Source organism: Diabrotica virgifera, chromosome 3, assembly GCF_917563875.1.
Source record: "Diabrotica virgifera virgifera chromosome 3, PGI_DIABVI_V3a".
NCBI classification, from domain to species: domain Eukaryota; kingdom Metazoa; phylum Arthropoda; class Insecta; order Coleoptera; family Chrysomelidae; genus Diabrotica; species Diabrotica virgifera.
Window position 1 is genome coordinate 96,902,062 of NC_065445.1, and position 144,179 is coordinate 97,046,240.

Below are 144,179 nucleotides of genomic sequence, written 5' to 3' on the forward strand. Positions count from 1 at the left end.
TGATGGACTGAAGCAGGGAGGAGTACTGAGCCCCACACTATTCATCGTACTCATGGATGACATCATAAAAGTAATGGAAGCAAAGACACGCAAATTACACATTGGTTACCACAGACTAGAACCTATAGGAATTTCAGTATGTGCATTTGCAGACGACCTGATGTTACTAGCACACAGCGAAGATGACCTCAAAAGGAACCTAATAATGTGGAAAGAGGAGCTGGAAGAGAGAAATATGAAAATAAACATGGAGAAAACAAAGATAATGGTCATGGAGAATGAAGATAAACAAGTAAATATAGAGATAAATAACAAGAAACTAGAACAAGTAACAACATATAAATACTTGGGTGTGAAAATAGACAATGGAGGAAGATCAGAAGAAGAAGTCAACGAAAGGATAACCATGGCGTCCAGAATGTACCACAGCTTAAACAGAACATTCATTGGAAAGAGAGAAGTAAGCAGCAGGACAAAGATGATGGTATATAAAACAATCTTCAGGCCAATCCTTACCTATGGTAGTGAGAGCTGGGTGCTAACACAATCATCGAAAAGCAGAATAAACTCCATGGACATGAAGTACCTAAGAAAAGTAAAAGGAATTACAAGACGTGATAGAATAAGAAACAGCAGTGTGCGAAAAGAACTACAAGTCGAACCAATAACACAAATATTAGATAGGAACAAGCTTAAATGGTTTGGACATTTGTGTAGAATGAACGATGATAGACAGGTAAAACGCATATGGGAGGCAAAAGTACAAAACAAGAGAGGAAGAGGGAGACCAAAGAAAACCTGGAACGATGAAGTGGTAGAAATTCTGAGGACGAAAAATACAACGTGGACTGAAGCGAAACGAAGGGCCAAGAATAAGCAAGATTGGAGACGATTTATATATGATGTAGATGTATGAAATGTATTTGTAAACACCTTACACCGTTAGGTAGAAAGGTTTAGATTATATATATATATATATATATATATATATATATATATATATAATAATACAGCTTATACATTGCATACCTCGGTAGACCGCAAGCTGTATGGTAGAAACATTATCATATTTATAATATCTTATATTACTATGTATTTTATAAGTTAAGTTGACCGATAGAATATTATGTTTACTTGTATTACAGCTTCAGTGATGTACTTTAATTGTACTAATACATATTATGATGATTAGAACTCTTTCAACCCTTTGAATCGTTGTATCTCAAAAGCGGTGGCTCTTAGGAAAAAAGTATTAAAATATTTTTTATAGATAATTATCTAATCTACATTTTTATTAGAACTAATTTTATGAATCTTACCGTTTCGCTGAAAATTGCTAAAAACCATATTTGATGACCTTTGACCCCGCGTAAATTTTTTAGCTCGGGTCGGATTTATGAGGACTTTTTAGATTTCATTTATGATCGTATTTTGAACAATCCTGCCAATTTTCAGCTTGATGGTAATTATTGTAACCTCACTCCTATTTTTGAGTCTAACTAGACCGGTCTAATATTAGAATCCTTCGTGTAACTTTGCGTCGATTGATATACGATTTCACTAATTTTGAGTCATTTTTGCCAAACTTCCGGTCACAACTTTTTAACCGGAAATGGCATCAAAACGGGAACTAAATATTCGAGCTCGACTTTTCATTTCGCGTCGATTGATATGTCACATATACTATTTCTGCGACTATAATGTAGCACTTTCGGTGCCAACTTTTTAAGTGATATAAAAGCCAAAAGTATAATATATTTTTTATCGTATCGCTAAGGCGCGTGGAATAATGTATCGCTTGTCAAATTTCGCGGTCAAATTTATATCCTTTAATACCATCCTTGGATTATAAGCTTTCATGCGACACCTCACTTGTCATTCTATCTGGTCTAATGACGAAGGACTTGTGTTTACAAAGTCTCTGGGAAAGACAGACTTTTCTTTTCTCTTCTTGTTTCTTCCATTATGGTTTTCTCCAGGTCCTTGTTCCTTGAAAACAATTTTATTCACCATATATCTCTAGTTTTCTGGACTTTCGACATCCTTTCGAACTCCTTTGTGCGCTGATTTACCTTAATTTCGAGTGTGTGCTTTCTTTCTTAATTATTCCCGTATTTTTTCTGTGATACGTTCCGATCACAGTTTTTAATTTGTTCTTCTTTTGAATTATCTTCGCTTTCTAATGCTTTCTTCATTGTTCCTTCCAATCCAATCTACTTCAATATTCCTGCATTAAGATAGGTAGGTTAAGGCAAATTCATAAATTCTTATACAATTAATATTTTTTCTTCTTCTTTAAGTGCCGTCTCCCAATCGGAGGTTGGATATCATCATCACTATCTTTAATTTATATATTGCTGCTCTGAAGAGTTCTATATAAAACTGCATTTAAACAAGTTCCTTAAATTCTTCCACAATTACACTCTCCTTCTTCCTATACTCCTTCCCGCCTCTCATCTTTCCCTGTATTATCAGTCTTAGAATTTCATATCGCTGTCCCCTCATTACGTGTCCCAGATATTGTAACTATCTTATTTTTATTGTGTTTATTATTTCGTTTTCTTTGCTCATTTCTCGCAATACTTCCGTGTTCGTTTTCTTCTGTGACCATGCTATTCTAAGCATCCTTCTGCAACACCACGTTTCAAATGACTTTAGCTTATGTGTTCTTGCTTCAATGTTCAGCTTTTCAAGTTCATATTGAGGTATCGGACACACGTACCATCTCAAAACTCTACTCTCAGTTCTAATCTAAGTACTTTATTGCAGATAATTGTTTTTATTTTTACAAACGCAGTCCCGGACTAAGAATCTTGAGGCCCCTTGGCAACCCAAGCTAGGAGGCCCCTTAAGAAACTTTTGTCTTTTCCCTCCAAAAGCTTGGATACCCCCTTCCATCTCCGAGCGGTATTCCTTTGATATTATATTAGTGGACATTTTGTAGATTTATACTTAAATTTTTGTTCCATTTTGTAAAACTTCTTACTTGAAGAAAAATAAACAAAGAAATAGTCAAGAAAATGTTAATTTATATAATTTTGCTTAAATTTTGCAAGAAAAAATTATTTTAGTTTTTTTTTGTTGTAGTTATCAATAAACAAACGATTAATTTTAAGGTATAATAATTTTTCTAATAATGAAAAACAAAGAAGGTCGTAGAAAAAGGCCGTAGGGGAGAGTTGGATAAAACGGGATAGTCGGATAAAACGGGATACCTAGCCTAGAGACCCAACTAGTGCTGCTATCAATCGGACAATGACGAAAACTTGTTCTCAGTCGTCATTTTAACATTCTCAGTTCGTTTTACCTCGATGCCATTATTTAATGAAAAGTTGTGTTTAGAATTTTTTAACTCTATTTTTTTGGTACTTTGTACTTTTAAGTGCGTTGTTTTCTACATTATATTGCCTACATATCTAAACATATAATTCCGGTGACTATTACATTTAATTAAGCACTCATTAACGAATATTCTCATGTGTAGTCTATCTAATTTTACTTTCACGTTTAGGCAGGAGCCATTTTTGTTTTGAAAAATGTCTGAGTTGGACAAAACGGGACACTTATAAGTTGGATAAAATGGGATACAGATTTTTATGTCCCGTTTTATCCACCTATTTATTTGTTGGCCTATTAATTTTTTAAATAGCGATAAAGCGTGTTCTCATACTGCAGAAAAAAATAACATATATTTTTATGTGACTTTTGTTCTGATATACGTACCTAGTCCTAAATAAAGGGTCCTATTTCCCATTTTGCAATAAAACATAAAAAAGGCCTATTTTTAAGTTTCTGACTACTGAAGATATTGATTTTTCAAAGGTAAATTTTGCTTTGCAGTCTTATATCTAATTAAATATACTTTTTAGATAATTTTATGCAAAAAATTAAATATTTTGAACCTATCCCGTTTTATCCAACCGTGGTATGCTAAAACGGGATGTGCAGGACTTTAATAAATATTTTTTTTACTATTTTCCCGTCATTAAAAATAGCTAAAAATATGTTTTTTGTGTGCTTCAATAAATGTTATACCTATAAAAATAATACCTAATATGATAAATAACCAAAAAAGTCTATGAAGCAGGAATAAATTATTTTCGCTACAAGTCATGAAGATGGACAATAAAATATTTGAACTACAGTAGTTCATCTTAAATTTCAGGTTCCATATCATCAGTATAGTTTTCATGTAGTTTTGAAGCATACACCTCTATTTGAGTATGACTCAGTTTTGGAAAAACAAACGAAACACTAAATACTGAGTTACTGACTCGTACGCTGTTTACGGACGACTCAGCTCAATAATTAACTTATTCAAAATTGGTAGATTCGTTTCAACCTTTCCTTTAACTTTTCTCCATCCTGTAGAAAAACTTGGATTAGCATCATCAAAATACAGTTTTCTTGCTCGCGTTTGTTTAATCTCGTCAGTATTTTCAGAGTATTGTAGATTGCAGACCTTTTGCTCGTAGTAAGCCAAATTATCTCTTTGGAATTTTAAGAACTCCAAAAGTCATTTTAGAAGCTGAACTTCAGTTTTAAGTTCAACCTCTTCTCTCTGTGTTGATTTACTGACAGCGTTGATGAGTTCTAAAATGGTTGCGCAGAACTCATTCATTATGAATATGTCTGTTTTGACATTTCTTTCAACAAACACCTCAGGAACTGTTTCAGCTTTCTGATTAGGGTCTTCAGCATTGGAAGATTTGAAGTTGCAACCTTTAGACAAAGCTCTTGTTGCATCAGTCGTTGCAGTCTATCTAGTGCTGCTTGTTCTTTTAAGGACAAGGTTTAGATCGTAGCTTCCCAACGGTGGGTAAAAGCTGAAAAAAGTTGTACACGGAATGAACAAATCCAAAATACGATAATGCTCCAACGGGTCCAACGTAACTTTTAGCAGCATTTACTCGAACTAAAGAGAGTGTGCAGCACAAACAATGTAAATTGCAAGTTTGTTAATATTAGATAAATGAGCCTGGAGACCATTGTATTTGCCTAGCATGTAGCGAAAGGGCATGGGCAAGAGGGTAGCGAGGGGGCGCTGACTCATTTGTTGTTCTTGCTCTTACTACTTTTTTAAGAAACAGTGCAGACTGATAGGCAGTACTGTTCCTTCTACCAAACGGCATGAAATAGCGACTTATTCTCACAACATAGACTTTCTATGTGAACAAAAGTATGAATTGTAATGTATTTATACCTCCACCATCACTTTTATGGTATCGCGCGATATTTGAATTTTTCAACATAATATGATTTATAGTTTTTATTTAATTCGAATTATAATTTTTTCGTTTTGGGCCCTGCAAGGCCCCCTCTGGGACCGAGGCCCCTAGGCAACTGCCTACTTTGCCTATTGCTTAATCCGACACTGTTACAAACGCATTTCTTGCTATTTCTATCCTGGCCCTTATTTCTGTTGTTTGATCTGTTCCTGATCCTAGGTATTTGTATTTATCAACCCTTTCTATCGCTAAATTTCCCAAATGTATGCTTGTTTGCATATTTGTTTTCATAGTTATTATAATGTATTTGGTCTTTCTTATATTCATTTTTAGTCCACATTCTTCACAGAAACTGTTCGTTTTGTTTAGTAGTAATTGAAGTTTTTCAGCGAAGTTTGCCAAAATCACAATGTCATCTACATATCTTATGTTGTTAATAGATCTTCCGTTAATTATTATTCCTTCACTTTGAGGTAGTAACGCAACGCTTCCTCAAAAATGGCTTCACTATATAAAGTAAATAGAAATGGAGACATAAAACATTCCTGCATAACACATCTCCTGATTCTCCAATTTCTGGACTGGGTTCGTTATCTATTACAATATGTGCTCTTTGATTTCAGTAAAGATTCGTCCCTTTGGACTATGTTTTTTGTCTTTATAATTTGGACTAATTTTTCATGTCTTACTTTGTCAATTGATTTTTCAAAATCAACGTAATAAACATGCACATCCAAATTCATATCCATGCATCTTTGAGCTATCACATTAAATGCAAATAACGCCTCTCTGGTTCCTAGTCAGTTTCTGAACCCAAACTAACTATCATCTATTCCTTCTTCCAGTTTTTTATTTATACGACCATGTATTATTTTCAAGAATAATTAAACAAGACTTATTAATGACATTGTTCCTATATTCTATGCAATCTTTAGCGTTTGTATTTTTAGAGATAGCACAGAAGGTGGAGAGTAACGATTGTTTTTACTCTGGGCTAATTAGCAAAATACAAGGAAAAGTTATTTACCAGCAATTTTATTGCTGGAATCGAATCTTATTATTGTATGTATTAATAATATAGATATGCAAAGTCCGCAGATAGTGTGCTACTTTTTTCATAAACAAAATGGCGCCCGAAAATCGTGTTTTTTTCAATTTTTGCTCGATAACTCCAAAGATTTTAACTTTAGACCAAAAACACCCAAATAAAAATTCACCGCAATTAAATTCTGCATAGAGACGTGTTTTTTCCCATTTACTTCGACGAAAACTTTCCCCGGCAAAAGCGGGTTTTTCCAACAAAATCTTTAATTTTCAACTAAACTTTAAGATAAGTAATTGTTAATCAATAATTAAATAACTTGGTGACCTAAAAGCCCTTTCCGTATATATTATAATTGCAGAAGTCTATGGAAATTGAATGAACAGTTTAGCAACAATTAAAATGTTAATTAAAAATTTACGGTCGCTATAATAACGACATTAATTATAATGCATAAAAATAACTATAATTTTTTCATAAAAAGATACTATACCTATCTAATGTACTTTACAGAATTGAAATTAGACTATTTAAGCGGCCTCAGAAATATTTTAAAATTATAAACAATTTTTTGGTTTATAAACAAATAGAATATATCGGGAAATAATAAACTAAATTAAATTGTGAAAACGGTATTCGAAAGACAGCGGCAGGACGCTTCTTTTAAAAGAAAAAACGTTTAATTATGACGAGTGGTTCCTGAGATACAACCGGTAAAAGTTGACCGGAATTTACGGCAAAGATATAAACAATAAGATCATAATTTTCAAACCATCACCTTTTTATTTTTGTCTTCAAAGTTCAAAAGTTCAAAATCGGTATACGTTAACAAAATGCATTTTCTCGGCTTCCCATGGAGAAATTTCCTTCATTCTTTTTTTGTTTCCTAATAACTCGAGTAGAGCCATCGAACTAACGCATTATTAAATGTCGAACTTGCTTTTGTTTTGTTATAATAGATTAATTTTTTTATAAGAACAGAAAATTACATATTTTTTCCAGTTGTAGGCTTTTTTTTAGATAAACTTACTACAAGTGTACCTTTTAAAGTTAAAAACCTAAATATTCTCATTTGAAAGCTGTATAATTATTTAAACAATTTTTATTTAAACAAATTAAAATATTGTGTTACATTAAATAAATTAATTTATTATAACAAAACAAAAGCAAGTTTGACATTTAATAATGCGTTAGTTCGATGGCTCTACTCGAGTTACTTGGGAACAAAAAAAGAATGAAGGAAATTGCTCCATGGAAAGCCGAGAAAATGCATTTTTTAACGTATACCGATTTTGAACTTTGAGGGTTACATTTTCTCCAACCTAATTTTTGATTGGAATTTTGCTATTTTTGGCAATTTTCACACGTATTATCGATAGTTTTTATTATAATAATATATGTTATGAAGATTTTGAAGATATGAAAATTGGTGTGGAGAAAAAAGACAAAAATAAAAAGGTGACGGTTTGAAAATTATGATCCTATTGTTTATATCTTTGCCGTAAATTTCGGTCAACTTTGATCGATTGTATCTCAGGAACCACTCATCAAAATTAAACGTTTTTTCTTTTAAAAGAAGCGTCCTACCGCTGTCTTTCGAATACAGTTTTCACAATTTAGTTTAGTTTAATATTTCCCGAGATGTTCTATTTGTTTATAAGCCAAAAAATTGTTTATAATTTTAAAATATACCTGAGGCAGCTTAAACAGTCAAATTTTAATTCTGTAAAGTAAGTTAGATAGGTATAGTGTCGTTTTATGAAAAAATCATAGTTATTGTTATGCATCATAATTATTGTCGTTATTATAGCGACCGTAAATTTTTAATTAACATTTCAATTGTTGCTAAACTGTTCATTCAATTTCTATCTGCTTCGGGAATTATAATATATATGGAAAGGGCTTTTAAATAACCAAGTTATTTAATTATTGGTTAACAACTACTTATCTAAAAGTTTAGTTGAAAATTAAAGATTTTGTTGGAAAAACCCGCTTTTTCCGGGGAAAGTTTTTGTCCTAGTAAATCAGAAAAAACAAGTCTCTATGCAGAATTTAATTGCGGTGAATTTTTATTTGGGTGTTTTTGGTCTAATGTTAAAACCTTTGGAGTTATAGAGCAAAGATTGAAAAAAACACGATTTTCGGGCGCCATTTTGTTTATAAAAAAAGTAGCACACTATCTGCGGACTTTGCATACCTATATGATTTATATATACAATCATAAGAATCGATTCCAGCAATAAAATTGCTGGTAAATAACTTTTCCCAAAAATGGCCTATTCTCCGATAATCAGCCCAGACTATTTGGTATGTGTCCTTTTACGTCTACTTCCATCTGCTCTGTTCTAATGTCTCTGAACAATTAATTTATGTATTTTGGCTTCTTCTTCTTTCTTGTATGTAGGCTTTAAAGCCTGTTTCTTCTTCAATATTAGTCTCCTAAATATTTTAAATTATCGCACCATCTTTTTTTTGGTCTGCCAATACTTCTTCGTCCATTTGGTGACTTATCTCGTGCTATTCGTACTATCCTATCCTCTGCCATACTACTAATGTATTCGTCCCACTCCTGTTTCCGTTTTGCCATCCATCCATTTATGTCTTCCGCATTGCATGCTCTTCTTATGTTTTCGCTTCTCTCCCTATCCAACAGACGTTTCGCTGATATTCGTCGAAGTATGTATTTTCATCTCTGTTGTTTCTAGTATTATAGTAATATATGTATTTTGTCCATCTCTTTAATTTCTCGTTAGTATTCAACACAAAGTTTCCCATTTATATCTTTCAGTATTCCCGGTTTTAATTCTTAAACTTTGGGTTTTGCTACTACATCTTATGTCGTTTCTGGTATTCCTTTATCTCTGCGCACTCTTCTTCTAACCATTGTTCTTTGTTCTTTCGTCTGCTTAATTTTGTATTTTATTTGTTTATCCACATGTTTGTACATCTTATTATCTTTATTTTTATGTTGACATCTTTTTTTCATTAGATCTAAGATTTCCTCGGTCATCCATTGTTTCTTTTTATATCTGGTTGGTGTCTGAAGTTTATTTCTCTTTGACGTTTATATATTTCTGTGTTTATTAATAACCATTTTGTATCCATTTCAGTATTTTGCAAAATTTGTTCTTTAACATTCATTAATCGGTTATTAAATTCATCTGTCAGGCGTATGTTATTTATATTTTTCTAAATTTATTGACTTCTTGTACATGCTTTTTACCTCTTAGTACTCTAGAATGTGTTATATCAGTTTTTTGCCATATTTTAGTACCTTGAAGTTATCAGAATCATTTTTTACTTTCGCTTTTAAAATTATAAATTTCATTAAAATAATCATATAATAACTACTCTTTTTAAATGACGTCCATCAAAGTTCAATTAAGTAAATAAATCTGAAGTGTAGTCACGTCGAGGTAATTAAAAAACATTTTTATATTACCTCGACACAAAAAGTTTCGAAACATTTTTATGTTTCGGTTCTAGAGACCGGACTTTATGACAATTGCATATTTATTGCATATTTTGCATATACTGTATTTTTACTGTTTTTCCTTATTTTCCAATACTTGACATATTATTACTTTAAGCATATTTTCAATAAAATTATTCAGAAAAGTAAATAAATTTCAATAGTTTAGTACCTAAACTCGGAAGTTGATAAATCATCCCAACTGGACAATCCACTAGATACAATAGGTATTAGGTACTTTATTGTAATGTGTCACCACCCATCTGGGTGGTATTACTTTATTGTAAGGAAATAAATAACAAATTACAATGTTTATGACTTAAAAATTCAGAAATTCAGAAGAATAGACGTGCATTATTATCGATATGCCTACCCTCTTATAAAAATTAAATAATAAAGGTTGCATTAGTCTGTCTCAGGTATATTTTAAAATTACTCGTTAATTTCAAGATTCTTTTACTTTTATACCACAGTTCAGTGTCGAAAAATCGGATAAGTCTAACTACGAATTTGTAAACGGTAATATTTCAAGTTTGGAAGAATAAGGATTGCCACTTACTGAATCTGTAGAATTGGTTGAGAGATTTCGAAAAGAAATAAAGGTGTAAAAGGAAATATTAGTGAAATTGTGAAAAAAATGTAACGATGTATTTAAAAAAAAAATATGGTTATGTACTGCTAATAGAAGTAGTAAAAATTTTAAATGGTAATCTGTGTCATTGCTACATTAGATCCTGAGTTAATTAGTACCTGAAGTCCTGAAGTAAACACCAATTACATCCGTATATGTAGAAAGATCATTTTCTAAATAAATATAAATATATATTATCTGACAGAAAACATAATGTTTTGGTAGACAATCTGGAAAAACACCTTTTTGTAAGCTACCAAAGTAGTCTTAATTCGTATGTAGGGGAGAGTTGGACAAAACGGGATACCATTCTTGTTTATTTTATTACGGAAAAAATGTTAAAAAAATTATCATATTATTATTTTTTATAGGTATAACATTTATTAAAGCACACAAAAAACATATTTTTAGCTATTTTTAATGACTGGAAAATAGTAAAAAAAAATATTTATTAAAGTCCTGCACATCCCGTTTTAGCATACCTACCACGGTTGAATAAAACGGGATAGGTTCACAATATTTAATTTTTTGCATAAAATTATCTAAAAAGTATATTTAAGTAGATATAAGACTGCAAAGCAAAATTTACCTTTGAAAAAACAATATCTTCAGTAGTCAGAAACTTAAAAATAGGCCTTTTTTATGTTTTATTGCAAAATGGGAAATAAGATCTTTTATTTAGGACTAGGTAAGTATATCAGAACAAAAGTCACATAAAAATATGTCGTTCTTTTCTGCAGTATGAGAACACGCTTTATCGCTATTTAAAAAATTAATAGGCCAACAAATAAATAGGTGGATAAAACGGGACATAAAAAACTGTATCCCATTTTATCCAACTTATAAGTGTCCCGTTTTGTCCAACTCAGACATTTTTCAAAATAAAAATGGCTCCTGCCTATATAGTCCAGGAAATGAAGCATTTTGGCTCGCAATTTTTTCGTCCAGCATGGATTTATTTTAAATTTTCACAGAAGGTAGGGAATATAGTTTAAGGATCATTTTCTATATGATGCCGCTGTACGCTAAAACCTTGGGGGTGGTTGCCACCCCATCTCGTGGGTGGGAATTTTTTATTACACTTTAACCATATAAATCAATGTAAAAAGTAATTCTAAGAAAAAAATGTTTTTTACATTTTCTTCGTAAAACTCATATTTTTAGAGTTATTCGCGCTTGAAAATAACAGTTTTTCGACGAAAAAAATCGACTTTTTTAGAGGGTTTTTTGAGAATACTTCGAAAAATATGCATTTAATAAAAAAACTGCACATATCAAAATTGTATCTTTTAGTAACATAAATCAAATTCTTTTTCTATAATATCTTTAAGACCAATATAAACCGAGATATGGCATGTTAAAAGTGAGCTTTTTTCGTCAAATGCATAATTTGAAATATGCAAAGCCAAATAACGGGAAAACTTTGCATTTTGCGAGGAAAACTTAAATAATGTTTTTTCAAGTATGTAATTAGGTCTTTCAAAAAATAATAATAAAAAGTTTCTAGCATGAAAATTAAGCGACTTATGATCAAAAAATATTCGGTACCTGCTTTTCTCTACAAAAAAATCAGGGAAAACAACCCCCTAACTACCCTCCTAATTAAAAATTAGTCTTCACCTTTCTGTTTTTCCTTTTATATTGGTATTATCAATGCACCCAAAAAGTTTGACCTATCTAAAACAAACAATTTTAGAAAAATTGGAGTTTAAAGAAAAATTGATTTTGTGCAATTTCGTATTTTTCACATTTACTTCAAAATATCCGAAAATACTGGAGATGCGAAAAAAATGATAGACTACTAAATTGTAGCTTTTTTAATAACTAAAATTTACTTGTACATAGATTTTCATTAGAGTGAAGAGTTAGCGAGATATAACTATATAAAACCTCTATTTACAAGCAAACACCCCCGTATTCGAGGCCTTTAAACCCACCCCAATTAAAAACTAAAGGATCTTACGGAATTTAATTTACACAGTCTTATAGCTTTTCAAAAATCCTACAATATCATTTTTGCAAAAACTTTTTATCGCCAAAAACGAAGGAGTTATGTATAGAAACGATTTTTTTTCGAAAAATTTGAATAGACTGTTTATGGACCAGTTTCAATGTATGTATAATACCATAGAACCGGTTCGTATACTGGAAGATGACTAAAAAACTATTTCTATTTGGATTTGTACGTATTTCTAAATTCGTATTTTTGTGTAAATAAATGTGGTAATTCATTAATTCTACTTTCTTTTCTGTATAGATCTATTAAATTATCTACTTATAAAAATTGTAATGTTATTAAGGGTGGTTTTTTAAGGGATAAAATATCATGATATTATATCCTAAAGCATAAAATAAAACAATCATTATTTTACCAATCAAATCCAAATTTTACCCATATTAAAGTTTACATTGTTTTTATATGATTTTTGAAAATAAGGGGGGTAGTTTACCCCTATACCCCTATAAATTATCAACGCCCTTGATCATGATATAGAATTATAGAATATGAAGTACAGGGTGAAATGATCCTAATCCCAAATTTTTATGTAAATCGATGCAAGCCGAAATTATTCTTTTAGGGTAAGTAAGTATTGTATATACAGTCGAACCCGCTTATTGGAATAGCCTTTGTGCCAGGCAAAAATATTCTTATAACCGGGATATTCTAATAACCGATCATTGGTGGCTAGTCGAAATAAGTGTACCGAATATACGTAATACATAATATTATTTACATACTATGCCAATGTGTAGTTTTACATACTATGCCAATATGTCAGTATACTATGCCAATATGTATATCATATATATGTACCTACATAATCAGTATAATATGTAAATGGTTTTAGGTCTTTTTACGTCAATAATACAGTCGTGTAGCTACTACTTATCTATGTATGTGTTAAATACCAAATTACATTATATGTATGTGAATGAATACAGTAGGTAATTAATATGAAATGTATGCAATATGTAGATATGTAAATATTTTCTTATTAAAATGCATATATAACAAAATTACTTATTTTTTCTTGAGGAGTTATCGATAATTATAGCTTTTTTGTTGTTAATCCGTGTGGTCATCCTTAATCCATTGGTTGAATCGAAGTTTTATTGGCGGCAAGAAATGGATTGTTACATTATTCAACTTCACGTCGGGTTAAAGTAAGATCTTTTCTTTTCGAATTTAACAAAGCCATAATTCACATCTTGCAAACAAGTAGGTACTCTCTGGGTGAATTCTAAATAAACTGCTTCTAACAATTTTATAACAGGCAACAGTGCCTTTGTGTAGACAAATAAAAATTACTTTATGACCCATGCATTTGTCGGCTAAAGATCGAATTGGTACTCGTAACAAAGTAATAAATATTTATTACCCTAATAATATCTAATCCAGCACTACAAGCCCTTGCTGACGACAAACCATAATACCAAACATAATTTAAATTTTTAGTAAATTGTAAAAAAAAATATTCGTTGACCTGCAAAATATGCTAATAAGCGGTATTATCTAATTAGAACATATTCCAATAAACGGATAAATTTATTAAGGAGTAAATGGAAACGTTTCGGGAACTTGAATTTATATTCCATAAACCGGGATATTCCTATAACAGGGATTCTAATAAGAGGGTTCGACTGTATAGTTGAAATATTATGATAGTATATTTTAAAGCATAAAGCAATCATTATGTAACTAATAAGAACCAAATGTTCACAATATTAAAGTTTAAAATGTTATTTTATAATTTTTCAAAAATTAGGGGTAGTTTTCACCCTTAAAAAACCAAAAGCGTACAACGGCTCAATATAGAAAATGAACTAGAGGGTGAAATGAGCCTAATCCCAAATTTTTGTACAAATCGATGCTGGACGAAAAAATTGCGAGGTTTTGCCATTTTTTCAGTTTCATTTCCTCGACTAAAACGTGAAAGTAAAATTAAATAGACTATACGTGAGAATATTCGTTAATGAGTGCTTAATTAAATGTAATAGTCACCGGAATTATATGTTTATATATGTAGGCAATATAATGTAGAAAACAACGCACTTAAAAGTACAAAGTACCAAAAAAATAGAGTCAAACAATTCTAAACACAACAACTTTTCATCAAATAATGGCATCGATGTAAAACGAACTGAGAATGTTAAAATGACGACTGAGAACAAGTTTTCGTCGTTGTCCGATTGATAACAGCACTAGTTGGGTCTCTAGGATCCCGTTTTATCCGACTATCCCGTTTTATCCAACTCTCCCCTACGTTACTCTTATTAATTTTACGAGTATGTTTGCAAATGTTTATGTAAAATGAATTGACATAATAAAAGGGTATTCGAAAAAATTTTTTAATGCAACTACTGTCATCAATTTTTGGTTTATTTGTCATTTATATGATTAATATGTGTATAAAAATATTGCATATCTAAATAAAAATTATGCATATAAATATATTTGAAATAAATGTGTACATGTAAATATGCGCATATTTTGGAAATTGTTAGTGAATGTAATATGTCCGGTCTGTTCTTGTTTCTTTTGATATGGTTTTCTCGAGATTCCTCCGAGGTAACTTGAAGATAATTTTTTTCACTTAAGGTGAAACAGTAGCGATCAACAGGTAGCGAAAACGCGTTCCAAGATTGCGGCTGTAATTTTGAATATTTTTTCGAGATATTTGGCACACGTATTCGTAATATAAGGTACATGCAGCCAATATGGCCATGCTAATACGTTTTATTTTTTTACATAATAATGTTTTCAGTTTTTCAAAACTTTTGATATGCTATAGTATAAACTACATTATTAGATAGATATTCTAAGTAATTAAAAGTCAACCGTAAGAACCGTTACAAAAATATGAGTAATATAAGATATAGTATGAGTTGGCCATATTGCCAACCGGGTGTATGGCAATAAGGCCATACAAAATATTCATTATGTACAGAATTACAAAAAAATGTTATTCGGGAATAATTGAAATAAAAGGTCAAAATAATAACATAAGCTCAAAAATTAATTTATTATGACAGGTCAATATAGGGTAACTGCAAAAACAAATTTTTTATTCATAAAAATGGAATTTTTATCCACAATTTGGACACATGAAAATTTCTATGACATCGTCTTTAGTGAGTCCCATGCACTCCTCATGGATGTAAGCCTTGCATTTAACACATAAGCGCATATCTGCTTGTCTATCTTCTCTGCAGAGTTTACAATACCAGACTCATTTAAAATTTTACATTGTGGTTTTGGTGCTCTAGATATTTTTGATTTTTTTTTTGATATTCGTACTTGATACTGAAATATCCTTAATAATTTTGTTTTCTTTAGTGAACAAGTTTCTTGTGACAACTTGGGCTCTACTGTTCAGAGCAGGTTTTCTGGGTTTCTTAGCTTTGGTTAGTACCATATCTGGAGTTGGTAGCATCTCAGTAAACGAATTGTTCTCGTTCAAGGCAGGATCTTGTACAATTTCTTCGTCAGAATAAGAGTTACTAGATTCATCGTGTACACTGAAATGACTGTCTGAATCACTGCTGCTGTCATCATGGGTACAAGTTCTGGCTCTAGTACCGTTTTTCTTTTGTGATCTTACACCAGATGTGGATGGACCAGCTTCTAAAGAAATTGAGCGATCGACATTATTTTCCTTGTTCTCTAATAAACCAGATGTATTAGATGGAACTGTTTCTTGAGACATTTGTGTTGCTGTTGAGGTTCTTGGTCCTGATTTTGACTTGCAGTGCTGGGAGCAAATGCAATCTCTGGAATTGCTTTACGATTTAGAGGATATATCCCTGTTGCTCTGAAGCCTGCTTTAATATTTGACATTGTCATTGTTTTATCCCAAACAGCTGAAAATATGCCTCCAAAACGCATCTTACTAATTGAACGTTCGTCTGGATGCGTGGAAAAATATTTCACAATGAATTTGTTTAGTTTTTGGGCTCTTGCCGGATTTAGATTTTGTGCTTTTCTAACTCGAATTTTAGGGTTTCTTTCCATAAATCCCTTTAGCCAACATCGCCCAGCCTTTTCTTTTTCTTCTCTAAAAGGATTTGGAATATTATTCAACTTGGTATACCGGTAAACACATCGACGAAGTACACTTGCAGTTAGCGGGTAACCTACTTCGGATAACCGAATGATTCTTCGACTTAATTCAGCTTCTTGTTCTTGAGTTAAGATGGGTTTACGACCCATGGCGGCTTTTCCTGTCTTACCTTGCTCGACATAGCGCCTAAGGGTTCTCCTTGGTAGATTATAAGTTGTACTAACCCTATTTACTGACATACCCGCGTTCACAGCTTGAAGCGCTTGGGTTAAGTCTTCTTCACTCCATTGCCCTCTTATGCCTCTAGAGCGAATACGACCCATCGTTATTCCTTAAACAATAGAGAAAACATTACAAAAAAACTGGTATGATACATACGCTATTAGCAAAATGTATGCATAGCAATATGGCCATGGCCATATTGCTGTCTATCGATATTGGCCATATTGCTCACATGAACCAAATCAACTGTTTGTTCAAATATAAGGCACTATCATAAACTTATCCAAAAAATAACTGCACTCATTTATCATCGTACCTTTGCACAATCTAAACGTAATATCTACTTAAAAAATACTTTACGTGATTGTTACTGTAAAAAGAGATATAATAAGTTTCACGTTTATAATGACGCACTTACGAGGCACTATTTTCTTCTGTAATGCAGCACACACTCACAATGTCGGCTTAAGACTGATTACTCTAGCGGCTGTCCTATTTGGCGAACATACTGTTTATATCTATTGCGCCATCTACTTCAAATTCAAGGTAGTTACCGAGTTATAAGGAAGTGGCCATATTGCCTGCTTGGCCATATTGGCTGCATGTAAAGAATGGCGGTACAGAGCCCAATTTGAAAAATATATTAATATGTGGAAATTACTCTGTAATTAAATACAATAATAAAAAAACAAGCCTGTACCGACATTAAGAAGAACAAAAAAATACACTTTCTTCAAATAAACTTTTTTATCCGATGCCTAGATTTTGTGTCATTTTGGAACTACTAATGAAATAAAAAATTTTAGTAGTTCCAAAATGACACAAAATCTAGGCATCGGATAAAAAAGTTTATTTGAGGAAAGTGTATTTTTTTGTTCTTTTTAATGGCGGTACAGGCTCGTTTTTTTAATATTGTATTTAATTACAGAGTAATTTCCACATATTAATATATTTTTCAAATTGGGCTCTGTAACGCCATTCTTTATTATATTACGAATACGTGTGCCAAATATCTCCAAAAAATATTCAAAATTACAGCCGCAATCTTGGAACGCGTTTTTGCTACCTGTTGATCGCTATTGTTTCCTCTTAAGACATAAGATATCTCTAGTTTCTTGTAAGTTCGACATCCTTTTGAACTTTTTTGTGTGATGATTTGTAATTTAGAGTGTGTGCTTTTTTTTTTATTATTCCTATATATTTTCTGTGACACTTTCAGATCACCATTTTTAATGTATTCTTCTTTTGGATTGAGTATTTTCGCTTTCCAACGATTTTTCCATTGTTCCTTACAATTCAATCTACGCAAAGAACGAAATAGTTGGCATGAAATTGTTGCATGAAATGTTACTTATTGCTTACTAAAATAATAGTATAAACATAAAATTTTATAATTATATCTACACGTAAAATTATAGTATAATTTTACACGCCACTGAAATTACTCGTTTGTCTCCTCAAATTCCGTAATAATCCACGAACTTCGAAATGATTCACTGACAAATAATTTTGACGAATTGTCTTAAAATTTTTGGTCTTAACATAATTTTCGTGCAATCTCATAGTCGTAAGTTCATTTTTGCAAAAGTTGTAGCAAATTTTTGATTTTCGAAATTTTAGCCTTATTTCTCAATTTCCGAAGCAACAAATAATCAGACCAAAATTTAAAAGCAGCCATTTTAAACATTTACCTATCTCCTAAAAGATGAATTCTCAACATTAATATCACAAGAGAGTGAGAATAAATTGAACATAATGCGACAGTTTTTCGAAAACTTGTTGCCTGACAATAAACACGAGAGCCCGCGGGACTAGAGTGACTATTGCCGAATGGCAACAAGTTTGAAAAAAAAAACTGGAGTATTATTTTCTTATTTATTCTTACTATCGTGTGATATTCGCAAGATTAATTTTTTTAATATTCACATACAAAATTCAAGTCTTTGTAAATAAATATTCAGTGCCATTTATCACAATTATTAATGTTTTAACCTTGTCAAAGTGAACAGTATGTCTGGTTTAGCAAATATTCAGATGAGGATATCAATAAAATATTAGTTAAAATTATTTATAAATATAGTTTTATTCATGAAATAATCTTACCGAATTACACTCGAGCGCAAAAAATTGCCGATTTGTATTTCCCTCGTGGCAATTTGACATTAGATGGAGAGCTAAAATTTATTTTGGTTAATTTTCTTAAATGTGACAGTTTTCTTAAATTCCCAGTATAATAATAATCTGATTGGACATAATTAAACACGCGATGAAAAATCTTACTACATGATTGGAAATTAAAATAAATAAAAAAAAACAAATAATATATTTAATTATCCTATTTTTACCTGTTGCGATTTTAACGAAAAACTGCCAGTTTTAACCCTTATTTGTTAATAACTATTAGGGGAGTGCAATTAGAACGAAAACATGCATTGTTTCGGAAAAATTCAAACAAGCTTATATTTTTCTAAAATTTTTTTTTTTTTGTTTATATACATGTTAAAGTAAAAGGTTCTACTCGCAGATTTGGCCGCTAATTGTTTATTAATTGTTTAAACAATAACAATTGTTTTGTATAAATAATTTTAAAAATTACATCATTTTTTTCATTCAATTTTTTCTCAAATTACGGATACTCATAATCATTTTATTACAATTATGATAACTATTTTATTATCACTTTTACGAAAAAAAGTTATTATTCATAAAATGCTCTACCCGGTATAAAACCTAAGATACAACCATCAGATATCAAGCTTTTTTAATTTTATACGAGGTATATAAAAAATATGAATTTTTCTTAAAAGTGCCTTTATTAATCACAATATTTTAATTAGAAGGATGTAATTGAACACTAAAACGAATCTTTTAATTCCAAACAACTTTTCTTCATAACAATTTTCGATATTGTGAAATGTAAAGGTACTTTACTCTTTAGTGAAATTCATATTTTTTGACATACCTCGTATAACATTAATTAAATTTGATATTTGATGATTGAAAGAATGATGAAAGAATAACTTTTTTTCGTAAAACTGATAATAAAAAAGTTATCAATAGGTTCCAATTTACGCAGATATAAGTACTGTATAAGAGCTAAAAAAAAATTTTTTGCTGAAAATTTATTATTGTTGAAGCTTATTATTAAATGCATTTTAGGTAAGTTTTACAGAAAAAAAGTTTTGATGACTGTATAAACATTTTTGTAGCTGGTAATTTTCGGTTTTTGTATTACATTTTTGTTATCTTTCTTAAGTTTCTTAAAAAGAAATAGTTCATTTCATTTCTAAAGTAAAATAATTTGTAGAAGCTTGTATGGCTTGCATATTGTAGAAGCCTCGGAGGTGTAACCAGAGAAGGTTCCCATTGTTTCCATTCTGGTGGGGTGTAGAATAGCATTATGTTGTTTTATATGCTATTAGAGTGAAAACTTAGTCTTGTTGTAGCAGTTGCCGCTAGGGCATCTATGCCATTTCGTTCGTTGCAATCCGGGACTGCACGCTGGGGTTTGTTTTGGTTTGATCGGGGAGTGCAGCATATGTGCCTCCTGATGAGAGACTAATAAGTTTCGAAACCGGTAGAGGTGCTTGCTGCACTCTCTGATTTGACTAGAATGTGGTTCGGCTGTATTTTCGTTTCGCAACGAAATTGAAAATGGTTATTCATTTTCGATTTACATTTACTCTGATTGGAGTACCTACGAAGGGAACCATTCTCGTTGGAACTTTACCGCGCTGAGCAGATAGGACGTGAATTGTAAATTGTAGAATTCCCTCATCTTCCTTAGTCTCAGCATCCGTATGGCTTGCATATTGTAGAAGCCTCGGAGGTGTAACCAGAGAAGTTTCCCATTGTTTTCATTCTGGTGGGGTATAGAATAGCATGTTGTTTTATATGCCATTAGAGTGAAAACTTAGTCTTCTTAAAATAATTTAGTGCATTTTAAAGATTACATCCTAATCTTTAAAAATGCACTTATAAAACTGTCATAGATCTGTTCAAACTTGAGTAATACCGTCTTAAAATGGTGGTAATTCTATAAAACTAAGAAGATTTCAAAAATTACATTTTTTGAGACGTCATATCGTTTGAATTAAATTTTTGAGGTTTTTTTTGAATGAAAATCATTTAGTAAGATGTTTGAAAGGTAAGTTGTGCAAAATTGAGAGTTTTATAAGAAAAATTGTATTAGTTACACATTTTTAAATCATTTTTAAACAAAATTCATGTAAGGCTCATTTTCCGCCCACACCGTACTTATGCCCATACATTATATTTCTTTCTATTATATCCATCAGATAGCTTAATTATTCTTCTTTCATGTTCAATTTATAAAGTTTCATTTGATCCATTAGTTAAAGAATTACATTAAAATAACTCAACCGTGCACTTCGCCGTACGTTAGTTTACAGTGCGCCAATGTTTGTGAGAAGGGTGACTTTAGCGTTATAAATAAAAAATTATAGAAGATACAGATTTAATTTTAGAAAATTCTTTATATAAGGTTTTTTCTGTAAAATTTTCTGAATTTTTCAATGATTAGGTCAGTTTTTTTCTAAAATTTATATTTTCGGAGTTATTTAAAAAAAAAACATCTAATTTCGTAGTTCATTTGTTTAATAAAAAATGAAGCACCCACTTCTCGAGTAGAACTTTTTGATATGTTGTTTATTAAACATTTCTTAATAAAATTACAAAAAGTTCTATCTTGTTTGACTTTTTCCGAAGTGAAAATCTATATGCACTCCCCTATATTGTATGCCTCCGACCTGTGACGGGCATTTTTGTGTGTATGGGGTACACGACAATTAGACCGAAATCATTAGACCGAAAGCAGTAGACCAAACTCATTGGACCGAAAAGCACTTTACTGAAACCTCGCTAGACCGAACAGCATTAGACCGAAACGGTACATAAATTAAAAAAGATTGCAGTAAATTATGCTAAGATTTTGTATACCTGTCTTTTTGCTTATTGTATTTTTTTGTATTAATTTATATATAGACTGTGTAAATTGTTACTCTGTACAGTCTGATATGAAATAATTTCTATCCGTTAAACAAATTAGTGAAGGTAAAAATAAATTAAGGGCAGAGTGACTTATACTTAATTACTTAAGAGGGATCGCACATAAATTTAATTTTTAGTATTTTTCATAATAAATAAAAATAAATGATCCAAAAAAATAAAAACAAAAAAATAAACAAAAAACAAAGCAAAAAAAAACAACCTCTAAACTCGCCAGTACTTTGTGCTGCCAGTCCTAAGCCTGGATAAAGGGTGAAGGGAGATTGATGTTACCCTTGTTCAGATTACAATCCTGTTTGAGAACTCTGTATTATGTACCTATGCTTTTCGTTCTCCTGCTTTTCATGAGTGAGGTTTCGGTAAAGTGCTTTTCGGTCTAATGAGTTCGGTCTACTGCTTTCGGTCTAATGATTTCGGCCTCTTTACAGTAAACCATTAGATAGATACCTACTATACTACCCCAAAAAAATCATTTGCAACCTGGCTGGATCATTGTCCTGCCAAATTCATTTTTTTGCCATTTTATTTGCGTTTCAAATTCTTTTTCCACTTTTCCTTTTTAAAATTATAAATTTCATTAAAATAATCATAAAATAACTCTTTTTAAATGACGTCCATCAAAGTTCAATTAAGTAAATAAATCTGAGTGTAGTCAGTAGTCACGTCAAGGTAATTAAAAAAACATTTTTTATATTACCTCGAACACAAAGTCTACATTTTCATGTTTCGGTTATTACTAACAACGAAATAATTGATCTTTATTCTATTCTGTAATAATTGATAATTATTTTGTGTAATGATACTTTGCCGAAGGTGCACGCTTCTTGTTCAGTCATTCGGCAATCGAGTAAACATTAAGTAACATTGATAACATTCTCTGATTCGTATTATTAGATCTTTTTTTTTTATTTTTGCAAATTGTGTTAGCTGAAGTGCGTTTCTAAATTATCATAAACATATCGATAATATTGTTGTATTATACAACATATATACCTATTATGTAAGTATAAATATGTTTTATCTACTCTATCTCATATTATGTATAAGTTTTTAGTTTGTGAAAACTGTCATTATAGATAGCCGTGCGTGAAGGATTTAAAGTGTGCATGAAGTAACAATGTATTTTAAATGGGATTTACTTTTTCGCACTGTTTTTGGGCACACTTTCATAATATAATCAAATATACTTAACTTTCGCGTTGTCATGGTGATGACATGTGAGTAATAAATTACAACAAAAGTTTTGACAGTTTTGTGATTTGAAAGAAGTTAGAATTTTTAAATGTCAAAGAATAGAGAAGAAAGAATAGAATAGAAACATGCTTTATTGGCACTGAAAATTTTTACAATTTTATGGACAAAGCTTACATACAGTCAAAAGAAAAATAATATCAACAACAAATAACAAATAACAACTACAATTTACTAAAATTAGATAAATCGTCAATATACAGTAAATATGATTTAAAACCAAAGACAAAACCAATTAATTGCAAAATTTATATAAATTGCAAATTGAACATACTTACAACAAATAAAATACAACATTAGGAATTGACAGTTTAAGCTACTGCGTATGAAACCCAATTTTCTTAGTTATTCATTAAGAAATTCTTCTATTGAATAATATGGTCTTTTAGATAGACAGGCTTTGGTCATTTTACGGAACTTTGGGAAAGATGTTGCAGATTTAAGTTGTAAAGGGAGATGGTTGTAAAGTTTTTTTGCGGAATATAATATAGATTTCTTTACTAACTCAGTGGATGGGATCGGTAAATAAATATCAAAGATTGAATGTCTGGTGGAGTAAATATGATTGGGCCTTGCTGGAAAGGCATGAAGGTGTTTACGAATTAAACAAACCGTTTCTAGAATATATAAAGATGGAAGTGTTAAAATTTTGTGATTTCGGAAGTAACTTCTGCAATGTGTAGATCTTCTGAGGCCAAACAGATATTTTATTGCTCTTTTTTGCAATTTAAAAATAACATCAAATTGAGCAGATGTACTAGAACTCCAAAAAGGAAGACCATATCGAAGATGAGACTCGAACAACGAAAAATATGTTATTTTAGAAGATGCTAAATTGAGTTCCCTTGAGACAGATCTTATTGCATAGCAAGCTGAGGCGAGTTTCTTACTTAACGAATCGATATGAAGGGACCATTTGAGGTTGCTGTCTAAAAAAATACCAAGAAATTTTACAGAATCAACGGTACTGATCTGGCTGTTATTAAGAGGCAAAGGTTGAAGAGCTTCTTTATAGGATAATGCTACTGTTTTGTCTATATTAAAAGAGAGTAAATTAGAGTCAGACCAGGTCTTTATCGTCAGTAGATCCGAAGTTATAGTTTCATGAAGAGATGCAATAGTTGAGTTGCTCCAAGTGATACTGGTATCATCAGCATAAAGAAAAATTTTAGCATCGATTTTTAAATTAGTGATGTCATTTATAAAGATAAGGAACAGAAGAGGACCCAATACTGAACCTTGCGGTACTCCACATACAATGTTTTTGAGACTAGAGTCAGTATCATTTGCTCTAACTAGTTGTTTCCTATTATTCAAGTAGGATTGGAAATAGAAATTTAGTTTTTTAATCAAGATGTCGTGATTTACACAATCAAAAGCTTTGGCATAGTCACAGAAAACAGTGGCAGTATAAAGATTATTGTTTAGTGCTTGATAAACCTCATGTAGTACAGAAAACATGGCATCAGTGGTACATTAATTAGTTAAAAAGCCGAACTGATTTTGAGATAAAATGTTATCAACGATAAAGGACATAAGTCGAGTTTTAATGAGTCTCTCAATAATTTTAGAGAGTGCCGGTAGTAAAGCAATAGGTCTATAGTTGCAGGAATTAGATTTTTCACAACCCTTATGAACAGGAATAATAATGGCTGTCTTTAGGCACTCTGGAAATTTACCTTTTTCGAAGGAATAATTAATTAGTGAGACGAGGATTTGCAACACATTTTCTGTGAGATTAGAGAAAATTTTATAGATAGTCCATCAGTACTACAGGATGATTTGCTTTTGATACTATTGATTGTTTGGGTCAGTTCAGAGTTATCGACTGGAATAGGTCTAAAAATTGTAGAATATAAATGAATTCCAGTGACGAAGAGTTACAGTTTTTTTTTATTTGTTTATCGTAGATAAAATATTGTATGAAACTGTGCGTGAAGTACTTTTTGCGAACTTACGCGATGTATAGCACTCGCGCCGCTGTCACTCGTGCTCTAAACATCGCGTGCGTTCGCAAAAAGCATACTTCACGAACTGTTTCATAAATCCCTATTTATTCTATGTTTTTATTTTTGAATTTTAACAATTTTTTTTATAATTTCTTTAAGATTTATTGCTGGTTTCACCAACGTCAAGTAAGACTTATTTATTTATCAAATAAATATTTAATCGAATAAAATTTAAATAAAATAAAATAAAATTTAATCTCGCTTTAAATATCTAAAACAAAGCAAATTCGCCAGTTTAACTTCAAATTATCAAAATTGTAGATATTGAAACATAATAAAAATATAATCGGCTAATAAATTTTATTCGGCCAATAAAACTGTTCATAGATTTATTTGTTGTTGGTGGTTATCTACACGAATTTAAAAGAAAAAAAAGTTATGTGATGATTAGATAAAAAGTAGGATTTTAAAGCTAATTTGTTTATAATAATTTAGAAGTGTCTCGTCTGAAACTCGTCTCATTTTAAAGATAAGAATTTAATTATTTATACAATAGCAAATCAATGAATCAAATCAATAATCAAATATGTTTAAGTGGTTTAAACAAATTGCACTGTTTAATTATTAATAAATAAATAAAATTTGTACGCAAAAAATATATAGGTAAAAATAAAAAAGTCCATAAAAATCCATTAACTACACACGGAGGTACAGACCCATAGTATATTGAAGTTATTTTTAATTTTTTTAACGATTGCATTTTCATTTTACCCTCAAGATCTGATTAATTTTATTTCAGCCTCATTTTTAAGACTTCACACTCTTTAGGTTTAGTTTTATCCCTACTTTTTACCTAGTATTTCTAGAATAACCTGGGTTCGCTCCATTTTTGACTCCATAGTAGAAAATATTATGTCCTCGGCAGATAGTAGAACATAATATTTTCAACGGCTATCTTTGCAGTTTTTGTCGGTGGTCGTCTTAGATGGATTTAATTGGCATCCTCGATGTCTTGATCGATTGCCGGTTTATATTATTCATGATCGTTTTGTATTCATTTGTTAATGAGTACGTATTAGTTGTCGAGGCATTGAAGCACAAAAATAGGCCTTACTGTCGATCTTTGGCGCAGTAAGACGGATTTTAATGCAGTTTGGTGCGTTGGATTTGTGAGAATGTCAGGAAACTTTGTGAACTAATGTAATGAATAAGAAATCTCAAATTGCATTTGTGCATAAGAAAAATGCATTTCAAAAATGTATTTCGGTAAATAGTGGGAAAAATTGACTCAATTTTCTTACTCGGGGTTTTTTGGGGTCGCTGAAAACGAATATGAGGTCGGCGAGAGTGTGCAAACTACCTGGTGCCTGCAGCGGGTGCAATAAACGTCTTTCTCTGGAGTATTGTGGTAATTTATCATATAATTGGCTTAAACTCATTACTCGGGGGTTTTGGGGTCGCTGAAAACGAATATGAGGTCGGCGAGAGTGTGCAAACTACCTGGTGCCTACAGCGGGTGTAATAAACGTCTTCCTCTGGAGTATTGTGGTAATTTATCATATAATTGGCTTAAACTCATTACTCGGTGGTTTTTGGGGTCGCTGAAAATGAATATGAGGTCGGCGAGAGTGTGCAAACTACCTGGTGCCTGCATCTTTGCAGTTTTTGTCGGTGGTCATCTTAGATGGATTGGCATCCTCGATGTCTTGATCGATTGCCGGTTTATATTATTCATGATTGTTTTGTATTCATTTGTTAATGAGTACGTATAGATGAACGTTAGTGTGTGTACGCAGTGAAGATGACACTGCTCCCACAGCCGTATTAATAGACATAGGTAATTAAAAAAACATTTTTTATATTACCTCGAACACAAAGTCTACATTTTCATGTTTCGGTTATTACTAACAACGAAATAATTGATCTTTATTCTATTCTGTAATAATTGATAATTATTTTGTATAATGATACCATGCCCAAAGCACACCAAATGCAAATTTACTGTATAGGCTGAAATAATAATAGGGTAATGCAACATGCAATTAGACGTATTACCTTCTTTGTCTATAGTAAGTGTCAAGAACAATAACTGATCCTCCTGATTATATCTATATACAGGGTGATTGATTAGTGGAGTATAGCTCAATAAATCCGCTATAGTAATAGATAGCAATAAAAGTTAATAACAAAAATTTTAGCCACCCTCGAGCTTTACATTACAAAATTACAATGTTACAGGGTGTTCTATAACAAAGTGGCAGACCAAACCTATGTTTTTTTAATGGAACACCCTATATTTTATTTTATTTTCGAAATCCTGTTAACTTCTCCATCACAAAAATATAAAGTTTTGTTACGTTATACAGGGTATTTACAAAGTCATAACCATTTTTATATGAAAATCGTTGCAAGTTCAACTCCCTGTATAAAGAAAAATAAGCAAAACAGCAATGGTTTATTAATGCCATATTTTTTTACGTATTGTCAAAATTTTCAAGAATGATTGATATTGCTAATTTCCTTTATATCAAATACAGGGTGACTCAAAACACAAGTAAGTTTAAATGGAACACCCTGTATTTTATATCACTATTGAAAAGTACCATTACCGTACTTTAATTTTTAGATAACATTCCCTATGTCTAAATTTATTAGTTTTCGTGATATTTTCATTTTTCCATGGACCAGTAGCGTGGCTACCCAAATCATCAGAATTTAATATACTGGACTGATTTTTTTGGGGTTACGTTAATAATGCAGTTTATAAAATACCTCTAACAACAAGGGATGAGATGAAAACTAGAATAAAGTGTATTTTGATGTGTTAATTTACAAATGCTTCGTAGAGTAAGTAGCTCATTCAATGATCGTTTTTATGCGTGCATAAATAATGTGTTCGGAGGTAATTTTGAACACCTTATGCCTTATGTAATTAAATATTAAAAATATTTTATAAAAAGTAGTTTCTAATTTTTTCAAACATGTTTTTTTTGCAAAATGTATTATTGATAAATTATTTTTCGTTCTTTATTTGTTACATTGTTACATTTACATACAAAAGTAGTGTTTAATTGTTTTCACAAAATTTTGTATCTTGTGTTTGTGTGTTTTTTTATAAAATGTATTACTAATTTTTTTTCTTTATTTGTTACATTTACATAAAAAAGAAGTTTCTAATTTTTTCAAAAATGTTGCATGTTGTACTTGTGTTTTTTTTTGTAAAATGTATTACTAATAAATTAATTTTATTTCTTTATTTGCTACATTGTTACATTGATTACCGGATTGATAATCAGTATTCGTCAATTATTGTCAATTCAGTCATGGCTTACTTAAAATTTAGTAAAATAATTTGCTCTGAAAATGAAAATACCTCGAAAACTAATAAATTTGGACATAGGGAATGTTATATAAAAATTAAAGTACGGTAATGTTACTTTCCAATAATGATATAAAATACAGGGTGTTCCTATTAACATTACTGAGAATATAATGTACATGCGTTTTGACTCGCCCTGTATTTGATATAAAGAAAATTAGCAATGTAAATAATTCTTAACAATTTTGACAATAAATTAAAAAATATGGCATTAATAAACCATTGCTGTTGTGCTTATTTTTATTTATACAGAAAGTTGAACTTGTTATGATTTTCATACAAAATTGGTTATGACTTTGTAAATACCCTGTAAAACATAACAAACCTTTATATTTTTGTGATGGAGAAGTTAACAGGATTTCAAATATAAAATAAAATATAAGGTGTTCCATTTAAAAAAACATAAGTTTGGTCTGCCACTGTGTTATCGAACAACCTGTAACATTCTAACTAATTTTGTAATGTGAAGCTCAAAGTTGGCTAAAATTTTTGTTATTAACTTTTATTGCTATCTATTACTATAGCGGATCTATTGAGCTTCACCCTACTAATCAATTACCCTGTATATACAAAGTATTTGTATATCACTGAGGCATAAAATATGATTTACTAAAATGTATACGTTGAATTGATTCGATAAAAAGAAGCAGACTATCGCTAACAATTCTAGAAATTGGCATTAGCCAATTTCTAGCATTGCTAGCCAGAGCATGGCAATACCAAGAAAACTAGTGGAGCTAACTCAGTAGTGATAAACTCATATGCACAGGCACAGGTACAGATAGGAATCAGATCATCGATGCCATTTAATATAACATCAGGACTTAGACAAGAAGACTCCTTATCAACGTTGCTATATAATTTGGCCTTAGAATATGCAATAAGTAAAATATCATCTGAGCTTACAGGGATATTTGCGAATCCAGGAATCAAAAGTATTGTTGGTATTTGCTAATGGTCCTAATGATCTAGGAAGTCGCTCATTTCACAAGAGACGCCAGAGAGGTATTTTCATAACTCGAGGAGGAAACAGCTAGTCAGGGTCTTCGAATAAATGAAGAGAAGACGAAATACGTGCTAGTAACCAAAAATCCAAGGCCAAGATTTGTGTAGAATATTATATTAATGATCACAACTTCGAAGTATAGTAGTAAAAGAATTTAAATATGTGGGTGCAGTAGTAATCATAGGCGACAGCCATAGGCGGAGAATACAGCCTTATGCTTCATATTATCATTATTAAGATCTCAGCTGTTAAAAAGATAATATAAATTTAGACTGAACATGTCAATTATTCGCTTATATATTAGTTGTTACATAATATGGAAGTAAAATATGGACTCTACACCAGCGGGAAATAAATAAGCTGCTGGTATTTGAAAGGAATGTTCTTATAATCAGAGCCTATTTTACTTCAAATCAGGCCTGAGGTACTACACAATTTTCGGGCCCCTAAAAATAATTTCACAAAAGTAATAATAATACTGCACCAGAAATTAAAATTTTTATGAACAATAAATAATATTTAAACAATTACACATTGCTTAATTATAACTCTTATTGTTATTATGTATCATTTCCTCTTCGTAAAATTAAAGAATTTTGAAAACTTATTTTAATAATGTAATAATTTTTTTTTGGTGATCTTTCCGGGCCCCATTAAAATACGGGCCCGAGGCAGGTGCCTCACGGGCCTAGTGGTAAAATAAGAAGAAGAAAAAGAAAATATGATGAAGAAACTGATTAGGATTTTATTATATCTATGCACTGAACCAAAAAAGTACGTAAATATATAGTAATAATGAAAAAAACATTGATTCAAAAACGGGGAACATTAATTTTCGTCCAAAGATCAGTATCATTGGTCCAATGTAAGTAGATACATTAACTAATGCTTAAAATAAAATTAATAACTTAATGTACTTTTCTAGTTAAGAATCAATGTATCGGTACATTGAATCAATGTATCGGTACATTGAATCAATGGATCGGTACATTGAATCAATGTATCGGTACATTAATTCTTAACTAGAAAGTACATTGAATGAACGTACTAATTCATAGAAGTTAATGTTTTTGAGCATTAGCTAATGTATCTACTTACATTGGACCAACGATACTGATCTTTGGACGAAAATTAATGCTCCCCGTTTTTGAATCAATGTTTTTTTCATTATATTTATGTATTTTTTTGGTTCAGTGAATGTTATCTTCATGTATATTTGTATATAAAATACAAATAGTTAATAAGTAAACAAAATAACGACTTAATATCTACATAAATATTATAAATATAAGTTGAAGCAACGATTTTTTGCCGATTCTCAAACTAATTTAAGTATCTATAAGTTTAAAGAAAAAAAACATATATTTTTAATTAACACAAACAACTTTTTATAATGTAATTTAAAAAAAACTGAATAACTAAATATAACAAAAATTAATTCTATAATAATTAATTAAATCTGGGATTAATTATCACCACCCATATAAAAGACACATGGTTGAATGGCATTTTTCTTGGATTTCAAAAATCTAATATGATCTTCGACCTCTTGCTGGGTCTTCCCGATGTAAGAATGATTACTGGAAATCTCTGATGGTATATTTTATTATATATTTGGTTGTCCATTGAGTTCTTTTTTTAACCATTTTATTAGTTCGTACAAAATATCGATGTAGAACCCAAAGAAGAACTGCATGTTAGCCATCTACAATTTATATTAATAATTATTATAAAAAATAATTTTAAATAGTGAATATAGTTGTATTTTTGGGTATCACTTTTTTTATAGAAATATTTTAATTTATCCTTAAAAAAATTGCTAGATGTTGAGATGTTTACTTTTACTTTGATAGATACTACCGACTGCAAGAGTTAATAATATTTTTCAGGTATCTACGGTTTAATCACCTAAAGATATAATTTACTAAACTTTTACAAGATTATGCCATTTAGAAATATTTTCACATGGTTCCTATTTTCTTTTACCTATGTGTCGAATTAGCTTTTGAAAAAATTTACAAATAACAAAAATTAATTAATAGTAGATATGGGAGTGTTCATGTATTACGTAACGCGATTTTTGAAGATTTTTGACCTCCCCCCCTCCCAACCTGCGTTACATAATACTTGAACGGCCCCTGTGCAGGATTAAATAATGAAATAGGTACTTACATTCCGTAATGTCTTCATGGGTAATCTTTTCAAATAAAAATTTATTTGTTTTATCCTTGATATGACTTTCACACCGAAGAAAGGAGATAATTCTTTCGAAATTGCTGTCCCATCCATCAATAAATCCATTTCCAAATGCCACTCCAAAGTCCATATCAATCTGCAAAAGTGGAAATAGAAGTACAACTTTTTTTATAGAAATCCAACAAAATAATTTACAAATAGTTAAAAGTATAAATATGTAAATACATACCTTAGAAAAATCAACCAAATCACTAGTGCCAAACACCGCTCCTCAGAGTCTGCAGGGTGACTGTCTGCTAGGAGGCTGCAACTGTTATCACGTGATTTTTTTACACCAATAAAAACGTTTATAGAGTTTTAAGAAATGTATCGGTTTATGTACAAGATTATTGCTACAATGTATTGATAATTGATTCAGGTATATTACATTAATAATGTAACAAAACAATGTATCGAGTTATTAATCAAAGTCGAAAACATTGATTTAATGTTACGAAAACATTAATTCAATAAACGAGTTCGTAATTTAAAGAACACTGTACATTAGTGCAACGTTTTATATTCATTAATTTAACCGCATAATCCTGATGTATAGTTTCATATATACAATGAACAAATTATTAGTATTATGAAAAAAGTCATTGGATAGATAAAACGATTCATTGGATTAATGATTCTATTCATTATTTTTTAATGAATAGAATTACATTGTAATAATGAATATGGTCATTATTTAATGACTACGTATTTATTGTATTAACGAAATTTTCATTGAATCGAAGTAAAAAAAGTCAATGATTGGCGTTCATTGGTACTATGTACAATATTTTTTTCAGTGTGGTCTAAATTTTTAAATAGATACGGTTATTTTTTATTTATTAGCGTACTTCCATAGAAACTTTGTTTTATTCTGGCCTTGTATGTACCCCTCTATGTTAAAACTTTCATTACAGTTGAGTCCCTGAATCGTTACCCGTGCGTCATTAGCAGTGTTCGCGCTATACAAATCGAACGTATTCAGAGTAAGTTCGGGATTAGTTTCCAATGCGCAGGCGTCAACGTAAACTTATCCTGGACATGCTTAGGATTTTTCGCTCCACGAACAAGTTTCGGATTCGTAATGTAATGACGGGTTGCATACATTAAGGTTAGAGAAGGAAGCCTTTTGTTGTCCCTTTCTTATTTCTATTTCGAAATCAATGTCAAAAAAAATGCAAATGCAACAAATTTGTATGTCAACAAAGAGAAAGAGAATGAAAGCAACAGGCAAAGGATTAACTTTCTATTCATCAATGCCTTTCTTAGAAGTTAGAAATTTGATTAGCGTCTTTCTTTATTTCCACATTATTTCGATAATTTGATATTTCCACGCCGAAATCCGGCTTACATTTTTGTAGAGAGTAAAAGATTGTTATGTATCACTTGGAAATGGCAGCTTGATATTTAGATATAGAAATTACCTTTAACTTCATGGGGGTTGAACATTATCTGAAGGAAGGAATAATTTAGTAAAGCAATCATTTCCAATTTTGATATTATATGCATTGAATTTGATACGTTGCGTTGTGGCATTGTGCTGTGGTTTATTACACCACAAAAATAATGAAATATAACAAGACACAAGAAACAGTTTCAGAATAAGTTAGATGTGTTGTTTATGTTTCATTATATTCAATAAGAGACTAATTTAACTCATAAATTAAACTGAAAAATAAACCACAAGAATATGTAGGTACTTATAAGCTCATCTAGATAGAAGAAATTAAGTAAAAACAGAGTACAATTTATTGTAATACATACTACCGTAATAGATAATTATCGAATATCGAATGAAAATAATACTAGAAAAGGTACCTACTTATTTATAAACATACTAATGGAAAACATTGACTAACACAACTAAAAAAGCTTTAATATAAAAAATATTAAAATTTGTTTGAAGAATATTTAAATGATACAACACTTTACATAATTTTAAAACTTTAAAAACCTGAATGTACATCAACAAGTTGTTTAACAAAACAATATTTTAGGTTAAGAATTGGAAGGAGTAAGAACAGAATGTCAAGAAATTCTTCGCAAATATTTTGTGCGCCTGTGCAAACTTAAAATCCAAAACAAAATCCTCGAACGTCGAGAGCGTATCCCGGACACGTTCAGGATCTTTTTGAAGTTATACTTCTTTAGGCGCGATCACGCGATTGAGGGTGAAATGTTATTAATCTGCGCGCATGCGCACACAGACAGTATGGAGTTCGTTACTAAATATTTTAATTTATGTATGTATCAGTCCAGAAAAGGTGTGGAAAGAATATATTAGTGTTTTTAAATATATTTTTCTATAAACGTGTTAAAAATGCAATTTATAGCACTCCATAGGAGCGTTAAACATGCTACTTTAAAGCACCAGTGCTTTAAAAATTTTAAGGCATTGCAGTTAAAAGTGAATTGTCGAATTGTGAAACGTCAAAATATTTATATTTCATTTATTAACATTAATATTAATAATACAACTTGCGCAATTTGAAAAAGGTGGTTTAAAAGGTTTTTTTTAAATTTAATTTAAGTATTATTGCATGTTTAACACGTTTGTAGAAAAAAACTATTAAAATTTGTTAGAATATACAAAAATAAAAGTAGATGTTATTCTATAGTTGTTATGATTAGCGTATTGACAGTATAAGTAGGCAGTTTTGATGTAATGTCAAGAAAAATATAAAAATGGAATGTCAGTCAAGTTCAAGTCAAAGTTTTTGTAGGTATTGTCCTGTAATTGAGAATGAATAAATTATAATTGTTGATATATAAGACGTTTGTAGAAAAAATATTGTATGATATAGGTGTTAAAAAGTACATTTTTAAAGCACTCATGTGAATTGCAGAATGAGCGAAGCGAATCTTTCACATACGTGCCTTAAAATTGTGCTTTTAACATTTATATCATAAATAACTATTATTATAATTTTTGTGTATTTGGTATATATTGTTGTCTACCTCGGGAATTAGATAAGTCATATTTAAAGTATTTTATAATTCACTTCGTATGTTTGTCACTATGTGTGAGAAATCTTGTAGCCCGTATAAACAAAAGGGTATAGCTCAGTGGTAAAGCGTTGGGCTGGAGATCAAGAGGTCCCCGGTTCAAATCCTGGTGTTTTCTAATCTTTTTTTAATTTTTGGTATTGTTTTAATAAAAATTTTTGGAAAGTAGTAAGTAAAAATTAATTTAATCTTTAAATAAAATACAATTAAACTGTCCGAAAGTATATTTATTTCATTGAAATCATATTTAGAAGTATAACTTCTTACGTGCGTACAAAGTACACACACATTCTTTTTTTTTCTGTACTGCGCAAATACCGAATTAAAAATCCGGAGGGTGTTCAGAGGGAAAGATTTGAACTCCGCGATCGCTCGATTTTGTAATGCGCAGGCGTTCTCCCTCTGAGTATACCCAGGATGTACAGCGCGATCAAAGCTATTATTTAGAGCATACGAAATAAGTCGATGATAATAGTAGGGGAGCAAAGTATGCTAAATGTGCAGTCACTTGAGCGCTTTGGGGACCTATTGGGTTGTGATTATTAGGTCCTAAAACCAAAAAAAGTTCAAGAAAAGTTTTCGATTTTAGTGGGGACTTTCCATTTTTAATTTAATTTTCCATTTCCAACAATCTTTTTTTAGATTATAGCGCCATCTATCCATAATTCGAAAAAATGTTTCGAATAAAAGTTACTTATTTTTACGTAAGGAATCCAAATCTCCAATAAAAAAATGTTGGCTCCTATTTAAGATTTTAAAGTAACCCCCACCCCACCTCCATGGGGGTCATGTTTGGTGCCATTCGATAGATTTTTCAAAAGTATTGAATAAATGTATTTTACAGTTTTTCGATCTGATGTTCATTTCGCGAAATATTGCGGGATTCGTATTTAAATATTAAATTTACCCCCCACCCCTCTCCATGGGAAGTCGTGTTTGGTATCTTTCGACAGATTTTTAAAAAATATTGAGCACGTATTTTTTAGTTTTTCGATCTGTCATTTATTTCGCGAAATATTCGCTTTTTTCTTTTGAAATTTTGAGACTCACCCATTTCCTTACGCCCGGCTCAAATCGTCAGATTTTTGAAATATACTCTTTTGCATGTACTTAACTTACCTTATCTTAATCTGACAATTTCGAGTATTTTTAAGGATAGATTTCATTTCGGGCCTTTTTTTTTTAGAGGTACATCTGCAGGGTACCAAGTTTCTCCCCATATGCTAATCTGACGCGCTCGAGTAACTGCAAAAATCCCCGCTTGGGCTCCCTTATCATAAGTCGGAAATTGAAATTTACTAAACGCAACTGCAAGTCATACTGTCACTTGCTGTTGCGTTTAGTAAACTTCAAGGTGCTTCAAGTTTCGACTTATCTAAGACTTATTTCGTATGCTTTAAATGATGACGCATGGGTAAAGATTCAGGGACTCAACTGTATGTTTTCTTAATTTTTTTAGGTTGTTAGTACATCTTTAAGGTTCAGACAAGTCCCATAAATTATACGCAATGACATGATTTGTTCCTGATTTTGTAAGTTTATCATTTTCCTCATGTTGCTATATCCTGTTAAAATTTAGTTTTGTTCCCAATCCTTTTTCTGCGCTAGAAAATAAACAATATAAATTATATATTTAAATTTAAATTTTTCTACCTTTCACGGAAATGAAACTGTAATTTGATCTTCTCGATAATTTAAATTTACTACAATGATGTAGGTACTAAGTAGTTATAGAGACCTACCGGATGTCCTTGTGAAAAGTATTGTAAATTCATAATGTTTTCCATTAATTTTAATAGGTTTTAGTACATTTTATTTAAATAATTTAAATTTATGTAATTGTCGCCAAAGGTTATCTACGTTTATTAGCAAAGGTTATTTATAGTTTTTCTGTATCAGTTTTAATTATATTTGCCATGAAAAGGTGTAGACAGAATCCCGTCTAGGTTAAAACTAGATTAAATTATTTATTAAGGTCCTTCGCACATACAGCAACTAAAAATAAACTAAACTAGTTGGAAACTACAATCACCAAGTTGTTGCCAATAATGAATCGCACGCACTAAGCAACTGAAAATTAATAAAAACGAGTCACTTCTCGATTATAGCTTTGTTATTAAATGCGGTGTTTAAACAAACCTTTATTAAATATACAGTGAAGAGCGCCCTAATAACCGGCAAAATAACGCAAAATATGGAAAACCATACATTGTGAAGTAAAAAGAGATAAAATTAGTAGACGTGGAAATTATCGATATAAACGTATAAATTAACATTACATTACATAGTTTCCCACTTTTAGACGTCTGTGACAGGAGTATTTTATAAAATTCTTTTATCACAATGACAATTGTCATACTGCTCCGATACGTCAAGGTAGGAAACTATGTAATGTAATGTTAATTTATACGCTTATATCGATAATTTCCACCTCTACTAGTTTCATCTCTTTTTACTTCATAATCTATTATGTTTTCCATCTTTTGCGTTATTTTGCCGGTTATTAATAACCGGCAAACATAAAACATAATACATTGTGCAATGAAAAGAGATGGAACTAGTAGAGGTGGAAATTATCCATATAAACATATAAATTAACATTACATTACTTAGTTTCCCACTTTTAGATGTTTGTTGAAGTTATACTTCTTTAAGCGCGATATGAGGGTGAATTTTTATATGTTAAAACCTACGATCCCGGCGCATGCGCATTATAACTTTGTTCTGATTGGATGTTCAAATGACATGTCAAAAATTATCCAATATGGCAGCTGTAGCGCAGCTGTGGTTTGGACGGTTGACGGTTTGGTTATGTATGTTGCGTTTTAAAATTTGTGGGAAGAGAAACAACAAAGGTTAGTTAATAGTTATACTGCCTTTTTAAATAGTTTTCATATTATATTTTTGAAGTTATACTTCAAAATGTTTTAAATTAATGTATGTATCAGTCCAGAAAAGGTGTGGAAAGAATATATTAGTGTTTTTAAATATATTTTTCTACAAACGTGTTAAAAATGCAATTTTTAGGACTCCATAGGAGCGTTAAAAATGCTACTTTAAGGCACTAGTGCTTTAAAATTTTTAAGGCACTGCAGTTAAAAGTGAATTGTCAAATTGTGAAACGTCAAAATATTTATATCTGATTTATTAACATTAATATTAATAATACAACTTGCGCAATTTGAAAAAGGTGGTTTAAAAGGTTTTTTATTATAATTTTGTGTCTTCGGATTTGTCTTCCTTGGGCGTAAAATAATAAAACATCTATTTTTATATTTCACTTGTCACGGTGATGTATAATTATGTATATCTGAAAGCTAAGTAGCATGTGGCTTGATGGCCTTGTTGGTAGAGCATTGGACCAGACATCAAAAAATCGCGAGATTGCGGGTTCAAATCCCGGACGATTCATATTTTTTCCTTTTTTTTTAATATCTGGCATTGTTAAGTTTTGGTTCATTTTTGGTAATTATTGTTAATTTTTTGTATTGTAACTGTTAAGTAGGTATATTTATTTCGTTGAAATTATATTATAATGGAAGTATAACTTCTTACGTGCGTACAAAGTACACACATATTCTTTTTTTTTTATTTAACTCCTATTAATTTACAACCTCACAAGAAATAAAATGTAGAATAGAGAAAGCTAGGAGTGCATTCAATAACATGGCCAAACTCTTTAAAAGCCACAACCTTAATCTGGAGATGAAAATAAGGCTCTTACGATGCTATATCTTTTCAATATTGTATTACGGAGTTGAATCCTGGACACTCACTGAAGAAATGGAGAAAAAACTTGAAGCCTTCGAGATGTGGCTATACAGGCCAATCCTAAGGATATCATGGACGGACAAGATAACCAACGAGACCGTATTACGAAGAGTGGGCAAAGAAAGAGAGGTGATGTATACCATCAAAAAGAGAAAGTTAGAATATCTCGGACACATAATGAGAAACGGCACTATATACAGATTACTGAAGGAAATCTTTCAAAGTAAAGTATTCGGATAGCGAGGAATTGGGAGAAGAAGAATATCATGGTTAAAGAACCTGAGGAAATGGTTCTCCACAACAACAACTAATCTATTTAAAGCATCAGGTAATAAAATAATTATAGCCAGAATGATCGCCAATATTCGAAACGAATAGGCACTAAAAGAAGAAGAATTTACAACCTGTTATCACTCATAACAATAATTAAATTTTATGACAATTCTAAAATGACATGTAGGAATTCTCTCCAGTGAGAGGCTTCCTTTAATATATAATTAACAAACAAAGTTAAAATGCTAATTTTATTTAAATCTATTTATTAATAGTGCAGTCACTGAAGGTTTTCACCTCCGATTTCGTTGAACTTTCATCGATTTTCATGAAAATTGTTGAGTAGTTAGAGGATACCACAAGGAACAAAGGTGACATGATGTCAACTTGAGCTTTTACCCTGGAGGCGGATGCCACCCCTTCTCGGGGGTGAAAATTATTTTCTTAAAAGAATACCATAAGTCGATAGAGGGATAAATTCTAAGCAAAATTTGTCATATAAAGTTATTAACATAAATCAACACTTTTTGAGTCATTAAAGATCAAAAATTTTATTTTTTCTTAAAAAATGCATGTTTTAAAGCTGTTTTTCACGTATAACTAAAAAACTATAAGCTTTTACAAAAAAGTTATTATTACCAAAATTGAAGACAATAAAAAATTAAATACACTCCTTACTTAAAGAACTAAACTAATGTTAATTCAAAGTGAGTTATGGGTAATTGAATGTATATTTTTTTCGATGAGTACTCAAATCTAAGTATTAAAGCTTTAATAACGGAAAAACGATGCATTTTATAAAATAGACCTTCTAGCACTTGTCAAAGTACTTGGTACTACGAAATACCTATGAAGTAAATAGCATCAAAATTAAGTAAGTTATGATGAAAATAAAAGAACCCTTTCCAATTTTTTAGGAAAAAGTGAAAAATGAAACATATGCCATTTCCACAAAAATAAAAATTTATAGTTATCCTTACAAGAATTTCTTTATATTAGCATAATTATTTCAACAATTTTGACCGGTTTAGAATGCATATTTAAAAAAAGGTATAATTTAAAAAAATCAGAATTTTTAAAATTACCGTAATTTTCACATTCTTTTGATAATAACTCCAAAAATACTCAATTTACGTAAAAAATGATATATAACCAAATTTTTGGTTTTTTCTGTATCAAATATTTAACCTGTTTTACTATTTATGTAGGGTAAAAAATAACCGAGATAGAAACCTTTACAACTTAAATTTTGCTGCGAGAACAATATAACGGAGGCCATTTAACCTTTTATTTTTATAAAAGTAAGGGGTTTAAAAAATTAAGTTCAACGAGGTTTAATAGCCTTGGAATTACCTTTCAAATGGTTTTTAGGTTAACCTAATATCGTGAAAATTAACGGAGCTATTAAAAAAACAATAACATTTTTTGGAAAATTTTTTAAAAGATAAATTATAATGCTATTGACTCGTTCGGGTACTCATTTGATAGATATTTCTAAGAACTTTGAGAAATGTTAAAAAGTTTATGGTATCAAATGCATCATTTTTCCGTTATTTAAGCTTGAATACTTAGATTTGGGTACTCGCCGAAAAAAATATACATTCAATTACCTGTAACTCACTTTAGGTTAACATTAAGAGGTGTTTCTAGTAAGGAGTTTATTTCATTTTTTATTAGCTTCAATTTTAGTAATCATAATTTTTTTAAAAAAACTTTGGTTTATTTGAGAAAAATCGGTTCAAAACATGCATTTTTCTCACGAAAAATTAAAATCTTTGATCTTTAATAACTCAAAAAGTTTTGATTTATTTTCATAACTTTATATAATAAATTTTGCTTAGAATTTGTCCCTCTATCGAATTATGGGGCTATTCTTAATCAAATAATTTTCACCCCGAGAAGCGGTGGCATCCACCCCCAGGGTAAAAGCGCAAGTTGGCACCTTTGTTCCTTGAGATATCCTCTAACCACTCACCAATTTTCATGCAAATCGATGGACGTTCAACGAAATCGGAGGTAATAGTTCATATCCACCTTCAGTAACTTCACTATTAGACGTTTGTGACAGAAGAATTTTATAAAATTCTTCTATCACAGTGACAGTTTTCATACTCGTCCGATACGTCTAAAAGTGGGAAACTGTGTAATGTAATGTTAATTTTCCGCAAATCGCCAGGAAATTTTGACATTCCTGTCAAAATTTCTTGAAGAAAAAGTCAGGACTTCCTTACTGTAAGGAAATGTCATTTCCTTACTGTAAGGAAATGATATTTCCGTACAGTTGTTAGTGTTCTACATAAATGATAGAAAACACATTGCTATTAAAACCTTGTAAATTACCTTAATCATTAAATTTTCTTTATCTGGAGCTTCCTGGATAAATTTTTCAATTTCTTCCTTCGTTAAAATCTTAGATTTCTTTGCCCTATAACCTTGAGCTTGCCGTTTCAATAAAGAACGAAGTTTTGAGTATGTAGATATATCTACATTGTGTTTAAGTGCAAGGGTTGACTTCAGCATTGAATAATTGGCCCATAATGTTGAAGATTTCAAAGGTCTAGGAAGTATGCCATTACAACATTTTCTGAGAAAGAACTCGTATTTTTACTCATGCGATAATCCATAAAACGTCTGTATGCATTTTCGTACTTTTCTCTTGATTTCTTTGGCAATAATTCTAATGAAGCAGTATTCACTGCCTCAACCAGCTCTGGAGGAGTCCCAGGAATGGAAATTTCATCATCACTTATCATTTTACTTTCGAGAACACCAGCAATTAAATTTATAAGCGTCAAGTTTAACAATTCAACCTCAATACGTTTCCATAGTAACCCAAGTAATTTTATTAGGAATTTCAAAGCACCATTTATTTGTAATTACGTATTTTTTTATGGGAAATAAGCCACAATTTTACTAAAAAATGAATTTATTAACGTTTCGAAGCCCAAATCGGGTTTGGTTGTCAAAATACAAAATACTATTGTATTTTTATTTTTCGTTAATAAATTCATTTTTTAGTAAAATTGTGGCTTATTTCCCATAAAAAAATACGTAATTATAAAAATGCCACAAGGAAATAGCTTCAGAACACCATTTATTTGGGAATAAAATTATCGCGTTTTTTTTAAATCAATCAATATCTGTCGAATTTTAAACGATTTGCGGAAAAATAGTATGTTTACCTCGTAGGAAAAGCCACATTCCTGGACTCTGTGTTGCTAAGTCTCGGCTTGCGCCTCGACTTAGCAATCTTCACAGTCGTCCAGGAATGTTAAGCTTTTCCTACCCGGTAAACAATGTACTATTATATACGTTTATATCAATAATTTCCACTTCTACTAGTTTCATCCCTTTTTACTTCAAATGTTCATTATGTTTTCATCTTTTGCGTTATTTTTCCGGATATTAGCGCATCACTGTACATGCGATGTGACATAGGTATAACTTTAAAACAAATAAAGATAAAGGAATTTAACAAACTTTTTGGGAAAGTCTATGAATTAAGCATTAAAATGAGACTTTGTAAAGCTCATTAGCATGTGTGTTGTGAGTTACGATCGAAAAGACTTCGAAAAATACTTATTTTGCAATTTGCAATTTGCATTATGCACTTATATTATTTTACAATATCTTGAGTTATAATTATTGGATTTAAGTTTAGTAAACGCCATTTTTTTGGTTTTTATTAAGTAACAAATTTTACTTGAAAAATGTTCTCTTATTTCTTTTAGTTTTTAAGCTAGAGCGTTATAAACAATGTATAAACAATTAAATTGTTTATAACAATTTTTTGACCACTCGGATCGAAATCCACCCTCGAAATTCATAATCAGCAGCTGTTACAAAGCTTTCTAACATATGGATAACTATAATTTCTGCTCATACAAGCTAAATATACAATTCATCGCTTCTTTGACTATTTCAAAATGAACACATCTGCCTATTTTGTAGATTCCAACTAACTAAATCCGAGAAAATATCGCATTTCCGTTGTCCTCCTTTTTGAGTCTTTGATACAAGAAATGTTGCACTATAAAAACATTCGATTCTAAGATATATCTTATTTTTTAGAGTTTCAGCTGAAATAAAAACAGTTTTATATCCTAACTTGACCATCTGTGGACCGTTATAGTTGGAATTGGAAAATCAGCTGTTTTGCTGTTGCATTTATGTTTCCCAAAATTAATAAAAGCCTTTTGTGGTACCGGACCGGATTAGAAGTTTTGTTTACTCTAAAACTTAAATTAGATACGCATAGGACGTTGATAATTTGATCTCCTCTCTTGTTGTGAAATCCGAAAGGAAGAAGAATTCTTATGCTCTCATTTAGTTCAGTTTTTCAGTCAGTCACTAGCCACCCTCAGAGCTAATCGGTCGCGTTTTAGCTCTTCTCATAATGTATTCTCTCGAATGAATTCTCAATTCACGGCTCGCATTTCTTATCCCCATTACTTGGTTATTCACGCGAATTATTTATCTCACTCCTTATTACAAGCCCGATCAAAGAACAATCTGACCCCAAAAAAATAAAGGAAGGATAAAAATTTGGGAATAGGTAGTTGAAATTGTCTATTATTATATAAGAAAAAGTTTACAATTCTACATCCCCTCCATTTTACAAAAATTGAGTGGAATACCCCCTCTCGAAGGTGAAAAATATACATTCAAAATAAGACCGGAATTGGATAAAATTACTAATTCTAAACAACTTTTGTTTTATAGAGTTTTTTGCTAAGTCAATACTTTACGAGGTATTTGCGAGTGAATATGTTTATTTTTAACAAAAAAAATCTTCAAAAAGTAAGTATTTTATCGAAAAAAAAAATTCTTAGCAAAAATATAGCTTATAAAAAGTTGAAAAAAATGGTGTATGCATGAGGTCTGTAGACCCAGTAGAAGCAGAGTTGTAGCTAATGAAAAGTAGGTTCTTCTTCGCCAAATCGAATATTTCAATGTGAAATAACCCAAAAACGGAGCACTTTTCGGAGAAAATTCATTTCAACTTTTTTAAAGTGTTTAAATAAAGGTTTATTTTTATTTTTTTTTAAACTTACTTTAAAAAAATAACATTAAAAGTAAGTGAGTTACGCTCAAAATATTGTTGGTTTTTGGTTAAAAAATTGCGAAGATCACCCCCTAATTAGCATCACAAATAAATTTTATCATTACCACTTGAAAAGTTACTTTGCTTATGTATTATTTATATAATCTGTAAGTTTCATCGGTTCAAAGTGCTTATTTTTGAAAAAGCTGTAGTTAAAATGGCTTGAACGAGTAACTAATCACGAGTTTAGGCAAATTTTGAACAGCCTTAGCATAACCAATTTTTGTCTAACAAGAAAACAAAAATCCAAAAATATTCAGAAAAGCAAAACGAACATTTTATTACTCTTTGAGATTTTTGGTATTACTAATAATTTTTAAGTTAATTCCATAAAAAATTCCATTTTTTCCAAAATAAAAAAAATGTTGTATTTTAAACCCAATTTTTTTTCAAAAATGAGCATTTTGAACCAATGAAACTTATAGATAATATAAACAATACATATAGTCCTGTCGCCAGGGGGGGTACAACGGCCTCCTTAATTCAGATGGACTTACCCAAGTTTTTTTTATATATTTTGACCCGTAGAATACGAATTTTTTGGGTAACAGTTGATCCGGATGTCGATAAGATTGTTATAGACAAAGAACTTGAGGAATTACATAACAGCGATTTCTCGCAAAACAAAACATGTTTTTGTATTTTTTGGGTCATTTTAAGCAAAAAATATTCCTACAAGTTTTTTCGTAGAATGCATATTTTACGAGATAACCGCGGTTGAACTTTCAAAAAATCTAAAAATTGCAATTTTTGAATCCGAATAACTTTTGATTAAAAAATAAAGTAGCAATTCTGCTTACCGCATTTGAAAGTTTTAAGTCAAATTATATCGGTTTTGATTATTTGAATTGTTAAAAATTATTTTTTTTTATTGTTAAACAAAGCTATAAACACATAGTGTTTCCCGTGCCTAATACATGCGTTTTAACGCATGCTACGTAGAAATTGCCTCGCTTGCACTTGTAGCTACTGTACCTACTCGTTCTTTTTTAAATGAGAAATCATTGAAAAACATCACTCACGCACTAGGTTTTTATAGCTTTGTTTAACAATAAAATAATACATTTTTAGCAATGCAAATAATCAAAACCGATATAATTTGACTTAAACTTTCAAATGCGGTAAGCAGAATTGCTACTTTATTTTTTAATCAAAAGTTATTCGGGTTCAAAAATTGCAATTTTTCGATTTTTTGAATGTTCAACCGCGGTTATCTCGAAAACTATGCATCCTACGAAAAAACTTGTCAGAGCATTTTTCTGCCTAGAATGACCCAAAAAAATACAAAAAGATGTTTTGTTTTGCGAGAAATCACTGTTATGTAATTCCTCAAGTTCTTTGTCTACAACAATCTTATCGACATCCGGATCAACTGTTACCCAAAAAATTCGTATTTTGCGGGTCAAAATATATAAGAAAAACTTGGGTAAGTCCATCTGAATTAAGGAGGCCGTTGTACCCCCCTGGCGATAGGACTAATAAGTAAAGTCACTTGTGAAGCAGTAACGATTAATTTTATTTGGGAAGCTAATTAGGGGGTGATTTTCGCGATTTTTTAGCAAAAAATAAAAAAGGCCAGCAATATTTTGAGCGTAACTCACTTACTTTTATTGTTGGAAGTTTTTTTTTTTTAAATACAAAAATGAACCTTTTTTTAACACTTTAAAAAAGTTGTAATGAATTTTCCCCGAAAAGAGCTCCGCTTTTGCGATATATCAAATTGAAATATTCGATTTGGAATTTGACGAAGAAGAACCTACTTTTCATTAGCTACAACTCTGCTTCTACTGGATCTACAGACCTCATGCATACACCATTTTTTTTTTCAATTTTTTATGTTATTATAAGAATATTTTTTTCGCTAAAATACTTACTTTTTGGGTTATCTGCGAAAAACCGTTAAAACATGTTATTTTTTTGTTAGAAATGAACATATTCACTCGCAAATAACGAATATTAAGTTAGTGAAAAAACCCTATAGAACAAAAGTTACTTAGAATTAGCCATTTGATACAATTTCGGACTTATTTTGAACGTATATTTTTTCACCCCCGAGAAACTATTTTTCACCCCGTATTTCCCAATTTTTGTAAAATCGAGGGGATGTAGAATTGCAAACTTTTTCTTATATAATAATAGACAATTTCAACTACCTATTTCCAAATTTTCATCCTTCCTTTATTTTTTTGAGGTTTTCATAAAATTTGGTGTTCCCTGATCGGGCTATACTCACCCGCTTGACTCTCATAATCGCGGTTCACTTTACTCTCAATTCTACATAGCAAATGTATGTACAGTCGGAAAAATGAAAGAATACCCATGAACGAACATATAAAACACGCTGTATTTTCCTGTCACCGTGTCACAAAGAAAATTGTCCAACGCAAGTACATGTAATAATAATTCTTACATGTACTTGCGCTGGAAAATTTTTTGTGTGACACGGCGACAGGAAAATACAGCGTGTTTTATATGTTCGTTCATGGGTATTCTTTCATTTTTCCTACTGTATGTATGTTTTTTAGTAAACCCAGTAATAATTATATTTAATGGTGATTGTGTTAAATAATAAAATAATTATCCCACACGTTTATTAATCATTTCAACAGTGATTTACACCTTGCTTCGTCTCGACAAAGATTATATCAGAGTCTACATTATCAACCACTACAGAAGCTGGTTCCCGTCTTGTGTGAAGGAAAAGAGATATTCACCAATTTAACAACTGGTGAAGCGTTCTGCACAGCAGCCAAAAATACATAAAGAATACTTGGGTTTGCCCATCAGAATTGAAAAGGCCACGGTGACCTAACTGGCGCCGTAAATTATCGCCCGTGTGGCCTAAGCCTTAGCGAAAGGCCACACGGGCGATAATTTACGGCGCCTTAAGAGCAGTAAACCCATTGGTTGACTAACTCCTCCACCAATTGTAGATGAAATAGGAGTTAGTCAACCAATGCCTCGTCAGGTTTTACTGCTCTTACGGCGCCGTAAATTATCGCCCGTGTGGCCTTAGCCTTAGCGAAAGGCCACACGGGTGATAATTTACGGCGCCGTAAGAGCAGTAAACCCCTTGGTTGACTAACTTCTCCACCAATTGTAGATGAAATAGGAGTTAGTCAACCAATGCCTCGTCAGGTTTACTGCTCTTACGGCGCCGTAAATTATCGCCAGTGTGGCCTTAGCCTTAGCTAAAGGCCATACGGGCGATAATTTGATAATTTACGGCGCCGTAAGAGCAGTGAACCCATTGGTTAACTAACACCTCCACCAATTGTAGATGAAATAGGAGTTAGTCAACCAATGCCTCGTCAGGTTTACTGCTCTTACGGCGCCGTAAATTATCGCCCGTGTAGCTTTAGCCTTAGCGAAAGGCCACACGGGGCGATAATTTTACGGCGCCGTAAGAGCAGTAAACCCCTTGGTTGACTAACTCCTCCACCAATTGTAGATGAAATAGGAGTTAGTCAACCAATGCCTCGTCAGGTTTACTGCTCTTACGGCGCCGTAAATTATCGCCCGTGTGGCCTTAGCCTTACTAACAATTTACATACCTAGTTCTTTTATTCACTTACTCATGTTACTTCTTCGTTGTAGATAAAGATGTATATGTTTATGTGAGCTCCACACTCTCGCCGAAGTCGATCGAGGTTCAACAAGTACGAGAGTGTAGACGGTCACCTTGTGTAACTTTGCCTCACTTCGTTCTACTTCCATCCTCTGTCGGTCTGGCGCGTCCGAGTCAAAGGGATCTTTGTCGGTATCGCAACCGCTTTTTGTCGATATCGCACTTCCTCGCGAAGTAGAACGAGTGTGTAGAGAGGTACTTCGGACTTCGGTCAACTTTGTCGAAGTAATTTCGCCGAGAGTGTGGAGCCCGCTTTATTCTTACATTTAATATCATTAGTATGATAAAATCTGCGTTTTATTACGCAGTTATTTTAAGAAATATTTATATATGCAGGTTAACGTTACCGTCGTAAAATTCTGTGGTTTTATTGCTCTGTTGGGAATATTTTAGTTGGTCCGGTCTTTATTTATTCAATCATGTAATATTAATTTTTTAACGTTTGTAAAAAAGATATATCCTTAACTAAGTCTGTTACATTCCTTCGTATATTTGTCATTTTTGTTTAGATTGTATACAACAAAATATGCCTTATAAAGAAATAACAATTGAGGAAGTGTACGCAAGGGATAGTAAATTGAAGAAGGAAGACGTCACTGCATTATTGGAATGGAAGGATAAACAATATCACTTACCAGAAATTACAGGTATGTGTGATTTTTTAAAATAAAGCTAATAATTATATATCTTACCGGAGGGACCGCAGACGTTCGGATACGATTAGTGTCTCTTTGTAAAGACAATGAAGTCGACTTTTTAAAGTAACAAGGGATTTACTCAATATACACTACACTAGGTATCTGATCGTAAAATCCGGTAATATCGAAATGCCTCCCACTGTATCAGGTAAATATTTTCATACATGAAATGCCTCCCAGGTACAGTCTAAATGCCTCCGTTTCGTTATTCATTTAGGCTGATATTTTGTCTATTTAATCTCTGTATAATGAGACAATGTTGCCAAATCATAATTTAAATAGGTACTATCTATCTATTTTGATTTATAAAAAATGGACATTATATTCCTCTTGTATTTTGTTTACTTCAAGATAAAAAGTCATCTTCATAATATATTATCTCGCTTATATATATATATCATATACGAATGTTTTAAAATTAATTGTCCTGTATCCCCTAAAGTAATATCTTCAGACTTTAAAATTTCCATTCATAATAGTATCCATATGGCATTTCCTGAAGCAGATTGAGATCTGGGCTTACCTCCAGAATACCAGAAAAAAGGTGTTGACTTAACTGAAATTGCGATTTTTTTTATTGATATTTTTTGTATTTCATTCTTACATCCTGAAGATGTGAGCGATTTTTTTGCTATAGATTTGGCAGAAATTAAACCAGTCGATGAAAGAGTCACCCAGTTTTGTGATTATCTTGTTGATAATTAGGTACATATCTGAAAATTCGACATTTCCTCCACATCTTTGGGCTGAGCACTCTTCATCCTTACAAAGAACCACAAACCCATGCGAAAGTTTTTATTCCAAGTATAATTCTTCTTTCTGCTGCCCTCATCCTAACATTAATAATTTTATTGATATAATTTTACAATTTCAAATAAAAACCTACATTAAAATGAATTCTGTTTCTACACCAAACAAAATTGTTGCGGAAAGTAAAGCAAAAATAAATTTTCTAAATGAAAACATTTTAGAATTAAGAGAATGTAAAATAAATAGATTAGAGTTTGTCAAAGTAGTACCTATCATATAAATTTAGGAAAAATGTTTTGTAACTTTATATTTCTATACACATTTTGTAATATTTTCCAAATAAGTTTTTTGTGATGTTATTTTTAATAATTTTATAAAATACTTTTTATGTTTTTGTATTTTTTGTCAAATTATTAATAACAAAAAATAATGGTTATTGTATTATAATGGTTATAAAAATAATTACATATGTATAAGCTAGTTGAAATTTATAAATACTGCCTAGTGTTAATAATGTTTAATACATATAGGTTGAAAATAAAATAAATTAAATAACAGAATACCAATTTTACCAAAAATGTACAAAGGGACGAAGATGTGGCACCGTAATATATATAATAATATTATTTTATTTTTATATTATATTATAAAAAATCGTTAAAAGTATAAAACCTTGAAAAACCATAATCCATTTAAAAAAAAAGTCGTACAACGTTATACAGTAGACCATTTTAAAGATAATTTGATGATTTCTATTCCTATTACGTGTACCATTGCATATACCTAAAGTTACGTAGAAAAAAGTTACAGAGCAATATTTGCGAAATAACAAGGAAAATTGCCCAAAATTGCTGTGAGTGGCGAACTTTGAAAAATCATATTTCGAAAACTGTAAATCCTAATTACCTCTACTAAACAACATTTTAAAGAAGAAATATGTAGGTTTTTTTTCTGTAAAGCAATATCTATACCTATATCCTCGTGGACAAAAGTTATGGGACAAAAAACAAAATTTCTTTCTTTTGGGTTTCTTTGTGCTTCCTTCACATAAAGATTAGAAGCATGTAATTTATTTAGAGCTTGGGAGGCAATTCATATATGACCATTTTAGCGACAGGTAAGAAACCCTTCTTCGGGAGGCATTTCATATGCGCCCGTAAAATCAACTGTACCATGCTAATGGCCATTAATTGTCGAGGCATTAAGTTAAATAACAAAAAATTTAAAATAAAAATGTATACCATTTTTATTCAGTTGCAATGCGAAGCCAAAACTGTCTTAATTCTTACTTAGTTCATAGAGCGCAACCAGCACTCTAATCGACGATTTCACCTCTTATTAGAGGCTCATCAGAGAATGAATAGGTTGCTATCTCTGAACTAAGCTTATATTATACAGTCTATTAGTCCCCGCATTGCAACTAATACGGGGCATTCACGCTCTGATTTGTAGTACCACTAGTGGTACGACAAGAGAGAGAGAGAGTGATACTACTTTGTGGTCCCTCTAGTCGTACTACAACACCATTCACCACCCAACATTTTATCTTTCTAGCCGCTAAAAAAGGTCTTACCTTTCAGCCATCTGTTTTCACGGTGGTGTACACTAAAAAATGTATCCAGTAAAGTCTATGCAAAATATAATTCGGAGGATTTGGGTACATAAGTTGAGGTTTCATAATTATTAAGCATGCCATAAGTTTCGTTTCTCTATCATTTGTCTAGGGCTGATATGAACTAATTAATTTTTACGACTCTTGTAATTTTTATGACTTTTTAAGACGTACGGTAATTATATTCTATTTTAGTAAACTAAACTGGAGCTGAGATTTGCATTTAAAAATGAATAGTAAATTTGCATAAGATGCCAAAAGAAAATAGTTTTAGATTAATAAGAAATTGGTCTTTATGTACAGAAAGGAAAATGATTGGTCCCAACAAAAAGTAGATAATTAATAATCGTGTATTTTAATAAGGGTAATTTTTGTGACAGTTTATTTTCTATTAAATATTTGCAAAATAGGAATGTTTGCGTAAAGAAACTTGTAGACATCCCATACGTAATATACTGCGAGGCATAAGTTAGGGATATAGAAAATTTATGCTCATTTTCATAGTTGATTTTTTCGTGAACGGATTAACGGATCCCGCTAATTTTTTTTTACTATTTTAGATATTTCTTTAGTATTGTTTCGCTATAACTTTTTCCATGCGTCACGATTCATTTTAAAAAAAATTAAGTCAAAACGTAAAGTGAAACGTACGCCGATGTGTGTAGTATAATATACATAGTATACAGTATACAAAATGTATATACATATCGACGTTATGTTTTGACTTAATTTGTTTGAAAAAGAATCGTGACGCATGGGAAAAGTTATAGCGGACGAACAATATTATCACAGTTGTGCAAAGATTTACTCAAACTTCTTTTTTGTACTTATACTGGGTGGAGGAAAAGAAATGTTTTTCTTATGTTAAGTTTGAAACATCCTGTAGAGAGGACGAGGTACAATAATGCATCGGAATCGTATTATAGCCTTATGTTTGGTGAAATTTTTTTTGAATGTGCCTGATATCTTTAGAAACAAATAAAATAGACGGTTTTGTATTTTAACTTGTGTTTTAACCGAAACTAAAGTTTTGAGACACCCTTTAGGGAGGAAGAGGTAAAATGGTGGTTATGCATCGATACTATGTTGTAGTCTCATCTTTTGTGAATCATTTATTTTTTAAATTTTTCTGATATCTTTAATAACAAAGAAACTAGACCGTTTTACTATTTAATATGTGTTTTAACTGACGACTGCGATACGTGAGGAGGTCACGTCTTATCATACCACTAAGACGACATTATTTCCTATATATAGTGCGAAAGAAAAAGAGTGTTCAAAGAAAAAGAATATGTGTAATGTAACTCTCGATATTTAAAGAGCCTCCAGGTAGACACCGAATCCGTATTACTTTCAGGGAAATTCCACCCCAAAACATCATAGAGCCTCTATTAAACAATCTCGTCTCTCTTAAGTTGTGCTGTGCATACCACTTAGCTGATCGACAATCGTTTACGTTATGTGCCTTTCTGTTTTTAAAGTTTTGTTAACTGTTATTTGTTAGTGTTAATTTAGTTTTGTTTCAGTAAAAATACATGGTAAGGAGTAAAACCACCTATTTTCTTTGTTATTTTCTTTATCTTTAGAAAGCTAAAGATATCAGGGAGATTCAAAAAAAACATAAGACTACAATACGATTCCGATCTATACACAGATTTGTACCTCGTTCTCTCTACCGGGTGTTTCAAACTTAACATAAGAAAAACATTACTTTTCTTCCACCCGGTATAAGTACAAAACAGAAGTTTAATTAAATTTTTGCACAACTGTGTAAATACTAAAGAAATATCTAAGATAATAAAAGCAAAAATTAGCGAAATCCGTTAATCTGTTCACGAAAAAATAAACTATAAAAATGATCATACATTTTCTATATCCTTAACTTATGACTCTCAGTGTAGTGGAAATTTTTAATCCAACATCCAACATCGGCATTCACGCTCCAACTTTCTTTGTAATACCGCTAGTCGTACCAGTAGTGGTATTACTAGTAGTACTACAACCCATTCACGGTCTGATTTTAGATCCAACATATCACTTTCTCTCTCTTGTCGTACCACTAGTAATACTACAAATCAGATCATGAATGAGGCCCTTTAGATCCAACATATCACTTTCTCTCTCTTGTCGTACCAGTAGTAATACTACAAATCAGATCATGAATGAGGCCCTTAACGTGATGGTAGTAGGTGCCTAGCGGCATCTGATAATATTCATCATTTTCCTGATAACACCTCCACGGCTTCTATGTACAAATTGCAGGCCAGGTAGATGCTGAAGCAAAGAAAACACGAGGGAACTCTAATAAGAGGCGAAATCCTCGATTAGAGTGCTGGTTGCGCTCTCTGAACTAAGTAAAAATTAAGACAGTTTTGGCTTCGCATTGCAACTGATTATAAATGGTATACATTTTTATTTTCTATTAATATTACTCCTATTGGGTAACATATGTCCATTTTCCGTTGGAATTTATCACGCTGAACAATAGCTATTTGTATAACAAGGGAGGAAAGTGCTACTTTTCCTCCCGAGAATGAAGTTTACTGTAATCATTCAAGGGAGTAAAAGGCACTTTACTCCCATGTTATACATATGGTTTTTCCACCTTCCTCAAATAACAAGTCATTTTTTCATTCTTACTTAATTTATTTATGTAACTAACCAACAAAATTTATTAAAACTAAAACTAACAAGTAGGTACAATATAACTGTCAACTGTCAAATATAAGTCAAATTATTAATGTAAACATTATTAAATCAAAATAACAATTTACTGTTTTTTACCATTCTGAAAAATACAGGGTGTTTTATAAATAAACGTTAAAATGTATAGATACTTACATAATAGAAATAGATATTGTACAGGGCGTCAATAAGTTATATTTCATGAATGAAATACCATGCCGTCACTTTTACTTTTCCTCCCTAGGGAGGAAAAGTACAACTTTGCTCCCTACAATCAGGTCCGGAAAAGTATACTTTCGGTAGAGGTAGGTGGAAAACGGTTGTGAATTGCAAATTTTAGAATTCCCTCGTGTTTTCTTTGCTTCAGCATCCATCTGGCTTGCAATTGTTAGAAGCCGTGGAGGTGTTACCAGGAAAATGGTCCAATAAGTTTTCAATTTGATATTATTTTAAATATTTTTAAATATTTTATTAGGTTGAAAACTTTGACTTTAAAACAAATATTGATATTTTTGTGCTGAATTGTAGTATGTATCACTTTATTGTCTATAAATATTTTCCACGTAGTATGTAAATTTAATATTATGTTACGCTAATAGCAAAACAAATCAAAAGAAATAGGATTAAAAATAAATCTAGCAAAAACTAAATATCTCACCAAAGAATCTCTAGCTATAACTGCAAATTCTCGTATAACTCTGAACAAATAATATACAGGGTGATTGATTAGTAGGGTAAAGCTCAATAGCTCAGCTATAGTAATAGATAGCAATAAAAGTTAATAACAAAAGTTTGAGCCACCTTTGAGCTTCACATTACAAAATTAGTTAGAATATTACAGGGTGTTCGATAACACATTGGCAGACCTAACTTTTGTTTTTTTTTTAAATGGAACACCCTAAATTTTATTTTATATTCGAAATCCTGTTAACTTCTCCATCAAACTCTCTTCTGAGTTACAAATCCTTCCCGTCATCCAAGAGGAAGTGACTGAAAATGATGGTTTCAAACTGGTGTCATATAAAAAAAGAAAACAAAACAGAAGACCAAGTCCCAAGAAAGGCATTAACACTGATAACCTATCAAAGGTTGTAGCACCTACTCCAATTAAATCATGGGTATTTATATCAGGTTTTACTCCTGAAACTGAAGCAACTGATGTTTTCAACTTTCTCAAAAAATATGAGCTTGACCAGGACTGTGTGTGTGAGAAGATGGTTACCAAAAAGAACCACCTATATAGCTCTTTTAAGGTAGGAGTTCCTGAGATAAACAATGATGCCATAATGTCATCTGATTTATGGCCACTGGGAACTAACATAAACCATTTTCTCCATGTTCAACGCCCTCGATCCTCAGTGAATCCGCTGAAGAAAACCGTGGTGCAGTAAATGTTCCTGTACATAATAATAATAATAAAGGTATTTTAGGAAATTTTAAGAAAGCAAAAAAAACTATTTTACACTGTAATATACAATGTTTGCGTACCTCCTTCTTAGATCTGGAGGTCCTCCTCAATGAAGTATCAGCAGATTGCTTATGTATAAATGAACACTGGCTAGTATCTGAGGAACTATTTTCAATTAAAATTAAGAACTACAGAATGATTTCTGGCTTTGCAAGGACTGTGGGCTCTCATGGGGGTGTAAGTATATATATTAAAGAAACCTTTGATTCTGTTTCATTAAATCTTGAAAGTTTGTCTCTTGAAAAACATTGTGAAATAACAGGTGTACATTTGGTAAAATTTGATATTCAACTTGTCACTGTGTATCGTACCCCAGATGGTGATTTAAATCAATTCTTCAATACAATGTCAAAAGTTTTCAAAAAGTTAAATACAAATAAACCTCTTATTATAACAGGGGATTTCAATGTGCACTTCAATGAAAGGGATATTGCAGCCCTGGATCTGTGCAATTTCTTTAGATCCTATAACCTCAAAAAATCAATAAAATTTAACACCCGTTATAATAGATGTCTTGATAACATATTTACAGATATTAATAGTACCATGTTGCAATCCGAAGCTGTTGATCTTTCACACACTTCAGACCACAAAGGCATATTGTTTAAATGTGAAGTGTCCCAAACTACTTCTAAATCTAGAATAAGCTACAGGCCCATTACAGAGATGGGACTGGCCTCTTTAAATAACAATCTTTGCTTACAAAATTTTGAATTTATTGATAATGAATGTATTGATGTGGACTCAAGGTTTAAAATGTTTATCGATATTTTAACGCAGGCAATAAATCTGTCTTTTCCTGAAAAATCTAGGCTTGTTGAGCAAGGTAAACAATGTAAAAAAATTCTTGGTTTAATGATGATTTGAAACTTATGAGGGAGAAACTACAATTTTTGACATCTTTAAATAAAAGTGACCCCGTTTTAGTGACAAAGAAAACACTCTCAGAATATAGGAAAAAATACAGACATGCTATACATAAGGCAAAGATTAAATCTAATGATGATTTTATATTAAACTCTAACAACCGTCAACAGGCTATGTGGTCCCTAATAAACTCAAGATGTAAGAATTTACCAATAAAAAATTCATCACTCAATGCAAATAGTTTTAATGATTTCTTCTGTGGTATTGCTGAAAATGTAATAAATACACTTAATCATACTGACCAATCATTCAATACATACCTTAGTTTTATACCACATGCTCCTTCATTCGCCTCTAATCATTGCTCCTTCAGATTTGAGCCAACAAATTTGGAGGAAGTTGTAAAAGCAATTGAAGAATTAAAAAATAGCCAGAGCAAGAACCCGGATGGAATGAACACAAAAATAATCAAGGCAATTAAACACAACATTAGCTTACCTTTAACTAAACTAATAAACTACTCAATTTCATCCTGCATTTTTCCTTTAGTGTTTAAAACTGCGAAAGTCATACCTCTCTTTAAACGTAAAGGTTCGGCTGATGATCATAATAACTTTCGTCCAATTTCTCTTTTGCCAATTCTTTCCAAAGTGTTTGAGAGAATCCTAAAGAAGCAGATCAATGACTATTTTGAATCTAATCGGCTTTTTGCAGTGCAGCAATTTGTATTTAGAAAAAATAAAACAACAACACTTGCTATCGATCATTTTACAGGCAGTATTTTGGAAGGATTTGAAAACTTTCTTGATACCCTTGCCTCGTTCCTTGATCTTACTAAAGCTTTTGATTGTGTCACTCATAGTATTCTTCTTAAAAAATTACATGCCTATAATTTTCATCCTATGTCTATTCAATTGATTGAGTCTTATCTATCAGATAGATTTCAATATGTGTTTTTTAACCAGCTCAAATCTGATAAAAAACCTTTGATGTATGGAGTGCCTCAAGGCTCAAGGTTCTAGGTCCAATATTATTTCTCATTTATATAAATGACTTGGGATTTTCACAAGAGGGCCCGGTAAGCACAGTCCTATTTGCTGATGATACTACATGCTATCAAAGTTACCACCCTTCCCAAATCAGTGATATTGATCTTGAGACCACAGAGAGCAATTTGTTCCAATGGTTTTTGGCAAATCGTCTCTCTCTCAATAACTCAAAATCACAAACAGTGAACTTTACCCTAAGACATAACACCATTACACATCCCATTTTAACAGATTGTTCACAGGAAGCTAAATTTCTTGGTGTTTATCTTGATCAGGGACTCACTTGGGAACGGCACATACTGAAACTTTCCCAAAAGCTCTCAAGCCAACTCTTTTTATTTAGAAACCTATCTAAGGTTACCTCCCTTCAAACCCTTCTTACATCATATCACAGCAACTTTCACTCACGACTAACTTACGCAATCCTTTCCTGGGGACACTCTTGCCATATAGATAAGGTGTTTGGTCAGCAGAGAAAGTGTATTCGCATAATCACAGGTCAGGGTTATCGGGACGATTGTAGGCAGTCTTTCAGAAACCTGAGGATTCTCACACTACCTTCTGTGTACATTATGCAGTGCCTGTTGTATGTTCATCAAAATGTAGATCTGTATAAAACACAACAGCATACTTATCAGACTAGAAATCATGATGCCCTTGTACCAGACTTCAGTCGACTTGAGAGGACCAGAAATGGAACCAGATACCTAGCATTGAAATTTTATAACTGTATACCAATATCTATTAAAAGTCTTGATTTTAACCAATTTAAGAGACAAATTAAAAATTATCTTCTGATGGGTGCTTTCTACTCATTTGAGGAGTACTTCAGATCTAAATTTTGTTTTGTCCTGTAAATTAATTAGTGTTTAGTTTTTAAATTTTAGTAATAGGTTTTTTTTTACTGAAGTACTGTCAACTTTTAATGTAATTTTAGACAATTTTAATTATTGCTGACCTGTAAAAGTACATTTGTACATTATTACCAATAAATACTCTACTCTACTCTACATCACAAAAATATAAAGGTTTGTAATGTTATACAGGGTATTTACAAAGTTATAACCAATTTTGTATGAAAATCGTAACAAGTTCAACTCCCTGTATAAATAAAAATAAGCACAACAGCAATGGTTTATTAATGCCATATTTTTTATTTATTATCAAAATTTTTAAGAATTATTGATATTGCTAAATTTCTTTATATCAAATACAGGGTGAGTCAAATCGCAAGTACATTATTTTCTCAGTAATGTTAAACAGAACACCCTGTATTTTATATCATTATTGAAAAGTAACATTAACGTACTTTAATTTTTATATAACATTCCCCATGCCCAAATTTATTAGTTTTCGAGATATTTTCATTTTTCAGAGCAAATTATTTTAGGTGTTTAAATTTATCTAAATTTTAAGTAAGCCATGACTGAATTGACAATCGAAGATTACCGATTATCAATCCGGTAATCAATGTAACACTGTAGCAAATAAAGATTTAAAAATAATTTATTAGTAATACATTTGACAAACAAAAACACAACCAATACATGCAACATTTTTAAAACAACTAAAAAGTATCTTTTTATGTAAATGCAACAAATAAACAGAAAATTAGTAATAAATTTTACAAAAAACACACAAACACAAAATACAATATTTTGTGAAGACAATTAAACACTATTTTTGTATGTAAATGTAACAATGTAATAAATAAAAAACGAAACATAATTTATCAGTAATACATTTTGCAAAAAAAACATGTTTGAAAAAATTAGAAGCTACCTTTAATAAAATATTTTTAATATTTAATTACATAAGGTGTTCAAAATTATCTCCTAACACATTTATGTACGCCTAAAAACGATCATTGAATGAGCTACTTACTCTACGGAGCATTTGTAAATTAACACATCGAAATACACTTTATATTCTATTTTTCATCTCATCCCTTGTTGTTGGAGGTATTTTATAAACTTCATTATTAACGTAACCCCAAAAAAATCAGTCCAGTTTATTAAATTCTGGTGATTTGGGTGGCCACGCTACTGGTCCATTGAAAAATGAGAATATCTCGAAAACTAATAAATTTAGACATAGGGAATGTTATCTAAAAATTAAAGTACGGTAATGGTACTTTTCAATAGTGATATAAAATACAGGGTGTTGTATTTAAAATTACTGAGAAAATAATGTACTTGCGTTTTGACTCACCCTGTATTTGATATAAAGAAAATTAGCAATATCGACCATTCTTGAAAATTTTGACAATACGTTAAAAAATATGGCATTAATAAACCATTGTTGTTTTGCTTATTTTTATTTATACAGAACTGAGTTGAACTTGTTACGATTTTCATATAAAATTGGTTATAACTTTGTAAATACCCTGTATAACATAACAAACCTTTATATTTTTGTGATGGAGAAGTTAACAGGATTTCGAATTTAAAATAAAATATAGGGTGTTCCGTTTAAAAAAACAAAACTTTGATCTGTCACTATGTTATCGAACACCCTGTAACATTCTAATTAATTTTGTAATGTGAAGATCAAAGTTGGCTACAATTTGTGTTATTAACTTTTATTGCTATCCATTACTATAACGGATCTACGGAACTTTACCCTACTAATCAATCACCCTGTAGAAAAAGTTGAGTCGTATATTATATACTTGGGACAAAAAACAGAACTGTCTAAGCTTAATTTAAATGCTGATTTAAATAGAAGATATTCCTTAGCATGGGCAGCGTTTGGTCGATTACAAACAGTATTTAAATCAAAGATACCATATACTTTAAAGGCAAAAACGTTCGGTCAGTACGTACTGCCAATTCTGACATACGGAACTGAAACTTGGGCTTTTAACAACAGCGCAGTCCACAAACTTCAAGTGACTCAGAGAGCTATGGAACGGAGAATGCTCAAAATTAAGCTGAGTGATAACAAGTCCAATGTAGAGATAAGAAGACGATCAGAAGTAACAGATGTAATCCAGAAGATTGCCATGTTAAAATGGAACTGTGCAGGACACATAGGAAGAATGGAAGACAACCGTTGGACAAAGCGAATTCTCGAGGGTAAGCAAAAGAAGTAGAGGCAGACCTCAAACAAGATGGACTGATGACTGAAGCGAATGACTGGCCACGAATGGATGCAAAAACAGCAAACAGATATGAATGGATACACCTAAGTGCTGTTTCACATTATAAGAATTTAAACGTGCGAGGGTTAGAACGCACGACGACATTCCAATGGTGGCTCATGTAATCATATGGAGCCGTTCTCACTAGACGGTGGTTGGAACGTTCGGTGAAGTCACCGTGTTTACGTCGTCCCTTGCTACAACAACAGACGGCAGCCATGCCGTCTTTACGCACTCATTAATATAGGGGACTTAATGCATCCTTTCATATGATACTGTCGAAGGTAGTTTCCTTGGTTGTTTGGTACAGCCGGTTCCTAAAAAAACTGATACGACTCTTAGTAAGATTTGATCATGTTGAGCAGTGTATTTGATTGATCTGACATTATATTTATTATGACAGACAAATAATAAAATAAACAAACAACAAACAACAAACAACTGATTACATATTATGTTAATTCATAAATTGTACTAATTATTAAGGTCTAAATGTTTATATTATTTTGAATTCCTATATTTTATAAAGAACATATAAATGATAGTTTTTACATCAAATAGATCACATAATTATTGTAAACATGGATTATACAACAAAACAAATTAATATTCAATTCAGCCCTGTAACTTATTAAAATAAATATTATAGAAGTTTTCAGGGACTTTCAGCCCTCGATAATAATGTAGTCTTTCATTTTGAGTTTAAATTTTTCAAAAATATTTATTAGTTTTCTCCGGATTCGAAAAAAAAATTAATACAATTAAAATACATTGAGAATTTTGACATGCGTCACAATTTTGCATTAACTCAATGTAAAATTCTAAACTGTTGAATTCCAGCTTCCCTAATTATTTGACATCAAATGACATTAGAAACTATTTGTAGAGGATTGAAATCTGTATTGAAAACAATTGTTAAAATTGGTCTACGTAATTAAACATATTCCAAAATTTTGTAAAAATGTAATACATTTCAGTTTTCAGCCCAAACTTAGGCCACACACAATGCAATATGTTCACATTTTTGAACTGTCAATATTTTTATTTTATCATCTATTGTTTAAAAACAATACAGTTGATAAGATACCCTCAGTTGCGAAGAAATTATTAATAATAAAGATTAATAATAAAGTCTAATAACCGTGGAACAGAACAATATATCTGACAAATTTTAAGATTTGGCAGTGACATTGACAGTATGTAAATATTAAGTATCTATCCTTCAAAATACACTGCTCAATTTTCTACAAAATACGCTTCAAGAGTCGTATCAGTTTTTTTTGGAACCAGGTGTACATCATTTTCATTTACACTTTGTGGCTGTTTGAAGTAGGTGCATATATTTTATATTATGATGTCTCAGATTGATAGTGAAATATTAATAACATTAATTGAAGCGAGACCTGTTCTTTGGGACAAAACAATAGAAATATATAAATATAGAAACTTGACGAGAAATGCTTGGAATGGTGTATGCCGTGCACTTAACAGTGAATTTGACGAATTAGTTGATAAAGAAAAAACACATTTGTAAGTACAGCAAAATTAATTATATGTTACTGATAACAACAGTAATTAAAATTGTTAAGTATATTATAATAATCATAGTTGCAATTAACGTTGAGTATAGAGGGTGTTCCATCAATATATGTGAATATAAAAATATATATATCCTATCTTTTTGCGTTTATAGGATGGACCCAATGAATTCGGTTCCTCTTATTTCTCTTTCTTCGACGATAAAGTAACCACAACGCTATAATTTGATTTCGCCCCATATAATATAACTAGACCTTTTATTCTACGAAATTATATTTAGTTTTATAGGGTAAACGACTCGGTAAAGACTGGAGCCGTCACGTCTTGTGTGAAATTATCTAAAAACAACATTTAAAACGAGGGGAACAACATTTAAAAATGAGTGGATGACGGAGGGTCTTTTAAATTCTGTACATGAAAAACATAGATTTTAATGTTGTGCTGAAGCTATTTCTTGTGGCATTTTTGTAATAAACTAGTCTAAATGGAAAATAAGTCACAATTTAACTAAAAAATGATTTTATTAACGTTTCGACGCCCAAATCGGATGTCGGAACGTTAATAAAATTATTTTTTTAGTTAAATTGTGGCTTATTTCCCATTTAGAATAGTTTATTACAAATATCTTAGTACAACAACGATTATAAAAACAGATTAAAACTTTTAATTAAAAACATAAGAAATAATAACTGACAAAATAGAAATTGCAAATGAATAAAATACGCACTACAGTACGTTAGGACAAAAGTATGGACAAAAAATACCCATTTGTAATGGTACATCGTAATGATACATATCAGTATATAAAATAATATGCCAAACAACACAGCAAAATATCTTCGTGCGACTCAATTCTTATTGTGTGAAAAGGACAAGTGCGTCAAAACTACCGCACGAGAAAACCCTCGCACGTTCAAAATTCTTATAATGTGAAACAGCACTGAGGGAGTCTTACATCCGACGATGTAAGCTGTTGTTGATGATGATGATGTAAATTCAAAGCGTCATACGTTGTATTTAATACGCCTTCTTGATTTGATTTCTACAGCCTTCCTGATTATTCTTGTACTGTATTATTTTTATCGCTACTATTTGATAACAGTATTCTAGGTCAATTTTATGTCCCGCCTTGTGTTTATGTTGAAACAGAGCTGAGGTGATTTGCTTGTTTCTTATATTTTTAGATTGTGTTCTTCTAGTTGAGTAGATGTTCATCGGTTGGTCTGTCTTATCCCATATTTACTAGGAAATGCTATACACCCATTGATTTTATAAAATAATATTATCTTTAAGGTTTCTTAAGGTTTATCTAATTATTTTTGTTTTGACTTTGTTATTAGGGTGTTGGCATCCGCTCGTATTTGTGAGGAATGATGTTAGAACCCGTTTTGGTATCTGTCTGTGTGGCTTGCCCACTTATTATATGGATAATCATCAAAGCGGTTTTAAACCTGATCAGTCAAAAATGGAGCAGATATTCGTATATTCTCAAAAAAACAAGTGAATTTGATATCGATACCTTCAATTTCTTAATATGGTAGGGGAGCAAAGTATGCTAAATGTGCAGTCACTCGAGCATTATGGGGACCTATTGGGTTGTGAAGAGTAGGTCCTAAAACCAAAAAAAGTTAAGTAAAGTTTTCCATTTTAGTGGGGACTTTCCATTTTTAATTTAATTTTTCATTTCCAACAATCGTTTTTTAGATTATAGCGCCATCTATCCATAATTCGAAAACATGTCTCGAATAAAAGTTACTTATTTTTACATAAGGAATCCAAATCTGCAATAAAAAATGGGGGCTCCTATTTAAGATTTTAAAGTAATTCCCCATCCCACCTCCCTGGGGGTCGTGTTTGGTGCCATTCGATAGATTTTTAAAAAATATTGAATAAATGTATTTTCCTACGTGGGAAGTCGTGTTTGTTATCATTCGATATATTTTTGAAAAATATTGAGAACGTATTTTTTAGTTTTCCAATCTGTCATTTGTTTCGCGAAATATTCGCTTTTTTCCTGTGAAACTTTGGGTCTCACCCATTTTCTTACGCCCCGCTCAAATCGTCAGATTTTTTAACTATACACTGTTTTGCATGTACCGGGTGTCCCAATAAGAATGGCTTTCGGCCATATCTCAGGAACCGTTTATAGTAGAGCTTTGAAATAAAAAATTTTATAACAAAAGTTGCCTCAGGACAAGCCTGGAAATTATTTTCATAATTGTGGGACCACCGCTAGAGGGCGTAATTGAATATCAAAAATTAAAAAATCTAAATTTAACAAAATTTTCCTAATGAAGGGGCACTGGAAATCCGATCGTCGTATTCTTCATAAAATTCTACGCATATTTGATTTGACAAGTTTAGGTCTACCTTTGGAAATAAGAGGTGGGGGTGAGTGGGAACCTTGTTATGAAAAACTGGCTGTGAGTCCGGTTCTGCTTAATCAAATTTTGCAAACTTGGTCTTGTTGAAGACAGATCTTTTTCGTCAATGTAAAAGTTATGATTTCGAACCACCTTACTGAGTAATATGCCAGCTAGAAGGCGGTATTTAATTTTTTTCAGAAATCTAGTGGTCCTTGGAAAATATTAAATACAAACATGCATTTTTAATACCATATTACAAAATTAGACAAAATTAGCAACAGAATAGCGAAAACCGCATGTTAATACCTTTTTTTTATCTCGAGATATCTTACAAAACGTGTAAATTTAAAAACATAACTGTTACTGTCACCGGTAAACGAAATAATTCATTAAAAGTAGTGTGCTATGGAAACAACAAAGAAACATTTTCCAGCTGTCAACGTATATTAGGTCTTTTCAACGCTTCTCATTTGTTTCGAGCCTCGTTCATATCGCGTATATTAATATTATACACGGATTATACGGCATATGACAGAGGCTCGAAACAAATGAGAAGCGTTGAAAAGCCCTATTACAAAGAAATAAAAACAACTATTTAGTGATGACATAAACGTTCAAATTTTTGCCCATCATTTTCGTTGCAAACATTTACTCTTTCAAGAGTAGATTGAACAGCAGTCTCAATTTCTGCTCTCGATATGCTTTGAATGGCGTTTAGTATTCTCTGGATAATGTATTCTAGAGTAGTATATGATGGGCAACAATTTGAATATTTAGGTCGTCACTAAGTAGTTCTTTTTGTTTTGTGTTATATTTAATTTTAATAGTATTGTTTCTCTTTATATTGTTGTTTTAATTAATTATATTTTTATACGTTGACATCAGGAAAATGTTATTTTGTTTTTTTTTCCACAGCACACTACTTTTCATTAACTTAGTTTACCGGTGATAGTAACAGTTATGTATATAATGTACACGTTTCTCGAGATCTCTTGAGATAGACAAAAGGTATCGACATGCGGTTTTCGCTATTCTATTGCTAATTTAATCTAATTTTATAAAGTATGATTAAAAATGCATACTTGTATTTAATACTTTCCAAAGAAAACTAGATTTCTGAAAAAAATTAAATAACGCCTCCCAGCTGGCTTATTACTTATTAGGATGGTTCAAAATTATCACGCTTACATTGAAAAAAAAAGATCTGTCTTCAACAAGACCCAGTTTTCAAAATTTGATTTAGCAGAACCGGACTTACAGCCATTTTTTCATAACAAGGTTCCCACTCACCCCCACCTCTTATTTGCAAAGGTAGAGTTAAACTTGTTAAATCAAATATGCGCAGAATTTGATGAAGAATACAATAATCGGATTTCCAGTGCCCCTTCATCTGGAAAATTTTGTAAAATTTAGATTTTTTTATTTTTGATATTCAATTACGCCCTCTAGCGGTGGACCCACAATTATGAAAATAATTTCCAGGCTTTTCCTGAGGCAACTTTTGTTATAAAATTTTTTATTTTAAAGCTCTACTATAAACCGTTCCTGAGATATGGCCGAGAGCCATTCTTATTGGGACACCCGGTACTTAACATACCTTATCTTAATCTAACGATTAGTTTCAGAGACACAAGTCAATGGTGTGTTCTAGTGAAACACCCTGTTTCCAGATTGAGTTTGCGTTAGTGCTTGCTCTGTCTATACTAAAATCACAATAAAGATGCACAAAAAATAAAAAAAACCCAAGAGATGTTGTAGACCAGGGCATTTAGCACTAAAAACACCCGAATAAATAAATTTTTAAATACAGCACCTAGAGACTTGCAGTTTTTTGCATTATGTTCAGAATGACGTCAGGAAAAAAGTCTACTATTCAAAAATGGGTGGAAATGCATAATTGCACTGTAAAGTGCATAAAATGCATCCAAAATTGCATAAATATAAAAATAAAGTCAAAATCAGTATACTAAGGAACAAAATTTATTATTTGGGTGGTTTTTGGGGTCACTGAATACGACTACGCCATCAGAACTGATTCCCGGATCACGTGGTGCCCAAGGTCACGGCAAGAGACGTCATCTTCTGGAGTTTCGATGGTTTTCGGCATTAAATCGATGCAAACGGATTACTCAGAAGGCTTTTAGGGGTCGCTAAATACGAATATGATATTAGAATTGGCCTCCGGAGTACATGGTGCCCAGGGTCGCACGTCATCTTCTGGAGTTTCGAGGGATTTCGGCACTAAATTGATGTAACTGGACTACTCGGGGGGTTTTTGAGGTCCCCCTAATTTTTGAGATTCTAAGGATAGACCTTAGGATCACCTGGTGCTCCAGAGCCCCTATAAGGGACGTCATCTTCTGGAGTTTCGAGGGCTTTCGGTATCAAATTGATGCAAACGGATTACTTACGGATTTTTGAGGTCGCTAAATACGAATATGTCATCAACACTGACTCCCTGTGCACCTGGAGCCCAGCTCACTGCAAGGGGCGTCTTCTTCTGGAGTTTGAGAGATTTCGGCAGAAAATTGATAAAAATGGATTACTCGGGGGTTTTTGAGTCGTTAAACACGAATATGCCATGAGAACAGACCTCTCGATCACCTGGTGCCCAAGGTCACCGCAAGGCACGTCATCTGGAGTTTCGAGGGCTTTCGGTATTAAATTGATGCAAGCGGATTACTTACGTGTTTTTGGGGTTGCTAAACACGAATATGATATCAGAATTTAACTCCGGAATATCTGGTGACCAGGATCGCTACTAGGGCACGTCATCTTATGGAGTTTCGATGGTTTTCGGCATAAAATGGATGCAAATGGATTACTCGGGAAGTTTTTGAGGTCACTAAACACGAATATGCCATTAGAACAGACCCACCAAGCACCTGGTGCCCAGGGTCACTACAAGGGACGTCATCTTCTGGAGTTTCGAGAAATTTCGGCATTAAATTGTTGCAAATGGATTACTGAGGGGTTCTTGAGGTCGCTAAATACGAATATACCATCAGAACTGAATCCCGGAGAACCTGATGCCCAAGGTTATTGCTAGGAACGTCATCTTCTGGAACTTAGAGAGTCTTCGATACTAAATTGATGCAAACGGATTACTCATAGGTTTTTGGGTTTGCTGAACGCGAATACGATATCAGATCTCAAATGCAGGTCATCTTATGTAGTTCCGAGAATTTTTGACATTCAATTGATGCAAACGGATTACTTACTAATCGGATTTTGTCGTTGTTGAACACGATTGCGTCATCAGAACAGACATTAGAGCACCTGCACGTCATCTTCTGAAGTTTCGAGGGTTTTCGGTACTTAATTGATGCAAATGTATTACTCATGGGTTTTTGGGTTTTCTGAAAATAAATACGCCATCAGAACAGACACCGGAGCACCTGGTGCTTAAGGCACGTTATTTTCTGTAGTTTCGATAGTTTTCGGTACTAAATTAGTGCAAACGGATTACTATTGAGTTTTTGGGGTTGCTGAATATGAATATGCCATCAGACCCAACCCACGCAGCATCTGGTGCTTAAGGCAGGTCATCTTCGGGAGTTTCAAGTGTTTTCTTTACTAAATTGATGAAAACGGATTACTCATGGGTTTCTCAGGTACCTGAACACGAAAACGCCATCATAGACACCGAAGCATCTGGTGCCTAAAACACGTTATCTTTTGGAATTTCGAGAGTTTTTGGTACTAAATTGATGAAAACTGGATTACTTTTTGGTTTTGGGGTTGTTGAACACGAATATGGCTTACATGAGGAATTCTGGAGTACCTATCTAGTGATTACGGTAATCACTAATAATGTCAACACATAATAAAACTCATGTAAAAAAATTAAATAGATTAACATAGTAGAGTTCGTAATCCGTAAACCCAAAAACCCATGAGCAATTCTTTTACATCAATTTAGTACCAAAATTTTTCTAAACTCCATAAGATAATATACCTTAGGCACCAGGTGCTCCGGTGTTTGTTCTGACGGCGTATTTGTCTTCAGCAACCCCAAAAACCTATGAGAAATCCGTTTGAATCTATTTAATGCCGAAAACCCTCGAAACTCCAGAGGATAACGAGCCTTAGGCCCAGATGCTCCGGTGTCTCTTCTGATGGCGTATTTGTGTTTAGCAACCCCAAAAACCCGTGAGTAATCTGTTTGCTTCAATTCAGTACCTAAAACTTTCGAAACTCCAGAAGATGACGTGCCTTAGGCACCAAGTCCTCCGGTGTTTGTTCTGATGGGGTATTCGTGTTCAGCATCCCCAAAAACCTATGAGTAATCTGTTTGCATCAATATAGTACCGGAAACCTCGCCTAGCGGATGACGCCTCTTGCAGTGACCCTGGGCACCAGGTTCTATGATGGTAAGTTTTGATGGCATGTTAGTGTTTACCGACCTCAAAACCACCGAGTAATTTATTTTCATCAATTTAATGCCTAACTTCCTTAATACTTCAGAAGATGACGTCTCTTGTAGTCACCTTGGGCACCAGGTGCACAGGGGTTGTTTGTGATGGCATATTCGTGTTTGGCGACCTCAAAATCCCGTAAGTATTCCGTTTGAATCAATTTAATACCGAAATCCCTCGAAACTCCAGAAGATAACGTCCCTTGCAGTGACCTTGGGCACCAGGTGATCCGGTGGTCTGTTATGATGGCATATTCGTGTCTAACACGACAAAAACCTCCGAGTAAAAATTTTTATCAATTTAATGCCAAAATCCCTCAAAACTCCAGAAGAAGACATCCCTTGCAATGATCTTGGGCTCCAGGTGCACAGGGGGTAGGTTCTGATGGCATATTCGTGTTTAGCGATCTCAAAATCCCTCCAGTAATCCATTTGCATCAATTAAATGCCAAAAACTCTCGAAACCCCAGAAGATGTCATGCCCTAGTAGCGACCCTGGGCACCAGGCACTCCGGAGTTCAGTTCTGATATCAAATTCGTGTTTACCGACCCCAAAAACCCGTGAGTAATCCGTTTACATCAATTTAATGCCGAAAACACCCGAAACTCCAGAAGATGGCGTCCCTTGCTGTGACCTTGGGCACTAGGTAATCCGGTAGTCTATTCATATTCGTGTTTGGCGACCTCAAAAACCCCCGAGTAATCCGTTTGCACCAATTTAATACCAAAAGCCCTCGAAAGTGCAGAAGATGACGTGCCTTGCAGTGACCTTGGGCACCAGGTGATCCAGAGGTCTGTTCGGATGGCATATTCGTGTTTAACTACCTCAAAAACCCCCCGAATAGTCCAGTTGGATCAATTTAGTGCCGAAATCCCTCGAAATTCCTGAAGATGACGTCCGTTACAGTGGCCTTGGGCACCAGGTGATCCTAAGGTCAATTCTGATGGCATATTAGTACTTAGTGACCCCTAAAACACGTGAGTAATCCGTTTGCATCGATTTAATGCCGAAAACCATCGAAACTCCAGAAGATGACGTCTCTTGCACTTACCTTGGCACCAGGTGATCCGGGGATCAGTTCTGATTGCGTAATCGTATTCAGTGACCCCAAAAACCCCCAAATAATAAATTTTGTTCCTTAGTGTACTGATTTTGACTTTATTTTTATACTTATGCAATTTTGGATGCATTTTATGCACTTTACAGTGCAATTATGCATTTCCACCCATTTTTGAATAGTAGACTTTTTCCTGACGTCATCTTGAACATAATGCAAAAACCGCAAGTCTCTATGTGCTGTATTTAAAAATTTATTTATTTTGTGCTAAATGCCCTCGTCTATTGAATATTACGAGGAGCACTCCTATTTGGGAGTGCTCCTCGTAACGTTCAAAGTGTCTTGGTTTGTTTATTTCTAGGGTAATCTTTATTGTGATTTTAGCATAGTTTTATAGAATTAAATACCTTATTTCAATTATTGAAAGGACGTCAAACCAACATACATACCAATGTAAGACTACAATTTCATAGTAAAACACAGACCACTATCAGTAAAGATGTTTTACATCTATGTATTTTATGTTTTATATATAGGGTGAGGCAGATAAAGGGCCTATTAGAAATATCTCGAGAACTAAAGGTAACTGAATTATGAAAATTGGAATAATGGGGTTTTAAAGACTGATCTATTTAATGAAAATATTTTCATCTACATGGTACTTCCGGTTATACCGGAAGTTGCTTAAAACTTCGTTTTTTTAAATGGGACACCCTGTATATTTTGACATTTTTGGATTCTCCTCGATTTCTTCTTTCTTAAAATAAAATGTTTTGTAACATTATGCAGGGTAGGTTAAAAGATAATTACGTTTTCTTATTAATTTCGTAGCAATATTCACACCCTGTAGGATTGTAGTAGTTTGACATAATAAACTCTATTTATGTTCAAATGATTTTTAATATAGTCTACCATTGTTAACAATTATTAGTATACCTAAGTTTTTAATTTTAGTATACAGGGTGGGTCTAAACTCGGAATGAGTATTTTCTGAGTTTTCTTAAATGGAACACCCTATATTTTAGTATTGTAATGAAATGATATTTCATGGTATTATTTCTTAAGCATTCCCTATACCTAACTGCTTGAATTTGTGCTTAATTGTTAATCGCACCAACAATCTTAACTTCGATGGTATTTTGACATTTCAACCATTATTGGCAATTTTAAGTATCAGTCTAGATTAATATGTATTTATTTCCAAAAAATTATTTGTGATTGAATATTTTCACGGCTAACCTAATACAATTTCACATAGTTTGTGTTGCAATTAATGTTTTGCTTGAATCACCAATAACTCACAAATTAAAGCAGTTAGGTATAGGGAGTGCTTAAGTAATTAAAATGTAACATAAAACAACATTTCATTACAATACTAAAATACAGGGTGTTCCATTTAAGAAAACTCAGAAAATACTCATTCCGAGTTTCGACCAGCCCTGTATGCTAAAACGACAAATTTAACTATACCAATAATTCCAAATAGTAGTAGACTATATTAAAAATCATTTGAACATAAATAGAGTTTATTATGTCAAACTACTACAAGCCTACAGGGTGTGAATGTTGCTACGAAATTAATAAGAAAACGTAATTATCTTTTAACCTACCCTGTATAATATAACAAAACCTTATATTTAAAGAAAGAAGTAATCGAGGAGAATACAAAAATGTTAAAATATACAGGGTGTCCCATTTAAAAAAACGAAGTTACAATCAACTTCCGGTATAACCGGAAGTAGCAAAGAGACCAAAATATTTTCATTAAATAGTTCACACCTCAAAACCCCCGTATAACAATTTTCATGATTTTCTTACCTTTAGTTCTCGAGATATTTCTAATAGGCCCTTTATCTGCCTCACCCTGTATATATAAAGGGTTGTCTACAGCTAATGCCGTTTCCCTTCCGTCAGCCAGGACTTACATTTTTTTCGATCTTCCCAGTCTCCGTCTTCCAATCCTTTCTTAGACATGGCTTCGTCGACTTCATTTTTCCAAGATCTTCTAGGTCGTCCTCTTCTTCTCGTTCCTCTTGGGCTCCATTCTGCAACCTTGTTTATCCAAGTGTTTTCTGCTCTGCGTACGTGGCCGTACCATTTCAGTCTTCTCTCGTCTATATATTGCAGGGCATCTTTTTCCACTTGCATTCTTCTTCTTATCTCCTCATTTGTTATTCTGTCTCTTCTGGTGAGACAGCATCTTCTCCAGTATTCCATTTCGGTTGCCAGAATGCTTTTTTGGGTTTTTTTGTTTATGACCCAAATTTCTGCGGCATATGTCATGATGCTTCTTACTATTGTTTGGTATATCATTCTTTTTGTTTTTCCCTTGATGTTTTTATTCCAGATTACATTATGGAGTTGTCTGATGCAAGATCTTGTTTGTCCCAATCTACTTTTTATTTCTGCTTCTGTTGTTCCGCTTTTCGACATTATAAAGCCCAAATATTTAAAATTCTTCGTTCCTTTTATTTCAACTTGTTCTTCTACTTCTAAGTTTTTTACGTCTTCTTCCGATATTACTAAGTATTCCGTTTTCTTCATATTTATTTCCAGGCCCACCTTTTTGTATTCCTCTTTTAGTTTTCTTACCATGTAACTGATATCCTCTTCATCTTGAGCCATCACCACCTGATCGTCTGCGAAACACAATGTGTAGAGATAATCGTCCCTTATCGGTATTCCCATACCCCTACACTTTGTCTTCCAAGTTGTTAGTGCGTGTTCTAAAAATATTTTAAATAGAGTCGGTGACGTTGGGCATCCCTGTAGTAATCCTTTTGTTGTTTTGAAGTTAGCAACTACCTTGTTTCCGATTTTTATATTTACTTCATTTCCACTGTACATGTTTTTGATTGCTTGTGTTAGGTTAGGTGGTATCCCTATTTTAGTCATTGCTTTGTACAGTTCTTTCCTTGGCACGGTGTCGTATGCCTTCCTAAGGTCTATAAACGCCATGTGTACATCTTTGTTCTTAGCTCTTTTTTTCTCTATTGTCTGTTGTATTGTATGGATATGATCTAGACATGATTTCCCTGCTGTAAAACCTGCTTGTTCTTCTCCGATTTTACCTTCTATATTTTTCTCTATTTTGTTCCTGAGGATCCTGCCATACAGTCTTCCCATTGTAGCGATGACCCTGTAATTTTCACAATCTTTTCTTCCATTTTATGTTTTACTTGTAGTAATAATTATAGTTTGGAACGTTTTTGAGTAATTTCTTGATGTTCGTTTAAATTGCCGGCTTGCTCTGTTTTCCTATATTCAAAAAGCTATGGATAAAAGTTCTGGCTGTTTTCGATAATTATTGTACTATATTTGTGTGCTTCTGTGTTAGATTTTTATTAACTGATCTATTAGCTGATGCCTGTTGGTAATAATATCGTTGAATATGTCTTTTTCCACATTTTTTACTAGGTTTTTTAAATTTTTTTCGATTAAGATCTTCGTTGTCTTTAAGGGTGATTTCGGTATAAGAGAGGCGATATTTGGGATCCAGGTTCTCATACAGAGATGTCGAGATTTAAATGTTGATATATAATCCTGCTTTGTCAACTACGAAAAAGCATTTGACACTGTTAAATATTAGAAGCTAATTGTTATTTTGAATGATATTATTTGTCTGTATGGACGGGACATTTGAATAGTATTTACATAGTCAGTTTGTATTGGAATCAAACAGCTGGCATTATATTTAAATGTCAGACGTCGGCATCCGGACCGTGACGAAATTGGCAACTCATATATCTGGTCACTGATCACTGTTATAAAAATTATAAAGGAACGGTAGTACCTGCCGGTTATTTCTAAATCACCGGTAACGAGATCACGTCTTATTACTACAAGTGCCACAAGGCTCTAGTAATTTGGTAATCCATTGTGCCTACATGTTAAATTTTTTGAAATTGTCGTGTATTAGTTTCTGTCAATCGAATTACCGTATTTCTGAAAAATATAAACTTTGAAGTAGTTTAGGTACAATTCACTGTATCAAATGATTTTTATCTTATTTTATTTCAGAATTACAGGCAGCTCTTTTTCTCCATAGTTGTTATTATAGCAATGAAGCAGCTAAAGCTACAATTGATACTTATTTTACTGTCAGAACTTTGTGTCCAGATATTTTTGGATTAAGAACTCTAAATCATAAGCCATTAGAAGAAGCTATAGATACCGCGTAAGTCTGAGTTTAACAATATTAACTAAAAAAATATTAAAATTAATTTTAACTAGAGAGTACCTACCTGTCAAAAATTATTGACGTGTGATTTATTTTTAAAACAACAGCCACATCCAATCATGACAGTAGAATTCTCTTGTCATTAATCCTATTAGTCTGGGCAGATTATCGGAGAATAGGCGATTTTTGGGAAAAGTTATTTACCAGCAATTTTATTGCTGGAATTGAATCTTATGACCATCTATATTAATAAATAATATAGGTATGCAAAGTCCGCAGATAGTGTGCTTCTTTTTTTATAAACAAAAATGGCGCCCGAAAATCGTGTTTTTTTCAATTTTTGCTCTATAACTCCAAAGATTTTAACTTTACACCAAAAACACTCAAATAAAAATTCACCGTAATTACTTCGACGAAAATTTTCGTCGGAAAATTCTTGTTTTTTCAACAAAATCTTTAATTTTCAACTAAAATTTTAGCTAAGTAATTATTTATCAATAATTAAATAGCTTGGTGATGAAAGCTTTTTTGGTATAGATTATATTTGCAGAAGGCGATGGAAATTCAATAAACAGTTTAGCAACAATTAAATTGTTAATTAAAAATTTACGGTCGCTGTAATAACCATAATAATTACGATGCATAAGAATAACTATGATTTTTCTATAAAAGGGCACTATGCCTATCTAATGTACTTTACAGAATTGAAATTTGACTATTTAAGCGGCCTCAGGAATATTTTAAAATTATAAACAATTTTTTGGCTTATAAACAAATAGAATATCTCGGGAAGTATTATATTAAAGTAAACTATTAAAACGGTGTTGGAAAGAACGCGGCATGACGCTTCTTATAAAAGAAAAACGTTTAATGGCGATGAGTGGTTCCTGAGATACAATCGATTAAAGTTGACCAGCATGTACGGCAAAGATATAAACGATAGGTTGGCAATTTTCAAACCATCACCTTTTTATTTCGGTCCTCTTTCTCCACACAAAGTTTCATATCTTTAAAAGATTCCTAACATATATTACTATAATACAGTATGCCCCAAAATAAAGTATACCGAAAATGAAATATATAATTGAACAATTAAATAATTTATAATTTATATCTCTAGAGTGCTAACATTACTTATAAGTAGAGATTATGTGTTAAGTATCACCTCCTTGGATTACAATACATTTTTCATCTCGCTCTTGAAGATTGTTAATCATTGCCTTACAAACATCACTTGAAATTTCATTTATAACTTGACGAATGTTATCTTTCAATGTGTTAAGATCATGCGGAATTGGATCCCTGTAAATCTTTCCTTTAAGAATCCCCCACAAATACGCATCAGGTGGTGTAAGATCGGGTGAATTAGATGGATAAGGGTAATCACTTCCTCTTGATATAAGACGCCCTGGGAAGAAGCGTCGCAGCAAAGCTAAAGTTTCTGCCGCAGTATGCGCTGTGGCCCCGTCTTGTTGAAACCACTGTGAGCGGAATGGTAAATTTCTAGCATGGCAAAACCGGCGAAGATCTTGGTAAAAAGGTGTTACAATGAATTTTCTGTATCGCTGCTGATTAACAGTTACACGTCTGCCATTTTCCTCTAAAAAGTATGGACCAATTATCCCATGACTTGATATGGCGCACCACACTGTCACCTTTTCACTATAATGAGGTCTCTCAATAAACTCTTGTGGCTTTTCAAATCTCAAAAATCGTGTTGTTTGTTTATTAATGTATCCACTTAATGTTATATGGCTTTCATCTGAGAACCAAATATTCATGAGAAAGCTTTCGTTTTCGTAAACCATACTCAATGTTCTCCCGCAGTATTCAACTCTTTCGCGTTTATCAGCCACCCTTAGTTTATTAACCACTTGAATGCGATAAGAAAAAGCTCCCAACTCCTTTGCAGCTCGGTGGACAGTAGACTTACTTAAAGTCTTACTGTCTAAAGACAGTAGACTTACTTTCTCAGGAGAAGCCAAGATTTTATCAAGAATCCTTCTCACATTGTTGTTGTCCCTAGAATTTCTCCTCCTTCCAGATCTTCCTTTTCGTTGGGTAAATATGGAACCAATACGTCTAAATTTCATCACAAGCAACAATATGCTGCGCTTTGTAGGAGATCGTTTGTTGAAACGTTCTTCAAACCTCGTGGAAACAAATTTTAAACTAGGCCCATCATTTCGCCCTACTCCGTATGAGCGAAAATAGGTCTCAACAATAAGTAAATGATTTTTCTTGAGCACTTAAAACCATCATCAATATAATTGTTACACCACTTTTGTGAGCAAACGTCAAATATTGTTTTGACCTATACAAAATACTTCAATCTCTCCATGGCAACTGTGATCAATAGCTTTCAGTTCGGTATACTTTATTTTGGGGCATATTGTAAAAACTATCGATATAAGTGAAAAATGGCAAAAATACCAAAATTCCAATCAAAAATTAGGTTGGAGAAAATGGAATCTCAAAGTTCAAGATCGGTATACGTTAAAAAAATGCATTTTCTCGGCCTTCCTTTCTCGGCTTTTTTCATTCTTTTTTTGCTCCCAAGTAACTCGAGCAGAGCCATCTAACTAATGTATTATTAAATGTCAAAGCGGCTTTTGTTTTGTTATAATAAATTAATTTATTTATAAGAAAATAAAACTACATATTTTTTCCACTTGTAAACTTTTTTTTAGATAAACTTACACAAGTGTACCTTTTAACGTTTAAAATAGAAATTTTCTCATTTGAAAGCTGTATAATTATTTAAACAATCTTTTTTTAAACAGAGTAAAAAATTTTGTTATAATAAATTAATTAATTTATTCATTCTAGTTTTAGTTCTCGTGTGAGTCGGACGTGTCAATAGCCGGTGCTGACGAGTAATCTAAACGCTTTACTAATACGAATAATAAGTATCAATAATTATTAAAATAATATATAGACTAATAACTCGCGTTTTTGTTTCTATTTTTTAATTAAATGAGTGCGGACACGGGCGGTAAACCGCCCCCTGAACCTGATGGATCTCCTAATACCACCCTTAGTAGTCCAGATGTTGAGATGGAATCCCCTAGCAATTTTAAAGGTTTTAGTAAGGCTGAACTCAACCAAACTGTAAGTACTTCCGATCCTATTAAATCTAACGATGACAAACAAAAAGAAATTTTTAAGTATACCATAAATGACCGTGGACCGTTGCATATATATTGTTATATTTCTATTTGATATGAAAATTAAATTTTGATAATTATAAACAAAATTCACTTTAATATAAAATATTTTTAATTTTCTCAACCTCGGGCATATAAATTTAGAACAACCTGTATACAACAAATTGTTATATTTAATTTTAAAAAGTGATTAGAATAAGCGTACGAAACTCGGAACAATGTGCTTAGATAAACAAAGTGAATGACGCGTACCATTATCGTTCTTCTCGGAAGGTCGATCATTAGCCTATGCTAAATAAAACTCAGTGAAATAGATGATAGTTCATTATCGTTTTTCGCGGAAGGTTTCGATCATTAGCCTATGCTAAATAAGACTCATTTGAAAGAGAGAATAGGTCATTAAAATTTGTAAATAGTTAGAAAGTATTTTAGAATGGGAATTAAATATTTTCTTTTGAAATCCATTAAGCATATTTAGAAAGATTAAAAATTGGTTTTGAGGAATATTACGAATGAGAGTTGGTGGTTGAAGATTGATTTGTGAATCTGGAAGGGATATTTAGAAAGTAGGGGAATGGATGAGAAAGTGAGATCGGAATGTTTTGAGCTGTCGAGAAGTGAAGTCGAGTAGTAGACGGTAGTGTACGGAGAGTGAGAAAGCCGATGTAGTTCCGTGAGTGTGGAGTATCTATCGTGGAACGAGAAGTAGGCCAGGTCTAGAGTAAAAGAACCTCCTTGAGCCAAGAGTGTCCCGGTAGCTGATAGCAGTTTCGAGAAAGGTAGAACACAGCATCACGACAGACGCAGGAACGAGAGCTATACGAGCTAGTTTTTCAAAGGAGAACATTACTGGAAGCCAGGACGAGGTTTGATCGCAGCCAAGGATAGCAGGAAACGGGTCTTGTGTGAGGACATTTTCAGTTCACCAGGAAAAGGTCAGTCTCATTTGTTTGGACATGAATGTATGGGTTTTTCGTATTAAATTCCACATAAAAAAATTGAATAACATAATCAATAATATCAGAAAAGCTTCATCAAACTTAAATAGAGTTGTTCCTAATAACTCCTAATAGTTAAATGTTAATAAAAACTTTCAATTGAAAACCAAAAGGAAATAAGATTCCCATTTGTAAATGTTATGTTTAAGAATAATAAGAAATAGCAAATATTAAGCATTGATTGCCTTTTAAATAAAATAAAAAATATTTTGATTATAATTGTAACCCATATGTGTATTTTTTTTACTCTTTTCTTTTCTATCCCGATTAGGAACCATTAAGAAATATTTAGAAGCCACGAAAGTAAGTAATTAATTTATAATTCGCCCTGAGATTGAAAACATATTGATATGTGATCTGGTTAATTAATTAGATTAGTATTAATACATTGATTAAATTAAGTGACATATAAGAATATTATCTCATATCAATAATCAAGATCACATCAACTGTCGTCCAACGTGGAAAGCATTGTAAAGTATTTCTAGTGGCAAATTTGAAGGATAGAAAGAGTAAAGCCGGTATTTGAAAATTTATATGCCAGTGGTAAAAAGTGAGATACTTACATTTGATAACATAAAATTTTAGATCTCTTTAGGTACAAATTTTACATAACTGATTTAATATTTTATTTTTACGATATTTACATTTGATATATTTATTGACAATTTATAATATTTGGGTAAAAAAAAAAGTCGTATTGGTAACATACTAGTAAAATTTCATATTTGGCGGGGATAATACTTCTTGAAAACAAATGTCTGTGACAAGAAGCCAAAGCAAGGATAACAAAAAACAAAAAGAACATTCAGACCAAGAAGATATTTTAGACACGACAATCATGGCATCAGAACAGCAAGAATTATCAGGAATAGATAAATTATTACAAATGATGCAACTCCAGTCACAAAGAATGGAACAGAAAATGGATGAAACACAACAAAAACTGGATGACAATCAAAGAGAAACAAAACAAACAATGGAGAAAAATCAGGAAGAAACATCAAAGAAAATGGATAAAGTGGATCAAAAAATGGAGGAAACACAACGAAAAATGGATGAAACACAACAAAAATTGGATCAAAAAATGGATGAAACAAAAAGAATAATGCAAGAAAATCAGAAGGAAACAAAACAAGCCATAGAAGAGAACAACAAGAAAATGGAGGAACGCATAGAAAAGTATGAAATGAAAATTCAAGATAAAATAAAGGAGTTAACGAATGGCCAGAAAAAGGAACTAGAAAATTTGGAAAATAAGTTGGAAAATGCTATTCAAGTAGACAGAGAAGAAGTGGAAAAAAGAATCACAGAAATAGAAAAACAAGTCACCGAAAACCGGACGCAACAAAATGTCGGAGAAAGAAGAGAAATGGTTATACATAGCACAGATGACGTGAAGATAAGGTTTGGCGGGGATGTAAGAAGATTACACCCAGTGCCGTTCATAAATAGCCTAAAAAAGAAAATACAACACATCGGAAATTTCGATACAGCAAAAGAAACTATCAGAAACCATCTCAAATATGAAGCAAGCCTATGGTTCGATAGTAAAGAAGAAGAATTCGGCAATTGGCAACAATTTGAACAAAAATTTTTGAATTATTTCTGGGGAAAGGTCCAACAATTGGAAATTAACAAGGAATTGCAAAATGGGAAATACAATGATAGGATGGGTGTATCAGAAAGGACATATGCTTTGCAAATTTACAATAATGCAAAACATTTACAATATAATTACTCATCGGAACAATTAGTCGAACTGATTGCAAGACATTTCGAGGAAACGCTGGAAGACCATATCACATTGCAAAATTACAAAGACATAGATAGTTTATGCCAATTCCTACAAATAAGAGAATAGACGGAAAGGAACTATATTTAGTGACACAGACATTGGCCGAAAAGACAATAAAGAAATTACATGAGGACAATGGGCATATCGGTAGCAGAAAAGTTTGGCTCGTTTTTAGGGAAAATTACATCAGCCGACAGGATTACCGCATTGCAAAGGAAATTACCCAGAAGTGCGATGTATGTCAAAAATATAAGAGTCGGAATTTCAAAAACGAAAATGTTGCCAAAAATATTGAAGCCCGAAACAAACTAGACATTGTAGCAATAGATATGTTAAGCGATCTAATTATGACCACTAAAAGGAACAAACATATTCTGGTAATGGTGGATGTGTTTTCAAAATACGTAAAATTATATAGTTGCCGCACCACAAAGGGGCAGGAAATATTAAGAAAAATCGACAATTTTATAGCCATAGTAGGAACACCAAAAAAGATTCTACTGGACAATGCAACGTATTTCCGAAATGATCGTTTCAAGGGACAACTTCGAGAACGAGGAATAGAGACAAATTTTGTCAGCATCAGGCATCCACAGAGTAATCCTTCGGAACGATTCATACAGGAAGTGACGAAATTTCTTCGCATTGCAACAGATGGTCAACATCGCCACTGGGACAGGAAAATGGCGGAAATAGAAAGGTATCTAAATACAATTCCGAGCACAGTAACAAAAGAGACCCCAGAATACATCATGAAGGGTGTACTGCCGATAAGGCCATGGGAAGACCAAGAGCCAAAAGAATATCAACAGGTGATTGAAACCGTACAGAGAAGATTACGGCGAAGCAACGAAAAATATATCCAAAGACAGGAACAAAATAGAAAAAGAAGACCAGTGACTTTCCAAAAGGGTGAAAAAGTACTCGTGAGGGCATTACGAGTATCAAATCTTCCTGGGGGCATTTGCGCAAAGTTGATGCCTGTTTTCGAAGGCCCGTACATCGTGAATAATGAAAATAAGATAAATAGTTATGAGTTGAGGCACAGGAACTCGGAAAAGATCCGAGGAATTTATAATATTCACGATGTATACAAATATCACGAATAAAAGACAGAATTACATGAAGTAGATAGTAAGTTAGGATATAAGACGTAGATTAAAGTAAGGAAATATACAGGGAGTTGGTTTTGCCCCGAGAAAATTTATTTAAAAATGCAGATAAATTTTATCGAATACAAGGCGGGGATTTGTTATATTTCTATTTGATATGAAAATTAAATTTTGATAATTATAAACAAAATTCACTTTAATATAAAATATTTTTAATTTTCTCAACCTCGGGCATATAAATTTAGAACAACCTGTATACAACAAATTGTTATATTTAATTTTAAGAAGTGATTAGAATAAGCGTACGAAACTCGGAACAATGTGCTTAGATAAACAAAGTGAATGACGCGTACCATTATCGTTCTTCTCGGAAGGTCGATCATTAGCCTATGCTAAATAAAACTCAGTGAAATAGATGATAGTTCATTATCGTTTTTCGCGGAAGGTTTCGATCATTAGCCTATGCTAAATAAGACTCATTTGAAAGAGAGAATAGGTCATTAAAATTTGTAAATAGTTAGAAAGTATTTTAGAATGGGAATTAAATATTTTCTTTTGAAATCCATTAAGCATATTTAGAAAGATTAAAAATTGGTTTTGAGGAATATTACGAATGAGAGTTGGTGGTGGAAGATTGATTTGTGAATCTGGAAGGGATATTTAGAAAGTAGGGGAATGGATGAGAAAGTGAGATCGGAATGTTTTGAGCTGTCGAGAAGTGAAGTCGAGTAGTAGACGGTAGTGTACGGAGAGTGAGAAAGCCGATGTAGTTCCGTGAGTGTGGAGTATCTATCGTGGAACGAGAAGTAGGCCAGGTCGAGAGTAAAAGAACCTCCTTGAGCCAAGAGTGTCCCGGTAGCTGATAGCAGTTTCGAGAAAGGTAGAACACAGCATCACGACAGACGCAGGAACGAGAGCTATACGAGCTAGTTTTTCAAAGGAGAACATTACTGGAAGCCAGGACGAGGTTTGATCGCAGCCAAGGATAGCAGGAAACGGGTCTTGTGTGAGGACATTTTCAGTTCACCAGGAAAAGGTCAGTCTCATTTGTTTGGACATGAATGTATGGGTTTTTCGTATTAAATTCCACATAAAAAAATTGAATAACATAATCAATAATATCAGAAAAGCTTCATCAAACTTAAATAGAGTTGTTCCTAATAACTCCTAATAGTTAAATGTTAATAAAAACTTTCAATTGAAAACCAAAAGGAAATAAGATTCCCATTTGTAAATGTTATGTTTAAGAATAATAAGAAATAGCAAATATTAAGCATTGATTGCCTTTTAAATAAAATAAAAAATATTTTGATTATAATTGTAACCCATATGTGTATTTTTTTTACTCTTTTCTTTTCTATCCCGATTAGGAACCATTAAGAAATATTTAGAAGCCACGAAAGTAAGTAATTAATTTATAATTCGCCCTGAGATTGAAAACATATTGATATGTGATCTGGTTAATTAATTAGATTAGTATTAATACATTGATTAAATTAAGTGACATATAAGAATATTATCTCATATCAATAATCAAGATCACATCAATATGTTGAAAATAAAGATAGCGATCTTAAAGGTAAACTTAATGCATTAAAAATTGGTGACATTATTCTTACAAAATTCCCAGAATTAGATAATAAAATAATTAGTATCGATACAATTGGCAGAAATAAATTAAGAATTAAATTTACGGATTCTAAAAACGCTAATTACCTTATCGACAAGAAAGACGATCCGGTTTTTGTTAAAAACAATTTGGATGTTTATATACCTAAATTTATTATTATTAGACAAGGTGTTATACGGGATGTCTCAACAGAATTCTCCGATGAATATCTTAAAAATAAAATTAAAAAATTCGAAATGAATTCTAATTTTGAGGTAGTAAACGTTTCTAGAATAAATAGAAAAACGGTTACCGATGATAAAATAAATTATGTTCCTACTAAATCGTGTGTAGTAAGCTTTAAAACACAAGTACTTCCAAAATACGTTACTATAAATAAGGTGTTGAAAGAAATTGAACCATATCAACAAAAAGTCCTGCTTTGTTTCAACTGTTTGCGATTTGGCCACCAGGGGAAGCATTGTAGGAGTAACCCCCGTTGTAACAATTGCCAGAAAGACCATAATACAAAAGAGTGTCAGGAAACAACATTAACCCCAAAATGTTTTAGTTGTATGGGAGACCACTTCACAACAAATCTTAAGTCATGTCCAGAATTCAAAGGACAGAAATTAATTAAAGAATGCATGACTAATAGTAATATTAATTACCATGATGCCAACAAACAAATTCCCCGCAAATCTTATGCAGACGTAACATCAAATAACATTATTAAAGATTCTCATCAACAAAATTTGCCTTCTTCTAATTACCCTCTTGTTAACCAAAGTTTAAATAGCTCTTCTGTTACTCGTCCATTCACATTTTCAGCCAATAGTAATCATAATAAATATACAGTCGTCAAATCTTCTAAAGGTAGCAAAAGGCAGAGACCAAATAGTCCTGTCTTGACACAGTCAGATCCAGAATACACATTTAATTTTAGACAATCAGGAACTAATATTCCAATTATAAATAGTCCTTCATATATAAATAATTTAAATTCAAATTCTCACACGCTACAAACAGAGTCAAACTCTGATATTTTAGATATAATTTTTACTATTGTTACCGAACTTTTTAAAAATTTTAGGGAAACTAATAATCCCAATGTTACTAAACAAGACTTACAGCAAATATTAATTAGTAAACAATTATTAAAAGTGCACAATATACCAACTACTTCGTCGTCTTCTCAGCTATAAACAAACTCAACATTTCACAGTGGAACTGCAGATCTGCAGTTGGCAATAAAGAAAACTTAGAATATCTCTTAAATACAACAGAAACTACCATAGCAGCTTTGTCAGAGACCTGGTTCAAACAGGAAAGGTTTTTATAACTTCCAAGGTTATAATATTGTTCGGTCAGATCGTATGGATGGTTACGGTGGGGTAGCCATACTAGTAAAATCCAATAGATTATTTTCAGAAGTCGTAGTACAGAAACCAGCAAGAATGATGTGTACATGCATCGAAGTGAAACTTCTACCTAATAACAAAGCAGTGTACATATTGTCAATATACATTAAACCAAAGACTCGGATAGAAGTAAGAGAATGGATACAATTTTTCGAAAACTTACCACGACCTTTTATAATTGCTGGAGATTTCAACGCTCATCATCTTTCTTGGGGTTGTGAGTTTAATGATGTCTATGGTGTTTCTTTGCTCAATGCTATTAATCACTGCAATCTTGTGTATCTCAATGATGATGCACCCACACTTGTTACGTCAGGTAGAAAAAGTGCCATTGATCTGTCTATTTGTACGCAAGACATAGTACATTTAATATCTTGGTCAGTCATACAGGATCCTCATGGATCCAATCACCTTCCTATATATATGAAGTTTAATAACTCTGACTCAGGCTTACAAACCTATGGTCCAGTTCACAACATATGGGTTCTTAAAAGAGCCAACTGGAATCTGTATACGACAACACTAGAGGAAATGAGCACCGCATGTAACTACAACAATTTCATAGACACGATAAACTCAGCTGCAAACATTTGTATCCCGAAAAGAACAATAATAAGAAATAAGTACTGGAAGCACAAACCAAAACAATGGTGGAATGAGACCTGCAACAACATTGCTCATAGGAGAAAAGAAGCTTTCAGATTATGGAAAGAAAACCCAAACATACAAAATTTACTTGAATTCAAACGAGTTGATGCCATCGCAAAAAAAACATTCAAAGAAACAAAAAGAATTCAGTGGAGGAAATATGTTGAGAGCCTAAATCAGACAACTCCCATATCTGAAGTATGGAAAAAGGTAAATAGTTTTAAGAATCGTAAGCAGCAGAATAAGTTACCTAATGATCTGGAAGTGAATTGGATAGAAGAATTCCATGCCACAATCTCACCAGACTGGGCAAAAGAATGCATAGAATACAATCAGATATCTTTAAAAACTGTTCCCAGAAACAACTTGTACTTACTTGAACGCTTTGAGATGTGGGAATTAGAAAGATCGTTGAAACTATCTAATAATACTTCACCAGGCGAGGACAATATAACTTACTCCATGCTGTTTCACCTCCCATTTAAACATAAAAAGTCGCTGTTAGAAATCTATAATAGTATCTGGACTGGCGCAAGTCCTATTCCGGACAGCTGGAAGAACTATATAATATTACCTATTAAAAAGAAAGACAAACCGCTAGACCTCTCAAGTTCGTACAGACCTATATCCCTGGCATCTTGTATTCTTAAAACTCTGGAAAGAATAATAAAGAATCGATTAGAACAATGGCTAGAATTTGAACACATCCTACCAAACTCACAATATGGTTTCCGGAAATGTAGGTCCACTCTCGAAGCTATTACTGTTCTCGTTACATATATACTGACAGGATATACAATAAAGAAACATACAGCTGCAGTTTTTATTGACCTTTCCTCGGCTTTTGATAACGTAAATTTAAACATTTTGTACCATAAGCTGACATCAATAGGAATACCTCATGAAATATGCTCATTTTTAATTTCACTATACTCCGATAGACGACTTTCACTAAAATTAAACCAAAATCTTCAAGGATCCCGAACATCGAATTTAGGACTCCCTCAAGGCAGCATACTCAGCCCGCTACTTTTTATACTATATACAATGGACTTCGAAGTAAATTTGAATAACGTGAATATGATACAGTTTGCTGATGATATAGTTATCTACACCAACGGTACTACTATTTCAAATTGTCAGAACATTTTAAACACAAACCTATGGTCAGTTAAGCACTGGTTAGATTCAAACAACTTAATTCTTTCTGAAAAAAAAAAATCTGAAGTGTGTATTTTTACTAAAAAAAGGGACATAACTCAAGTACAGTTACAACTGGGACCATATCTTCTTCCAATCAAAAATTGTGTTAAATACCTTGGACTCTATTTAGACAGAAAATTACTGTGGAAAGATACCATCCACCATGCAATAAAAAAAACCGAGAACGCTATGAATATTTTGAGAGCATTCTGCCATACCAAATGGGGAGCAGATCCAAATACCGCTTTACTGTTCTATAAAACAATGGTTAGAAGTATATTAGACTATGGCAGTCACCTATATGGAACAGCAGCACATACTCACCGAAACAAAATAGAGACCCAGAAAAACACAAGTTTGAGAATATGTCTTGGTTATCTTAAATCTACCCCAATAAATATTATAGAAGTCGAATCTGTAGAACCTCCACTATCTTTCAGAAGGCAGCTAATTAGTCATAAATTTATGGCTAAAGCCATATCCAAAGAAGCCAGCTATCTTCGTAACATTCACGACCTCACTGTCCTAGTACTCACCCATCCATATTGGCACTCAAAAGCTACTCCACTCCTAGTAAACAGCTATACCACACTGGCACAAATCTCTAACTCCCTGTCTATCAACAAAACTATACCTATCTACACCGAACCTCCCCATGTTTTCTTTTCAAAACATATAAAAACATACTACCTGGACCCAAAAGAAAACTTTCTAGAAACCATTAATGGAAGATGGCCTGAACACCAATACATATATACTGACGGATCCAAGTTGAATGGAAAAGTAGGCTGTGCCTTTTATGACGCAAACTCTTCCCAATATTACAAGTTCAAGCTACCAGATGAGTGTTCCATATATACCGCCGAAACAATTGCCATAGCAAATGCATTTAGATACGTCCAGTCGAGAAACACACAGAATCATGTTATATTCACTGACAGTAAAAGTGCAGTTGACCGAATAACAAACTTGAAATCATCGAAAAACCTTACTAACATAGAGGCAGAAATGTTAAAACTGAACTTTGAAGCAACAAAACAAAGGAAAACAATAACTGTAGTGTGGATTAAAGGGCACTCAGGAATAAAAGGTAATGATGCAGTGGATAAACTAGCCAAATCAGCCACTGACACAGGCTACCATCTAACCACCAATATTGTTCCATATACAGATCTTACATCCAAGTTTACTTCACATTTAAAACAATTGTGGCAGCAAGAATATAATTCATCAGTCACAGGGCTTAACTATGTCGGCCACCAAAATAACATACCATTGAAAAGCTGGTTTCATGAATTAACCAAACGAAACTTCATTGTTACAATAAACAGAATAAGATCTAATCATGCTATGACTCCTTTGTACAAATATAAAATAGGACTGGATGAAAACCCATATTGTCCATGCGGAGAAGTTGGTGATATGCACCATGTAATCCTAGAATGTTCAAGAAATAAGAAGAGCATTGAATCATTTTTCGAAGAAATGGTAAATCTCAAATTCTGTTTGCCAACCAGTCTAAATTGTATAATTTTTAGTAATAATATTAACTTATATCAATGTTTGTATAATCATTTATTTCGTTGCAAAATGAAATTGTAAAAAACTAACACCATTGTAAGCAATTCTGCGATACAAAATATTATTGTAAGTGTGTTCACGAAAAAATTAACATAAAAAAAAATAATTAAAAAAAAAGTTAAAAAAAAAGTAAAATAATGATAAACAAATAAAAAAACAAAAAAAAACAATGAAAAAAAAGGAAATAAAACTAAACAAAAGACTACATAAATAAAGCATTAAAAAAAACAAAAATATAATTAAATAAAAAAAAAATAAAAAAAAATATACATATAAAAAAATGCACTAAACAGAAACACACACATTTTACTAACACAATAACATTTATCCTAGGGTGTGAGAATTTGAAAAATCAATTTATTTTGCCACCACCTCCCAACGCAACACAAAATTCGTTGGAGGTGAGAGCACAGGTGTTGCAGGCTAGCTTTTATACAGTGGAGATGGGGTGGATTCCCAATTTTACTATTTTGTTGTTAAAGGGGGCGCCAGACAAATTCATGCCCCAAACACCAATCCAGTGTACCTAAATTCCCGAATTTGCCAAAAGAATCGGAATAATACTACACCTTTGACATTTTAATTGAACACTTAATATATTGAACACTTTTTTTTTTAAATTACACTAAACTAACTACTAAAACTAACCAAACTGAACCAAACAACGACCCCTGATCACTGGGTAAATTACCTAAATATGGGTAGCAACAAAAAAATATATATATAAACGTATATAAAAAAATGCAATTTATAAATCTCGAGACGCAATCGTAGAGCTCTGCGAATGGTAAGGTCGAGTACGCGTAGCGGAAAATAAACAATTGACTATCCGATCAAGAGCCGTGTACATAAGAAATTATAAAAGGAAATACTAATAAATTAAAAAAAAACAAACCTAATGTAGATACCTGAATTCAACAAATAAAATATACAAATAAATTACCGCAACCTAAATTATCAAATTCTACAGATTAAAAAAAGAAGATCAGCAAATTAAATGGTTACAAATCAAAATCATTAAAGTAACTCATCTGAAATCCAGTTATTGAGATCCAAACCCCAAAATAAAAACCACGTGGAAAAACCCCAAAATCGATGGGGTCTTCCAGCTTTCAGAGGATCACGTGTCTTTCAGTACAACTTCGATACAGAAACCCGTTTTCTGGCCTCAAACCAAACATTCATTCGTATCAAATCGAAGAAATGACACCACAGCCGTATGTTATCCCAAAAATTGGACTAAACTAGTAATATATCTTCAAAATCAATTTTGCTAACTCCAATCTACTAGTTTATGCGAAAGTCTGATTTATAGATCCCAAATTAATGGATGGATCAGATAAATCCTTATTTTCAAAAAAATCAGACGTTTAAAAAAAATTCGGCGGTGACGTTCAAATCAACAATTCCGATTTTACCAGCTGCTAAGTGACCAACTAAGTCACATTCTTCTTTTAAAAATAGAACTTTGATTTGACAGATTTAAAAGTCTGTCAAAACATAAAACGAACAAAAATACGATAACCAGAAGCGGTGCCACAAAATAAAATACCAAACGTCAGACCGCGTATTTTAAATTTAAGAAATATTTTCCAAAAATTTAATATTTCTAAACTAGACATTACGCTTTCGAGGTGTGAACAGTTTCTGTTTTGCAGCAGTTAAAGTTTGCCACTAGTTTAGGGTCTTAACCTAGCTAACAACCGCCGGTGTTGTTGCTTAAGTGTTTGCATATAGGTAAGTTGAGCATTTTTGCTTATATTTTTTTTTAAGCGGCTTTCTTTTATGCTATTTTGCTTGCTCTTTTTATTTATTTTTGCTTTCTAGTTATTAATACTTCATTGACTGGTTTTTTCTTACAATGAGTGAGGAAAAGGGGGGCTCAGTCCCCCCTTATCCTGATACTTCTTCTCCGGCTAAAATTGCAATGACTAATAATTCCGAAAAAAATCAAAATCAGACTTCCGACAATAATTCTCAGGATGAAAAAAAGGTTAATACATACTCCGAAAAAGATCATGGACCTTTTGTAGTATATCTTGAATCTACAAATATACCGAATATAAAAATTGGCACATTCAATACAATTAAAATAGCTCGAGATATATTCAACCTCAAACTTAATGACGTTAAAAAAATAGATAGTAAAGGACTCAATAGAGTTTCAGTTGAATTTGCCAATTTTCACTCGGCTAATATGCTACTTAAGAACACTCAACTTCTAAATCAGGGATACAAGATATATATACCTTTTAACTTCGTAACCTGCAAAGGTATCGTCAGACAAATTGATACAGATATTGATGAAAAAGAACTTCTTCGGTGTTGCGATACAGGAAATGACATTGAAATTTTACATATAAAAAGATTAAATAGAAGAGTAATTAAAGATGGAGTAACTTCTTATGAACCCACAGGTACGACACTATTTACATTTCGAGGCGTTCTTATGCCCAAAACTGTGTTTTTTTATGGCATACCAAGACTAGTGGACACATATATTGCCCCAGTGACACAATGCTATAACTGTCTTAGATTTGGCCACACAAAAACAAACTGTAAAGGGAAAGAAAGATGTTTTAATTGCGGGGAAAACAAACATGAAGACGTATGCATGACAAAATGTTTTTACTGCAAGGACTCTCACAAATCTATTGACAAGAGCTGCCCAGAATATACAAGGCAAAAGAATATTAAAGAACTGATGGCGTATGAAAATTTGACATTTTTTGAGGCAAGTGAAGCCATTCCAAAATCATACATATCAAATAAAAAATTTATTTATAACCCGAGAGATTTTCCAAATTTTAAAAATAACAGCAGGCCATTAGAAAATACTCCAAGTACCAGTACAAATAATTCTAACACCATAGAACCATCGCAACGAAGAACAAACAATTTTAGATCATCTACAGTAAAACGTTCCTTTCAACAGGTGGTTCTGAACTCCGACAACAAACGGAGAGTCGTGCAAAAACGTCAAGATAAGCAACCAAATGAAAAGAGTACATATACACAGCAATTAAGACCAGAAAAGCCAACCTCTTCCCCCACTAGCTCATTTTCTCGTTCAGAACCTTTCAAATCAAGAACCTCGGCTAATTTATCACAAAACTCCAATCAAGCCTGGCAATCCAGTGCATCGCAAAACTTTCAAAATATTGATACCTTTTCTTCAAATGACTTTTTAAACTCATGCCTAAATTTTATTAGTAATACATCATCAGAAAACTTAAATTTACTTAAAAACCATTTATTTTCCCGATTAAACGTAGAGTCCTATATGGACCAAGAGGATAAATCTGATTCTGATTTTAATTAATTAAACATATCAAATCACATAATCATGAATTCAAAAAAGAAATTAAAAATTATTCAGTGGAATATTAGAAGTATTAAATCAAACAGGGAAAACATAACGAACTTAATTTTCAAAGAAGACCCTGACATAATTGCTATTAATGAAACTTGGCTTAAACAAGATTTTAATTTTTCTTTGAAGTATTATAATGTTGTCAGACAGGACAGAGATGACGGATATGGTGGAGTAGCTACTTGTATCAAGAAATCTATTATATTATTTTTTCTACAATTCAGAAGTACAACTCAGACCAAATCCAATACATAACAACAAAAATTGGTAACTTATACATAATAAACATTTACTCCAATACAAATAATGCCATAACTCTTCCTTTCTTGAGCTCAACAATAGAAAACATACCTACAGAAAACTTAATTATACTAGGTGATCTGAACTCTCACCATCCCCTATGGGATAAATGTCCTACCAATAAGGGAGGAAGAAATATTTATGATTTTATTTTTGATAAAGAATTAATTATCCTAAATGATGGGTCAGCAACATTGTTTCAACCTCCTAATAATAATCTTAGCGCTGTAGATCTAGCCATAGCAAGTAATAATATGGCTCTATGTTCTACTTGGGGTGTCATACAAGATTGTGGAAATAGCAACCATTTCCCCACCTTTGTCATAATAAACAACTGTGAGTTTAACAAAAATGATAGCATCTATACACAAACATACAAAATGAGAAATATTAAAAGAGCAGACTGGTATACATTCCACACTGGGATGATAACAGGAATGCTTGATTTACCGGTAAACTCTAATTACAATGAGTTTTTGGAGGTAGTTAATCAAGTAGCAGATAACTCAATTCCCTATAAAAACTGTAGAACACAGGGTAAACCTTCAAATCCGTGGTGGGATGAAGAATGTTCACTTTGGATTAAAAGCCGCAAACAGGCAATTCAAAACTTTAAACAATCTGTTTCCTTAGAGAACTATATAAACGCTAAACGTATAATCGCCCAAACTAAACGAAACCTCAGAATTAAAAAAAGAAATAAATTCATAAACTTCTGTGAATCATTAAATAAGGAATCTAACACTACCTATGTCTGGAACAAAGTTAAAAAATTCTCAAATAACAAAAATTACGGCCAGACATTTCATAACCCCGCAGATAACATTAAAACAGAAATTCTACAGAACATGTCTGCAGTTTTTATTGATCCAAATTTTGAGCTTGACGATATAAACGAGCAAGTTTCCCCTTTTACAATCTGGGAACTTAACAATGCTGTAAATAATAAAAAAAATTCGGCACCAGGTATGGACGACATTCCTTACGTTATGATAAAACATCTACCACTACAAGCTAAACATTTTCTGTTGAATATCTACAATAATTGTCTAAATGGTGACAACCTGCCTGAAGATTGGAAAAACCATAATGTTATAAATATCTTAAAGCCACACAAAAATCCACTCTTGGCCAGTAGTTTCAGACCAATAGTTTTATCCTCATGTGTGCTTAAAACATTAGAAATATTAATCAAGAATCGCCTAGATTGGTCCTTAGAACATAACTGTTCATTCACCAACCATCAGACAGGTTTTAGAAAAGGAAGAGGCACTGCTGACAACTTGACCCTCCTTCATTCCACAATTGTGGAAGCCTTTGAATCCTCCCAATCGGTTTTGGCCATCTTTCTTGATATCAAAGCAGCATATGATAATGTCAATATATACAAACTTTATAGCAAACTAAAACTTCGAAATATTCCATCTGCAATAAATAATATTGTGTTCAAAATTTTACAGAACAGACTTTTATATTCAAGATCTAATGATGGTGACTTTTTGGGACCTTTCATGGCAACTAAGGGGCTACCTCAAGGTTCTCCCTTAAGTACCATTTTGTTTAATATTTATATAGCAGAATTGTTTTGTATTAGCAATAATGAAGTTAAAATATGTGGATATGCAGACGACTTGGTTTTGTATATTAAGGGATATGATATCCAAAGCATGGTAAGTAAAATAAACAAAGAATTGGAAAACACATTACACTGGCTTGCAGAACATGACTTGTCCTTATCCAAAGACAAATGTGAAGCTGTATGGTTCACAAAGGGTAGGCGAAGAGATAATCTAACAGAAATCAAAATCAACAACACAGCCATTCCTCTAAAAAATGAAGTGAAATTTCTAGGCATAATTTTTCATAAGCATCTATCATGGGACTTACATGTTGACAATATTATACTCAAGGCAAAGAAAAATATTAACATCCTACGTGCAATATGTAGAGTCTGGTGGGGAGCTGACCCACGAACACTCCTAATGGTTTTTAATGCCTTGATCAGATCTCACCTCGATTATGGTTCCTTCCTATTCAACCCAATATCACAAAAATGCAACAACAAACTCAATGCAGTATTTTTTGAGGGACTTAAGATATGTTTGGGGTGCATGAAGTCTACACCAAATTTGGCAATCTTGGCAGAGTCTGCCCAAATGGACCTAGAACATAGAAGATTATTGTTAGCCTCTAAATTTTTAAGTAAAATCATCATTATTGAGAATCATCCCATAATATTACTCCTAATTGAAATACGTAAAAGACTTATAAACAAACCTAATTTTTACACAAGGCATAATGTACCATACTTGGTTTCGGCATTAGAATATTTTTTTCCATATTTTAAAAAAATATACAAAAGCCCAAATTTTCCATGCTATGAATTAGACTATGATACACTAATGAATCCACTTCCAATTCTAAATTGTAATATCAAAAAATATGACCCGATGATTAAAGAAAAATTCCTTATGACTACTGAACAATATGGGAAAGACCATACCTTTATATATACTGATGCCTCAAAAAACAAAGAAAGGGTAGGTTTTGGGATATGCATCCCGAGTATTGATTATAATTTCTCCTCAAGACTTCCTGGAGCTCTAAGCATAAGCAAAGCAGAGAGTATAGCAATACATCAAGCGGTGGAAGTCGCAACTACAAAACATCTAAAGAAAGCTATAATATTTTCTGATTCGCTCAATGCAATAACCAATATTAAAACATGTAACATATCTGCTTCAGCAGATATAAGGGCCCTAAAAACAAAGAAACTTATATCTTCAGCCAATGAGAATGGTACCAAAATTCTCCTTTCCTGGATACCTGGACACTCTAATATATTTGGTAACACCCAGGCTGACATACTGGCAAAAATAGGAAGAGACCTGAATGTACCCATGGAAGTACAACTGAATTCCCAGGATGCCCTATCAATCATCAAAGGAAAAATTACAAAAGAGTACCAAGAAAAATGGAAATCTTTAGTCCAGAAGAAGACTTCGCAATACAAAACAATTCAAGACTTCTTTCCTACAAAACCTTGGTATTCAAATTTTCCATATAGAAATAGAAGACACACTACCACCATCATTAGAATGCGCACAGGCCATTGTTTAACAAAACAACATCTGTATAAAATGAATATAAAAGATAATCCTTTTTGTGAATGTGGTCGTCTCGAGGATCTAAACCACATCTTTTTTGAATGCCCGATTAATGTGATTCCTAATTTTGATATATATACAAAATTTATTTCCATTAACTTCAAAACACCGCTCTCTATATACAATATTCTAAGTTCTTTAACGGAAGAATCAGTCAATGTAATTATGCGTTTTCTTGCAATTAACCAAATAAGCTTATAAACTGCAATGCGTTTTCTAGCAATTAACAAAATAAGCTTACAAATTGCAAGGCTCAACTGTTTATATGTATCCGTGTTATATTATGTTGCAATTTGTCATTTAATTTATGTTTTAATTTTTAATCATACTGAACCTGACCCAATTAATCTCATTTAATTATAATCATCACACCTCATCAAAAGCTTCCTTACAAGAACATAGTCAGCGATTTTGGTATGGCTTAGAGCCAGACTACGTCAAGATCGCTTATAAATCGTGCTGGTAATCGCCTTGCAGCGAAACCAAAAACAAAAAAAGAACAAAAAAAAAAGAAGAAAGAAGCGGTGCCATATTGGATCCGAAAAGGAAGAATTGTCTATTTATTCAACTAGACTTAAACAAACGTCAGCTATAGAGTAAATGACCAATTTCAATGACAATAAAAAAACATAAAATACATACCTACAAATCGAATTAATGAATTTACGCTATTTATATTTAATCAAATTGATGAAATTGTTTTTATTACAACGAATGTTCTAGCTTATAAATACTTTAATCATGTACCTGAGATGATTTAAAGTTAATCAGTAATTTTGACTGTAACAAATCCCCCCTCTACTTCAAGAAATTTACGTAGTAAATTTCTAAAAGAGAAAAAAAAAACAAATCAGCGCAGCGTCACAGTGCACATCTGATCACAACTACAATCATTCAGCCACGATACCCAGACATACTTCAAGGTTGACCATTCACTCGATTACAGTCATCCTTCTTTTCCGTCAAAGGAAAAGAAAAAAAAACAATAACAAAAAAAATAATAAACATAACACCACCCGGTGTATTACACGGGATGATGATGGAAGACATAACGAATGCGAATATACTACTCCTCAGTCGGTCCCGGTTTAAGATCTTTCGCATGCCACACACCTTTGCTATTGCCCTTGTCGTCACATAACTCATAAGTCCACGGTGATATCCGTTTCTTCACACAAAAGGGGCCTATAAATTTAGGGGCTAGTTTATGCGAAAAATATTTTGCAGCGTCAGACTGGGCATAATTCCTCCTCTAGACAAGTTGGTTTGGAAGGTACTCGACATGACGACAACGCAAGTTATATCTATCGCAACTCTTATTCCCAGCAACTTCCAGACGATTCCTAACATCCAAAAACATTTTTCTAAATGACTCATTTCTGGATAGATCCCCGGTCTGAGTTCCATCTTCGTCATTTATCCCAGTGAGAGCAGCATAATCTTGTCCAGACAATTTCATATTCCGACCAAAATTGACAAAGTATGGTGTTAGTTTAGTAGTCTCATGAGTGGATGTTCTAAGAGCACAAGCAATTTTATGTAAGTTCTCATCCCAAGTTCGGTGAATATCTGACACATACATAGCCAACATAGTTTTAAATGTTCGATTTACTCTCTCTGTTGGGTTAGCCCTGGGGTGATAAGCAGCACTGTATTTCACATAACACTTATAAGTTTGCATTAATTTTCCAAACTGGGTGGATCTAAATTGAGGACCGTTGTCACATATTACAATCCTAGGCACTCCAAATATCAAGAAAACTTCATTTTCCACCTTTTTCACCACCGTATCACCTGTAGCTTTCCGCAAGGGAAACAATAGGGTAAACTTACTCAAGTAATCAGTAACATTTAAAATATATGTATGGCCTTGCTTTGACCTTGGTAGTGGACCTACCAAGTCCATCGAGATCATCTCCCAAGGGCGGTCAACCTTAGGATGAGATACCATTTTGTCAGTTGGCTTCTGCTGAGAGGGCTTGTAAGCAGCGCAGGTTTTACATCTTCGTACAACATTGGCTATGTCATTCCTCATTTTAGGCCAGTAATACTTTTCAGCCACTCTAGAATAAGTCTTGAACACGCCAGTATGCCCTGATGTAGGAGGTTCATGAGCTGCTAAGATTATGTTAAGCCGATCTTTCTTGGGTACTACCAGCCTCCAATTTTCATCAATGGATGACAACCCAGGATACTCATTGGCCACATGTTTCCACAGTTTACCTCCTTCGACTCTCCAACTGCCAAACTTACTATGACATCCTTGAACCTTCATCAGCATTTTCTGATACCACTTGTCACAATTTGTTTCATCAACCTCTTCGGTCTCTATGCAATCGACGATTGGAACAGCTCTGGACAACATATCTGGTACGATATTTTCTTTGCCCTTCCTATGGATTACCTTGAAGTCGTACTGCTGTAGCCTTACAGCCCATCGTGCTAATCGTCCAGTCAGATCTTTCAAATTTTGCAGCCAAAGCAAACTATAATGATCGGTTATGACCGTGAACGGTACACCTTCTAAGTAAGGGCGCAATTTTTCAATAGCCCACAATACAGCTAGACATTCACGCTCTGTAGTAGTGTAATTGCGCTCTTGGCGAGTTAAGGAACGGCTAAGATAAGACACCACTCTATCACCATCTTCATGCGGTTGCACTAGTACTGCTCCAATCCCATAACCTGACGCATCTGTCTGAACCGTAAATGGCTTGGTATAATCTGGACATGTTAAAACTGGTGCGGCTACCAAACACTCCTTGATCTTCCTGAAAGATCTGCTACACTCTTCGGTCCATAGAAACTTTGCTTTCTTCCTTAACAGCGCTGTTATTGGGGCAATAATGGTTGAAAAATCTGGTACAAATCTTCGGTACCACGAAAATGTTCCAACTATACGACGCACTTCAGTAGCGTTATTTGGAGTTGCTATCTTCAACATTGCCCTGACCTTTTCTGGATCTACATGTAACCCATTCCGATCTATAACGTACCCAAGGTATTTCATCTGCGGTCTACAAAACTGACACTTATCAAGGCTGACCGTGATGTTAGCTTCCCTTAATCGCCGAAACACCTCCTCCAATATGGCCAGATGTTGTTCGAAACTTTGACTTACTATAACCACATCATCAAGATATACAAAGACATGTGGTTCCAGATCATGACCCAACACATTGTCAATAAGTCTCTGCCAGGTAGCAGGGGCATTATGCAAACCAAATAGCATCCTTTTGAATTGAAAAAGCCCACGGTTCGGTACTGTAAATGCCGTAAATTGCTTGGATGTTTCAGCCATTGGCACCTGCCAGTAAGCCGATTTCACATCAAGACTTGACAAATAGTTGGCATTTCGAAGCTTATCCAAAGTATCAGAAACTTGTGGCAATGGGTAACTGTCTCTAACTGTCACTGAGTTTAATTTGCGGTAGTCAACACAAAACCTATAAGAGCCATCTTTCTTCTTGACCAAAAGTATTGGCGAAGACCAAGGGCTGTTAGAAGCTTCAACTATCCCTAACTTCAACATCTCATTAAGCTCCTTATCAATTTTCTCCTGGACAACAGGGTTGACTCTGTAATAGCGTTGTTTAATGGGTTGACTATTCGTGACAATCGTATGCTCTGCCACATTTGTACAACCAAATTCGTTTCCCATAAGTACCATATTCCTATCAATAACTGACTGTAATCTGCTCTTTTCGAAAGAACTAAGTCGCGTCTGTCCACTCATCTGGTCGATAGAGTTGACTAACACCGGTTCACTAGAAAAACACCACTCCTTCCTACGCAAGTCCGGAACTATACCCATAATACGCCAGAAATCAGCTCCCAAAATTAACAGGTGCGGTAAGTCAGGAATCACCATAGCCTCAATCAATCTAAATCTACCCCTCAACTTAACAGGCAATTCCACCATGCCGACACTGCGACAACTAACACCATTTTCCACTGTGCAGCTATTTAGGCGATTGTTATCCATGGGCAGACCTAACTCTCTAATCATAGTTAATCCTTTACTCCCCAACACCGTCCTACTTGCTCCAGAATCCAGCAATCCTAAAACAGATTTTCCAAGTATATCAACAGTCAGGTATGGTCTCTCGTCATCAACAGCATTTTCTAAAACAAAATCTAATAGTACTTGTATTTTGTCGATCGAGGTTTCATCATTTCCACTGCTTTTTCCTCGATCAGTCAAAGGCAGTGGAACTAGTTTTCCGAAGGTCGTAGTTTTGAACAATCAGGACATGTCTTAACGGTGTAGCCCTCCTTTTTGCACTTAAAACAACGCGTGGTCCTTGGTGCCGTGCAACCAATAGCTCGGTGTCCTGGTTTATTACATCTGTAGCAAACGATATCTTTCGGAGGTCTTGCGTTTTTCACTTCACCACGAACTACACTTGATGTAGTCGACTGATCCTGACAACTATCCACACTAACGCTGCTAGACGAGTCGACCGCTACATAAGCTAAATCTGGTTCTAAAACATTGCCAATTCGTCTGCTAGGTGGAACATAGCTTTCAACTGCTTCCTTCCTGGCTTCTAATTTTTTTCCATATTCACGAAGCTTTGCAATAGAATCAACTTCTAATAACGCCAACTGTGTCTGGTAATATGGTGCAATATTTTTCATTAATATCTTCAATTTGGTCGGTTCATCAATAGGGCAAGTCAATCTCCTAAAATATCCAGCCATCACTGCTAGATAAACTCCAATCGATTCATCAGGTCCTTGAGTGCGTCTACGAATTTCATCAAACAATTTTTCGTTGTAATCATGAGACAAATATTCTTCTTTTAAGAGCTCCACAAATTCATCCCAATTAGCGACCTGGTTTCTATAAGCCGAATAGAATTGATATGCCCTGCCATCAAACAAATCTATGCCAGATTCCAGAAGAGTCTCTTTCGTGACATGTCTCGCCATTCTAAGTTCTTCTACTCTTTCGAGAAACGCGCTTATCGATGTGCCCTTCCGGTCACCAGAAAACTTCAAGTTCCATTTTGAGGGAGGTATGCACTGAATTTGAGAAGATGTAATTGGAACCCTTGAAGCTATCGGGCTTGATGTATATGCTGGTACACCCTCTATATGTAGATTTTCAGTTTGGTCAGCCAGCAAACTTAGATGGACTGGTACACTCATAGTTCTCTCCAATTCTTCGGCTCTTGACTGCAGACGACCCAATAAGTCAAATACCCTTGCCAGTAATGCTGGTCTCTCTTCGGTACCTTCCGGTATATGCTCCAGTCTATTCAACACACAATGTAATTTAGATGTGAACTTGTTATAATCATTACTAGCTGTAGTGCCAGTAAAGGCAGAAATCATCGGATCGAGCTCATTGAGTTTTAAGTTCACAGCAGACACATCCTCCTCAGTATTAAAAGGATACGGAGGGTAGCTAATGCTGTCTCCACTCTTCTCCAACCTAAGTGCCGCAGTCAGTGCATGGCGCATCTCTTCCACCGTTCCAGTGGCACATCCTCTAATCTTCAACTCATAGGTGAGTTCATCTTGGCTCAATCGATACACGTTAATTTTACGAGGCATCTTTCACATTCACTTCACTTTCACAATAACACAAACTTCACTTCACCAAATATCCCCAATCGAATATTCTTCCAAGTCTTAAAAAATTGTCCAATATTCCACAAGTGTCAAAGAAGCAGAAGATCTTCAAGATCGCCACCACGTTGGGCGCCAAAAATGCCACCACCTCACAACGCAACACAAAATTCGTTGGAGGTGAGAGCACAGGTGTTGCGGGCTAGCTTTTATACAGTGGAGATGGGGTGGATTCCCAATTTTACTATTTTGTTGTTAAAGGGGGCGCCAGAAAAATTCATGCCCCAAACAACAATCCAGTGTACCTAAATTCCCGAATTTGCCAAAAGAATCGGAATAATACTACACCTTTGACACTTTAATTGAACACTTAATATATTGAACACTTTTTTTTTTAAATTACACTAAACTAACTACTAAAACTAACCAAACTGAACCAAACAACGACCCCTGATCACTGGGTAAATTACCTAAATATGGGTAGCAACAAAAAAATATATATATAAACGTATATAAAAAAAATGCAATTTATAAATCTCGAGACGCAATCGTAGAGCTCTGCGAATGGTAAGGTCGAGTACGCGTAGCGGAAAATAAACAATTGACTATCCGATCAAGAGCCGTGTACATAAGAAATTATAAAAGGAAATACTAATAAATTAAAAAAAACCAACCTAATGTAGATAACTGAATTCAAAAAATAAAATATACAAATAAATTACCGCAACCTAAATTATCAAATTCTACAGATTAAAAAAAGAAGATCAGCAAATTAAATGGTTACAAATCAAAATCATTAAAGTAACTCATCTGAAATCCAGTTATTGAGATCCAAACCCCAAAATAAAAACCACGTGGAAAAACCCCAAAATCGATGGGGTCTTCCAGCTTTCAGAGGATCACGTGTCTTCAGTACAACTTCGATACAGAAACCCGTTTTCTGGCCTCAAACCAAACATTCATTCGTATCAAATCGAAGAAATGACACCACAGCCGTATGTTATCCCAAAAATTGGACTAAACTAGTAATATATCTTCAAAATCAATTTTGCTAACTCCAATAATTACTAGTTTATGCGAAAGTCTGATTTATAGATCCCAAATTAATGGATGGATCAGATAAATCCTTATTTTCAAAAAAATCAGACGTTTAAAAAAATTCGGCGGTGACGTTCAAATCAACAATTCCGATTTTACCAGCTGCTAAGTGACCAACTAAGTCACATTCTTCTTTTAAAAATAGAACTTTGATTTGACAGATTTAAAAGTCTGTCAAAACATAAAACGAACAAAAATACGATAACCAGAAGCGGTGCCATATTGGATCCGAAAAGGAAGAATTGTCAACGCTATTTATTCAACTAGACTTAAACAAACGTCAGCTATAGAGTAAATGACCAATTTCAATGACAATAAAAAAACATAAAATACATACCTACAAATCGAATTAATGAATTTACGCTATTTATATTTAATCAAATTGATGAAATTGTTTTTATTACAACGAATGTTCTAGCTTATAAATACTTTAATCATGTACCTGAGATGATTTAAAGTTAATCAGTAATTTTGACTGTAACAAATCATATTGGATCAAAAAAAATGCTCCATTTATATTTCATAAATAAAAAATAAGTCTGGCTAATTGGTTCATGCCAAAGCCAATTATAAAAAAAAAAAAATTAATTTATTATAACAAAATAAAAGCAAGTTTGACATTTAACAATGCATTAGTTAGATGGCTCTACTCGAGTTACTTGGGAACAAAAAAAGAATGAAGAAAATTGCTAAATGGGAAGCCGAGAAAATTCATTTTTTTAACGTATACCGATCTTGAATTTTGAGATTCCATTTTCTCCAACCTAATTTTTGATTGGAATTTTGGTATTTTTGGGATTTTTCACTCGTAATATCGATAGTTTTTATTATAATAATATATGTTACGAGTCTCCCAAAGATATGAAATTTTGTGTGGAAAAAGACGACCGAAATAAAAAGGTGATAATTTGAAAATTACCATCCTATTGTTTATATCTTTGCCATACATGCCGGCCAATTTTGACCAGTTGTATCTCAGGAACCACTCATCACAATTAAACGTTTTTCTTTTATAAGAAGCATCATGCCGCGTTATTTCTAATACCGTTTTCAAAGTTTACTTTAATATAGCATTTCCCGAGATATTCTATTTGTTTATAAGCCAAAAAATTGTTTATAACTTTAAAATATTCCCAAGGCCGCTTAAATAGTCCAATTTCAATTCTGTAAAGTACATTAGATAGGTATAGTACCTTTTTGTACAAAAATCGTCGTTATTCGTATGCATCATAATTGTAATGGTTATTATAGCGACCTAAAATTTTTAATTAACAATTTAATTGTTGCTAAACTGTTCAATCAATTTATATCGCGTTCTGGGAACATAATCTATACCAAAGAAGTTTTATATCAGCAAGTTATTTAATTATTGATAAATAACTACTTACCTAGAATTTTAGTTGAAAATTAAAGATGTTGTTGGAAAAATAAGCATTTTCCGAGGAAAATTTTTATCGAAGTAAATCGGGAAAACACGTCTGTATGCAGAATTTAATTACGGTGAATTTTTATTTGGGTGTTTTTGGTGTAAACTTAAAATCTTTGGTGTTATAGAGCAAAAATTGAAAAAAACACGATTTTCGGGCGCCATTTTGTTTATAAAAAAAAAGAATGTGTGTGTACTTTGTACGCACGTAAGAAGTTATACTTCTATTATATGATTTAAACGAAATTAATATACTTTTTATTTATATTTTGTTTAAATATTAAACTAATTTATACTTACTACTTCTCAAACATTTTTATTAGAACAGTGCCAAAAATTAAAATAATAAAAGAATAAAACACACACAAACACATTAAACAAGCCACAAATGATGTCTGAACATTAATTGTCGAAATTTTTTTAACTAAATACGTATTTTCTGAAAATACAATTATATAATAAATATACTTACAATCATAAAATGTATTAAAAAAAACAAAAAAGAAAGTTTCTATTGGGACTCGAACCAGCGCTGATAAGCGCGGTTGATATTGGAATTCATTTGCCTTCAACGCTTATCCACGGACACTATGTGTCATTATTTACGAAGATCGTCTAACTAAACGGATTAAACTTGTGATATTTTGATATTTTGAAAATTGATCAAATTATTTTAATTTTGAATTGAAATGATTTAGAATTGAAAAAATACAACAAAACATACAGTAAGAAAACAATATATTAGGTGAATATTGATAGAAATTTTGATGGTAATCAAATTATATAAATAAAAGTATTACATACTATGTATTTTGGCAGATCAAATAGGTAGGTTTATACCCATGATACATTAACAATTATTACGTACCTGTTGCTTTTAAAAACTATTTAAAAGTCACTACAATATTGTAAACTTTTTTGTTTCTGTCCTCACAAGAATAAAACTAATATATTATACATTTGTTTACCTTTACCTTTACCTCCAAACCACAGCTGTCCTACAGCTGCCATATCGGATAATTTTTGACATGTCATTTGAACATCCAATCAGAATAAAGTTATAATGCGCATGCGCCGGGCTGATAGGTTTTAACATATAAAAATTCACCCTCTATCGCCGGTAAAGAAGTATAACTTCAAAAAGTAGCACACTATCTGCGGACTTTGCATACCTATATTATTAATATATAGGATCATAAGATTCGATTCCTGGAATAAAATTGCTGGTAAATAACTTTTCCTTGTATTTTGCTAATTAGCCCAGAGTATATAGTAAATCACGAGAAACACCAGAAAAAACTCATAATACCATCCTGACGTAGCAAATACTGTTGCATTCTACCTCTGACTGTGCCATTAAATTTTTTCTGGACTGAGATGACCAGGTTATCCGGTCGTGATGCTTATCGTTGCTGAGTCTATCTATCAACCTATCCATGACCAGATTCCACAAGAGAAGATAATACTCCACCCTGCGGACAGCCTCCTATTTTGTCCTGGGTTACCACTTCTCTTGCCACATGCCAGTTTTCCCTAAAAGCACAATTCATGGTAATCAGTTTTATTTTAGACAGATAAAAGTGCGTCCTGAAAAGTTCTTTCATGGTCTCTTTATCATTCTTGTATATTCACTTGACTCCTTTTGAAGTAAGGGATTATTTATCTGAGGATCCTTTGCAATAAGTTGATGGAGACTTCGCATTTCTGTAGTATTTTCTTTTTTCTCGCAATGTTTTCCTCACGATTTTCTTTTTACCATTCTTATTTGCTTATTATAGACAGTTAGAACTTTGCTCAAATAGCCCTACTCGCCTAATCTTTTGGCGAAATTAAATTTTCGTCTGACTTCTGTCCTTTGACTTGTAAGGTTGTAATTCCACCAGGGCACTTCTTGTTGCAATTCCTCACTACCTCTGGATAATGAAACCACTTAAAATTGTTCGGCAGTCATGTCTAGGTGCAGTGTATGCCTTATCGCCTTTTACCTCTGCCTAAACAATATTTCAGATCTGTATGATATGCTTGCTAATTTGTTTTAGAGGGTTTCTTAAGTTTCCTGATATTTCAAAACAGATATATCGTGGGCTGAACAAGACACCTCATCACACACTTCCCCCCCCCCCCCCCCATAAATCGTAACCAGTATCTATTGTATCAATTACTTCCTTTCGTTAAAGCCTACGGTGTAGCAACTTACGTACGTACAGACATAGAAAATGCAGCCTTGATTTCTACTTCTACCAAGAACAACATCCACGGGGTAACTGTGAAAATCGGCAATATCTAGGTATTTATCAACTAAATTTTCGTTTATAAAAATTAATTATTATTATTTTTTAATGTATTGTGATCTTTATTTTTATACAAAATCTGTGATAGAGCCATAAGCTAAATAAAATAAATTTCGTTAAAGTTTCGTGAAGTTACGAAAGTTGGTTTTTTACCCATCTGTATAGTATGTCTAAATAATGTTCCATAACAAACTATAGCTGGAATTTTTCCTGCAATCTCTCACTAGCTGTATCAACTCCCTTGGTGATGGTTATTCAACTCCCATTATATGGGAGGTATGGTGATCCGAGAATTATCTCTTTCATACTGCCTCCCTTTAAGATTTTAATCGTTACTCTTGTTAAATCCCTAAAACAAAGTTTCATCCACGGCAGTATCGTTTCGCTATTAGACTCTTCGGAACTTCGGTAGATAGTCTATATAGCTCTATAAGATCTCCGCCAATACCCGATAGACCTCTTATTTTGCCCTTGTAAACGCAGGGCTCTTATATCAAACATTTTCATGGCGGCAGTAAGTTCTGTCTAAGCTACTTTAGTATGCTGGAGGTTAGCCTGCATAACTCTGAGTGAAGCTATCGAGGCCTCTGGTGGTTCTAAAGGATATATTTCCCAACCTGCAAAACGCCTTGAAATGAGCAGCTCTTAATACCTTGTAGAAGACCTCGTCGATCGTATATACTAATATTTTCTGGAGACTCTTTCTCGAGAAATTATTAATGGGATGGACTATTCTGTCCTCTATATTTTAGTTCAAATATAAAACCTTGCCCTTACTAAATAGTATTATAGTAACGATAAAATTCTTACAGCTTTAGTTGGAATTTCAACTCTAACTTAACAATATTATTTTTTAGTGTACTTACAGCTCTTCCAAAGAAAACTCCATCTGGAGATACTGTGATCCTAGGAAGGCTAATGGATCCAAACTCAGCTCATTACAATCCTCCAGAACAATGTAAAATGTTCGATGTTATTACTTTAATTAATTTACACGAAAAAGGCCCAATGAATGGCGTTCAAATCGTAATTGACATGAGCCAATCAACATTCGGGCATTTTATTAAAGTTAGTCCTGTACTTATGAAAAAGCTTTTATATTATTTGCAGGTAAGTTGACAAAAATACTTCTTTATTACTCTACAATTAGACTAACGTATACCACTAAAGTTTTAAAAACCATTTCACAGTAATATATAAGCAAAAAAAATTAAAGGCTATAGCGGGATAAGATTGTAAAATCTGCACTCGGCTGGATTATTATTTGGGATTAGACACTAGAAGGTGAATTAAGCCTTTTAGCCAAATTTTTAGCTCTGTAGGTGGCCCCAGGAGTCTATTATCGCAAAAATGTGTTTTTTCAAGAAAAATTTTTGCTGGGCGAACCTTTGCTTTAAAAATCTGAAAAAAACATGAACATATTATATTCTCTTGCCCAAAAACACTCATATCCAAAAAGTTATTTTTTTCAGTTTTTTTTTTGTATTAAAATTGAGTTCAGGAAAAATATTTTAATTCTTCAAAATTTAGGTTATGTAGGTAATTTTTGGCTAACTTCTAAATAATTTATTATTGTTTGTGTATTTTTTCTGTTCTTTTGAATGGCGGGGTAAGATTTGACATTTTCTCTCCGGAAATCCTCAAAATTCTAAAAATCCAATTTTTGGCTGTTTTCTCAATGTTTTTAGCACATAAACTCACAACTCGCAAATAACTTTGTTATTTCTAATTGCCGGATCACCCCCTCTGTGGCTCAGTGGTAAGAGCGCCTAACTTTGGATCGGAAAGTCCGAATGGTCGTGAGTTCGAATCTCACCAGGGTCAGAGATTTTTCGTTTATTATAAATTAATAAATAAAAATAGTTTCTGTCCTTGTGGGATCCGTACTCACCGGAGGGATCGCAGACGCTCGGATACAATTAGCGTCTCTTTGCAAAGACAATGACGTCGACTTTGCAAAGTAACAAGACACTTACTCAACACACATACTACACATTACTCCCCTGAGTTAGTGATAAGTTATAGTCTAAAAAATCATTATGAAATTGACTGGCCAGTTGGTTGTGAAAACTAGTGCTACTTAATAAAACACAAAACACACTAATTGCAGGATCAGATTTGCTATTTTCAGACCAGAATATGTTCAAAACCTCATTTAGATGTGACAAATAACGATTTTTGTTTCACTCCTTCATTCGAGTGGTTCCCCACTGGCTGGGGAACTAATAATATTAAGGTTGGCTAGTTTAAAGCTTAAAATATGATACATACAAAGTTACCCCATCATACTGTTATTCTTTTACTTTTAATATTAATTGTATTATATTTTTAGGAAGGAATGCCTATACGACTAAAAAAGATACACTTAATCAATATAGCCTCATTTGTTGATAAAGTTTTAGCATTAGTCAAACCTTTTATGAAAAAAGAGCTTTTTGACTCTGTAAGTATGATTTTCGAAATATCACAATATGAATATTTCTTTAATTTGGTCTTTATTTACAGTTAGCTATCCATTCTGACATCAAAACACTTTATACAGACATTCCTCAAGATATACTTCCTGCAGAATATGGTGGTAGTTGTGATTCTTTCACGGTCATCCAAGGTATGTATGTAACATTGATCAATCGATCAATGTTAACGTTAACATTGATCGATTGATAATTTTTATCGTTTTCTGTTCTTAGCTGTCAACTTCCAATCTTTCGTTCCCATCTCTCTGACTTATTCCATCACTACATCTCTCCATCTTTTTCTTGGTCTTTCTCTCTTTTTTGCCCTCAGGTACTCTCCAACCAATATTTAATATTCTTGGCGTGTCTATTACCTTGCATTCTTTCTAGATGTCCGAGCCATTCTAGTTTTCCTTTCTTCACTACTTTTGCTATTGTAGTGTTAGCATACAATGCTAATCCATAATAAACGATCTTCGAAATAAAACTCACACAGCTCAAACATTTTCCCATCCAGACCCAGAAAATCTTTATGAATACTTTGTTAATGTGAGTAAAAATATACCATCAACTATTGTGTCACAACAAGATCCCATTTCCTATCTTCCTAATTCAAGAAAGGTTTCGAATTCATTCTTTATAAGACCGGTTGATAAATCTGAACTGATCCGAACAATGAATAGTATTAAAAGCAAATCTTCCTGTAGTACCGATGGACTATCCATTAAAATTTTCTCAAATCTCCCTGACAATGTGTTGGGAGTCCTCATCTCTCTAACTAATGATTCTTTTGAGAAAGGTAAATTTCCAGAGTGCCTAAAGACGGCCATCATTCCTCTTCATAAGGGTGGTGAAAAATCTAATGCCTGCAATTACTCTCCAAAATTATTGAGAGACTCATAAAAGCTCGACTTATGTCCTTGCTCGTTGATCACAACATTTTATCACAAAATCAGTTCGGCTTTTTAAATAATAAATGTACCACATATGCCATGTTTTCTGTACTACATGAGGTTTATCAAGCATTAAACAATAATCTGCACACTGCCACTGCCACTGTTTTTGTGATTATGCCAAAGCTTTTGATTGTGTAGATCACGAGATTTTGATAAAAAAAACTAGATTTCTATGGAATTTGAGGTATTTCTTTGAACTGGTTTCAATCTTGCTTGGATAATAGGAGACAACTGGTCAGAGCAAATGATACAGACTCTAGTCTCAAAAATGTTGTATGTGGGGTACCACAAGGTTCAGCATTGGGTCCTCGACTTTTCCTTATCTTTATTAATGACATCACTAGCTTAAAAATCGATGGAAATTTTTTTTTTGCTGATGATACCAGTATCACTTGGAGCAACTCAAATATCGCAACTCTCCATGCTACTGTAACTTCTGATCTACTCAAAATAAAATCCTGGTCCGATTCTAATTTACTCTCTTTTAACGTAGATAAAACAGTAGCATTATCCTATAAAGAAGCTCTTCAACCCTTACCTCTTCATAACAGCCAGATCAGTATCGTTGAATCTGTAAAGTTTCTTGGTATTTTTTAGATTGCAACCTTAAATGGTCCCTTCATATCGATGTGTTAAGCAAGAAACTATCCTCAGCTTGCTTTGCAATAAGATCTGTTTCGAAGAAAATGAATTTAGCCTCTTCCAAAATAACATTTGTTCGAGTCCCATCTTCGATATGGTCTCCCTTTTTGGGGTTCTGGTACGGATGCCCAATTCGATGTTATTTTTAAATTACAAAAAAGAGCAATAAAATATCTGTTTGGCCTCAGAAGAACAACACATTGCAGAAGCTACTTCAAAGATCACGGAATTTTAACCCTTTCATCTTTATATATTTTAGAAACTGTTTGCTTAATTCTTAAACATCTACATGTCTAGACATGACTATTCCACCAGAAATTCTACCTTTGACATCTATTTACCGATCCCGTCCAGTGAGTCAGTAAAGAAAACTATGTCATATTCTGCAAAAAAACTATACAACCAATTCCCTCTAAAACTTAAATCTGCAACATCTTTCCCCAAGTTCCGTAAAATGAGAAAAGCCTATTTATCTGAAAGACCATATTATAGCAGAGTTTCTTAACCAATAACTAAGCAAGTACAGTGTTCTTATCTATAAGTAGAATTTAATCTATATTTGAGTGTCATATGGAGTAGCTTAACTTAACTTATTAAATGTTTAAAGTAGATTATGCAATTTGCGTTTTTTTTTAAATTTTGCAATAGATTGTTACTGTTTTTTGTTTCACTTCATTATATTTTATTTATATTGACGATTTATATAATTTTAGTAAATTGTATTTGTTATTGTTTTTATTTATGATTCTTGTAAGCTTTGTCTATAAAATTGTTAAATTTTTCATGGCAATAAAGCATATTTCAATTGGTACACTTCTTGATTATTTCATCTTCCTCATTCTCCCTCTACTACTTTTCCACCAAACATTCTGCTAACTGTCTTTCGTTATTATTCTTCCAATCTGTTCTGTATCATTTTGTTTATAGTCAATGTCTCGGCAGCGTATAGCATGGTGGATGTAATTATAATTTCGTTTACTCGTATTTTTGTATTACGAGATATATATTTGGTCTTAATTATTTTGTTCATGGTCCCAACACATCAATTGTTCTAGGACAGGTTGATTTCAGCTTCTTCTTTACGTGTCTGGTCAATAAGAGTATCTAAGTATGTACATATTCATCCACCTTCTCCAATTCTACCACTGATCCATTCTCCACTTCTAATTTAAATGAGCCCCTGGTATTTATTCCTTTTTTCTCTAGATTTCTATGTACTTGGATTTATTAATATTAACTTTCAGTCCCATTTTAGAGCTTTCCAGAATCAGTCTTTTTGGCATACTTGTCAGTTCTTTTCCATTTCTTGCAATGAGAATCACATCATCAGCATATGCTAAGCATTGGTGCTCTTTGTAGAAAACAGTATCGGACCTAATTATCCCACTATCTCTTACAATTTTTCTGGAACTATATTGAATAGCAACGAGTCTCCTTAGCGAACACCTTTTTTCATTTCGAATTCTTCTGAGACTGTACCATTGCATTTCACAACACAAATGGTTTTTATAATTGTCATTTTTACCAATCTTACTATTTTTTCTGATACTTCGAATTCTTTTAGCGTTTCTATTAATCTTTTTCTATCTATTGTATCGTAGGAACACTTGTACTTAAATACTTACTTAATCCAGAACTCGTCTATCTTTCGGTGTGAGTTATTACGGAGTTAGGTTCTCCGTCGTTTTCTTCCACATTTCCTTCCATTTCCTTCTATCCATGGCCAATGCTTTTGTTTCCTCCCATTTTATTCCTCTTTTGTCGGCCGCTTCCCTCACTTCTTTTGTCCACGTCTTTCTTGGTCTTCCTCTCTTCTTTCTTCCCATATCTCTCGCTTCGTATATTTGTCTTACTATTTTCTCGTATCCTCTTCTCAGTACATTTCCGAGCCATCTAAGTTGTCCTTGTTCGATTGTTGTTGTAACTGGGTGTATTTTCAGATTTTCTCTAAAGGTTTGATTTCTAATTTTATCTTTCCTTGTTTTCCCCTCTATTTTTATCAAAAATATCATTTCTGTTAATCTATTTTTTGCCTTCTTGTTAATGCCCAAGATTTACAGGCATAGGTTAGAGTGGGTTTCACAATCTTTTTTACTATTTTCGTTTTTATATTCTTAGGTATTTCTTTCTTTTTTTAAAAAGGTATTCTTAATCATATTGTAAAGTTGACCAGTCTTTGCAATTCTTTCATTTATCTCATCTTCTAATTTTCCATCCCGGCTTATGATTATCCCCCAAAAACTTATATCTGTCTACCTGTTCAAGTTGCTTGCCATCTACTTCTATTTCATGTTTTCCTTTTTGCCTTCCAATTATCATTGTTTTTGATTTTTCTTTGTTTATTTTCATGTTTCTGATTTTTAGCTCTTCATACAATATGTTTATATTTTCTTGTAATTGTTTTTCTGACTCCCCACTGATCACCAGGTCGTCTGTGTAGTATAGTTCTGTTATTTATATCATTCTCAACTTCCAATATCCTACATTATATTTTCTCCATTTGTGTTTGCATTCTTTTATTACGTCATCTAGTACTAGGTTAAAGAGTAGTGGGCTCATGACACAACCCTGTTTTAATCCAATGTTGCTGTCGAATACTTTTGATTTTTCATTTCTTGACCCTACATAGCTTTTCGTTTTTTCTTATAAACTTCTCTAGTATTTTCCAAATATCTTCTCTTTTAATTCTGCCGAAAGCTTTCTCCATATCTATGAAACATACATGTATTTCTTTTTCTGTTTTAAGAGCTTCTTCTATTATTTGTCTTATTATGAAAATCTGATCGTTCGTCTCTCTTTCTTTTCTGAAACTACTCTGGCTTTCCTCAAAGGTGTTTTCTAGGTTTTCTCTTAGGCTGTTTTCTAGTAAACTAGCATAAAGTTTTCCTACTGTGCTTCCAAGTGTTATTCCTCTATAGTTTGAGCATTATTTGCTATCTCCTTTTTTATACAATGGTGTTATAATGCCTATCTGCCAGTCTAGTGGTACTTTCTTTTCATTTTTAGTTTGGTTCATGATGTTTAGTAATTCTTGTTGTCTTTCTTCATTCATGTATTTAATCATTTCTGCAGTTATATCGTCATGTCCCGGTGTTTTTCCCATCTTGATTTTGTTGATTGCATTTGTTAATTCTTTTTGTGATATATTTCCTATCTATTCCTGTTGCCCTTGTGTGGTGTGTTGATTTATGTTTTGTTTTATCTTATCTCCTTCTACTTGTTCCGCTTCCAAGAGTTCTTCAAAGTATTCTCTCCACCTCTCCATAATCTCATTCTCTTTTGTAAGTATTGTTCCAGGTTCCATTCTTATCCTTCACGTTTTTCAATGTATTTGGTTTGGTTTTCTCATACTCTTAAGTGTGTTTTCTGCCTGTTAGGTATTTTTTCCACAGTTGTTTCTTTTCTTGTACTATTTTTTCTAAGTCTTTTGTCCACACACTTTGTTTCTAAGCGCACGCGTAATCAATGAAAAATACTTGTGCTGAAATGTTGTATTCATAGCAATTGATAAGGATTTAAATAAAGACACTACCATCTGTTTATGTACCTTTCGACCTCTTGGTGGCGATCTTTGAAATAAATCAAATCTTAACTATCTTTATTTATCTTCGTTCTTACTTACGAATTGAGTACAATAAGGAATAGGCATCGACATTCGTTTGATATTTTACCTAGATAAATTGACGTGTTGTGGGATGCAAATTTTAGATCCCCCATGTTTATTCATTTATTGCTCTTTTTCCTTGCAAATTGTAGAAGGATAATGTATAGGTGAAAGTGAGAATTAGTTTCCGACCTAAGAAATCTTTTAGATTTTTATTTTTAAATATTATTTATTTGGAAATGGATTCTCCTATCTTTTGATAAGGATTCGTTTTAACATAAAAATGTGATCGGTTATTGATCTTCCCTTACGAAATCCTCTCTGGTATTCTCCTAGATTCTTCTCCATATATACCTACGTATTTTTAGTTGCTTTTTGACAATTACGGCAAGTACTTTGTATATTACCCCCAACAAGGATATTCCTCTAGTTTCCGAACTCAGTTTTATATATTCATTTTGTTGTTTACAAGTTCATTCATTTTGTTGTTCCCATACAAGCCTCACAAGACCTGCAACACCATCTGGACATACTCAGTGAATGGTACACAAAATGGCGAACAAAAGTAAACAAAACAAAATCATCTCAAATAACGTTTACCAACCGCCACAACACATGCCCACCTGTAAGAATGGAAAATGTACGAATACCAACAGTAACAGACGCTAAATACCTTAGCCTCCATCTTGACCAACGTCTTACTTGGAAGAAACATATCCAGACCAAAAGAAGACAGCTAGACTTGAAATTCCGGCAAATGTATTGGCTCCTTGGGCGCAGATCAAAACTCAACATCCAAAATAAAATTCTTCTGTACAAAGCAATACTCAAACCTATTTGGTAGGTACTAGGGACTACACCTCTGGGGCTGTGCAAAGTCAACATCACTGAATATCATCCAAAGATTTCAGTCTAAAGTTCTAAGATTAATAGTGAATGCACTATGGTACGTAAGTAACCAAACACTTCACGAAGACTTAAATATACCTTTCATCAGAGAAAAAATCCATCGAGCCACAGAGTCAAAAAATGAGCGTACCATTCACCATGAAAATGAGTTAGTGAGGGAATTATTCCATAATGACCCTGCCACAAGGAGACTAGATAGAACCTGGCCTCAGGACCTATTTTAAAACTTAAACATAAATAGAATAAAAAGAAAAAACTAAGTTTTCAATCTAATGCCATATAAAACAACATAATGCTACTCTAGATCCCACCAGACTGAAAACAATGGGAACCTTCTCTGGTTACACCTCCGAGCCTTCTACAATTTGCAAGCCATAACGGATGCTGAGACTAAGCAAGATGAGGGAATTTTACAATTTATAATTCACGTCCCATCTGCTCAGCGCGGTAAAGTTCCAACGAGAATGGTTATTAATGGCATTATGTTGTTAATAAACAATGGCATTATGTTGTTTTATATGCCATTAGATTGAAAAATTAGTCTTTTGCTAGCAGTTACCGCTAGGGCATCTATGCCATTTCGTTTGTTGCAATCCGTGACTGCACGCCGGGGTTTGTTTTGGTTGGCTCAGAGAGAGCAGCATATGTGCCTCCTGATGAGAGAATAATAAGTTTCGAAACCGGTAGAGGTGCTTGATGCACTCTCTGATTGGACTAGAATATGATGCGGCTGTATTTTCGTTTTGCAACGAAATTGAAAATGGTTATTCATTTTTGATTTACATGTTTACTCTGATTGGAGTATGAAGGGAACCATTCTCGTTGGAACTTTACCGCGCTGAGCAGATGGGACGTGAATTATAAATTGTAAAATTCCCTCATCTTCCTTAGTCTCAGCATCCGTTATGGCTTGCAAATTGTAGAAGCCTCGGAGGTGTAACCAGAGAAGGTTCCCATTGTTTTCAGTCTGGTGGGATGTAGAGTAGCATTATGTTGTTTTATATGCCATTAGATTGAAAACTTAGTCTTTTGCTAGCAGTTGCCGCTAGGGCATCTATGCCATTTCGTTCGTTGCAATCTGTGACTGCACGCCGGGGTTTGTTTTGGTTGGATCAGAGAGAGCAGCATATGTGCCTCCTGATGAGAGACTAATAAGTTTCGAAACCGGTAGAGGTGCTTGCTGCACTCTCTGATTAAACTAGAATATGATGCGGCTGTATTTTCGTTTTGCAACGAAATTGAAAATGGTTATTCATTTTTATAAATAGAATAAGATGAGACATCATTGAAAGTCTCTTCTTCATACCCAAAAACATGGAACAAATTTATTTAATACTCTTTTAATGATGTAGATTGTAAAGAAACATAATTACATAAAATAGTTATTTTTCTACGGCCGTGCTAAAAGAGCCACTTTCCCGCACGCATTTCGTTTCCGAAAGTCGCACTTTCCCGCAGGGCGTGCGTGAAAGTAAATTTTCCTTTGTAAAGTAAAATACGTTGAAATATGGCATTATAATATATTATAATACATGCAATAAACTAATATTTAGATATTATTTACTAATTTATTTAAATTTATCTTATTGTGTTCATGTTTTAATGAAATTAGCGCGATTATTTCATTCATAGGAGATTCTGACCAATAGAAAGCTACAGAAATGCAAATTAAGGTGATAATTTTTGATAATATCCCGTCATCAAGTATATTACGTCAGATGCCCTTCGTTGCTACGAAAAAATACATTCAGTGACATTAATGACAATTAATGTTTTAAAAGTTATAAAAGTGATGACTTTCAACCGTAAAATATTTTATATCAACTGTGTGTTTAACAGTACTAATTTGTAATTACATAAATAAATTACAATAAAATTTTGGTTTTGAACAGTTTTATTCATGAAATAATCGCAACAAATTGCACTCGATCTCTAAAATTAATATAGAATTTTTGCCCTCGTGGCATTTTGACATAACCCGTTGTCCTAGGTGAACGACAAACGCGACAACGCGACACGACGCGACGCGACGCGAAAATATCAAGTAATGGTTGTATTTGTGTATGGCCTACGTTTTCGGGTTAATCAGTCTACGACAAGACGCGACGAAGTGCGAACTTGATTTGTTCGCGACGAGACACGACACAGTGTGACGCCCCATTGCTTTTTTCAATTCAATTTATGCTACGCAATAGTTTATTAAATAAATAGAAACTAATAATAACTATATAGTACCAGTGTTTTTTCATGAACATACCTTAAAGTCAGTAACAGCCTCTCCTCAATAGAATTTGGTTTTTGAAAATTACTTATTGATAGTTATTGATAGCTCAGTTATTAATACTGAGTTTAACAGCTGCAATGATATAATCGAAAGTGAATAAGCCACAATACTCTTTAAACCAACATGGATTATTTTATTAATTTCGGATATAAATGATTAAACTCTCCAAATTAACTCGTTCTAAATATATGACATTTGTTGTCTTTCTTTTCGTTTATCGAATTTTTTAGCTAAGTATTTAAAATATGAATTTTCTAGTAACACTGCCGTATACTTCCCCACACTTAAGAATAGTAATGAATAATTGACATCGTCACGTTTGTCCTGGTTTGAGTGATGGAAAGCGACGCAATGCGACGCTACATAAGCCACACGTCGCGTGAATTACTTGTCGCATCGCATCGCAACGCATCGCATCGCGTCGCGTCGTTTTCCGTCGCTCACCTAGGACAACGGGTAATTTAACTCGCCTTCGGCTCGTGAAATTAAAACTGTCAAAGTGTCACTCTGGAAAAATTCAATAATTTTAAAGCTCTTGTGCAATTACTACTGATTATTTCATTCATAGGAGATTCTGACCAATAGAAAGCTACAGAAATCTGAATTAAATCGATAATTTTTGATAATTTCCCGTCGTTAAGTAAGTTCGTTGCTACGAAAAAATACATTCAGTGACATTAATGACAATTAATGATTTAAAAATTATAAAAGTGATGACTTTCAATCGTCAAATATTTATAAAAACTGTGTGTTTAATGGTACTTACATAAATAAATTACAATAAAATTTTGGTTTTGAACAGTTTTATTCATGAAATAATCGCAACAAATTGCACTCGACCTCTGAAATTAATATAGAATTTTTGCTCTCGTGACACTTTGACATAATTTCACTCGCCTTCGGCTCGTGAAATTAAAACTGTCAAAGTGTCACTCAAAAATTCAATAATTTCAGAGCTCTTGTGCAATTACTACTGATAATTCGATGAAATAAAATAATTTTGACATAATATTCAAAAGTCATTTCAGTAGACAATTACAATGGTTTTGAATCGTCGTCATGGAAACCAATATCGTCGTCGTGGTAACCCATTATATTGAAACTTTGGTTTTGACAACCTTGTCAAAGAATTAATTTGCGTATTTTCACTACTAAATAAAAATTGATATAACTCTATATTTTTTGTGCCTTTTTTTCAAACGTACTCCGCTATCGCGTCGTTCGGGTCAACGGCAGTCTCGTGCGTGAAAGTATCACTTTCCGCACTAGTTAGCAAAATATTTTAATTATTAAATTATTTTAATAAAATCCGCACGACGCGATAGCGGAGTTCGGGCAAGCAGTCGAGTGCGGGGAAGACACTTTCAGCATGAGTTAGGAACAATATTTTTTCTAGGGCCGTACGTGTAGAACAAAGCCACAAAAAATAGAGTTATATCAATTTGATTTAGAAGTGAAAATACACAAATTAATTCTTTGACAAGGTTGTCAAAACCAAACTTTCAATATAATGGCTTACCACGACGACGATATTGGTTTCCATGACGACGATTCAAAACCATTGTAATTGTCTACTAATCTTACTTCTAAATATTATGTCAAAATAATTTTATTTCATCGAATTATCAGTAGTAATTGCACAAGAGCTCTAAAATTCTATATTAATTTTAGAGTTCGAGTGCAATTTGTTGCGATTATTTCATGAATAAAACTGTTCAAAACCAAAATTTTATTGTAATTTATTTACAGTAGGAAAAATGAAAGAATACCCATGAACGAACATATAAAACACGCTGTATTTTGCTGTCACCGTGTCACACAAAAAATTGGCCAGCGCAAGTACATGTAATAATTATTGTTACATGTACTTGCACTGGACAATTTTCTTGGTGACACGGTGACAGGAAAATACAGCGTGTTTTATATGTTCGTTCATGGGTATTCTTTCATTTTTCCGACTGTATGTAAGTACAAATTAGTACAATTAAACACAGAGTTTTTATAAATATTTGACGATTGAAAGTCATCACTTTTATAATTTTTAAAACATTAATTGTCATTAATGTCACTGAATGTATTTTTTCGTAGCAACGAAGGGCATCTGACGTTATATACTTAACGACGGGCAATTATCAAAAATTGTCGATTTAATTCAGATTTCTGTAGCTTTCTATTGGTCAGAATCTCCTATGAATAAAATAATCAGTAGTAATTGCACAAGAGCTCTAAAATTATTGAATTTTTCCCGAGTGACACTTTGACAGTTTTAATTTCACGACCCGAAGGGGAGTGAAATTATGTCAAAGTGTCACGGGGGCAAAAATTCGATATTAATTTTAGAGATCGAGTGCAATTTGTTGCGATTATTTCATTAATAAAACTGTTCAAAACCAAAATTTTATTGTAATTTATTTATGTAAGTACAAATTAGTACAATTAAACACACAGTTGTTATAAATATTTTACGGTTGAAAATCATCACTTTCATAATTTTTAAAACATTAATTGTCATTAATGTCACTGAATGTATTTTTTCGTAGCAACGAAGGGCATCTGACATAATATGCTTGACGATGGGACATTATCAAAAATTATCAGTTTAATTTTTATTTAACTAGCTTTCTATTGGTCAGAATCTCCTATGAATGAAATAATCGCGCTAATTTCATTAAAACATGAAGGCAATAAGATAAATTTGAAATAAATTAGTAAATAATATCTAAATCACGCACTCCGTGCGGGAAAGTACAACTTTCGGAAACGAAATGCGTGCGTGAAAGTGGCTCTTTTAGCACAGCCGTAGAAAAAAAATTTGTTGCTCAGGTATTAGAATGGACTTTTTTCCACTTCTATTATTATCTCACGAAGTTGGTTTGGTAAAATCTCTCCTCAATATTTTAAGGACTCTGCCACAATGCCGCTCTCCCTGTGGATTTTTTGATTTTTCGTATCTTGTGTTATGTATTTTTCAATTTCATTTCATGTGGTATTTGGCATTTCTGCTACGGCTATTTAGTATTCATTAACTAATTTTCTTCAGTAGTCATTCCGCCATTTAGGAACTCTTCGAACTATTCTTGTCATCTTTCACGTACCTATTTGGTTTTCGTCCACCATCAGGTTTCTTTAGGTAATCATATTTTACACATAGTTCTTCCTTGGTAACCAGTTTTAAAGTATTTTAACTCTTTGAGAAAATTTTTTATTTTCTTGTAATTTTCTTCAATACTTACGCTGTACTTTATCATCGATATACTTGATTTTCCGCTCCCACATGATTTTCTTTATTGTTTTTCGTTATTCGGCATTTTTTTCTAGGTCGTTTTATTTTTGCGATTACAAACTTTTAAATCAAGCTGTGTTCCCACAGTTCCTTTAAATTTTTAATCGATAATAATTTTTAATTTTTTTTAAGTAAGTGTTTATTCTTTTTCTTTTTTTTTAGATCAACTTAAGAACAAATTAAGAGAATATGAAAGCCTTTTGAAATTTCAAGAAAATCAACTTGTGGATGAATCCAAGCGACAAGGAGCAAGAAAAAATGCTGAAGATCTGTTTGGGGTCGAGGGAAGCTTCAAAAAATTAGAAGTAGACTGATTCGGGTATATTTTTTACTATGATCTCTTTAAATAAAAGCATAAAGTAATAACAAAAGGTCATTGTAGACTAAAGTATGTGCCTGATTTTTGTAGATCATATATAATAAACGTTATTAAAAACGTATAAATATTAAAGTATTATTTATTTTTTGGAAAAAGTCGGGTTACCGGTCGTACTGCAGACAATAATTAGCTTATTGTAGAGAAAACAGGAATAATTATAGGCCAGGGTAATAAGACAAAAATATACCCTGTTCGTGACACTCGAGCAGCCAGGGTACTGAAGCGTTTTTTCGACAAGTAATACCTATAGGAACAAATTGTAACTATTTTCTGCGTAGGATCTGGCGGCCGTTTTTATTTATAAACAATTAACTGTCAAAAAATGGCATTTTCCCCTTTTTTTTCAAATCAATGGAAAACAGTGAAACGTGAAACTTATGATTTTTTTAGTACAAATATCTTTGAGATTATGGAAAAAGCTTTAAAATGATATATTACAAAGTTTGATATACTCATTTATTGTTAATATAATTGCGAAAAAAGGTCGGAATTGCAAAAAAAATTATTTTCGCAATAACTGCTGTAAAAATTAGTGTACAGGTTTGAAATTTTTGTCAAATGAGGGTTCTTTGGTGCTTAATATGTGGTAAAAATTTCAAAGCGATTCATTCAATTGTTTAAATTTTATTCGAATTGTTTATCTCAGTGAGCATTTTTTTTGCACTAACATAAGTCAGAAAAAAATGGCGTAAGAACCATTCCACAGGTGTCAAATGGAAGAGCATGAACTATATTTTCAACTTGGTTTAAAAAAAGCGAATAAAAAATGCATTTATTAGTAATAAATAATTGTGCAAAAGTATCGTAAATCTTTCCTTATAAACTTTTTAATAACTTTTTCCAAAAAAATTAACTTTTTTACCCTGTTTTAAGTGCACAACTACCAAGTAATGTTATTTATATCATAATTGATAAAAAATTGTAATAAATATATATAATTTCTTATATAACAAAATAAAAAGTTTATAAGGAAAGATTTACGATACTTTTGCATAATTATTTATTACTAATAAATGCATTTTTTATTCACTTTTTTAAGCCAAGTTGAAAATATAGCTCATGCTCTTTCATTTGACACCTGTGGAATGGTTCTAACGTCATTTTTTTCTGACTTATGTTATTGTAAAAAAAATGCTCTCTGGAATAAACAATTTGAATAAAATTTAAACAATTGAATGAATCGCTTTGAAATTTTTATAACATATTAAGCATCAAAGAACCCTTATATGACAAAAATTTCAAAGCTGTACACTAATTTTTACAATAGATATTGCGAAATTAATTTTTCCACCTACCTCTACCGAAAGTATACTTTTCCGCACCTGATTGTAGGGAGCAAAGTTGTACTTTTCCTCCCTAGGGAGGAAAATATTTTTCCTCCCTAGGGAGGAAAAGTAAAAGTGACGTCATGGTATTTCATTTATGAAATATAACTTATTGACGCCCTGTACAATATCTATTTTCTATTACGTAAGTATCTATACATTTTAACGTTTATTTATAAAACACCCTGTATTTTGCAGAATGGCAAAAAACAGTAAATTGTTATTTTGATTTAACAATGTTTACATTCATAATTTGACTTAAATTTGACAGTTGACAGTTATATTGTACCTACTTGTTAGTTTTAGTTTTAATAAATTTTGTTGGATAGTTACATAAATAAATTAAGTAAAAATGAAAAATGACTTGTTATTTGAGGAAGGTGGAAAAACCATATGTATAACATGGGAGTAAAGTGCCTTTTCCTCCCTTGAATGATTACTGCCCTCCGCTACGCGTCGGGCAGTAAACTTCATTCTCGGGAGGAAAAGTAGCACTTTCCTCCCTTGTTATACAAATAGCTATTTTTGCAATTCCGACCTTTTTTCGCAATTATATTAACAATAAATGAGTATATCAAACTTTGTAATACGTCATTTTAAAGCTTTTTCCATAATCTCAAAGATATTTGTTCTAAAAAAACCATAAGTTTCACTGTTTTCCATTGATTTGAAAGAAAAAGGGAAAAATGCCATTTTTTGACACTTAATTGTTTATAAATAAAAATGGCCGCCAGGTCCTACGCAGGAAATAGTTACAATTTGCTCTTATAGGTATTACCTGTCGAAAAAACGCTTCAGTACCCTGGCTGTTCAAGTGTCATGGAAAAAACCTTATTACCCTGGACTATTAAGAAGTAAGTACCTAGTATAATATTTACTTAATACATGGTATTCGAAAGAAGGAATTTTAATAAATCAACACTTTTAATCTCTAATAGGAGGTAATTAACAATTCAATATCAGACCATGCATGAATTAACATTGATATTGTTATCTCTGACGAAATATTGTCGCTTATGGTTAAAGGAGGACCACTCAAACAAAGAACAGATTGAATATAAAAATCTCTATAAAATGTTCGAAAAGAGATGCATAATGTCAAAGAACAGTGGTTAATAGATAAATACACACATGTTGAGGAGCCTGAAGAAAAACATGACAACTTAACGTGTGCAAGCTAATAAAAGAAGTAATAGGCCGAATAAATCTTGCAGCAGCCTGAACAAAATATTAAGGGGCAATAATATATTATCCACCATCCTATCACACTTCTCTTCTATATCACTTCACTTTCTCCATCTTTGGAAAACCTATACCCAATAATTATATTCAAAGAATAACCAGCGAAATCTTGCAAGGGAATATAAAGGCCAACCTTCTCCAAAAATACTTAAATCAAAAATTCTGAATGGGGCATTTAGACGGGCTAGTTTTTAAAGCAATATGTTGCCGGCAATATATATTCGGTATGTTGCTGGCAACATTGCAGCATCTAATGAAAATATCGCCGTAGGGCCGAGCCATGTGTCCGAAATATTGCTGGTATTTTAACACTATTGCAGTTAGTGCCTGATGCGTTGCCGATAAGTTCGAACTGCTGTGGAAAATCTTGCATGTTGCTCGGCTACTCTGTTGAAATTTAACTTGGATTTGTCAAATATACAAATAAAAATGAATGTGTGGTCAAATAAAAACACAAAAAGTAATAATTGGACTTCGTAAGTCATAGGTTTCATAAGGTAATAAAACAAAGTAAGCAAAGAAAGGCATTAGATGAAATATACATTAAGTAATAAAATAGCGGACTCGGATCAAATACCATCAGACAGAGCTACCGAAGAAAGTACCGAGCAAGGTTCCCAGTCGCTAGACCACCACTCTTGCATTGCTAGTCGCGTAGAAACGTATGGGTTTTAACAGGGAAAACCCGCATCTACCACTGGTGAATTACCAATGGACCGTGATAGTGTGACGTCAAAACGTCAAAAAGGTTTCCAAACAAAGCAAAAGTTTGACGTCTTTGAATTGTTTATACACGTGATTTGTGTAATCATTTTTAATTTTATTTTGTTTTAACAATCATCTGCACATTTTTTCTAAAGACACAATCCTTGTTAGTCATATAAACCATATTGTTTTTAATTTTATAAATGTTTTTACACAAAATCAAGGATTTACACACTACATAGTACTTACTGCGTATCTTCAGGTTCTTAACCAGTCCTATATGGAAATATGGTGGGAAATATACTATGAGCATTGATTACAATTACGGGTGCCCAACACATTACCATTTTGTAAAAATTAAACATCTTACAAGCAATATATTGTTTTACATTTTACATGTTTCACATTTAGCACATATAGTCCGTTCTTTAACGGTCAAATATTGCAAAATCTCTAAATTTTAAAGAACCGCTTGGATTGACATGAAATTTGGCATACACATAGCTAACAAGTCAAAGAAAAAAAGTGATATTGTGCCGATATGTGCTTTTGCCCTGGGGGTGGTTTTCACCCCCTCTTGGGGGTGAAAAAATATTCGTCCAAAGAAAGTCAGGAAATGGATAAACTGGCTAATTTTAAGTAACTTTTGTTCTATAGAGTTTTTTCATTAAGTCAATACTTTTCGAGTTATTTGACAGTGAATATGTTCATTTTTTTAACAAAATAACCACGCCTTTAGACGGTTTTTCGCAAATAACTCAAATAGTAAGTATTTTGTCGAAAAAACGTTCTTAGCAAAAATATAGCCTGTAAATTTAAAAAAAAAATGGTGTATATATCACGTCTCTACACCTAGTAGAAGCATAGTTATAGCTAATAAAAAATAGGTTCATATTCGTCAAATTCCAAATGGAATACTTTAACGTGAAATAACCAAAAATGAAGTACGTTTCGGGGAAAACTCATTACAACTTATTTAAAGTGTTTAAAAAAATCTTTATTTTTGTTTTATAAAAAAAATTTCTAGCATCAAAATTAAACAAGTTACGCTCAAAATAAAGTTAGTCTCTTTTGGTTTTGGTAAAAAAATCGAGAAAATCACCCCTAATTAGTATCTTACATCAACTTAATCGTTACGACTTCACAAGTTTCTTGACTCGTGTATATATTGTTTATATGATCTGCAAGTTTCATCGGTTCAAAGTCCTTATTATTGAAAGGGCTTTAGTTAAAAGGGGCTGAACGAGTCACTGATCACGAATGTATGCAAATTTAGAAACACCAAATCTTAATCAATTTTTGTCTAACAGAAAAACAAAAAAATACATGATATTCAGAAAAGCAAATCTGACTTTTTTTTGTTTTTCGAGATTTTTGGTATCTCTAACAATTTTTAAGTTATTTTGAAAAAATAAGCACTTTGAATCGATGAAACTTACAGATCATATTATAAACACAACATAAGTAAAATAATTATTTGTGGAGCGGTAACGACTAATTTCATTTAAGTTGCTAATTAGAGGGTGGTCTTCCCGATTTTTTTTTTTTGAAAAAACAAAAGGGACCAACTTTATTTTGAGCGTAACTTGCTTAAATTTAATGCTAGGAACTTTTTGTAAAAACAAAAATAAAGCTTTTTTTAAACACTATAAAAATGTTATAATGGGTTTTCCCCAAAAAGTGCTTAATTTTTTGGATATTGCACATCGAAATGTTCTATTTGAAATTTGGTGAATATGAATCTATTTTTCATTGGCTGTAACTCCGGATCTATGAGATCCAGAGACCTAACGCGTACACCATTTTTTTTTACTTTTTATAAGCTATATTTTTGCTAAGAACGTTTTTTTCGACAAAATACTTACTTTTTGAGTTATTTGCGAAAAAGCGTCTAAAAATGTGGTTATTTTGTTGAAAAATGAAAATATTCACTCGCAAATAACTCGAAAAGTGTTGACTTGGCGAAAAAGCTCCATAGAACAAAAGTTACTTAAAATTAGTCAGTTTACCCATTTCCGGACTTATTTTGGACATATATTTTTTCACCCCCAATAGGGGGTGAAAGTCACCCCCAGGGCAAAAGCACACATCGGCACAATATCACTTTTTTTCTTTGACATGTAAGCTCTACGTATGCCCAATTTCATGTCAATCCAAGCGGTTCTTTAAAATTTAGAGCAAAAACCGTGAAAGAATGGACTAATAAGTAAATTAGCCAAATTATATTAAAAATTTAAAATCAAAAAGTCTTTCCTATAAAACTACATTCAAATATTGCGTGAAGAAGGATCTTTACCACGTCATGCGCGAAAGCGACCGATTTTGGAACATTACGTGCCATACCTGATCACGGTCCATTGCGTACTGCCGGTATATTTCTTGAGATCAAAGTGCCGACATACAAGAGGTTCTACTGTTCCTCTTTATACTGTGGCATTATTAAAAACGGGGTGATAATAAAGATATGGTTGATTAAGCAGTTACTATAATAGCGGAGTAGAATATCGGTATTAGCGCCGGACTCCACTTGCGATTTGTAGTCGCGCGATTGTTTTGTCGCGAAGATTAAACACATTGTTTCAAATACAAGTCAATCCATTTGCGACTAAATAATCGTGGATTGACTTCTATTTGAAAAAATGTATTCAATCTTCGCGACTAGAAAATCGCAAGTGGAGTCCGGCGCTTACTGTATCATTACATAAAAAAGGAGACCAGTTGGAATTGATGGAATGTTGGAAGGAAAGAATATAAACAGATAGTTATTATTAATACAAATATTGAAAGAATTTAATATAAAAACACCACTTATAGTATTGACAAAAAAAGTCTAACAGTAAAAAGTAAAATCCAAGTAAAAACGAATTAACGAAACAATAGATGTAGGTAAAACGAGACTACGTCGGGGGACGCGCCATTATACATCTTGTTCAACATCATGCTAGAAGAAATAATAAGAGACGCAACAGTCAATGCTCGAAAAAGAATAATTAATAGAAGCATACAAATATTAGCATTTACAGATGACGTTCCCAAGGTCAAAAAGATAAGTTATAAAGGTATTCAAGCAAACAGACGAGAATATGTAAGCACTGTAGCAACTATTGCTTCAAAAATGCAAGAAGAGACCAGCGCAAAAACGTTTTTCTGTGCTTCACTGCTAACCAGAAATCGTTCAACTGTGTCAAACGTAGGGGAGACCGGGGCTGGTTGACGCACCGGGTTGGTTGACGCAGTGCAATTTTCTTAAAACTAAGAAACTTGGCAATCACGCGTTTACACAAGTTCCAAGGCTTCCCACAGAGCGCACTCTCGGAAGGTAGTTTCAGTTTGGCGCGAAAACTAATAGGGTGTACAGAGCGTTTTGTAGTTTTTTTACAATGATGAGTAAATTTTTATTATCATACATTTTTTGTTCTAGAAATCCCATTTTTAAAGATAATACTTCGGTCTTTGTTTTTATTGAAGCTTGGAAGTACTACTATAAGATACAATCATTATATTTTCCAAAAACTAATTAATATAGAGTCGATTACCATAATTATCCAAAATTGTTCTCTGGGGCTGGTTGACGCATTCAATTAGGGGCTCGTTGACGCATGCGTCAACCTTCCCCGAGCATAAATATAGTTTTACTGATTTGAAATTTTGCTTTAGGAAATGCGTTCTTTTAAAAGGAAGTCCGAAAAAGGTAAAACTACACCAGATACTATGTTAAGAGCAGTTAGTGAGATAAAAATATGTGGAAAATCCATAACAGGGACTGCCAAAGAGCGAACCTTCAAGTTTTGAAGGTCCCACAAAAGTGTCACACCAATCCAACGAACAGCTGCAACCAGAGTGTTTGAAGGCACTTGATGCTCACAAACATATTGAAAGATCTTTGAGCAAAACTGATGAAGGATCGAAGTTGTGCTCAAAGGATTCTAAAAGTAATCTTACAACAAAAATCAATGCAAAATCAAAAGAGCAGAGTGTCCGTTCCTTTTGAAACCACTACCAAAAGCAGCGGCTAGAAATCAGGATACAAAATATAAAAGAAGGAAGCGTGAGGCAGTAATTTTAACCTACACTCCAATAAAAAAAAGCTGTTGAAGAAGTGTAAAATAATAGTAAAACTCTTAAAGGAAGCACTTCCCCAGATAAGAAAGCTGCATCAAAGAAACAAAATAAGAGGAAAGTTGTTAAGGACATCGACTCGGAGGGTGAAGAATGCTTCTGTTTCTTTTGTTTAGACACGTATCAAAATAGCGCCTCATAAAAAAAGTGGATACAATGTAGTAGTTGCAAAAAGTGGGCACACGAAGCTTGTGCTAGTGATCCTGAAATTTTTTTATTTGCATAAATTGTAAAAGCGACTACCTATCTAAAATTAAGTTTACTTACAGAATATGTATTTGGTCATATACTTTTTATTTAAATCTTTTTTAGTAACTAAAAAAACGATTTATAACTTTTATTTCATTCAAAATTTGGTTGCACTTAAAAGTAAAAAAAAAGGAAATATTTTATGCTGTTGGTTTTATACCTAATTTATTATTTGAGTTAAATTTAGATTCTAGAAATTTAAATACACCAGTGTTTTTCATTAATAATAAAGTTTGTGTTTATTATTTCGTTGTTTTGTTACTTTATAATATGGGTGTCAACCAACCCCATGTGTTGCGTCAACCAACCCCGTGGCGGGGCTGGTTGACGCACAGTGACATACAATTTTCTTTCTCAAATTGAACATAAAGTATTGTCTGTAAGATGTTTATTTTTACAACATCTCTTGCGCAAAAGATTAAATTTTCATACATTGAGCAAAAAGTTGTACTAAATCTTTTAATTTAGCATCTAGGTCCAAAAATGTAAAAAATGCGTCAACCAGCCCCGGTCTCCCCTATAGAGCCAATAAAACTGCTAGAAGATAGAATTATAGACCAGACTGAATAAAAGATTTATTAAGAACCCCTACTTAAATTAAACGGCATCGGTAAAAGTAAGGAATGTAATTACATAGAATTTTCCAATGGATTAACGTGTAAGATACGGTTGTGCTTTTTCTCCCTGCTATTCAATCTATTTACTATTAGACCGGGAGATATTATACAGAAGTTCAGCCACGATTTTCTAAGTCCTGCCTTTTGCAATACTGGAAGGGTAGACGATGTACTTAAAATCTGTGGAAACATCCACAAATTTCCTGTGACATTTTCCTGTAAAAATTAGTTTTTCCCAAAAAATAAAAATAGAGTTTTGCGATGAATTTCTAAGTCCTGCCATATCCGTAGATAGACAGGATACTATCGATTTTATGAAGAAAATTTTTTGGGCAGGAGGGTTGCAAACGGGGTAACGAAGTATATATGTATACAAACATGTAAGGAAAATAATGAAATTTTCATGATTTTCTAGGTCCTGCCAACTAAATAAACTAAATATATTTATTTCAAAATGCTCAAAAAAAATATTGGCATGACGTCTCCTAATGTTTAAGTATACTTGCCCCTTGGAAAATTCTGCGGAAAATTTTCACCCTGATTCCGTGATTTTCTTAGTCCTGAACTTTAAAAAGTTATAATACTCAAATACAATCAATACCTTTTCGGGACTCGGCAGGAAGGCTAAACGGTTCTTGTAAGACGGCAGGAGTCCTAGATTTGTAAGAAAATTCGTGAAAAAGTCAACGATTTTCTGAGTCATGCCATTTTGCACATGTTTCAAGAATCTTAATATAAGTCTATTTACAAAGAGGCAGGATGGTTTTATGGTTATTTTGTATACAGGGTGGGGCATTAGTGTGACAAAGTCCAATTACTCATTTGTCGTAAGATATACGAAAAAAGTTATTTAGGTAAAACATGGGCCACAGATAGGACTATGATTTAACAGTATTTTCTAATATACAGGGATACCCGTTTTGACAGGGTGACACAAATTTATGTTTTTTTAAATGGAATACCCTATATATTTTTACATTTTTGGATTCTACTCGATGTTCTCTTTAATAAAATATAGTGTTTTGGAAATATTATACGAGGTAGTTTAAAATATAATTACGTTTTTTTTTTTGTTAATTTTGTAGAAACATTCACACCCTATACATATTGTTAGTGATTTGATATCCAAACTTCTATTAATTTATGTTTAAACGATTTTTATTATAGTCTACTATTGTCAATTATTAATAGTATACCAAAATGTTTAATTTTAGTATACGGGGTTGGTTGAAACTCGGAATGAGTATTTTCAGAGTTTTCTTAAATGGGACACCCTGTGTTTTAGTATTATAATAAAATGATATTTTATGGTACCTTTTTATTTGTTAAGCATTTTCTATACCATATTTATATACTGATTTCGGCAGTAAATTGATACAGACAGATTACTCAGGTGGTTTTTGGGGTTTCTGAACAAGAATGTCACATTAGAACAGATCTTTACCTAGTGCTCGGGGTGACTGATATACACGCCATATTCTTAAATTTCAAGGCTTTCAGACACTAAAGTCATGCAAGTAGATTACTCGAGGAATTTTGTGGTTGCTGAACATGAATACGCCATCAGAATCGACCTCCAAAAACTCTCTAAATTCGAGATCAGTCACCCTGGGCACCAGGTGCTCCGAGGGTCGGTTGTAATGTCATATTCGTGTTCGGCCATCCCAAAAACCCTCGAATAATCTGTTTGCTTTAATTTATTGCCGATATCCCACGAAACTCCAGATGACGTGCCTTAGCAGCAACATTCGTTCGCCAGCATTGGAAGCGAACGGTTGTGTGTTTTGATTTGTTTCTTGTGTTTTGTTATTTGTTTTGATTGTTGTGTTGTGAATACTAGCTGTAAGTGTTTACATTTTATTACTTTCATCACATCGACTAACTTTCAACGACGTAGGTAAATATTTGTATATTTAACCTTGACACCATGGCGTACAATAATAATTGTGAAATTTGCTTAGCTGAATTTTCCCAAAACGAAAAATATATTTTACGTTGCCATGGGGATTGCAAACGGTATTTTTGCCTCAAATGTTCTACTCTCAACAAAACAACGGCAAAAACTCTACTGGACCCAAAAAATTGTCATTTAAGATTCTTCTGTTCTTTATGTGAGTCTCCTAGCCTCAGATATTTAAATGAAAAAATAAACGATTTATCAAAAAATCAAATACCACAAGAGAATTTTGACGCCCTAATTCATGTGACAAAAAAACTCAATGATAATTTGCCAATTTTCATCGAGACATATGATTTATTAACCAAAAATGACGGCAAATTAGACTATCTGACAAAAAAAATTGACGAGATCCATAAATTAAATAACCTGCTAAATCCTGAATATCTTTTAAAATCGATAAGGCAGATGGAACAAGATATCTTCAACATATCGTCAGTTTTTTTCGGCTGTTCCACTGACACAATTAAAGTCCAAGTCCAAGATTCAAATTCATCTGAGATCAAATTGGGATTAGAGAGGCTCTCTTCAAACATAAGTGAAATATCAAATCAAATGAGTAACCTTTCAAACAAACTACCTGCTATACCAACGAAAAAAGAGGTAGTGAAGAGAAACATAGTATATGCCACTACAGGTACCCAAACTGAAGACACTCATTTCGAAGCAGGTCCAGTCAAAAAATCAAAAATTGCAGAAGATAGATGTCACTTTGTCGTTATTAGCAACTTAACCCCAATTTACACCCCTATTCAAGTAGTTCACTACATTAAAGAGAAGCTAGATATTAAGGAATATATTCGATGTTACGCCCTACTTCAAGACGCCAACACAGCAACTGGTTCCTCATTCAAAATAGGCATAAAATCAAAAACGTCCATCGACTTATTATTTAATAAGGAAATTTGGCCACCTGGTGTCAACATTAAATGGTCCACAGAATCATCATACTCTGAACCAAAGACTTCATCTGAACAAAATATGAATCCGAAGTACAATAGAAGCCCGGTTAGCTTGGAAAATCCAATTACCATTCCAAGCAACAACAAAAATGAAGTTGAAAACACAAATATATTTACAGACAAGCAGGCCATCACAGTTTGCAAATCCAAGGAGCCTTTCCGTTCCCATATCAATTTTATTAAGAAAGATACTTTGGAACCATCCATAAATTTGGATCCTTTAACACCACCAAGAGTTAGACTAACTAATAACTCGAACAGTCGATACCTTCTTGCAAGATTAAGGGAACCGGATATCTTAAAAGCAATTAAACTACATCTTGCTTTTCTTCACGACCAGCCTTCTTCTGTATTTTATGATGGATACACCAACACCAGCGTGAAACTCTTTTTGGCTTCCGGAGGACTACCTACTACGACCGAAGAACTACGAAAAGTTCTTCTAGAATTTAACCATGCCTACGGAATTGGTCCAGCTGAAGTGGAAGCTGATCTTGCCGCTTATAGGTCCTACCTCAGTTCGGAAAGAATTATACACCTACAAAAGTCAAGGGAATGCCACCGAAGCTATTATTCCACTGGCTCCCCAAAGCGAAATTTTTAAACATCACGACGTGTTCTGAGGGACTAGAAACCTCAAATTATTTTAGTGATGACAACTTTGGCATGGTTCTGATTAATATTCGTTCTATAAGAAATAAAACTGATGAATTATTTTTGTTTCTGGAGGAATTAGGATTTCCCCCGATAGTTGCGGTTACAGAGCACTGGCTTGAAGTCAACGAGCCTTTTTTTGTAGAAAAATATACCACAATTGCCAGGTATGATCGCCCAAGTTCGGCTCATGGAGGCACCCTAATTCTCTCTAGAAATAATGATTTTTCTCCGGTAACAAAATACGACTTTTTGTTAAGTGAATCCGTCTTTGAGTTTTCCTTAGTTTATAATAAAAATCTTAATCTTTACATTATTTGCATTTATAGATCACCTGACTCTGCCGTGGAACTATTTTTTCAGAACCTGCTAAATTTGTTAGATGACCTGCCTCATAAAAGCAGAAAAATTCTATGCGGTGACTTTAACATTAATTATGCTGCTGCTTGTGCTACCCAAGTATCCCTGGTCAACATATTTGAATCGTATGGTCTCTCAATGCACGTTAATTCTCCTACAAGGATTACAAAAACTACATCTACCATAATCGATTATATTGTCTCAGATTTCTCACCCCTTGATGTCTGCTCTACAGTTATTAATGCGGGACTATCTGATCATGAAGCAGTGTATACGAAGTTTAACATCTTCAGCAAACCCTCCTCAGAACCCAGACGTTTAGGTAGGATTTTTTCCGCCCAGAATTTTCGTAAATTCCAAAATTTATGCTTAACTTATGAGTGGCAGTTTCCTTCTATGGACATGGACTATAATTTCAGTGTTTTTCTAGATAAGCTTATCCGCATCTTCAATAAAGCTTTTCCTTTAATTCCTATTAAGCCAAAACATCGAAAACCTTGGGTTACGAAAGGTATCCGCATATCAGCCAAGAATATGCGTTCACTTCTATACATCAAGAAATTTACTACCAATGTTTCTGTCACTGACTATATCACGAAGTACAGGACAACATATCTAAAACTTGTCAAATCAGCTAAAAAATCCTATTATCAAAATCGTCTGGGAAGCTCTAAAAGTGTTGCAAAAGAAACCTGGTCTATAATAAACGATCTTCGAAATAAAACTCACACAGCTCAATCATTTCAAAAATATAACATCAACTATTTTGCCGCAAAAAGATCCCATTTCCTATCTCCCTAATTCAAGAAAGGTCTCGAATTCATTCTTATTAAAACCAGTCGATAACTCTGAACTGACCCAAACAATCAATAGTATCAAAAGCAAATCATCCTGTAGTACTGATGGACTATCTATAAAAATTTTCTCTAATCTCACAGAAAATGTGTTGGAAATCCTCGTCTCACTAATTAATGATTCCTTCGAAAAAGGTCAATTTCCAGAGTGCCTAAAGACAGCCATTATTATTCCTCTTCATAAGGGTGGCGAAAAATCTAATGCCTGCAACTATAGACCTATTGCCTTACTACCGGTACTCTCCAAAATTATTGAGAGACTCATTAAAACTCGACTTATGTCTTTTATCGTTGATAACAACATTTTATCTCAAAATCAATTCGGCTTTTTAACTAATAAATGTACCACTGATGCCATGTTTTCTGTATTACATGAGGTTTATCAAGCACTAAACAATAATTTTTATACTGCCACTGTTTTCTGTGACTATGCCAAAGCTTTTGATTGTGTAAATCACGACATCTTGATTAATAAACTAAATTTCTATGGAATTAGAGGCATTTCTTTGAATTGGTTCCAATCCTACTTGAATAATAGGAAACAACTAGTTAGAGCAAATGATACTGACTCTAGTCTCAAAAACATTGTATGTGGAGTACCGCAAGGTTCAGTATTGGGTCCTCTTCTGTTCCTTATCTTTATAAATGACATCACTAATTTAAAGATCGATGGGAAAATTTTTCTTTTTGCTGATGATACCAGTATCACTTGGAGCAACTCAACTATAGCATCTCTTCATGAAACTATAACTTCGGATCTACTGACGATAAAGACCTGGTCTGACTCTAATTTACTCTCTTTTAATGTAGATAAAACAGTAGCATTATCCTATAAAGGAGCTCTTCAACCTTTGCCTCTTAATAACAGTCAGATCAGTACCGTTGATTCTGTAAAATTTCTTGGTATTTTTTTAGACAGCAACCTCAAATGGTCCCTTCATATCGATTCGTTAAGTAAGAAACTCGCCTCAGCTTGCTTTGCAATAAGATCTGTCTCAAGGGAACTCAATTTAGCATCTTCTAAAATAACATATTTTTCATTATTCGAGTCTCATCTTCGATATGGTCTTCCTTTTTGGGGTTCTATTACAGCTGCTCAATTTGATGTTATTTTTAAATTGCAAAAAAGAGCAATAAGGTATCTGTTTGGCCTCAGAAGATCTACACATTGCAGAAGTTACTTCAGGAATCACGGAATTTTAACACTTCCATCTTTATATATTCTAGAAATATATTCTGTTATATATTCTGTTGTGACCAAGTGCTGTCCTTAACTACATTCATCGAAGCTGGCTTTGAAAGACGTGAAAAATCTGCCATAACATTTATAGACCTTACGGCTGCCTATGACACTGTGTGGAGAGAGGGCCTTATTTATAAGTTGATGAAAATCATACCCTGTCTCAAAACTTGTCAGCTGATAAACAATCTACTAACTAACAGACTGTTTCAGGTATATATAAATGATGCACGAAGTAGCGTTAGAAAACTTAACAACGGCTTACCTCAAGGCTCAGTGCTAGCTCCTTTATTATTTAACCTTTATACGGCGGATATACCTGAAACAAAATCGAGAAAATTCGCTTATGCAGACGACCTGGCCATTGGCTTCCAAGATAATAGTAAGGAAGCTGGAGAACGAGCTCTAAACGAGGACCTAACTACACTTAGTAACTACTTTAAGAACTGGCGCTTACGTCCTAACACAAGCAAAACTGAAACCTGTCTCTTTCACCTGTCGAACCAACTTGCGGGCGATACCCTCAATGTAACTCTAAATGATGCAGCTATCAAACATAACAACAACCCCAAATATCTAGGCATTACACTTGACGTAACGCAGCCGGTAAACTGAGAACAAGAAATAATATAATAACAAAACTTGCTGGAACAACTTGGGGTGCTTCTGCAGATACTCTTCGGACCTCTGCTCTAGCTTTGGTTTTTTCAGTGGCAGAATATTGTGCACCAGTATGGTTAAATAGTGCACATACAAACAAAATCGATGTCCAACTTAATCAAACCATGAGATTAATCACTGGAACAATAAAATCAACCCCAGTGAGATGGCTGCCTACTTTGAGCAATATTGCCCCACCAGATCTACGCCGTACAGCAGCATTAGTGAGAGAGTATCAGAAAATTGTAGCCAACATATAATTACCAATCCATCAAGACATACCAGACATCTCAAAAGAGCACCAGCGACTGAGGTCTAGAAATCCTCCAATCAGAACTGCCCGAACAATTGGTGATTCCTATGATATACAAAGGCAATGGTCCACAAGATGGATGCCAACAATAGCAGCAGACTATATTCAGATATCCACCCCAACCCAGGGTTTCATCGGATCGGGTCTGCCCCGTTCCACCTGGACGAGGCTTAATCGCATACGTACCGGACATGGTAAATGTGCTGATTCTCTGTTCAAATGGGGTCGTGCAGAAAGTCCACAGTGTGATTGTGGATCGCTTAGACAGACCATAAGTCATTGTGTTTCAGATTGCCTAAATCGGGCCTACCGTGGAAACCTCCAGGACTTTGTGGAATGCTCCCCAGATGCAATTGAATGGCTATGTAAATTGGACATTAATATTTAGATTCATTCATTATGTTTTGGTGTTTGAATAATGTGTATGTATATGTGTATATATGTGTGTATATATGTATATATGTATATATATTATATTTGTGTATTTATCGTACTGAGAAAGTCCATACGCTAAATAAATAAATAAAAAAATAAATATTCTAGAAACGGTTTGTTTAATTCGTAAACACCTTCATGCCTTTCCAGCAAGGCCCAATCATCTTTACTCCACCAGAAATTCAATATTTGATATTTATTTACCGATCCCATGCACTGAGTTAGTAAAGAAATCTATATTATATTTCGCAAAAAAACTTTACAACCATCTGCCTTTACAACTTAAATCTGCAACATCTTTCTCAAAATTCCGTAAACTGACAAAAGCCTATCTATCTGAAAGACCATATTATTCAATAGAAGAATTTCTTAATGAATAACTAAGAAAATTGGGTTTCATACGCAGTAGCTTAAACTGTCAATTCCTAATGTTGTATTTTAGTTGTTGTAAGTATGTTCAATTTGCAATGTATATAAATTTTGCAATTAATTGTTTTTGTCTTTGGTTTTATATCTTATTTACTGTATATTGACGAATTTTCTAATTTTATTGAATTGTAGTTGTTATTTGTTATTTCTTGTTGATATTATTTTTCTTTTGACTGTATGTAAGCTTTGTCCATAAAATTGTAAAAATTTTCAGTGACAATAAAGCATATTTCTATTCTATTCTAACTCTGGACACTAGGTGATTCGGAGGTCGGTTCTGCTTGCGTATTCCTAACTCCATAAACCTCCCAAATAACAAAATTTTGCCCTTAATACACTGATTTTGACAGGTTTATGCACTTTTGGATGCATGTTATGCACTAAAATGCAATTTCCACCCATTTTTATATTGTACACCTTTTCCTGATGTTATCCTGAACACAATGCAAAAAGTTGCAAGTAGATAGGTGCTGTATTTAAAAATCGATTTATTATGGTGTTGTTAGTGTTAGGACATTTTGCTATCAAATATAGGAAACAATATCAGGACAATATCTACAATCTTACAATATTAGGAAAACCAGTTGAGTGCGGCAACTTAGCGCCTGTTACATGCGTGTGTATTTTGTGTTCTTTTTTTTTACTAAGTTAATGGCAGTGGCATAGCCAAAAGGCCAGTCATGTTTTCTTATAGTTTTATCAACCATTACTTACTTACATTTATATATGTGGTACATTGAGTAACAATTATTTGTATTCAATACAATATTAGTGTGTTAGTAAATGCCTAAGGGATTTGTTTACGTATTTTTATTTTTTTTTGTGTATTTTTTTTTTCTTTTTTTTATTTTTTTATTTCTTTTCGTTTTATTAGGATTTATGTATATTTTTTGATTGTTTTGTTTGTTTTGTTTTCTTTATTATTATTTTTTTTTATTTTTTAGTACATTTTTTTTTGTTGTTGTTTGCTTGTTTTTTTATTTATTTTTTTAATTATTTTTTCGTTTTAGGCTTACAATAAAATTTTTTGTCTGTCGCAGTACTGCTTACAAAGTAATGTTAGTAGATTTTACATACTGATATATAATATTATAAATACTATTATCCTCTAATGTCAATAGATTTGAAACATTTATTGGAAATTTCATGTTGTAAGATATTAAATTTTGATAAAGATTGTCAATTTCTAATTTTTTTAAAGGACATTCTAAAAGAATATGTTGTAAATCGGCAATTTCATCACACAGACATTTATTATGGAAATAAGGCATGGTTACAGCGCATTCGACTTATAATCCGAATAATTGAACGATTATATATATTCTCAAACCATGGTTTGTCCCTTATTTTTGGTTTTATATTCTTAAAAAACTGTCCCTTCTCTCCTAATTCATATTTTAGCTGCCAATTTTCCTTTAATTCCTTTCGAAAAATTGGAATAAAGTCAGACTCTGGTATTTTTGATCCGAGTATTCTTCCATTTTTCGCACCATTTTTTGCTAAAGAATCCACTTCTTCATTTTCATCTATACCTGAATGGGCTTTGATCCATGAAATATAAATTTGTTTTCCCCTACTTAATACATTGCGATACAATTCCAGAATATCAAGCAGTATATAATTTAAATTAGGATTTAAACAAAGGTTTTTAAGTTTTTCTACAGAACTTTTAGAGTCTGTGAATATAACAAATTTATCATCTTCTTGTTCTAAAACCATACTAATTGCTAGTTTTATGGCAATAAGCTCTGCACTGAAAATTGACAACATTTCTGGTAGTTTGTATATTAACTTAATATTTTTAGAAGGGTAATAAACGGCACAACCAACTCCATGTTCCGATTTCGATCCATCAGTGTAAATTTTTTCATACTCCTTCCACTTAACTGTACAATCCCGATAATATTCTTTTTGTATAATATCACTGTTTTGACACAAGTATCTAACATTAATATGAGTCTTTACTGGATATAGAAACATTTCATAGGAATAATTCCATAAAGGGATACCATTGGATTGATATAGTTGTTCATATCTGTGTACATTGGTAATAAAACTTTAAACTAATAATGGTGTTTTTTTCTTCTCCCAATATTTAGATGTCAAAACCATACTGGCTAAACTGGATATTTTAGCTAATACCTTAGATTTCTGACAACTTAACTTTAACACGAATTTGCCAGATAAAAATCTTCTACGCAGGTTCAGTGGTGGTTCACATGTTTCAGCTTCCATGACGTCTATAGGCGTACTTCCCAAGTATCCAATATTGAGTCGAAGACATTTGTTTTTTATTTGATCTATTTTTATAAGATTTGATTCCGCTGCTGAATGGTAAAATAAAGAACCATAATCTAAAATAGATCTAACGAGTGCTTTATAAAACAGTAACATTATTTTTGGATCCCCTCCCCAGGGGGAATGACTGAAAGTTTTTAATAAATTTACACTATTTTCTGTTCTTTTGATTATATAATTTATGTGTTCTTTCCAATTTAATTTACAATCTAAAATTAATCCTAAAAATTTAGTGGAAGATTTGTAAGGAAATACATATTTTGATAACTTTATTTGAGAAGGACAACGAAATCTTTTTCTTGTAAAAGTAACTAATACTGATTTTTCTTCGGAAATTGATAAGCCGTTATTGAAAGTTCAATTGTCTAAATTTTTTACTGCATAGTTAAGTTGCTTATGGCCTATCTCAATGGATTTGTGACGAGTGTAAATAACAATATCATCGGCATATTGCAAAATAGATACATTTTGTAGGATGTCAACAATTAAATCACTTGAGTAAATTAAATATAGTATAGGACTTAATATACCACCTTGTGGCAGCCCCATAGATGTTTGTCTGCATTCAGAGAATGAGTGATTTTCTCTGAAAAATAGATTTCTGTTATTGTATAGATAGAATATATATGTGTTTAGCTAGACTGTGAGGAATTCCCATTTGACACATTTTTAAATATAATATATCTAATTTTACGTTGTCATATGCCCCTTTTATGTCTAAAAATAAAGCTGATGTTGACTGGTCATTGGAAAGTGATAGTTGAATATCTGTAACAATATTGGCCAGGTTTTCATATTCCGATTTTTTTTTCGAAACCCGAATTGAGAACTGTGAATAAGTTTATTAGATTCTAAAAAAAATTCTAGGCGTGATTTTATCATTCTTTCATATGTTTTTAAAACACATGATGATAAAGAAATGGCCCTATATGACGATGCTTGATTTTTTGGTTTTCCTGGCTTAAGTATGGGAACTAAAATACAGTTTTTCCATTGTGAAGGTATGTCGATTTTATTTAACCAAATATCGTTTAAATAGTTGAAAGACTGATAAGTTTGTACACACTTGAATGAATAAGGGAAAATGAAAATGTAGTATGTCAAAGTGTGTAAATAATTTATTTCCTTAGCTGAGCGCTTTCGACATAAACGTCATCATCGGAGCTAATGGTCAAATACTAAAAAAGTACCGCTACATAGAGGTGTAAACAAGTGCATCTTAGGAATGTAAATTTGATTTTTAAATTGTGAATGCTAACTTAGTCCTCCGTACAACAGCAAACAGCAAAAAAACAGAAAGAAACGGCCACATACACGTTGCACAAAAACATATAAACTTTTTTTCCTGGTACGGGTGTCGATATCACCCGTCCATCCTTGGCCTAGTAACAACAGCTGACACTTGTTTACACCTCTATGTAGCGGTACTTTTTTAGTATTTGACCATTAGCTCCGATGATGACGTTTATGTCGAAAGCGCTCAGCTAAGGAAATAAATTATTTACACACTTTGACATACTACATTTTCATTTTCCCTTAAATATCGTTTAGTAAATTTAGAAGCAAAATTTTTCCTGGTTTAGAAAGGTTAAACAACATAGAATAATGTATATTATCAAAACCTGGAGCTGTATTGGCAGACTTTTTAAATGCCATATCTAATTATTCTTGTTTTGAAAACTGATTGGTGAGATAATTGACACTATTATGCAGTGGCGGTCTCAGAGTCAGATTTTGGGAGTGGCGATGGTCTGTTGCAGGGGGGTCTGGGGGTGCAGCCCCCCAGCCGGAAAGGGGGTCCGGAAAATTTTTAAAAATATGGCAAGATTTTGAGAGTTTTAAAGGCATTTTATTCATTTGAACAGTTGATTTTATTGATTTGAACAGAGCCAAGAGAAGGTTATTGAAATACCACCTACTATTTTACCGAATTTTGGATGTAGTAGTGGAAATTAAATAACAGTTTCCAATATAAAGTGAATATAAAAATGCATACTGACGATACAAGTGAAAAAATAAACAAAAATTACTAATTAAGTGTGAATTAAGAGTGTATAAACAAACAAACACAAAAAACGGACATAGGAAAGTGAACGAGTTTCAACAGCCAGCTGGTAGACGGGTCACGCTCCACGTCACGGCGACTTTGCCAGACTGTAGTAAAAGTCGCGGAAAAAGGGAAAACTCTAAAAATTAAAATACTTAGCGAAGAAAAATAAAATAAACTCAAAGAGGAACCTAGCTTTTGAAGAGTCGATCTGGGCGAAGTTCCTATCGTTGAGATACCAACTAAGATACCGTGAAATAAACAAGAACATGGCGGAAGGTGATAATAAAATAATACAAAGCGAAACAAACAAGAACATGGAGGACAGCGACGACTGTTCGGACGACAGCAAAAGGAAAAGAGATCCGGATGATGCGACTCAAAGATCAAAAAATAGAAAACTCTCACAAATACCATCTAAAACAAATAGTAAAGAACAAAAACTAGATCTATTAATAGAGATGGTGTCGGAGCTCAAAAAGCAGAGTGACAAAACCAGTGAAGATATAAAAATGATAAGAGAAGAAAATAAGATATTGAGACAAGAAAATCAAAAACTAAAAGAAGAAAATAAAGATATAAAAGGGAAGCTAGAGGAAACAAATGATAGAATTGAATGGCTAGAGAGAGAGAAAAGGAAACGCAAAAAAGGGACAATATTTGCAATATAGTCCTTTCTTAGTCTCTGAATAGGTCAACCAGCCTTTATACCGATCATCGGTTAAATGCAATCTATTAAGAAATCGTTTTTCTAATTTCCCCTTTTTCATGTGTTCAGAAAATGGATAGGAATACCCTTGAGGGGGTATATTGTCTGATCCCAGAATTTTAGATATGGTATGATCATCAGGTTGTTTTCCAATATAAGTAGTTGGAAATGTCAGTTTTATTTGTACCGGTACTGCTAGTAATCTTGTCTTTAAAGTCGGAGCTTGGCATTTTATTACAATCCTTATTAATTGTTGATGATGTAGAGGTAGATGGAAATTCATTGTTGTCACAGCAAACCGGTTCTGGAGCTTTCTCTTTGCTTTTCTTTTCAATGCTCGGACTCTTGGCAGAGCTTTTCATTGTAGTATTTCTTGGGAAAAAATCGACAATTCTCCTTTTTCGGGCTGTTGTATCGGGTGCAGTCTTCAGCTTCAATTTGTTCTGGCTCTCCTGAAATAGAACACATTAAATAGTTCAATGCAATTAACGTATTCACTGCGATCGACCTGTTAAAACATGAAAATTGCATACGTTCCCATGTTTATTCAAAGATCCCATATGTACATCACGCAGTGAATGTGTTAAGTGGTGTACATCAAAGCAAATAAAATATCAACAACGACATTCGAAAAAAATTAAATTGTTAACGTATTCTTATTTTAGTGCTTGATTTAATATGATATATGAATATGAATATAATTTAATTGAGCTAAAAATTATGAAAATAATAGCATAAAATTATCAAATACTGTTATTCAAAAATACATTTGAAAGATGAATTACTAGGGCTGTAATAATAGAATCAGTTATTACATTATTGTTAACAAGTTATTATTCGTGAATAAAGACATAAAAGTGATGTTATGGAGAAAATAAGTTCAAAACTATTGATCATACTTATTAAAACAACCTAAATTATTAAATAATATATATATTTTTTTTAAGATAAAAACTATAAGTACAATCTAACATGGTCTACCAGTAGTTTCATTGCGAATCACATCTCAGAACTGAAATGTCTCTCAAACTATGTTAGATTTTATTAGTTTCGTATCTGAGTTTAAATTTGCCGGGCTCGGAGCTACCGGATGCAGCCTTAGAATATAAAATAAATTGCAGCACCGAAAACTGAGGTTAGCTTCGGTAGATATGCACGGAGACAGCCGGTGGGTGCTGCAGTCATGCGGCACTAATTAAAACCACTTCAATGGGTGTCGTAGGCTCGTAGTTGACATGTTTCACGCTAGATTGGATTGTATGGTGGCATTGCACTTGCACGAGTTTACCGCCTACTTGCCTCTTTTAGTATGCAAATCGCAATATTTTACGATAAATATAAAATAATGAAGGTAAATTTGATAGGCTGTACATAATACGTTGTACTCCGTACCCTCAAAAGGCACTCAGTTTTCTTAAAATTTTACGTTTGTTTGTGAGTTAATAGCCTAAGCGGTAGGCCTGTGAATAATTCTCTATAGCCTACGGTACACCAAAACTACAGGTTTTCTTTTAAACCCTTAAGTTAAACCCAAGGCAGCTAAAGATATAAATACGAATGAGTTAAGGACATAATTAAAACAAACTTACCATGTCGATGTCGTCTTTTGCAGTTGCACATGGAAAAGGAAACGCTTGAGCAAACTGACACTTATAGCCCTTTGACTTTGCCAGGCATTGATACACGGCCAATATGTAGCAACTAGCAAGGCTAGCAAGCAACGTCTGACTGAAGAAGATTTGTTCTATTCTCTGTGATTTATACAGTGTTGCCACTGCCACTGTGACTTCAACGACAACATTACAGAAACCTCACTGTACCGTATTTGATGTTGTTACGTTATATCAAAACTAACCGTAGGCTATTAAAATAATCTGTCTACGGACGTTTTCACACTGTTAGATTATTTTGTCCAATAATAGCAATGCATTAGTTAGATCTCACACTTCGGATTAATATGTATATTAACTTCTCAATTTTTCAGAAAACTAAGGTTTCTGGGGGGGCGATCGCCCCCGTCGCCCCCCCTTGAGACCGCCACTGCTATTATGGTGTTCTGTCACCCCTGGACAGTCAAGAAAGATTGGATCAGGTAATATATATCTGATTGATTTTGATTAGAGATTTTGCGATTTTTAAAGTTATTTACCTTTTTCCATATAGTCTTAAGAGGTACTGATCTATTGAGAGATTTACAATAATTTATCCAGCTATCTTTTTTTGTTTGCTTAAAAGTTTTTTTTGCTATAGCATCAGTTCTTTTATATTTTTACAAATTATCTAATGTGGGATTATTAATATATTTATGCAAACTATTTTTTCGTTTCTGTACTAAATACTGGCATTTTTCATTCCACCATTGTTTATTTTTATTTGAACATTGATTGGATTTAAATTTAGGTATAGAAAGGTTTGCTGTGGTTTCTACAATTTGTATAAAAGAATTGTAATCACCAACTTCTGTTTTACTAAACTGTTCATGGGACTCCATATAATATAGATCCCAGTTAGCCTTTTTAATGTTCCATTTTCTACAAGATAATGATTTATTAATTTTGGGAGACATATATATTTGTGTAATGCATGGAATATGATCAGACCCGTAAAGATCCTTTAATGTTTGCCAATGTAGTAAATGTTTTATACAAGGAGGACAAATTGTCAAATCGATAGCTGACTGAGTTTGTAAATAATTTCCTATGAATGTAGCTGTTCCATCGTTGAGATATACAAGATTATTTCGGTCTAGGGCTTTCATAAGTGTTATGCCATAGCATTCTGCGTTTGGCCCACCCCAAGCAATATTATGCGAATTAAAATCTCCTGTAAAGATTACAGGTGGCTTAAAAGAACTGAAGAATTTATCCCAAACATGCAACGAAATTTTTGTTTTTGGTGGAATGTAAAGCGATACAATAGTAATATTTTTTTATCATTACATTTTACAATAATGGATGTTTGATTACAATTAGGTAGGGGAATAGAGATCGGTACTTCCGTATACAAAAGTTTCGACTTATTTAGGATTGCCGTTCCACCACCACTGCGGTCTAAACGGTCATCCCTCACAATATTGTAGCCAGGAAGATTAAAATATTTATTGGATGTAAATCTAGTTTCTGACAAGCAAGCTATATCAATGTTTTTCTCATTTAACAAATATTGTAAGTTTTCTTTATTTGAATTTGCCGATTTAAGATTCCATTGAAAAAGAGTTATCTGATCCATGTTCAAAAAGGTTATTTAAACTAGCTATAATAATATTTTTAATTTCGTTTTCTTGTATATCGAATTTGTTTTTGCTCTTTATTATATTTATGGTTGATAAAACTATCTGAAAAATTAAATTTGAAATTTCATTACCTTCGTTTTCTGAATTATTTTCTTTTTGAATATTGGAAAGATATTGTTCTGTGCTCAAAATTCCTCCTTTTTAACGGAAGTTTAACTGAACTAACAATAGACTGGTGCTCTGACAATGTAGGATCGGGAGATAAAGGATAAGATCTTTTACTTTTTTTTTGGAAAGTTGTTTAATTGTGCTTGAGAATATGAATGCTGATTTGATCGTTGAGAAATGGGTTGTGTATTGGACTGGTACGATATTGGTGGAAATGACTTGGACGATGTAGACGGTACATGAACATTAACTGAATCTAATAATGAATTTTTTTCTAGATTAGAATTAACTATTTTATTATCAATTGTGGTTGTAGTTAATTGCTTAGATACTATATCAGCGTAACTTTTTTTAGGAATACTACTATTGGCATCCTTGAAGGAACAATTTGACTGTGACATAATTTGTTTAATTTTTTCTTGTCTATTATATTCTGGGTATCTACTAAAATCGTTTGTAAAATGGTTTCCATTGCAAGAAAAACATTTTACTGTAACTTTTTCTGATGAGCAGGTTACTGTGTCATGATTCTGAGAGCATTTCAAGCATCTTATTTTAGAACGACATTGCTTCCCAATATGTCCGTAACGATAACAATTATTACACATTACAACCCTCTGTTTATAAACTTCTACTTCGTAAAGCACCTTGTTTATTTCTACATACTTAGGTAGAGTTTGATTTTTGAAAGAAACCAAAATGGTACTTGTGGGTATTAATTCTATTTCGTTATTTGAATTTTTTATTTTTCGATTCATTCTTTTAACAAATTCAACTTCAAATTTACGATGAAAATCATAGGCCCTAATTTTATTTTTCAAATAATTAACTGGTAAATCTTTATCAATGTGTCTAATAATTCCCAAACGAACTATTAAAAATTTAGGAATGTATGCAGACAAATTTTTATTTTTTAAAATGTGTGATTTTATTAATATATTAGCACTTGCATAATCTTTCAACAATACCCGAATCCGATTTTCCCTATAGACTGTATTTGTTTTATTTTATTATCTAATTGCGGATATGCTGTTAATATTATTTCTCCAATTTTTATTGCGTTTAATTGCCCTGTATAATTATCCGTATTGTTTTCAATATAAACTTGAAAAGGAGCCGTATCGGTAGACTGATAAAAGAATGTTGTTTACCTTTTTTGTTTTTTTTTATTAATGGCTTTGACAGAGCCAATTAGCCAGACTATTTG

At 32.8% G+C, this 144,179-nt stretch overlaps 1 protein-coding gene across 2 annotated transcripts; it reads left to right on the forward strand.

Moving 5' to 3' along the window:
- The first annotated feature begins 22,426 nt into the window (after positions 1-22,426).
- On the forward strand, positions 22,427-118,469 carry LOC126881964 (alpha-tocopherol transfer protein-like). Of its 2 annotated transcripts, XM_050646712.1 has the most exons (8): positions 22,503-22,685; positions 25,045-25,071; positions 47,794-47,931; positions 72,956-73,112; positions 104,742-104,994; positions 106,217-106,327; positions 106,390-106,492; positions 118,181-118,469. In XM_050646712.1, the coding sequence occupies exons 3-8, from the start codon at positions 47,811-47,813 to the stop codon at positions 118,330-118,332; spliced, it is 897 nt and encodes a 298-aa protein (XP_050502669.1). In that variant the 5' UTR covers positions 22,503-22,685; positions 25,045-25,071; positions 47,794-47,810; the 3' UTR covers positions 118,333-118,469. The 2 variants fall into 2 exon arrangements, with proteins under 2 accessions (XP_050502668.1, XP_050502669.1); XM_050646711.1 differs by lacking the exon at positions 25,045-25,071 and having other exon boundaries at positions 22,427-22,685.
- The last annotated feature ends 25,710 nt before the right edge of the window (positions 118,470-144,179 follow it).

Coding starts and splice junctions, on each gene's coding strand:
- LOC126881964 (XM_050646711.1), top strand. CDS start 47,811: ATGCCTTATAAAGAAATAACAATTGAGGAAGTGTACGCAAGGGATAGT. Junction 47,932..72,955: donor TCACTTACCAGAAATTACAG/GTATGTGTGATT, acceptor ATTTTATTTCAG/AATTACAGGCAGCTCTTTTT. Junction 106,493..118,180: donor TTCTTTCACGGTCATCCAAG/GTATGTATGTAA, acceptor CTTTTTTTTTAG/ATCAACTTAAGAACAAATTA.